Genomic DNA, 144179 nt, shown 5'->3' with positions numbered 1-144179 from the left:
TGGCCCGGTAAGCAGACATAACCTTGTGTGCCCGTTGTTGTTGTTATGAATCCGGGTCCCCGTGTGGGACCGTTTATGTTTGGCCACGACAGTGGTCATTGTGTCTTTGGTAGACACGGGGCCACCCAGGACTCGCCCAGTGGGGAGTGAGTCGGTGTGGCCGGGAGAGTGTCATGGCAGTAGATCGGTTTTGTCGGAACACCGCTGGTCCACCCGAATGGGAGTGCGAGGCCATGGGTTCCATAGTGTGGGTATAGTGTACTAACCTCTACAGAGTGTATATTAAATCTATCGATAGCCGTGCTCGCAGATAAGGGCCCAGTTCATAGTTGGTCACACTATGAGTCAACAGTAATACTAATAATAATGTGCTTAATAACAACCCCCATTCGATGATGAGATAAGTTGGTTATGATCGCCAGAAATATGACCGTTTGAGACCAAGTGTTGGTCATTGTGATCGCAGGAAAGATCACCGTTTGAGACCAAGTGTTGGTCATGGTTGTGATTGCCGGAATGATCACCGTGGTATCAGGGATATCGAGTTGTTGGATATTCGTGATGTTGTGCGAGAATCGTGGGTAAAGATCAAGCTCCTTGTGGTCATTTGATGATTACTACGGTATTGTTTATACCAAGCTTGATTTGATCCTGAGATGATCGTGTAATGTCCGAAGTTGGTAAGTGATGCATGTGATGGTTACGAGGTAACCCGAGCAGAATAAATGGTGCATGTAGTGTCATCTTGTTGCATGTAGTGTCATCAGATTTATATGTTCATGCCATGATCATATTGTTCTAGCAATATTATGTTCATGTCGTTCATGCCATGTTATCCTGATGATCCAATGATAATTCTTGTTTAACCTATAATTGCCATGCTGCTGTTTGTCTTGAATGCTTCTGGTTATTGTGAGCTTGCAAGTACATTCAATGTACTGACCTGGCATGTCATGCCAGTTTGCAGGTCGTGCCTGGATTGCTTGCTTGTTTGGTGTTGTTCCCGTGTTTGCGAGCTAGGATAAATGTTCCAGCCAGAGTCCCTGCGGATTGGAGTCCATCATCACTGTTCGTTGTTCCGCTGCCAGTAGTTGTTCTGCTGCTTCGATTTGTTATGCTGCTTGTATAGAGCAACCGTGGTTGGTGTAGTGTCGCCGTACCGATGTTATTCATTGCAATGTCGGAGCCCTTGTATTCACATTCGTGTTGTAATAGAGAGCTAGTTTGTTCTATACTAGGCAGTGCCGTATTCCAGAAGACTTCACCTCGATCTCTGGGCTGGAATACGGGGCATTCCGGTTTTCTCTGAGTCGGGGTGCCACACAGACCTGAAAATTTTGCTATACTTAAATATTGCTATGAGAATTATGAATTCAATTACGATATTGATGAATTTATTGAGAGAGTCTCTGCTGTCCAAGAAGAGACTAATATTTTGCAGGAACTATGGAAGAAGAAATTGATGAAAATGTGAGCTCATTGGATGAAAAAGATGATGAGGAGAGCGAAGAACAAAAGGAGGAAGAGTGGATTAGCTACCCGTGCCCGCCTTCTAATGAGAGTAACTCTTCAACTCATACATTGTTTTATTTCCCTTCGTGCTTACCGAAGGATGATTGCTATGATGATTGTTATGATCCCGTTGATTCTTTTGAAATATCCCTTTTTGTTGATGCTTGCTATTCTTGTGGCCAAGATGCCAATATGAATTATGCCTATGGATATGAACTTGATATAGTTTCTTATGTTAAACTTGAAATTGTTGCTATTGCACCCACGCATGATAGTCCTATTATCTATTTGAATTCTCCCGACTACACTATATCGGAGAAGTTTGCCCTTATTAAGGATTTTATTGATGGGTTGCGTTTCACTACTACACATGATGATTTCGATAGATATAATATGCATGTGCTTTATGCTCCTACTTGCAATTATTATGAGAGAGGAACTACATCTCCGCCTCTCTATGTTTCCAATATGAGAAAATTGCAAGAAACTTCTTATACTATGCATTGGCCTTTACTATGTGTGCATGAATTGTTCTTTTATGACATGCCAATGCATAGGAAGAGAGTTAGACTTTGTTGTTGCATGATATATGCTTTGTGCTCACTACTAAATCACAAATCATTGTTAATTAAAATTGGCTTCGATATACCTTGGGATCCGGGTGGATTCATTACTTGAGCACCTTATGCCTAGCTTAATGGCTTTAAAGAAAGCGCTGCCAGGGAGACAATCCGGAAGTTTTAGAGTCATTTATTTCTGTTGAGTGCTTTTATATAATTTTAAAAAAATAAAAATAAAGAGAGGAACCCAAAACTTTTCTAAAAGGAAAGTGAAAGTGAGAGAGACAAGCATTATTGAAGTGGGGGAGCTCCTTGAACTTTGTTCATGCTCACGGAAACTTTGTGAATCTTGATTACAGAAACTTTTCAACAAAAATAATTATCCCCTTGTACAATTCCATTCTATTATAAAAATAATGTGCCCAGATTTGCCTTTAGGATGTTCACATTGCTTGTTGGTTTGTGCGGTGCAGAATAGAATTTTTGGCTGTAGTGTGTGATTTTACATTTTTTTACTGGAACATCAAACGGTTCTGTAATTTTTTGCACTGTCTTTCTATACAAATTTTTTATTTTTACTAATTTTGGCAGAATTTTTGGAGTACCATAGGTATGGTGAATGTTCAGATTACTACAGACTGTCTTGTTTAAGACAGATTCTATTTTTGATGCATAGTTTGCTTGTTTTGATGAAACTATCAATTTCTATCAGTGGATTAAGCCATGGAAAAGTTACATTACAATAGGTACAATGCAAAAAAATGAATTGGTTTGCAACAGTACTTAGAGTGGTGATTTGCTTTATTATACTAACGGATCTTACCGAGTTTTCTGTTGAGTTTTGTGTGATTGAAGTTTTCAAGTTTTGGGAGAGATCACGATGGATCAAGGAATAAGGAGTGGCAAGAGCCTAAGCTTGGGGATGCCCAAGGCACCCCAAGGAAATATTCAATGACTCCCAAGCAACCAAGCTTGGGGATGCCCCGGAAGGCATCCCCTCTTTCTTCTAAGAATCATCGGTAATTTTACTTGGAGCTATATTTTTATTCGTCACATGATATGCGTAAATATTGGATCATCTTTTGCATTTAGTTTTCACTTTTCTTTGATGCACCATGCTGGTATGAGATAGTCCATGGTTTATTTATAGAATGCTCTTTGCACTTCACTTATATCTTGTGAGTATGGCTTTGTAGAATGCTTCATGTGCTTCACTTATATCATTTGAAGTTTGGATTGCCTGTTTCTCTTCACATAGAAAACCGCCATTTGTACAATGCTCTTTTGCTTCACTTATATTTGTTAGAGCATGGGCATATCTTTTGTAGAAAGAATTAAACTCTCTTGCTTCACTTATATCTATTTAGAGAGATGACGGGAATTGGTCATTCACATGGTTAGTCATAAAATCCTACATAAAACTTGTAGATCATTGAATATGATATATTTGATTCCTTGCAATAGTTTTGCGATATAAAGATGGTGATATTAGAGTCATGCTAGTGGGTGAGGCAGTCCTGGACTAAGGGGTCCTCGGGTGTCCGATCTATTGGATGTGGGCCAGACTGATGAGCTGTGAAGATATGAAGACCGAAGACTACACCCGTGTTCGGATAGGACTCTCCTTGGCGTGGAGGGCAAGCTTGGCAACCAAATTATGAAGATTCCTTTCTCTGTAACCGACCTTGTGTAACCCTAGATCCCTCCCATGTCTATATAAACCAGAGGGCTAGGTCCGTAGATAGGCCGAATCCTCATAATCATAGCCAGGTTAGACTTTTAGGGTTTAGCCATTACGATCTCGTGGTAGCTCAACTCTTGTAATACTTGTATTCATCAAGATCAATCAAGCAGGACGTAGGGTATTACCTCCATAGAGAGGGCCCGAACCTGGGTAAAGCATTGTGTCCCCCGTCTTCTGTTACCATCAATCCTAGACGCAAAGTTCGGGACCCCCTACCCGAGATCCACCGTTTTTGACACCGACATTGGTGCTTTCAATGAGAGTTCCACTGTGCCGTCCTCAAAAGGTTTTATGGCTCCTTCAATCATCTACAACGATGCTGTCCAAGGAGAGGTTTTCCTCCCCGGACAGATCTTCGTGCACTACAAAAAAAAGACACATCCGTGACATTTTGGGCCGAACGAATTTTTTTCCTGTCATACATTTGACACTTCTATGACGATAATTGTGACAAAACCCGGTATCATAATAGATGTGGTGGGCTCCTACTTCTATGACAAAAAATCATGATAGAAAATGGGCTTTTCGTCCTGGGCGGGCCAGAGACGCAGCTGCATGACATTCTTTGGGCCGTCCATGACGGAAAAAACCATGGTAGAAGCAAGGGGGAGGAAAATTTCGGGGAGTTCCCGGTTACGGTGGGAGGTCGGGGGCCGAGTGATGCGTGTTTCTCTCGTACACGTACGCGCGTGTGTGCGAGGCGTTGGCTCTAACTGAACCCGAGCGAGGCGTTGGTCTCTAACTAAACCCGAGCGATTGCACTGCAGGCTACGCGTTACTGAACCCGAGCGATCGATCGATGGCTGCTAACTGAACCCGATCGAGCGATTCCTTCGCTACTGCTGCTAACTGAAGCCGATCGATTGGATGAGCAGTGAGCGTTGCAGGGGGGTGGATGAACAGTGAGCGGTGGCGTTGCCTCTGGATGAACAGGACCCCATGGTGTGGAGAGCTGGATGAACAGTAGACGGTGGAAGGGTGCCCGTGGAGGGGTGGTTGAATAGGACCCCGTGGTGTGGAGGGCTGGATGAACAGTAGACGGTGGAGGGGTGCCCGTGGAGGGGTGGTTGAACAGTAGCCGGTGGAGTAGCGCGCGGTGGAGGCTAGATGAACAGGAGCCCGAGGAGGCTGGAGGAGGTCGACGGTAGCCCGTGGAGGCTGGAGGAGGTCGATGGTGGAGATGAACAGTATCCCGTGGAGTCTCGTTTTGCGGTACGCCTGATACGTCTCCATCGTATCTATAATTTTTGATTATTCCATGCCAATATTATTCAACTTTCATATACTTTTTGGCAACTTTTTATATTATTATTGGGACTAACATATTGATCCAGTGCCCAGTGCCAGTTCCTGTCTGTTGCATGTTTTTGGTTTCGCAGAATATCCATATCAAACGGAGTCCAAACGGGATAAAAATGGACGGAGCTTATTTTTGGAAGATATGGAAAAATTGGAAGGAAAATCAACGCGAACCAGTGCCCGAGGTGGTCACGAGGCAGGGGGCACCCCCCCCTAGGGCGCGCCCCTACCCTCGTGAGCCCACCGTAAGGCGGTTGACGCTCTTCTTTTGCCGCAAGAAAGCTAATATTCGGAAAAAAATCACGGCGAAGGTTTCAGGCCAATCGGAGTTACAGATCTCCATATATATACGAAATGGTGAAACAGAGCCAGAATAGAACGCAGAACCAGAGAGAAATAGAGAGATAGATCCAATCTCGGAGGGGCTCTCACCCCTCCCATGCCATGGAGGCCAAGGACCAGAGGGGAAACCCTTCTCCCATCTAGGGGGGAGGTCAAGGAAGAAGAGGAAGAAGGGGGCCCCTCTCCCCCTCTCATCCAGTGGCGCCGAAACGCCGCCGTGGCCATCATCATCATCATCACCGCGATCTTCACCAACATCTCCATCACCTTCCCCCCTCTATCTACGGTGGTCCACTCTCCCGCAACCCGCTGTACCCTCTACTTGAACATGGTGCTTTATGCTTCATATTATTATCCAATGATGTGTTGCCATCCTATGATGTCTGAGTAGATTTTTGTTGTCCTATCGGTGGTTGATGTATTGCTATGATTAATTTAATTTGCTTGTGGTTATGTTGCTGTCCTTTGGTGCCCATCATATGAGCGCGCGTGTGGATCACACCATAGGGTTAGTTGTATGTTGATAGGACTATGTATTGGAGGGCAAGAGTGACAGAAGCTTCAACCTAGCATAGAAATTGATGCATACGAGATTGAAGGGGGACCAATATATCTTAATGCTATGGTTGGGTTTTACCTTAATGAACATTAGTAGTTGCGGATGCTTGCTAATAGTTCCAATCATAAGTGCATAGAATTCCAAGTAAGGGATGACATGCTAGCAGTGGCCTCTCCCACATAATACTTGCTATCGGTCTAGTAAAGTAGTCAATTGCTTAGGGACAATTTCGGAACTCCTACCACCACTTTTCCACACTTGCGATATTTACTTTATCATTTCTTTATTTAAACAGCCCCTACTTTTTATTTACGTACTCTTTATTATCTTGCAAACCTATCCAACAACACCTACAAAGTACTTCTAGTTTCATACTTGTTCTAGGTAAAGCGAACGTCAAGCATGCGTAGAGTTGTATCGGTGGTCGATATAACTTGAGGGAATATTTGTTCTACCTTTAGCTCCTCGTTGGGTTCGACACTCTTACTTATCTAAAACTGTTGCGATCCCCTATACTTGTGGGTTATCAAGACCTTTTTCTGGTGCCATTGCCGGGGAGCAATAGCGTGGGGTGAATATTCTCTTGTGTGCTTGTTTGCTTTATCACTAAGTAATTTTTATTTGCTGTTCTTAGTTATTCTTTATCTTTAGTTGTGGATATGGAACACGAAATACCAAAAAAAAATTAGGTGTACTTTCTGCTCATGGAGATGGGGAACCTCCTAAAACCCTCGATGATGGTTATGTGAAAGATATTATGTACTACTTTAATAATCCTGACAAAACCCCATTTAATTATGTAATGGGAGTAACATTGGATCAACGTGAATACTTTAGGGATTATCGCTTGACACAAAAATGGAAACTATTATGGGATCAAATTTATATATTGAAGTGGTATGCTAGACAACTATGCTCGGAATATGATTATACTTGTTGCTCTAGGATGAATTCTCCACACCTCCCCTTTTCATGCAAATTTAATGATAATGAGACCTTGGCTTCTTATGCTAGAGGTATATATGATTATTATGATGTTGAACAAATAGAAGAATTTGTTGCTTTTATGGGTGCTTATGAAATTGAATCTATGTTTAAAGAGTTTGATGATATTGATGATGCTTGTTATAGATCTGAAAATTTAGCTATCCTCAAATATTTCTATGAGAATTATGAATACGATTATGAAATTAATGCACTTATTAAGAAAGTCTCTGCTGTCCAAGAAGAGAATAATATTTTGCAGGAATCTATGGAAGAAGAAGTTGATGACATTGTGAGCTCATTGGATGAAAAAGATGAGGAGGAGAGCGAAGAACAAAAGGAGGAAGAGCGGATTGATCACCCGTGCCCACCTTCTAATGAGAGTAACTCTTCAACTCATACATTGTTTAATTCCCCTTCGTGCTTACCGAAGGATGATTGCTATGATGACTGTTATGATCCCTATGATTCTTTTGAAATATCCCTTTTTGATGATGCTTGCTATGCTTGTGGCCAAGATGCCAATACGAATTATGCTTATGGAGATGAACTTGCTATAGTTCCTTATGTTAACATGAAATTGTTGCTATTGCACCCACGCATGATAGTCCTATTATCTTTTTGAATTCTCCCGATTATACTATATCAGAGAAGTTTGCACTTATTAAGGATTATATTGATGGGTTGCCTTTTACCATTGCACATGATGATTTCGATAAATATAATATGCATGTGCTTGCTGCTCCTACTTGCAATTATTATGAGAGAGGAACTATATCTCCACCTCTCTATGTTTCCAACATGATAAAATTGCAAGAAACTGTTTATACTATTCATTGGCCTTTACTAGGTGTGCATGAATTGTTCTTTTATGACATGCCGATGCATAGGAAGAGAGTTAGACTTCGTCATTGCTTGATATATGTTGCTTTGTGCTCACTACTAAATTACAAGTCATTGTTAATTAAAATTGGCTTTGATATACCTTGGGATCCGGGTGGATTCACTATTTGAGCACTATATGCCTAGCTTAATGGCTTTAAAGAAAGCGCTGCCAAGGAGACAACCTGAAAGTTTTAGAGAGTCATTTATTTCTGTTGAGTGCTTTCATATAGTTTAAAAACAACAAAAATAAAGAGGGGAACCCAAAACTTTTTCAAAAAGGAAAGCGAAAGTGAGAAAGACAAGCACTGTTGAAGTGGGAGAGCTCCTTGAACTTTGTTCATGCTCACGGCAACTTTGTGAATCTTGATTATAGAAACTTTTCAACAAAAATAATTATCCCCTTGTACAATTCCATTGTATTATAAAAATAATGTGCCAAGGTTTGCCTTTAGGATGTTTACGATGCTTGTTGGTTTGTGCGGTGCAGGACAGAAACTTTGACTGTAGTGCATGAATTTTAATTTTTTTACTGGAACGTCAAATGGTTCTGATTCTTTTTGCACTGTCTTTGTGTACAAATTGTTTATTTTTCCTAATTTTGGAAGAATTTTTCAAGTATCAGAAGTATGGTGAATGTTCAAATTGCTACAGACTGTTCTGTTTTAGACAGATTCTGTTTTTGATGCATAGTTTGCTTGTTTTCATGAAACTATCAATTTATATCAGTGGATTAAGCCATGAAAAAGTTATACTACAGTAGAAACAATCCAAAAACAAATTATGAATTGGTTTGCGACAGTACTTATAGTGGTGATTTGCTTTATTATACTAACGGATCTTACCGAGTTTTATGTTGAAGTTTTGTGTGGATGAAGTGTTCGATGATCGAGAAGGTCTGGATGTGAGAAGAAGGAAGAGAGGCAAGAGCTCAAGCTTGGGGATGCCTGAGGCACCCCAAGTAAATATTCAAGGAGACTCAAGCATCTAAGATTGGGGATGCTGGGGAGGCATCCCCTCTTTCTTCAACAAGTATAGGTATGTTTTCGGATTCGTTTCGTTCATGCGATATGTGCAATCTTGGAGCGTCTTTGCTTTAGTTTTCATGTTTCTTTTTTGCACCATGATGGTATGAGATAGTCCTTGGTTGATTTATAGAATGCTCATTGCACTTCACTTATGTCTTTTGAGTATGGCTTTATAGAATGCTTCATGTGCTTCACTTATATCATTTGAAGTTTGGATTGCCTGTTTCTCTTCACTTAGACAACCGCCATTTGTAGAATGCTCTTTTGCTTCACTTATACTTGTTAGAGCGTGGGCATATCTCTTGTAGAAAGAATTAAACTCTCTTGCTTCACTTATATCTATTTAGAGAGAGGACAGGAACTGGTCATTCACATGGTTAGTCATAAAATCCTACATAAAACTTGTAGATCACTGAATATGATATGTTTGATTCCTTGCAATAGTTTTGCGATATAAAGATCGTGATATTAGAGTCATGTTAGTGGGTAGTTGTGGATTAGTAGAAATACTTGTGTTGAGGTTTGTGATTCTCGTAGCATGCACGTATGGTGAACCATTATGTGATGAAGTCGGAGCATGAGGTATTTATTGATTGTCTTCCTTATGAGTGGCGGTCGGGGACGAGCGATGGTCTTTTCCTACCAATCTATCCCCTAGGAGCATGCGCGTAGTACTTTGTTTCGATAGCTAATAGACTTTTGCAATAAGTATGTGATTTCTTTATGACTATGTTGAGTCCATGGATTATACGCACTCTCACCCTTCCATCATTGCTAGCCTCTCTAGTACTGCGCAACTTCCGCAGGTACCATAAACCCACCATATACCTTCCTCAAAAAAGCCACCATACCTACCTATCATGGCATTTCCATAGCCATTCCGAGATATATTGCCATGCAACTTTCATCATCATCATATACATGACTTGAGCATTCATTGTCATATTGCTTTGCATGATCGTAAGATAGCTAGCATGATGTTTTCATGGCTTGTCCGTTTTTTGATGTCATTGCTACGCTAGATCATTGCACATCCCGGTACACCGCCGGAGGCATTCATATAGAGTCATATCTTTGTTCTAGATATCGAGTTGTAAGTAAATAAAAGTGTGATGATCATCATTATTAGAGCATTGCCCCGGTGAGGAAAGGATGATGGAGACTATGATTCCCCCATAAGTCGGGATGAGACTCTGGACTTTACCAAAAAATAAAAGAGGCCAAAGAAGCCCAAATAAAAAAAGGAGGCCAAAGAAGCCCACCAAAAATGAGAGAAAAAGAGAGAAGGGGCAGTGCTACTATCCTTTTTCCACACTTCTGCTTCAAAGTAGCACCATGTTCTTCATATAGAGAGTCTCTTGAGTTATCACTTTCATATACTATTGGGAATTTTCATTATAGAACTTGGCTTGTATATTCCGATGATGGGCTTCCTCAAATGCCCGAGGTCTTCATGAGCAAGTAAGTTGGATGCACACCCACTTAGTTTCAGTTAGAGCTTTCATACAGTTATAGCTCTAGTGCATCCGTTGCATGGCAATCCCTACTCACTCACATTGATACCTATTGATGGGCACCTCCATAGCCCATTGATACGCCTAGTTGATGTGAGACTATCTTCTCCTTTTTTGTCTCCTCCATCATCATATTCTATTCCACCTATAGTGCTATGTCCATGGCTCACGCTCATGTATTGCATGAAAGTTAAAAAGGTTTGAGAACGTCAAAAGTATGAAACAATTGCTTGGCTTGTCATCGGGGTTGTGCATGATTTGAATATTTTGTGTGGTGAAGATGGAGCATAGCCAGACTATATGATTTTGTAGGGATAACTTTCTTTGGCCATGTTATTTTGAAAATACATGATTGCTTTATTAGTATGCTTGAAGTATTATTGTCTTAATGTCAAAGGATAGACTATTGCTTTGAATGACTCGTGTCTTAATATTCATGCCATGATTAGACATATGATCAAGATTATGCTAGGTAGCATTCCACACCAAAAATTATCTTTTTTTATCATTTACCTACTCGAGGACGATCATGAATTAAGCTTGGGGATGCTGATACATCTCCGTCGTATCTATAATTTTTGATTGTTCCATGCCAATATTATTCAACTTTCATATACTTTTGGCAACTTTTTATATTATTTTTGGGACTAACATATTGATCCAGTGCCCAGTGCGAGTTCCTGTCTGTTGCATGTTTTTGGCTTCGCAGAATATCCATATCAAACGGAGTCCAAACGGGGTAAAAACGGACGGAGATTATTTTTGGAAAATATGGAAAATTCGGAAGGAAAATCAACGCGAACCAGTGCCCGAGGTGGTCACGAGGCAGGGGGCGCCCCCCCTAGGGTGCGCCCCCTACCCTCATGAGCCCACCGTAAGGCGGTTGACGCTCTTCTTTTGCCGCAAGAAAGCTAATATTCGGAAAAAAATCACGGCGAAGGTTTCAGGCCAATCGGAGTTACGGATCTCCATATATATACGAAACGGTGAAACAGAGCCAGAACAGAACGCAGAACCAGAGAGAAACAGAGAGATAGATCCAATCTTGGAGGGGCTCTCGCCCCTCCCATGCCATGGAGGCCAAGGACCAGAGGGGAAACCCTTCTCCCATCTAGGGAGGAGGTCAAGGAAGAAGAGGAAGAAGGGGGCCCCTCTCCCCCTCTCCTCCAGTGGCGCCGGAACGCCGCCGTGGCCACCATCATCATCACCGCGATCTTCACCAACATCTCCATCACCTTCCCCCTCTATCTACAGCGGTCCACTCTCCCGCAACCCGCTGTACCCTCTAATTGAACATGGTGCTTTATGCTTCATATTATTATCCAATGATGTGTTGCCATCCTTTGATGTCTGAGTAGATTTTTGTTGTCCTATCAGTGGTTGATGAATTGCTATGATTGATTTAATTTGCTTGTGGTTATGTTGCTGTCCTTTGGTGCCCATCATATGAGCGCGCGTGTGGATCACACCATAGGGTTAGTTGTATGTTGATAGGACTATGTATTGGAGGGCAAGAGTGATAGAAGCTTCAACCTAGCATAGAAATTGATGCATACGAGATTGAAGGGGGACCAATATATCTTAATGCTATGGTTGGGTTTTACCTTAATGAACATTAGTAGTTGCAGATGCTTGCTAATAGTTCCAATCATAAGTGCATAAAATTCCAAGTAAGGGATGACATGCTAGCAGTGGCCTCTCCCACATAATACTTGCTATAGGTCTAGTAAAGTAGTCAATTGCTTAGGGACAATTTCACAACTCCTACCACCACTTTTCCACACTCGCTATATTTACTTTATCGTTTCTTTATTTAAGCATCCCCTACTTTTTATTTACGTACTCTTTATTATCTTGCAAACCTATCCAACAACACCTACAAAGTACTTCTAGTTTCATACTTGTTCTAGGTAAAGCGAACGTCAAGCATGTGTAGAGTTGTATCGGTGGTCGATAGAACTTGAGGGAATATTTGTTCTACCTTTAGCTCCTCGTTGGGTTCGACACTCTTACTTATCGAAAACTTTGCGATCCCCTATACTTGTGGGTTATCAACGCCACACCCCTCCCGATGAACAGGACCCCTGTTTCGACCGTAGGAGGTCCGTTTCGTCTGTTTTGCCGTACGCCACGCCCCTTTTCGATCAACAGGACCCCCGTTTCGACCGTAGGAGGTCCATTTCGTCTGTTTTGTGGTATGCCACACCCCTCCCGATCAACAGGACCCCCGTTTCGACCGTAGGAGGTCCGTTTTGTGGTACGCCACACCCCTCCCGATCAACAGGACCCTGTTCCGAACATAGGAGGTTCGTTTCCTCCGTTTTGCGGTACGCCAGGCCTTGTTTCCATCGCCTGTTCCGTCCAAGCCCTCCCAATGAACACGACCACGCATTCCGTTCCGACCCAGCCGGTTGGCTCCCACGCGTTCCGTTGCCTCCCGATGAACACGTGGCATTCTGTTGCATCCCCATGAACATGACGCATTCTGTTACCTCTCCATGAACACGACGACGACGTTGTTTCTCCGTTTCGACCCAGCCATGTACACGAGCCCTGGCCATAAGTATGCACGAGTAGGCGTTAGAGACCCCGCCCGTATGTACACATACATGGCCGTATTTTCTTTCTTGCACCCTGGCCGTTGTACGTACGTGTACATGCTACGTGCGCGCCTCTACTACGACACCTGCGCGCCTCTACATCCACCAGTATATATGTACGTTCACGTTCGCGACCAGAATGACAATGCTACGTACGCTTTGACCAGGTGGGTCCCGACTGTCAGACACTTCCTTGCGTGCGAAGATGTAGCTGGTGCGTCCCAGCAGTCAGGGGGGAAATGTTTTTTTGTGAAATACGGTGGCCCGTCCAGTGGGTCCCCGCAGTCAGGTGGAGGAATACTTATTTTGCACGTAATAAGGTGGCACTTCCTTGCTGTGGCCGTGGACCCAGCTGTCAGCCTCTCCACGTACAGTCCACGTCCGTTGGAAGCCATTCCTTGACCACGTTGACCACACCGCGCCAAGAGCACCAGGGCGGTGGACGACGGCGAGGCCTAGGAAGGGGATGACACGGAGCCGGGGAAGACACGGCAGTGGATGCCCACGCGTAGAGGAGTACGAGGGTTCACTGGTTCGTTGCGGTGTGAGGCTGCCGTCGCCGTAGAATCACAGGGGGTGTGGGTGAGTAGAGGGATGGCCTGGCCAGCGGTGGGAGTAGTAGGGGGCGGTGAGGCCTCCGCCGCATCGCAGCCGGCCATGGGAGGCAGGAGCACGAGCCATGACCGGCGCTGGTTTGGGCGGCTGGAGCAAGAAGACCAGAGGTTGAAGAAGCACTACGGCCATTGGATGGACGTCGTACGGTCACTTGAGCTCGAATCATGCATATTGACTAAGTTGACAAATCCCTCCGTCCCCGTCAACTTAGTAGGCCCACAAGTCAGCCTGCCACTATACTGGGTCCCAGCTAACAGGGGGAGTATTCATTTTTTTGTGCGTAATAAGGAGGCACTTCCTTGCGTGCGAAGATATAGCTGGTGGGTCCGAGCTGCCAGCGGCGGTAACGTTTTTTTCACGAAATACAGAGGCCCTTTTAGTGGGTCCCTGATGTCAGGTGGAGGAATCATTATTTTGCACGTAATAAGGAGGCATTTCCTTGTGTGCGACCATGGACCCAGCTGTCGGCCTCTCCACGTACAGTCCACTTCAGATGCATGTCGGTCGTTGACTACGTTGACCAGGCCGCGCCGAGAGCACTACTACGTCTTGAGCTTGCGTTGGTTTTCCCCGAAGAGGAAGGGATGATGCAGCAGAGGAGCGTAAGTATTTCCCTCGGTTTTTGAGAACCAAGGTATCAATCCAGTAGGAGGCCACGCTCAAGTTCCTCGTACCTGCACAAAGCGATAGCTACTCGCAACTAACACGATTAGGGGTTGTCAATCCCTTCACGGTCACTTACGAGCGTGAGATCTGATAGATATAATATTTTTGGTATAAAGATGCAAAGTAAAAAGTAAAAGCAAAGTAAAAGGCAAAGCAAGATTAAAGTAATGGAGATTGATATGATGAGAATAGACCCGGGGGCCATAGGTTTTACTAGTGGCTTCTCTCAAGAGCATAAGTATTCTATGGTGGGTGAACAAATTACTGTTGAGCAATTGACAGAATTGAGCATAGTTATGAGAATATCTAGGCATGATCATGTATATAGGCATCACGTCTGTGACAAGTAGACCGAAACGATTCTGCATATACTACTATTACTCCACTCATCGACCGCTATCCAGCATGCATCTAGAGTATTAAGTTAAAAACAGAGTAACGCCTTAAGCAAGATGACATGATGTAGAGAGATAAATTCATGCAATATGAAATAAACCCCATCTTGTTATCCTCGATGGCAACGATGCAATACGTGCCTTGCTGCCCCTTCTGTCACTGGGAAAGGACACCGCAAGATCGAACCCAAAGCTAAGCACTTCTCCCATGGCAAGAACTACCAATCTAGTTGGCCAAACCAAACGGATAATTCGAAGAGACTTGCAAAGATAACCAATCATACATAAAAGAATTCAGAGAAGATTCAAATATTATTCATAGATAGACTTGATCATAAACCCACAATTCATCGATCTCAACAAACACACCACAAAAAGAAGATTACATAGAATAGATCTCCACAAGAGAGGGGGAGAACTTTGTATTGAGATTCAAAGAGAGAGAAGAAGCCATCTAGCTACTAACTATGGACCCGAAGGTCTGAGGTAAACTACTCACACTTCATCGGAGGGGCTAGGACGATGTAGAAGCCCTCCGTGATGATGGCCCTATTCCGGCGGAGCTCCGGAACAGGCCCCAAGATGGGATCTCGTGGATACAGAAAGTTGCGGCGGTGGAATTAGGTTTTTGGCTCCTGTTCTGATCATTTGGGGGTACGCAGGTATATATAGGAGGAAGGAGTACGTCGGTGGAGCACCAAAGGGCCCACGAGGCAGGGGGCGTGCCCTAGGGGGGCACCCCCACCCTTGTGACCGCCTCTTTTGTTCCTTGGAGCAGGGTCCAAGTCTCCTAGATCACATTCGGTGAGAAAATCACGTTCCCGAAGGTTTTATTCCGTTTGGACTCCGTTTGATATCCCGTTTCTTTGAAACACTGAAATAGGCAAAAATAGCAATTCTGGGCTGGGCCTCGGGTTAATAGGTTAGTCCCAAAAATAATATAAAAGTGGAAAATAAAGCCCAATATAGGCCAAAACAGTAGATAATATAGCATGGAGCAATCAAAAATTATAGATACGTTGGAGACGTATCAAGCACCAGGGCGGTGGACGGCGGCGAGGCCTAGGAAGGGAACGACACGAAGGCACGGAAGACTCGGCAGTTGTTTCCCACACGGAGGGGAGTATGACTGTCCGAGGGTTTACTGGTTCGTCTGCCGTCGCCGGAGAATAACAGCAGGCGTGGGTGAGTAGAGGGATGGCTAGGCCAGCAATGGGAGTACGGTGGGCGGTGAGGCCTGCGCGGCAGCAGAGCTGGCCGCAGGGAGGAGGGAGCAGGCAGTCCCGCCAGCGCTTGTTTGAGCGACTGAGCAGGAAGAGCAAAGATTGAAGAAGCACGACAGCCGTTGGATGGCCATCCAACAGCCAGTGCTTATGCGTCAACCTTTTTTTAGGAAAGCCTCAAATCTGTGGAAAACAGCATACAGCCCATCTACCATTATTTCTAATAATTTACAGCCCATTTACTAATTATTAAGGTTTTTTTGGAGCCCATATTCTTTTTGTTAGCATTACAGCCCATATTGTGGCCACGGTTAAAAAATTATACGAAATTTTGCATATTTCGGTGCGGTCCGAACTGTTTTTAATCCCGAAATTTCGACTCACATTCAAACTGATTTTAAAAATAAATGTATATCAATATAAAATCCAACAAATTCTCCACGCATAAAAATTAATGTAATTTAAAATGTTGAAATGAAAAAAAGATATTTGAAACTAATTGCCGGTTTGATGTGTTTTAAAAATGTACAACCCATTTCTCATTACTGATGGGCCATTTTCTCGATCAGCCGAATTAAAGCTCTCATCATCTGGAAAGATTTGCAGCCCAACAGGCCTGACAAAGCGACTTACTTGGCAAATCACAAAAAACTGGGCTGTGGCCGTGGATCAAGCTGTCAGCGTCTCCATGTACAGTACTCTTCCGATGGAATGTCGTTGACCACGTTGACCACGCCGCGCCGAGAGCACCAAGGTGGTGGACGACGGCGAGGCCTAGGAAGGGGATGACACGGATCTGGGGAAGACGCGACAGTGGATGCCCATGCGGAGAGGAGTACGAGGGTTCACTGGTTCGGCTGCGGTGTGAGGCTGCCCTCGCCGCAGGGCCTGGCTAGCGGTGGGAGTAGTAGGGGGTGATGAGGCCTCAACGGCAGCACAGACGGCCACTGGTGGTAGGATCAGGCGGTCTCCCCGGCGCTGGTTTGGGCGGCTGGTGCAAGAAGAGCAACGACTAAAGAAGCAGCAGGACCGTTCGATTCAAATCCAACGGTTACTGCTGCTAGAATCGTTTGTTGATTAAGTTGACAAGCCCTGCGTACGCGTCAACTTAGTACGCCCACAGGTCAGCCTCCCAACCGGTGCGCCCCAGATGTCAGTAGGAGGAATCATTTTTGTTCGCGTAATAAGGAGGCAGTCGATTGCGTGCGGCCAGGCCAGCAGAGGGAATAGGGTGGGCCGGGGAAGCCAACACGGCATCACAGCGGGCCACAAGAGGAGGGAGCAGGCAGTCCCGCCGGCGCTAGTTTAGGCGGCTCGAGCAGGAAGATCAGAGATCGGTCGTTGGATGGACATCCAACAGTCACTGCTGCTAGAATCGTGTGTTCACTGACAAAGCCTTGCGTAAAAAAGTCAGCCTTGAAATCTATGGCGTGTACATCCCATTTGCTATCATTTTTATAATTTTTACTCATTTTCTTATTCATATGGAATTTATCGCAGCCCGTTTTCCATTTTTAGAATTGCTGGCCATTTTCTGGTCAGCAGCAGGGTCACAAAATTAACTAAATATGTGGGAATTTTTGAAAATTCACAATTTTTTGCTGGGAAACGAAATATTCTTAATACAAAAATTAATAGCCATACTAAAACAAATTTAAAAATAAATTAGTACTATGTCATGTTAAATCCAATGAAATACGTATAAGATATCAGTGAAGAACAAAAACAAAAAAAAGAAACTTATATCCCATTTGCTATAATTTTTTTGGAATTTTCAACCCCTTTTGATATTACTTTTAATAGACATTAACAATACTCTTAAGCCAGGCCAGAATGCATCCTTCCTCGTCTTGAAAGATTTGCAGCCCAGTAATTAGAAGAAAACAAATAGGCCTAGCTTGGGTATTCTTCAAAAAGAAATACTAGACTACCTATTTTCCCAAAGAACTGGTGCATGAGCATTTAGCTTTATTTATTTATTTACTTATTTATGTTTACAGGACCATGAGCATGTACCTGGGCCGGATTCATGTGAGAGTCTCCCTTCCAGTTAATTATGGGCTTCTCTATTGGGCCTTCATCAGTGGGCTGCATGTTATCAACAAGTGAAAAATGTGTTCCGTACGAAAAATAGTATGCGCTACGTACGGTATGGGGCACTAAAGGATCGAACTGTGCAACGACTTCCAAAACATTGTGTTTGTCGTTCTAACAACACATTTATTCAACCAACAGACGAAATATACTATTGATTGTACATTGAAAACAGCAGTAGCAGCAATCAGGGCTGGGGGTGCAACACAAGCAGTAAGCAGGCCAGAAGAGTGAAGACGCAACACTCTCTTCCAAACCAAACATCAGCCATCATTACAAAAGGGCTACCAAAAAAGAACAATTGTATGCTTCAAACTAAATAAAGATCCTACTACACCAAGTTACGCATCTAACTAATTGGCTCAGTTAGACGTTACTATTTATTACGCTGTGGAGATTGGTTGATGGCTTGAACCAGATGTGTGCCTGGCGGGGGAAACCCCAGCCAGCAGGTCGAAGTCTGATACTTGCGACCCTCTCTCCTACTTTGGGCTGCAGAGCGTGGCGGCAAATATCAGGGTATGGTACATGCAGAGACGCATGGTACGTTGTGTACGCATAGTTTTGCCTGATGAACGAAACTGCGCTGCCATCATGATCCTTGTCGTCGGTTATCTCCTGATTAATCGGATAATTCAGTCCGACAAACAGAGAGCGTGTACCAAGGCTACTTACCAGCCTCCAGTCAAAAATTCCTGAAGGCCCGGAGAAGCTGGGATCCTGCTCAAAGACCTTGCAGTGACTGTGATTGTATTCCGCGAAACAACACGTCCGGTACGTGCGAACGATCATCAATCTTTCGCCGTCGTCTGATCGAGCCAGGAACCACCTGCAACTGCCATGCCGCTTTTCTTTGAAAGGTTCTGGGATTAGGAAGGGTAGGGACACCAGGCGGCCTACAACATCATATCAAGTTGGAGTCAAATAAAAAAGGGCTCTTGATTTAGTCAATCTTAAGAACATCATGTTATGAGCATGAATATTTTTTCAGCAAATGTTGACAGTAATATAAGCAAGCCAGCATGATATCATAGGAAAGTAACATACTGCTATAATAGCCATTTGTAGCGGTGACTGGAGTAGGCCAGCAATACGTCCAGCCATAGAAGGAGTCGACAGCGTAAATGAAGCCCTTGTGTTCAATGGCATCAGAGCACCATGGAGGATGTATAATCCTGCGATGGACGCGTAGATTTATCCACTTACCGTAGTGACCTGTCAGATAGGCGAGACCACGGTTGAAGAACGCAATTAGCCTGAAGTCTTTATAATTCGCAGATCTTGTGGGCACTTGGCAGATTACAACCTTGAGCAAATCAAACTTGGTATCATGTTGGCTACTGTAAGATTCCGAGTATTCTGGGCCGCGGTGCCAAAGCAGTGCAGTGTTAATCGAAGGAAGGGGGATCAATCGCCGGGTGTAGACCTCCACGAGCATCCAGCTGCCGCGACCGTCGATGAGCACCATCTAAGACGTGTTCATGCTGACCCAGTACATACCGTTAATGTAGTTGAGGCTGACGGGGATCGGATCGCATTCAAGGGGGTTGATGCTCGCCACCCTACGATCATTATGCTGCATGACACGACGTTTCTGAAGATTAGGCGGCATCAGCAAGCAAGGAGCTGGCTTAAAAAGCTCCGCCTAAGGGCTTTGAGTAAATGGTACAGCCCGACGAGCACGCGGTGAGCGGCATGGTACTGAGATTGTCCACACGCGAAACAATGATCTTGATTACCTTTGTGGGGAGCGAATTCCAGTCACTCTTTCGGTGGACGCTGCTTGGTTCTGCCATTGTTAGTGCTTGGGTTTCGGACGAGGGGGGAGGCGCCTTAGCGAGGATGGAAGGTTGGATGAGATTATGCGCGGACAAAGATGGAGAAGCGAATATGTGCTGTGGGAAGTGGACAGGTGATGATGACTACAACACACCGCTTGACTTACGAGACACATAGCAGCAGTGTAGGGTCATGTCGATGCCAGACAACTTGCTTGAGTGATCACAGTACTGGTACTCCCTACAGTGCTATGCCCTAACTTGCTTGAGTAGAGTAGTAGAGTAGGACTCTGCTCTACTACTAGCACTAGAGGAGTAGTATATTCTAATCTAAAATAGTTACAAACTTCAATGCCCGAGCATGGAATGACTACGAACCGTGCTCAAAGACTGTGTCTACGTGGTGTTTGGACATGGGCGACAACCTCAACGCCAACGGTGCTGCTCCCGTTGCACCGTATGTGTTTCTGTCCTTCATGTTCGAAATCGTGGTAGAATTCATGATTTATTTTGTTCTTATTTGGATTAAATCCCATAGTAACTTGCTCATATATTCAACTAGCGCAACGTCACCTACAACCACTCTCGTTTCATGGATGGCCTGGTCGATGCCTCCAAGGAGCCCTTCGTCCACTACTATGAGTGCCCGATGCCGTTTTGTGGCTCGCTGGTGGACATGGTGCATCACCTCACGGATGCATGCAGCGGTCACTGCTGGCCCTTGGCGGAGAACATCAAGTACGAGACGTGCTACCATTCACCATGCCGGAGTCGCTGGAGGATCACCGCCGCCTTCTAGTCTCGGAGGAGGACGTCAGCGTCTTCCTCTTGATCATGGGCACCGGCGAGGCCCGCGCAGGCCGCCGCCCCGTCTCTGTAATGTGCGTCAGGGGAGATGCAGCTGACACTGACACTGACACGAGGCCGATATACGGGTGCGTGGTCAGTGTTACTACCCCTCCGGGTCGCGTGGGCGGCGACACCGGCCTCATCGAACAGACTTGGACTCTGGGGAGCTGGGACTATCCCGCCAATGTGGACTTGGAAAACCCATGGCATCCTTTACATGCCAACGCGGTGCACGGAGACTCCAAGGAGGTTCACCTGGACATATGCATTATCAAGTTAAATGTTGATCATTAGTCTTCACTCAATGTAATCCGTTGTCTAAGCATGTGGGGACTTCCATGCAGGATCTTGCTCTATTGGAGTATCGCGCATGAATAAAAGTGTGTTCGTTTATGGTTTAGTCTAGAATCTCCCATGTATGAATTTTGACTACAGTACTGGTGAAAGACTTACGATGAACCATTTCTTACATCTCCTCTGCCCGCTTGCAAGTCATCCTGATTTAATCCCTCCGTCTAGGTGTATAAGGGCATGGTTAATATTACTTAATAGTATAGCCAACTGTTGACTATAAGAAAGTGCCATGTCATCTGTAGCCAACATGTATAACAACCGATACTCAAAAACTAATTCTTAAAGATCATTTCTTGCAAAGCACAATAAGTGTTATTTCTTCACAAGTTTTGGATGCAGGTTGAACAGTTGAACGCTTTTGTTTGCAAAAGATACCTTTTTATCTATTTCACCCGGATGTTTGTGAGCTCTAGAGATGAAATAATATCCGAAGAAACCTATCGATACCCGTTACACATGAGATGACCCCCACATCCTTTGTCAAAATAAACAACTCCCCGATCAATGCATTTCACTCTTCGGTGCAACGCACGGGCACCTTACTATTATAGATTAGTACGACCAAAAATTGAACTAACATTATATATAGTACGATAAATGCTGATGCATGTCACCTAAAATTATATCATTCAAAACTATGTTCAAATACGAATCCAACGATATAGTTTTTGTTGACATGCACTAACATTTTGTCAGTTAAATCTTCAGTCAAATTCAATGGGGGACTAATAAACCATGACCGATGTAGTACAAGTGTAGAGGGCGGCGCTGCACGGGAGTCTCACCTCTCACCCCGCTCGTGGCACGGAAGTAAAGCCGTCATATCACAAAACCCAACCACTCCCAGTAATAAGTGGCCTGGTAAAATAAACGGACAAGCAACCATCACATCCCTCCATCTTTTTTGCATTTCATCTCTCTACATTTACTTTCTTCGGTTCATCTCGCACACTCGATCCCTAGCTACTACTCCTAGGGCCAGTTCTTTTGGCGGCTTCCCCAGCTTTTCCCACAAGACTAGTCACAACGGAGAGTAACAACAAGGCGCCTCACTCATTTATTTGGGCTTCTAAACTACTACTCCGTCCTAGTTTATTCCTCACCATTGTAATTTGTGCTAAATTTTGACCAAAGATTTAACTGGTTTATCCCTCACCATTGTAATCCCTCCGTCTAGGTGTGTAAGTCATCTTACGAAAACCAAATAATCCCAAAACACTTAGGCGCGGTGCATTAACTTCTACCTCGTTTCTTGTTTCTTGACATATCAACCAAAAAGAGATAAAGAGTGTGCATGCTTTTAATGAGTTGGGATATCAAACACGACATGCAGTGGTTAGTTCATTGCATGCAATACTATTAATTAGCAAATAAACATTAATGTTTCTCGATTTCTCCTCTTCCTTGGTCACGGTGCATAGCCTAAGGTGACTTACTCACCTAGACGGATGGAGTAGTGCATGTGACATGCACTAACATTTCATTAGTTAAATTTATGATCAAAATTTGACACAGATTACAATAGGGACCAATAAACCAGGACGGAGGTACTAGTTATGGGATTACTAATCTAGAAGCCTAAAAGAACTGGCCCCTGATACTCCTACTAGTAGTAGTACTCAAGTTGGAATTCCAATTGCACGACACGACTTGTTAGGCAAAAAATTCGATACAGGGTGTAGGAAGCGGTTTGGGAATTTGCATGCCTTTCCAATCAGTGAGATACTCCGTACAAAGTACGACAGAGAAATAACCACAGAGAAGAAAGCTAAAAGTAAACAATCAAACGAGCATTTTTGCATTTTTTTTGCATTGAATCATTTCACAAGCTTGACTAGTGTTGTTTTTCTACTTTTACAAAAACCACATCGTACTGTTAAAACGTGCATTTGCACGTACTAAGTAATAGTAGTACTCCCTCCATCTAGGTGTATAAGTCTTCCCTCCATCTTAGTTACGGTGCACAACCAAAGATGACTTATTGACCTGGACGGAGGAAGTAGCACAGTCTGCAAGCATATATTGAGAGAGACGTGTAGTGCAATAGTATATAGTAAAGTTTGTGCTATATGCACGTACTTGCAAAATGCGTATGAATACACAAGGTTTCCAAACTTTCCCTTTTACATACTTAATTAAGGACGCTAAAAATTCCTGAACGTTCGGGATTTATCATTTGCGTCCCAAAACTAATGAGGTTGCCTTACAAAACAAAAATTATACTCCTCCTAAAAGCCACGGCGCTCGCAGGAGCGCTTGCGGCACGCCACGAGTGCCCTGGTGCGCGGCCGTTTCCCAGCACGCCGACACAACGCCTCTTCCTCAGCCTCGCAACTCGCGAGGTGCTGATTGGCGACTTGCCGGCGGGCGAGCGCGATCTCACCGGTGTGGTGATCCGGCGCCAACAGGTACTCCTCCTCGCTGGAAGCGTGCACCCGGTCCACGTACCACCAAGCGTAGATGAGGCGCTTTGTGATGCCTCGAGACCGACGCTCAGTTGCCCTTCCTTTTATTTTAGTTGTTGATGTGTTTTTTTATGTTTGTTGCATTATCATATTTATTTTTGCATATTTCATTCCTGTATGTCTTACCATGATCATGTCGAATGCCTTTGTCATATTTTGCATTGTATCATGATCTTCTTGCTTGTTGTTGCATGTGCATTTTATTTGTGTATGTCTTGGTGTGATCTCTTTCTCTTCTTCTCCATTGATTTTGGCATCTTCACCCCTTCAAGTTAGTCCATCTCCAAGCAAACCCCATCTCCGTCTTCCTTTCTTCTAAATTCTAGTGATTTACTCGAGTGATATTTTTCCTGCCTCAAATAATGTTCACTCTTTCCCTGTAAATCCAACACGTTTCATTTAACCTTTCTGTCAAGTTTCAGCTCTTTTGAAGATGTTTTGGTTCGGTTCAAAAATGACTCAAGTTTGAAGTTAATTCAAACTTGGTTTATTTTTCTACCTCTAAAAATGGCCGAAGCAATTTATTCAAATAGTGCATATCTCCAGGAGCTCATTTTAATTCTCATCCTTGCTTCTACCTTCTCCATGCTCTCTGTGCTTTTCTGTATCTTTTTCCTGTCTGAAGGAATTCAGAAAAAGAGAGAAGCAGCTCTGCGCAGCAGAGAGCAGGCCCAGCAGCGCGCAGCCCAGCAAACCCACAGCCTTCTAAGGCCCAGCCGGTGCCCTCCCCACTGGGCCGGCCTCCAGGCCCACCTAAACTAACCCTAGCCGCCTCCTGCCCGATCCATTGCTCCCTTCCCTCGTTTTCCCTCAGCGCCGCCAGAGTCCTCCCTCTCGATCCCTTCTCTCTCCCTCGTTCCCTCCCAACGCCGTCGCGCACTCATGCACACCCGTACCGCGCCCCGCAGCCAGCGCCAGGAGCTCGCGTCCCCTTGCCTCCCTTTACTGCACCGCGTCGCCGGATCGCCGCTGCCTCCCTGCCTCCGGCGAGGGGCGCTGCCCTGAACCTTCTCGTGGAGCGGACGGCCATGGAGACCACCGTGCCGGCCCCAAGCACGTCGCCCGTGCTCCTTCCCTGCCTCAGACGCCTCGCCGGCCGACGAGGCCACGACCAAGCTGGAGCCTCCTCTCCTCCCTCTGCTTCGCGCCTCCCGAGCGGTGACTGGGATGTTCTTCCTCCCGCTGGAACCAGGAGCGCCGACGCCCTTGACCCGCCTCGTTGTCGCCATGGACTGAAGCCGCGCCTCGGTTGCTTCTTGTACGCAGCCGCCGGCCTCTCCTTCCTCCTGCCCGGTTCCCCCTGCTGCCTTGCCGCCGTCGAGCTGCGCCGCAGCGCCGACCTCGCTCTGCCCTTGCAGATGCTGCTTCGTCACCTCGCGCCCACGCCTCGTCCTCCCTCCGTTCGGCCGCAAGCGTGCCACCGCCTTCTTCGAGCAGCAGCAGCGTGTTTCGCTGCCTGCTGACGAGCACCCGACCCGGCCTTCTCCTACTGCTACCTTGAGAAGTACCACCACGACCTGCATGCCCTGTCCGCCGTAGTGGACGACCGCGACGCCCCACTGTCATCATGCACCTCCACTTGTTGATGTTGTTGACGTCAAGTTCGACCACCGAACATGGATTAGCGCCAAGTACCACGGCGGTCAGCATTTGGATTCGACAAGTTCGACGACGCGTGTACAATTACGTTACCAAAACCGCCAAGTACCTCTACTCACGGATGCGTCAAGGTCGTCTCAGATATCGCCAAGTACACCACCGAAAAGACCACGGATGCTTGAACGGTAGTGAAACGAACGCCGAGTACCACGACACGACCATCGACATGTACCCCTACGCCGCACCGAAACGCCGAGTTCCTCTCCGAACGTGTGTACGACTACCATGGCCGAAAGTACCGTATACCACTACCGTCTTCGAAGAACCGTGTAACGGAACCGTCAAGTTCGACTACCGCCAACATGTACAACTACCATCGCCGAGATCGCGAGAACCTCTTTCGTCGACCCTAGATGCATGCGTGAACAACTACTTCCACTACCGCCGTTACGAGAACGACTACTTCCCTCTATGAACTCGTTCTGCCCGAAACACATGCTTCGAAGGTATACCACCGAAACGACCTTCCAAGAATGAATGCATGTTGTATGAGATGCTCATGTTCGAACCGTGTCCGAGTTGTCATTGCACGTTTCTCCTTGGTTGCCATGCCGTCGACCCATGGGAAACCCGGTATCCGGGAGCACCCCATCGTTCATCGCATGACATGCTCCCGTCACACTTGTTCTTTTCCACCGGCATCTCAATCGAGTTTTCGGAACCGGAACATTGTCGTGGCATCGTTTCCGTTATCGTCGCTGTGGCACCCTTTCTTTCCGCCATGATGACAAATGCTCCATATTATGCTCATGTCAACTTTTAATTAAAATTGCATAAAACTTGTCCATGTCATCCGCATCATAATAACAACAATTAGAATGTTTAAATTGTTGTTTGCTTTTAAATTACTAATGCATATGGGGATTTACTGGATTTGTTGTTGGTTATATCCGGCCTCATTTAAATTGTTAGATGGTATAGTTTTGTTATGCTTCACCTCTTGCCATATTAACCAATATTTAATATTGTTGGGTACCTAATCGAGAGAGAACTAAATAATTAATGTGGTGTTCCGTCAATATGCAACTCCCACGTGTTAAACTAAAGCTCTAATTATCACGGAGATCCATCTAAATCATTACAAGGATTCACCTTGTGTTTTCAACCTCTCTTTCCTTCCGTTTGATCATCCTTTTGTTACCGGAGTTCTTCATGGAGGCTCTACATGATGGTCCTTTAAGGATTTAATTCCTTCTCGGAGTGTTCATTGAGGTTCTTTTCAGAGGAACTCAAACATTCTTCTTCTTGCAATCCGGAGTGCAATTGTTCTCCCTTATCTTTTGAGGTGGTAATATATCATTCTTCATTCACAAGAATGGGGTATATTAAATCCATCTATCTCTTCATTGGAGTTATCTTGGGGTATATTTCACCTAAAGCTTTCCCTAGGGATTGTTGCTATTTATGGTGCTTATAAAGGACCCAAGTTCTTTTTTATCCTCCCGGTGAAATACTTTCTCGTCTCCTTGTTGATATCAATCCAATCTATTAATTTTCGTCAGTGGCAGAATTTCACTTCATAATTTGAGATGTATTCCATAAGACCATATTAAGCTTATTCTTTTTCGTTGTTGGTGTTCCAACAACTCCGTTCGACCCTTCTCCTAAGGATGCCTTCTCAAACTCTTTTGTGACAGAAGTTGGCATTTTCTTCTCCATTCTTTTATTTCAATTATCTATATTCTATTCTTTCGTTCCGGAGGCCTTGTGATGTTGCTCTTTTCTATCATCATCTTGAATTGTGAAGATCATGTTCTTTTCGTGCTTATCCTTTTAACCGGAGTGTGGGCCCGCTGCTCAAGTTCTTTCATTTTATCAACTCTTGCATCCCTTCTCAACCGGAGTGCTGTTCGAATTTGTTCTTCCTTGTTCCTCTTTCTTAACGGAGTGCTTTCAACTTTGTTCTTCTCCATGGCTTTCTTTCTTTCATTTTGCTCAACCTTTTCAAGGTTCTTTGGTTTCACTCGTTTGTCAAAGAAGCAACTTAGTTTTACCTCTTCTTTATCTCTTCCGTTTTCCCTCCGGTGCCATTCTAGATCTCGGGACGAGATCCTCTCGTAGCGGTGGAGTGTTGTAACGCCCCGAGACCGATGTGCCAGGTATCCTCCAGCTATTCGCTGTCGTTGCCATGTAATTTGCTTGCGTGTTGAATTTTTTTACCATGTCATCATGTGCATTGCATCATCATGTTTTAAAACATGCATCCGTCCTGGTTCCCCCAGTTCCTCCCGTTGTCCGTTCTAAGTCCAGACACCCTTGCACGCGTCTGCGGCACGTCCGAAATATTATTTTATAAGAGGCCGGAGAATGTTCTCGGATTGGGTTGAAAGTTGGCGTGTGGTCTTATTATAGTGTAGATAGACCGCCTGTCAAGTTTCATCGCATTCGGAGTTCGTTTGATAGCCCAACCGTTAAACTATAGCGGCATTATAGCCGGGCACACGTCGGACGTTTTCCATCTCCGGAAACAGTCGCCGGGCCTCTCTCTCTTCTCTTCTCTTAGCTCGAGACCGTCTACACAGCCCACTACTCACCGCCAGGCCCTACCTAACCTCTCTCGTCAGCCCGCGACCCTCCTCGCACGCGTGTCCGAAAGTTGTCCCGGACCCGACCTGGGCAGTCGTCACCATTGGGTCCGGATCATCCCCAAACATCTACAAAATATCTCCGTTTTTCTTTTTGGGCTCCCTAGCCTATTTTTCCCGACTGCCCGATTTTGATCGGAGGGACAAGTTAGCCCCTAACCTAAACTCATCTGATATAAATATCAGATGAAACCCTAGCTATCCCATCCATTCGTCTAATCCTCCCAGCCGCCGCCACTCACTCCCCCTTGTTTTCTCGGGAGCTTGTCCCATCACCACTGATTCCCTCCTTCATCGGGATCCCCATCCCACCAACCACCACAGCCGAGCGCCTCCACCTTGCTTTTAGCGCCGCCCAACCAGATCACAACCAGCCTCTCTCCTTCCCTTGTTTGCAGCATTAGACCAACCGAAGCCGCACCCAATCCAGATCCTCTCTCGCCTCCGACCATCTCCCTGGATTCGCGCCTCCTCGCTTCCCCCATCCTTGGAGACTAGCCCCTCCCGAACCAAGGCGGCACCCCTGCCTCCTCCCGCACCCCTCTGCTCGCTCATCCCCGAGCAAGTCGCTCGACCGGCCGGCCACCGGAGCACCACCACCAGTGACTAGCAGCCGCCCCAGGCCTCTCCCGTATCCCTTTGGTTCCCTTTCTCTACGCTCTCCATCTCTCTCCCTCTGACCTCCTGCTCTTCCTCTCTTGTCCTGGGTAGGAACAATGACGCCATGGCGCCTTGAGCTCGAGTTCGTCCGGCACCACCGCCCAGAACCATCTCCCGGCACTGGATTCGCGCCCCGTCATCCATCCCAGCCGACCACGCGCCGTCGGAGGTCATCCGGAGCGCCAAGTTCGCCGCCGCCACTCCCCTGCATCTCGCCTCCGCCTCCCCTGTTTCTGCGAGCACTCGAGGACGAGGGACGAGCCCGTGCCTCCTCGCCTCCCCGACTCGAACTGGCCTGATCCGGCCATCTCCGACGCCGTCCTCGACCGGATCCCCGTTGTCTGACGCCTCTCCAAGTCCCTACAATCACGCCGCTGTTTTACCTGTTGCTGTCGCTGCTCTTCAGAGCGAGCAGTTTGTCCGCTCGCCTGCGCCTCGCGTTGACCAAGCACGATGCCGCAACGCCCGCGCGTGGGCCTCCTCTTGCATCGCTCCGGCCCAGCCTCTCCCCTCCACAGCGCCAAGGCCCAGCCTCCCGCTGCTAGCTTACCCTGCAGGCCTACCTCTCCTCCAGCTGGGCCAAGGCCCGATGTGAGCAGTCCCAGCGCCTCTTTTTTTTCTGTTCTGTTGGACCTCTGCTCAGTTTCGGCCCATGTAATGTTTTTTCCCTGCTGCTATGATTTTGCCATTTAACCAGAGACTACCTATTTTACAGAAAACCCCTTGCACTTCATGCATTTAATAACTCACCAACCATGCATCAAATGTAAAAACTTAATATATGAAACTTGCGTGGAATTTTGTGTAGATTAATAATTTCTAACTTTCATCCATGTTTGAAATGTCTAAAATGTTGTTTGTTTAAATTTGCCCCCATGCCATGTTAAAATGATTTAATTCATAACTAAATAACCGTAGCTCGGTTTCTAATAAACTTTATATGTAAATGGGGTAGAAAAATGCCTAGTTTAACATGATGGCTTCACTTTGCATGTTTAACAACTCTAAAATTGTGTTTAGGATAGAACAGTACCAAACCTTAAAATATGCATATGGGGTTTTACCGGAATTGTTGTTGTTTCCGGCCTCATTTAAACTTGCTTAAATGTGTAGTTTTCTTTTGCCTCACCTCTTGCCATGTTCAACAACATTTAAATTTGTTGAGTACATAACCGAGAGAGAACTAAATTAATGAATGTGGTGTTTCGTCCATATGCAACTCGTTGCATATTGATCTCCACTTAATTTGTAGAATTGCTTGTGCACTTTGCCATGCCATGCCTCATTAAACAGGACATGCATCATACTTGTTGTGCATCATGCCATGATTTTGTGGTGGTTATTTACTATGATGTGTGCATCTTTCCGGTGTTGCTTCTTCGGGTTGGTTCTGATAACGTCGCGTTGTGAGGACCCGTTGGTTTGTCTTCTTCATGGACTCGTTCTTCTTCCTTGCGGGATTTCAGGAAAGATGACCATACCCTCGAAATCACTTCTATCTTTGCTTGCTAGATGCTCACTCTTTTGCTATGCCTATGCTGCGATACCTACCACTTGCTTATAATGCCTCCCATATTGTTGAACCAAGCCTCTAACCCACCTTGTCCTAGCAAACCGTTGTTTGGCTATCTTACCACTTTGCTCAGCCCCTCTTATAGCGTTGTTAGTTGCAGGTGAAGATTGAAGTTTGTTCCTTGTTGGAACATGGAGATGTTGTTCCTTGTTGGAACATGTTTACTTGTTAGGGTATCACAATATTTTCTTATTTAATTAATGTATATATATACTTGGTAAAGGGTGGAAGGCTCGGCCTTATGCCTGGTGTTTTGTTCCACTCTTGCCGCCCTAGTTTCCGTCATATCGGTGTTATGTTCCCGGATTTTGCGTTCCTTACTCGGTTGGGTTATAATGGGAACCCCTTGACATTTCGCCTTGAATAAAACTCCTCCAGCAAGGCCCACCATTGGTTTTACCATTTGCCACCTAGCCTTTTCTTTCCCTTGGGTAGGCCTGCCCAAGGGTCATCTTTATTAAACCCCCGGGCCAGTGCTCCTCTGAGTGTTGGTCCAACCTGTCAGCTGCCGGTGGCCACCAGGGGCAACTCTGGGCTGGCCTACCGGAACCTTGGACAATCCGGTGTGCCCTGAGAAAGAGATATGTGCAGCTCCTATCGGGATTTGTCGGCACATTCGGGTGGCTTTGCTGGTCTTGTTTTACCATTGTCGAAATGTCTTGTAACCGGGATTCCGAGTCTGATCGGGTCTTCCCGCTAGAAGGAATATCCTTCGTTGACCGTGAGAGCTTGTGATGGGCTAAGTTGGGACACCCCTGCAAGGTATTGAACTTTCGAAAGTCGTGCCCGCGGTTATGGGCAGATGGGAATTTGTTAATGTCCGGTTGTAGAAAACCTAAAGTTGACCTTAATTAAAATGCACCAACCGCGTGTGTTACCGTGATGGTCTCTTCTCGACGGAGTCCGGAAAGTGAACACGGTGTTGGAGTAATGCTTGACGTAGGTTGTTCTAGGATCACTTCTTGATCATAGTTGTTCGACCGTGCTTTGCCTTCTCTTCTTGCTCTCTTTTGCGTATGTTAGCCACCATATATGCTAGTCGCTTGCTGCAGCTCCACCTCATACCTTGTCTTACCTTTAAGCATAAATAGTCTTGATCGCGAGGGTGTGAGATTGCTGAGTCCCCGTGACTCACAGTTACTTCCAAAACCAGCTTGCAGGTGCCGTTGAACCGGGCAGGTGATGCAACCAAGCTCAGGAGGAGCTCGACGAAGATCTTGTCCTTTGTGTTGTTTTGTTCTAGTTGATCAGTAGTGGAGCCCAGTTGGGGTCGATCGGGGACCGTGTCGCATTTGGGGTTCTTCTTTTATTTTGGTTCCGTAGTCGGACCTTGATTGTATTTGGATGTTGTAATGCTCTATTCATGTAATTGTGTGAAGTGGCAATTGTAAGCCAACTATGTATCTTTTTCCCTTATGTATTACATGGGTTGTGTGAAGATTACCTCACTTGCGACATTGCTTTCAATGCGGTTATGCCTCTAAGTCGTGCTTCAACACGTGGAAGATATAGCCGCATTGAGGGCGTTACATGTTGGTAAGTAGAGCCTTCCCGGACCTTAGGAGCCCCCTGCTTGATCGAATAGCTGGCGTTGTTGAGTCTAGAAAAATGTTTTGAGTCATTTAGGGATTATATATATCAGAGAGTTAGGAATTCTTTTTACTCCTCAGTCCCTTCGTCGCTCTGGTGAGGCATCCTGACGTAGAGTTTTGACTCTTCTCTTCTCAAATTTCACTAAAAAAATTTAGGATCACGCGGGTATATTGGAATCGTTCCAATCGATTTGTGACGAGAACATTGTTCTTGGTGCCTCCTGTCATTTAGGGGTTGTGGCAGTGTCCGGGGGAGTTGAGCTTCGAGGTGTTGTCATCACAATTTTATCGTTGCAGTTCTGGAATACCTGAGATAGTTTCGCCGACATCGAAAATCTCTTTTATGTAGTTGTTGGTGAGATAACCTCGACGCCACCCAGTACTGGGGCGGGAGTTCAGGAGTATTGCCGTAACTCATATAATGGATGCTTTTCGAAGGTTGAGGTAGATGATTTCCGAAGGTTTCTTGGTTATGTGTTGAAGGATGGATACAACTGGATGTAGGATTTGCTAGTTTGGGTGAGATATTATGCTTCCCCTGTATCCCCAACACCTGATTGCATAACCGGAAAATTTCGGGAGTTTATAAGTGGGAATTCAAGTAGATCTTAGGATATCTTTCCGACAGATGTATGATATGAAATTGGGGTTCGACGTCTAGTGGTCCGCCTATCCACGGTTGGTTTTATAGTGGTCTCGTTGTGTCTTAAAGAGTCCTTGGCTATGCCGACTCGGGGACGCTTCGTATGTCATGTGCACAACCTTGTACATGATGGTGTTGTACGATCGAGCCCGTGTCGGCCCCACCACGAAAACTTCGGACGGAATCTCTATCATATGTTTGTTCCGGCTTATTTTGCAAGCCAATCCTTTGTTTTTGTTTTGAGTTGTGGTATTCGAGTTGCTTCAATGTCAAGTGTTGATTCCATACCTTCTCTAAGCGGTCTTCTCATGTTCCTATGTGAATACTAATCCTTCTTGATAATCGAGATTGTCATGTCAGTCCTTTTTCAATCGGTGTGTTTCTCTTCAAGTGGATCCGATCATTTCGACATCCGCAAGATCAATTATCAGTTCTTCCCAACGATGGTTGTTTCATCCGTCTCCAAGTTGCTTTTCTTTTCCCGCCCACACACCCTTTTTCTTCGAGGACTCAGATCTCTTAATCAAGTGTCCTTTTATTATTGTGAGGCCTCTCCATCATTTTCCGTCAATATTCTTATCCGGTGATTCTCATGAAGATTCTAACGGAGCTTCAAGTTCATCATTCTCCATTCTTTCCTTTTCCGGTGGATCCAATTCGAGCTTTCGGTGTTGATCATATTCTTTTCTATATTCCAAATGCTTTTCTCGTGCCGGTGCACCTCATAACCATTCATTTCTCGCTATTCATTTGTTCCGGAGTGCTCAAGATATTTCGAAGATTCGTGTTTTCCACTCTGCATTCGTTCAAGATCTTTCGAGGTTGTTATCTCATTCTAGCCATTTAATTCAACCGGTGCAATCTCAGTTTCTAGCAATCGTTCTACAGTGTATCTTTTGAGTGGGCCCTAACCCACAGGTCATTTTCCAGGATCTTACCTGACTCTTCTTATTTTCCCGGAGCTATCCTCAAATTTCTTTTCGAAGTTTGACGTAAGAATGATTTATCATCAGTCAAATGTCTTTCTCCAAGATCTTTCAAATTCATTTCATTGTTGATTCAACTTTTATATTCTTCTTTATTTTGGAGTATCTCAACAATTCTTGGTGGTGCTTCTCATCATCATTATCAACATTTGAAGACCGAAGAAGAGTTTCTCTTAAATCTTGCTCCATTCTCTTCACGATTCATGATTCTAGCTTGTTGCCATCCTCTTATAATTGTTTCTGAAAATTCTTTTCATCCTTCCGGAGCAATTCAGGAGTCTTTTCAGTTTGTTTCTCCGAAGCCCATCATTTCAGAAGACTTATTCATTCTCAACTTTCAGCTATCATTCTCCAAATCTTACCGGCGCATCATTCAAATATTCTCTAATCAATTCGTGATCTATTCGTTTTCAGGTATCAAATTCCCTCTAGTATCTTCATTCGTTCATTAATTCTTCTTGGTGTTTCTTTATCTTTTCTTCGTTCATTTTCCAATTCTTACCGGTGGTTCGTTCAAGATTTCTCTTCCTTTGTTATTGTATCAATTCATTCGTTGGTTCAAATCCTACCGGTGGTCAGTTAAGTTTGCGCTATATCTACCTAAATCCTTTCTACGAGAATAAGTAGTATGCCAAATCCATTGTTGGTCATCAATTTAATTGGTGAAGGATAAGCATAATATAATTCTTATTCTTGTTTCATCGAGTGAATTTAATTCTTTATTCCAGAGGCTCATCAAATTCTTGAATTTCCTTTGTTCATCTTTTCTTTCTCGGAGTTCCAAGCTCTAATTATCACGGAGATCCATCTAAATCATTACAAGGATTCACCTTGTGTTTTCAACCTCTCTTTCCTTCCGTTTGATCATCCTTTTGTTACCGGAGTTCTTCATGGAGGCTCTACATGATGGTCCTTTAAGTATTTAATTCCTTCTCAGAGTGTTCCTTGAGATTCTTTTCAGAGGAGCTCAAACATTCTTCTTCTTGCAATCCGGAGTGCAATTGTTCTCCCTTATCTTTTGAGGTGGTAATATATCATTCTTCATTCACAAGAATGGGGTATCTTAAATCCATCTACCTGTTCATTGGAGTTATCTTGGGGTATATTTCACCTAAAGCTTTCCCTAAGGATTGTTGCTATTTATGGTGCTTATAAAGGACCCAAGTTCTTCTTTATCCTCCCGGTGAAATACTTTCTTGTCTCCTTGTTGATATCAATCCAATCTATTAATTTTCGTCTCTGGCAGAATTTCACCTCATAATTTGAGATGTATTCCATAAGACCATATTAAGCTTATTCTTTTTCGTTATTGGTGTTCCAACAACTCCGTTCGACCCTTCTCCTAAGGATTCCTTCTCAAACTCTTTTGTGATAGAAGTTGGCATTTTCTTCTCCATTCTTTTATTTCAATTATCTATATTCTATTCTTTCGTTCCGGAGGCCTTGTGATGTTGCTCTTTTCTATCATCATCTCGAATTGTGAAGATCATGTTCTTTTCGTGCTTATCCTTTTAACCGGAGTGTGTGCCCGCTGCTCAAGTTCTTTCATTTTATCAAGTCTTGCATCCCTTCTCAACCGGAGTGTTGTTCGAATTTGTTCTTCCTTGTTCCTCTTTTTTAACGGAGTGCTTTCAACTTTGTTCTTCTCCATGGCTTTCTTTCTTTCATTTTGCTCAACCTTTTCAAGGTTCTTTGGTTTCACTCATTTGTCGAAGAAGCAACTTAGTTTTACCTCTTCTTTATCTCTTTCGTTTTCCCTCCGGTGCCATTCTAGATCTCGAGACGAGATCCTCTCGTAGTGGTGGAGTGTTGTAACGCCCCGAGACCGATGTGCCAGGTGTCCTCCAGTTATTCGCTGTCGTTGCAATGTCATTTGCTTGTGTGTTGAATTTTTTTACCATGTCATCATGTGCATTGCATCATCATGTTTTAAAACTTGCATCCGTCCGGGTTCCCCCAGTTCCTCCCGTTGTCCGTTCTGAGTCCAGACACCCTTGCAAGCGCCCGCGGCACGTCCGAAATATTATTTTGTAAGAGGCCGGAGAATGTTCTCGGATTGGGTTGAAAGTTGGCGTGTGGTCTTATTATAGTGTAGATAGACCGCCTGTCAAGTTTCATCGCATTCGGAGTTCGTTTGATAGCCCAACCGTTAAACTATAGCGGCATTATAGCCGGGCACACGTCGGACGTTTTCCGTCTCCAGAAGCAGTCACCGGGCCTCTCTCTCTTCTCTTCTCTCAGCTCGAGACCGTCTACACAGACCACTACTCACCGCCAGGCCCTACCTAACCTCTCTCGTCAGCCCGCGACCCTCCTCGCACGCGCGTCCGAAAGTTGTCCCGGACCCGACCTGGGCAGTCGTCACCATTGGGTCCGGATCATCCCCAAACATCTACAAAATATCTCCGTTTTTCTTTTTGGGCTCCCTAGCCTATTTTTCCCGACTGCCCGATTTTGATCGGAGGGACGAGTTAGCCCCTAACCTAAACTCATCTGATATAAATATCAGATGAAACCCTAGCTATCCCATCCATTCGTCTAATCCTCCCAGCCGCCGCCACTCACTCCCCCTTGTTTTCTCGGGAGCTTGTCCCATCACCACTGATTCCCTCCTTCATCGGGATCCCCATCCCACCAACCACCACAGCCGAGCGCCTCCACCTTGCTTTTAGCGCCGCCCAACCAGATCACAGCCAGCCTCTCTCCTTCCCTTGTTTGCAGCATCAGACCAACCGAAGCCGCACCCAATCCAGATCCTCTCCCGCCTCCGACCATCTCCCTGGATTCGCGCCTCCTCGCTTCCCCCATCCTTGGAGACGAGCCCCTCCTGAACCAAGGCGGCCCCCCTGCCTCCTCCTGCACCCCTCTACTCGCTCGTCCCCGAGCAAGTCGCTCGACCGGCCGGCCACCGGAGCACCACCACCAGTGACCAACAGCCGCCCCAGGCCTCTCCTGTATCCCTCTGGTTCCCTTTCTCTACGCTCTCCATCTCTCTTCCTCTGACCTCCTGCTCTTCCTCTCTTGTCCTAGGCAGGAACAACGACGCCATGGCGCCCGGAGCTCGAGTTCGTCTGGCACCACCGCCCAGAACCATCTCCCGGCACCGGATTCACGCCCCGTCATCCATCCCAGCCGACCACGCGCCGTCGGAGGTCATCCGGAGCGCCAAGTCCGCCGCCGCCACTCCCCTGCATCTCGCCTCCGCCTCCCCTATTTCTGCAAGCACTCGAGGACGAGGGACGAGCCTGTGCCTCCTCGCCTCCCTGACTCGAACTGACCTGATTCGGCCATCTCCGACGCCGTCCTCGACCGGATCCCCGTCGTCTGACGCCTCGCCAAGTCCCTGCAATCGCGCTGCTGTTTTACCTGTTGTTGTCGCTTCTCTTCAGAGCGAGCAGTTTGCCTGCTCGCCTGCGCCTCGCGTTGACCGAGCACGATGCCGCAGCGCATGCGCGTGGGCCTCCTCTTGCCTCGCTCTGGCCCAGCCGCTCCCCTCCACAGCGCCAAGGCCCAACCTCCCGCTGCTAGCTTCCCCTGTAGGCCTACCTCTCCTCCAGCTGGGCCAAGGCCCGATGTGAGCAGTCCCAGCGCCTCCTTTTTTTTTCTATTCCGTTGGACCTCTTCTCAGTTTCGGCCCATGTAATGTTTTTTTTCCTGCTGCTATGATTTTGCCATTTAACTAGAGACTACCTGTTTTACAGAAAACCCCTTGCACTTCATGCATTTAATAACTCAGCAACCATGCATCAAATGTAAAAACTTAATATATGAAACTTGCGTGGAATTTTGTGTAGATTAATAATTTCCAACTTTCATCCATGTTTGAAATGTCTAAAATGTTGTTTGTTTAAACTTGCCCCCATGCCATGTTAAAATGATTTAATTCATAACTAAATAACCGTAGCTCGGTTTCTAATAAACTTTATATGTAAATGGGGTAGAAAAATGCCTAGTTTAACATGGTGGCTTCACTTTGCATGTTTAACAACTCTAAAATTGTGTTTAGGGCAGAACAGTATCAAACCTTAAAATATGCATATGGGGTTTTACCGGAATTGTTGTTGTTGTTTCCGGCCTCATTTAAACTTGCTTAAATGTGTAGTTTTCTTTTGCCTCACCTCTTGCCATGTTTAACAACATTTAAATTTGTTTAGTACATAACCGAGAGAGAACTAAGTTAATGAATCTGGTGTTTCGTCAATATGCAACTCGTTGCATATTGATCTCCACTTAATTTGTAGAATTGCTTGTGCACTTTGCCATGCCATGCCTCATTACACCGGACATGCATCATACTTGTTGTGCATCATGCCATGATTTTGTGGTGGTTATTTACTATGATGTGTGCTTCTTTCCGGTGTTGCTTCTTCGGGTTGGTTCCGATAACGTCGCGTTGTGAGGACCCGTTCGACTACGTCCGTTTGTCTTCTTCATGGACTCGTTCTTCTTCCTTGCGGGATTTCAGGCAAGATGACCATACCCTCGAAATCACTTCTATATTTGCTTGCTAGATGCTCGCTCTTTTGCTATGCCTATGCTGCGATACCTACCACTTGCTTATAATGCCTCCCATATTGTTGAACCAAGCCTCTAACCCACCTTGTCCTAGCAAACCGTTGTTTGGCTATGTTACCGCTTTGCTCAACCCCTCTTATAGCGTTGTTAGTTGCAGGTGAAGATTGAAGTTTGTTCCTTGTTGGAACATGGAGATGTTGTTCCTTGTTGGAACATGTTTACTTGTTGGGATATCACAATATTTTCTTATTTAATTAATGCATCTATATACTTGGTAAAGGGTGGAAGGCTTGGCCTTATGCCTGGTGTTTTGTTCCACTCTTGTCACCCTAGTTTCCGTCATATCGGTGTTATGTTCCCGGATTTTGCGTTCCTTACGCGGTTGGGTTATAATGGGAACCCCTTGACAGTTCGCCTTGAATAAAACTCCTCCAGCAAGGCCTAACATTGGTTTTACCATTTGCCACCTAGCCTTTCTTTCCCTTGGGTAGGCCTGCCCAAGGGTCATCTTTATTGAACCCCCGGGCCAGTGCTCCTCTGAGTGTTGGTCCAACCTGTCAGCTGCCGATGGCCACCAGGGGCAATTCTGGGCTGGCCTACCGGAACCTTGGACAATCCGGTGTGCCCTGAGAAAGAGATATGTGCAGCTCCTATCGGGATTTGTCTGCACATTCGGGTGGCTTTGCTGGTCTTGTTTTACCATTGTCGAAATGTCTTGTAACCGGGATTCCGAGTCTGATCGGGTCTTCCCACTAGAAGGAATATCCTTCGTTGACCGTGAGAGCTTGTGATGGGCTAAGTTGGGACACCCCTGCAGGGTATTGAACTTTCGAAAGCCGTGCCCGCGGTTATGGGCAGATGGGAATTTGTTAATGTCCGGTTGTAGAAAACCTGAAGTTGACCTTAATTAAAATGCGCCAACCGCGTGTGTTACGATGATGGTCTCTTCTTGGCGGAGTCCGGGAAGTGAACACGGTGTTGGAGTAATGCTTGATGTAGGTTGTTCTAGGATCACTTCTTGATCATAGTTGTTCGACCGTGCTTTGCCTTCTCTTCTCGCTCTCTTTTGCGTATGTTAGCCACCATATATGCTAGTCGCTTGCTGCAGCTCCACCTCATACCTTCTCTTACCTTTAAGCATAAATAGTCTTGATCGCGAGGGTGTGAGATTGCTGAGTCCCCGTGACTCATAGTTACTTCCAAAACCACCTTGCAGGTGCCGTTGAACCGGGGAGGTGACGCAACCAAGCTCAGGAGGAGCTCGACGAAGATCTTGTCCTTTGTGTTGTTTCGTTCTAGTTGATCAGTAGTGGAGCCCAGTGGGGTCGATCGGGGACCTTGTCGCATTTGGGGTTCTTCTTTTATTTTGGTTCCGTAGTCGGACCTTGATTGTATTTGGATGTTGTAATGCTCTATTCATGTAATTGTGTGAAGTGGCGATTGTAAGCCAACTATGTATCTTTTTCCCTTATGTATTACATGGGTTTTGTGAAGATTACCTCACTTGCGACATTGCTTTCAATGCGATTATGCCTCTAAGTCGTGCTTCGACACGTGGGAGATATAGCTGCATCGAGGGCGTTACAAGTTGGTAATCAGAGCCTTCCCCGGCCTTAGGAGCCCCCTGCTTGATCGAATAGCTGGCGTTGTTGAGTCTAGAACAAAAATGTTTTGAGTCATTTAGGATTATATATATCGGAGAGTTAGGAATTCTTTTTACTCCCCAGTCCCTTCGTCGCTCTGGTGAGGCATCCTGGCGTAGAGTTTTGACTCTTCTCTTCTCAAATTTCACTAAAAAAAATTTAGGATCACGCGGGTATCTTGGAATCGTTCCGATTGATTTGTGACGAGAACATTGTTCTTGGTGCCTCCTGTCATCTAGGGGTTGTGGCAGTGTCCCGGGGAGTTGAGCTCCGAGGTGTTGTCGTCACAATTTTATCGTTGCAGTTCTGGAATACCTGAGTTTAGTTTCGCCGACATCGAAAATCTCTTTTATGCAGTTGTTGGTGAGATAACCTCGATGCCACCCAGTACTGGGGCGGGAGTTCGGGAGTAGATGCTTTTCGAAGGTTGAGGTAAACGATTTCCGAAGTTTTCTTGGTTATGTGTTGAAGGATGGATACAGTTGGATGTAGGATTTGCTAGTTTTGGGTGAGATATTATGCTTCCCCTGTATCCCCAACACCTGATTGCATAACCGGAAAGCTTCGGGAGTTTATAAGTGGGAATTCAAGTAGCTCTTAGGATATCTTTCCGACAGATGTATGTTATGAAATTGGGGTTCAACGTCTAGTGGTCCGCCTATCCACGGTTGGTTTTATAGTGGTCTCGTTGTGTCTTAAAGAGTCCTTGGCTATGCCGACTCGGGGACGCTTCATATGTCATGTGCACTGCCTTGTACATGATGGTGTTGTACGATCGAGCCCGTGTAGGCCCCACCACGAAAACTTCGGACGAAATCTCTATCATATGTTTGTTCCGGCTTATTCTGCAAGCCAATCCTTTGTTTTGTTTTGAGTTGTGGTATTCGAGTTGCTTCAATGTCAAGTGTTGATTCCATACTTTTCCCAAATGGTGTTCTCATACTCCTATGTGAATACCAATCCTTCATGATAGTCGAGATTGTCATATCAATCCTTTTCAATCAGCGTGTTTCCCTTCAAGTGGATCCGATCATTTAAACACCTCCAAGTTCAATTCTAAGTTCTCTCAACGGTGCTCGTTTCATCCGCCCCCAAGTTGTCTTTGTTTTCCCGCCCACTCACCCCTTTTTCTCCAAGGATTCGGATTTCTTAATCAATTATCATGTTATTGATGAGAAGTCTCTCCATTTTTTCCGTCAATGTTCTTACCAGGTGATTCTCATGAAGATACTAACGGAACTACAAGTTCACCATTCTTCTCCGGTGGATTCAATTCAAGCTTTTGGTGTTGATCATATCCCTTTCCTCGTTTCAAATGCTTTCCCATGTCGTTGCAACTCTTAATCTTTCACCTCTCGCTATTCAATTGTTCCGGAGTGCTCAAGATATCTCGAAGACTCAAGTTTCCATTCTCATTTCGTTCAAGCTTTTGCGAGGATGTTACCTCATTCAAGCCATTTATTTCAACCGGTGCAATCTCTCTTTGAAATTGTTCAACGGTGTATCTTTTGAGTGGGCCCTAACCCACAGGTCTTTTCCCAGGATCTTACCTGACTCTTCTAATTTTCCCAGAGGTATTCTCAAATTATTTTCGAAGTTTGACATAAGAATGAATTATCATCAATCTTATGTCTTTCTCCAAGATCTTTCAAATTCTTTTCATCGTTGATTCAACCTTTTTCCAATTTTAATTCCAGAGTGCCTCTACAATTCTTGGTGGTGTTTCTCATCGTCATTCTCTGTATTTGAAGACCGAAGAAGAGTTTTTCCTCCATATCCTATCTGTTCTCTTCAAAGATTCGTGATTCTAGCTTGATGTCTTCCTCTCATAATTGTTTTTTTGTGACTATTCTTTTCACTCATCCGGAGCTATTCAAGATTCTTTTCAGTTTGATTCTCTGAAGCCCATCATTTCAGAAGATTTATTTCATTCTCAGCTTTCTGTTATCATTCTCCAAATCTTACCGGTGCATCGTTCAAATATCCTCTAATCAGTTCATGATCTCTTCGTTCTCATGGATCTAAATTCTCTCAAGCATCTTCGTTATTTGCTAATTCTTACCGGTGATTCTTCCCTTTTACTTCGTTTGTTTTCCAATTCTTACGGTGGTTCATTCAAGAGTTTTCTCTTCCTTCTTTATCATATCAATTTATTCGTTGTTTCAACCCTTCCGGTGGCTCGTTCAATACCTTCCCAAGTTGGCGCGACATCTATCTTAATTTTTTTCTTCGGGAATAAGTAATATGTCAAATTCATTGATTGTCATCAATTTAATTGGTGAAGGATGAGCATAACATAATTCTTATTCTTGTTCATCCAAGTGATTAATTCCTTATTCCGGAGGCTCACCAAATTCTCGGTTTCAATTATTTCATCTTTTCTTTTCCGGAGTTCCAAGCTCTCTCAATTTGTTTCATCGTGAAGGTCCATCTAATCATTGCAAGTCTTCGCCGTGTGTTTTCAACTTCTCTTTCATTTCGATTGATCATTCTTTTGTTACCGGAGTTCTTCATGGAGGCTCTACATGATGGTTCATAAAGGATTTAATTCCTTCTCAAAGTGTTTATCAAGATTCTTTTCAGAGGAGCTCAATCATTCTTCATTTTGCAATTCTGGAGTGCAATTCTTTCTACCATATCATTGGAGGTGGTATTATGTCATTCTTGATAATTTGAGTTCATGTTTCATGATTCACATGTTGTTAAGAATGAGGTATTTTAAATCCATCAATCTCTTCGTTGGAGTTATCTTGGGTTATAGTTCACCTAAAGCATTCCCTAAGGTTTGTTGCTATTTATGGTGCTCATAAATGACCCAAGTTCTTCATTTATTCTCCCGGTGAAATAGTTTCTCGTCTCCTTGTCTTATCAATCCAATCTTGTTTTCGTTAGTGGCAGAATTTCACCTTAAGTTTTGAGATGTTTTCATAAGCCCACAAGCAGCCGTTGTTTTTCGTTGTTGATTTTACAACAACTCCGTTCCATACTTCTTTCTAGGGATGCTTCTCAAATTCTATTGTGGTAGAAGATGTCATTTTATTCTCAACTCTTTTCTTTCCAACGATCCAACTTCTATTCTTTTGTTCTGGACGCATTGCGATGTTGTTCTTTTCACCTATCATCTCGTTTTGTCAAAGATCATGTTCTTTTCATGCCTATCCATTTTAACCGGAGTGTTGTGCCCTTTTTGCTCAAGTTCTTTTCGCCTTATCAAGCCTTGATTCTCTTTTCAACCGGAGTGTTGTCTGAGATCTTTCTTACCCCTTGTTCCATTCATTCAAGGGTTCCGGAGGTAGTGTGTTGTGATTTCATCAAGTATCTTCTCTTCTTATCAAGTTCTTATTCAATTCCTTTTCTTTTCAGACGGAGTGTTGCCCAAATTATATCATTCTTAATACTTCTCTATCTTGTTTTAACCGGAGTGGTTTCAATATATATCTTGCCCTTCAACCTCAAGGTTCTCGTAATGTTCCTTGTTCCTCTTTTTTTAATGGAGTGTTTTCAACTTTGTGCATCTTTGTTGTTTTGTTTATTTCAATTTATTCAATCTCTCAAGGTTCGTGGTTTCACTCGTTTGTCAAAGAAGCAACTTAGCCTTACCTCTCCTCTTTCTCTTCTGTTTTCCCCGGTGCCATTCTAGATCTCGGGACGAGATCCTCTCGTAGTGGTGGAGTGTTGTGACGCCCCGAGACCGACGCTCACTTGCCCTTCCTTTTATTTTAGTTGTTGATGTGTGTGTTTTTTGTTTGTTGCATTATCATATTTATTTTTGCATATTTCATTCCTGTATGTCTTGCCATGATCATGTCGAATGCCTTTGTCATATTTTGCATTTTATCATGATCTTCTTGCTTGTTGTTGCATGTGCATTTTATTTGTGTATGTCTTGGTGTGATCTCTTTCTCTTCTTCTCCATTGATTTTGGCATCTTCACCCCTTCAAGTTAGTCCATCTCCAAGCAAACCCCATCTCCTTCTTCCTTTCTTCTAAATTCTGGCCATTTACTCGAGTGACATTTTTCCTGCCTCAAATAATGTTCACTCTTTCCCTGTAAATCCAACACGTTTCATTTAACCTTTCTGTCAAGTTTCAGCTCTTTTGAAGATGTTTTGGTTTGGTTCAAAAATGACTCAAGTTTGAAGTTAATTCAAACTTGGTTTATTTTTCTACCTCTAAAAATGGCCAAAGCAATTTATTCAAATAGTGCATATCTCCGGGAGCTCATTTTAATTCTCATCCTTGCTTCTACCTTCTCCATGCTCTCTGTGCTTTTCTGTATCTTTGTCCTGTCTGAAGGAATTCAGAAAAAGAGAGAAGCAGCTCTGCGCAGCAGAGAGCAGGCCCAACAGCGCGCAGCCCAGCAAACCCACAGCCTTCTAAGGCCCAGCCGGTGCCCTCCCCACTGGGCCGGCCTCCAGGCCCACCTAAACTAACCCTAGCCGCTTCCTGCCCGATCCATTGCTCCCTTCCCTCGTTTTCCCTCAGCGCCGCCAGAGTCCTCCCTCTCGATCCCTTCTCTCTCCCTCGTTCCCTCCCAATGCCGCCACGCACTCATGCACACCCGCACCGCGCCCCGTAGCCAGCGCCAGGAGCTCGCGTCCCCTTGCCTCCCTCTACTGCACTGCGTCGCCGGATTGCCGCTGCCTCCCTGCCTCCGGCGAGGGGCGCTGCCCAGAACCTTCTCGTGGAGCAGACGGCCATGGAGACCACCGTGCCGGCCCCCAGCGCGTCGCCCGTGCTCCTTCCCTGCCTCAGATGCCTCGCCGGCCGACGAGGCCACGACCAAGCTGGAGCCTCCTCTCCTCCCTCTGCTTCGCGCCTCCCGAGAAGCGACTGGGATGTTCTTCCTCCCGCTGGAACCAGGAGCGCCGACGCCCTTGACCCACCTCGCCGTCGCCATGGACTGAAGCCGCGCCTCGGTTGCTTCTTGTACGCAGCCGCCGGCCTCTCCTTCCTCCTGCCCGGTTCCCCCTGCTGCCTTGCCGCCGTCGAGCTGCGCTGCAGCGCCGACCTCGCTCTGCCCTTGCAGTTGCTGCTTCGTCACCTCGCGCCCGCGCCCCGTACTCCCTCCGTTCGGCCGCAAGCGTGCCACCGCCTTCTTCGAGCAACAGCAGCGTGTTTCACTGCCTGCTGACGAGCACCCGACCCGGCCTTCTCCTACTGCTACCTTGAGAAGTACCACCACGACCTGCATGCCCTGTCCGCCGTAGTGGACGACCGCGACGCCCCACTGTCATCATGCACCTCCACTTGTTGATGCTGTTGACGTCAAGTTCGACCACCGAACATGGATTAGCGCCAAGTACCACGGCGGCCAGCATTTGGATTCGACAAGTTCGACGACGCGTGTACAACTACGTTACCGAAACCGCCAAGTACCTCTACTAACGGATGCGTCAAGGTCGTCTCAGATATCGCCAAGTACACCACCGAAAAGACCACGGATGCTCGAACGAGTACTGAAACGAACGCCGAGTACCACGACACGACCATCGACATGTACCCCTACGCCGCACCGAAACGCCGAGTTCCTCTTCGAACGCGTGTACGACTACCATGGCTGAAAGTACCGTATACCACTACCGTCTCCGAAGAACCGTGTAACGGAACCGTCAAGTTCGACTACCGCCAACATGTACAACTACCGTCGTCGAGATCGCGAGAACCTCTTCCGTCGACCCTAGATGCATGCGTGAACAACTACTTCCACTACCACTGTTGCGAGAACGGCTACTTCCCTCTACGAACTCGTTCCGCCCGAAACACATGCTTCGAAGGTATACCACCGAAACGACCTTCCGAGAATGAATGCATGTTGTATGAGATGCTCATGTTCGAACCGTGTCCGAGTTGTCATTGCACGTTTCTCCTCGGTTGCCATGCCGTCGACCCATGGGAAACCCGGTATCCGGGAGCACCCCACCGTTCATCGCATGACATGCTCCCATCACACTTGTTCTTTTCCACCGGCATCGCAATCGAGTTTCCGGAACCGGAACGTTGCCGTGGCACCGTTTTCGTTATCGTCGCCGTGGCACCCTTTCTTTCCGCCACGATGACAAATGCTCCATATTATGCTCATGTCAACTTTTAATTAAAATTGCATAAAACTTGTCCATGTCATCCGCATCATAATAACAACAATTAAAATGTTTAAATTGTTGTTTGCTTTTAAATTACTAATGCATATGGGGATTTACCGGATTTGTTGTTGGTTATATCCGGCCTCATTTAAATTGTTAGATGGTATAGTTTTGTTATGCTTCACCTCTTGCCGTATTAACCAACATTTAATATTGTTGGATACCTAACCGGGAGAGAACTAAATAATTAATGTGGTGTTCCGTCAATATGCAACTCGTTGCATATTGAGCTCCACTTAATTTGTAGAATTTGCTTGTGCACTTTGCCATGCCATGCCTCATTAAACCGAACATGCATCATACTTGATTGTGCATCATGCCATGCTTATGTGGTGGTTGTTTACTATGTTGTTTGCTTCTTTCTGGTGTTGCTTCTTCGGGTTAGTTCCGATAACATCGCGTTTGTGAGGATTCGCTCGACTACGTCCGTTTTTCTTCTTCATGGGCTCGTTCTTCTCCCTTGCGTGATCTCAGGCAAGATGACCATACCCTCGAAATCACTTCTATCTTTGCTTGCTAGTTGCTCGCTCTTTTGCTATGCCTATGCCACGATACCTACCACTCGCTTATCATGCCTCCCATATTGTTGAGCCAAGCATCTAACCCACCTTATCCTAGCAAACTGTTGTTTGGCTATGTTAGCGCTTTGCTCAGCCCCTCTTATAGCGTTGTTAGTTGCAGGTGAAGATTGGAGTTTGTTCCTTGTTGGAACATGGATATTCTTGTTGGGATATCACAATATCTCTTATTTAATTAATGCATCTATATACTTGGTAAAGGGTGGAAGGCTCGGCCTTATGCCTGGTGTTTTGTTCCACTCTTGCCGCCCTAGTTTCCGTCATATCGGTGTTATGTTCTTGGATTTTGCGTTCCTTACGCGGTTGGGTTATAATGGGAACCCCTTGACAGTTCGCCTTGAATAAAACTCCTCCAGCAAGGCCCAACATTGGTTTTACCATTCGCCACCTAGCCTTTTTCTTTCCCTTGGGTTCTGCAGACTCAAGGGTCATCTTTATTTAAACCCCCGGGCCAGTGCTCCTCTGAGTGTTGGTCCAACCTGTCAGCTGCCGGTGGCCACCAGGGGCAACTCTGGGCTGGCCTACCGGAACCTTGGACAATCCGATGTGCCTTGAGAAAGAGATATGTGCAGCTCCTATCGGGATTTGTCGGCACATTCGGGTGGCTTTGCTGGTTTTGTTTTACCATTGTTGAAATGTCTTGTAACCGGGATTCCGAGTCTGATCGGGTCTTCCCGCCAGAAGGAATATCCTTCGTTGACCGTGAGAGCTTGTGATGGGCTAAGTTGGGACACACCTGCATGGATTTGAACTTTCGAAAGTCGTGCCCGCGGTTATGGGCAGATGGGAATTTGTTAATGTCCGGTTGTAGAAAACCTGAAGTTGACCTTAATTAAAATACATCAACCCCGTGTATTACCGTGATGGTCTCTTTCCGGCGGAGTCCGGGAAGTGAACACGGTGTTGGAGTTATGTTTGACGTAGGTTGTTCTAGGATCACTTCTTGATCATAGTTTCTCGACTGTGCTTTGCCTTCTCTTCTCGCTCTCATTTGCGTATGTTAGCCACCATATATGCTAGTCGCTTGCTGCAGCTCCACCTCATACCTTTTACCTTACCCATGAGCTTAAATAGTCTTGATCGCGAGGGTGTGAGATTGCTGAGTCCCCGTGACTCACAGATATTTCCAAAACCAGCTTGTAGGTGCCGAGGTTACCGTGCAGATGACGCAACCAAGCTCAAGGAGGAGCTCGATGAAGATCTTGTCCTTTGTGTTGCTTCGTTCTAGTTGATCAGTAGTGGAGCCCAGTTGGGGTCGATCGGGGATCTGTGTAGCATTTGGGGTAGTCTTCTTTTATTTTGGTTCCGTAGTCGGACCTTGATTGTATCTGGATGATGTAATGCTTTATTCTTGTAATTGTGTGAAGTGGCGATTGTAAGCCAACTATGTATCTCTTTCCCTTATGTATTACATGGGATTGTGTGAAGATTACCTCACTTGCGACATTGCTTTCAATGCGGTTATGCCTCTAAGTCGTTGTGATGGCCTGGCTTATTAGAGATGATAGACTACTCATATCAATAAGGAATTCCTTCTTTTCCGGGAGCCCATTTAGACAGAACTTCAAAGTTAAGCGTGCTCAGCTTGGAGTAGTGTCAGGATGGGTGACCGACTGGGAAGTTGCTCCCGGGTGCGCACGAGTGAGGACAAAGTGCGTAGAAAAGACTAGTATTGATCTATGGGCCAATCTAGATCCTGTCAGGAGTAACGACCACCGGCGGGTGTGTCCGGGGCGTTACAAGTTGGTATCAGAGCCGACCCTCGTGGTTACACGGATGGTTGCGGACAGGTGCGTGGTCATGTTGTTCATGACGTTTGTGACCCATCGTGGCACCCGGCATGGCACATGTACCGGACTGGAAGCACAGACGTTTGTGCCAAGAGGGAACGTTCCTGTGGCCCGACGAGGACGTCGGTTCCTATGAGTAGGGGTGTATGTGATGGAATGGATTATTAGGGATGATAGACTACTCATATCAATAAGGAATTCCTTCTTTTCCGGGAGCCCATTCAGACAGAACTTCAAAGTTAAGCGTGCTCAGCTTGGAGTAGTGTCAGGATGGGTGACCGACCGGGAAGTTGCTCCCGGGTGCGCACGAGTGAGGACAAAGTGCGCAGAAAAGACTAATATTGATCTGTGGGGCCAGTCTAGATCCTGTCAGGAGTAACGACCACCGGCTGGTGTGTCCGGGGCGTTACAGTCGTGCTTCGACACGTGGGAGATATAGCCACATCGAGGGCGCTACACGCTTGGGCCCGACTGCACTCAGGGCGTCGGCACGGGCGTCCTCCGCCACCCTCACGGCCCTCGCACGAGCCTTCTGCCAAAGAGCCAATTGCCTGACTCTCTCGGACGCGACATAGGCCTCCCAGGCAGCTTGTTCCGCGGTGCGCTTCTCTTCCTCGGCCTTCTTCTCCGCCTCTATTTTGGCACGCTCTGCTGGAGGCAAAGCCTCCCACAAGGCGACATCCATTTCTTTCCAAAGCTCCTCAAGGCTAGGGGGCTCGGCAGGCGGCACGGCATTCTCCTCATAGCGGGGAGCCGACGCGTCCTCTGGCGCGCATGCTGGTGAGATTGGGAACGCCGACGCGTCCACCTCGACGCGTCGCGGCGAGGAGCGGAACCCCGACGCGTCCTCCTCGACTAGTGGCGGCGAGGAACGGAACGGCAACGCGTTGCGTCGCGGTGAGGAGTGGAACACCGACGCATCCTCCTCGACTAGTGGCGGCGAGGAACGGAATGGCGACGCGTCGTGTAGCGGCGAGGAGTGGAACACCGACGTGTCCTCCTCGACTAGTGGCGGCGAGGAACGGAACGGTGACGCGTGACCATTCGTGCGGTGTAGCGAGGGGCTCCTAAGGCTTGGGAGGGGCGATGGCATGGTGGTCGATGTGAGAGGGAGGGGGAGGAGATAGCGATGAACATGAACGTGAGGGGGAGGAGATAGCGATGTCGTGGGAGGTGCAGTATTTATAGCGAGCAATGGCACACCTACGTAAGATATGGACTGAGCTGCACTGACTTAACTGTAGGTCCAGTTGCGTCACTGACATGTGGGCCAGACCCCTGTTGGGCCCATATGTCAGTGACCCAATGCACCTGCAGTTAAGTAACAGCTACGTGGGCATATTTGTTGGAGTAAATTATGAGGGAGCGAAGGGGTGGAAATATTGCTGGTCACAACGGATTGGACGAGCATGGGGGGAGGAGAGTCATGCTTGTAGATTTTTTTCACACGGGCTTCCTGCAGGTATGGGGAATGGTGCATAATAAGTCATCTTGCATGTCGGGCTAGGTATAGTCTTGAAAGTGCGTTATATCGACTAGACGGGGGGTGAATAGGCGATTTTTTTATGAAATTCTTCACTGAGGAATTTGCCGGTGAGGAAATTCCTTAGCGAGGAACTACTAGCAGCGGAATAAGTACTCAAAGGTAAACATAACAGAATACAAGCATAATCATCATGATGAAATGAAGATAGGCACAGAGTACAGGAAGCGTAATCACAGGATAACACAGGATGAAGACAAACAGACTAAAGAAATTGAACTGAGGAACTTGAGAAAGTCTTCAGTCAAAGTCTTCAAACACAGATATGAACAAACATACAGCACAGTTATGAGGAAATGAAAGAGTTGAGGAAATGGAACCAGTAAGCTCGCTGAAGACAATGATTTGGTAGACCAGTTCCAACTGTTGTCTTAGTTGTACGTCTGGTTGGGGCGGCTGAGTATTTAAACTCGAGGACACACAGTCCCGGACACCCAGTCAAGGACACTTAGTCCAAGACACCCAGTCCTCACCGTATTCTCCTTGAACTAAGGTCACACAGACCTCGTCCAATCACTCGTGGTAAGTCTTCAGGCGACTTCCAAACCTTCACAAACTTGGTCACCCGGCGATCCACAATTCCTCTTGGATGCTCTAGACCATGACGCCTAACCGTCTGAAAGAAGCACAGTCTTCTAAGGTAACAAGCGTCAGATCCACTCAGGATCGATCTCTTCAGTGATGTTCAATCACTTGGGGTTTGTAGGTGTTTGGGTTTTGGGTTTTTGGTATTTCCTCACTTGATGATTTTCGCTCAAAGTCCTCGGAGGATGGGTTGCTCTAAATTTGACAAGTGTCGGTTTCTTTCGGAGCAGCCTCTCTCACCTAGTGGTTGTAGGGGGCGGCTATTTATAGCCTAGGGAGCAGCCCGACATGATAAGACATAAATGCCCTTCAATGATATGACCGTTAGGTGGATAGATATTTTGGAACAGCTAGCGCATAGCACAGCAACGGTCGGAATTTTGAGTACCAAAATCCTCAGGGCTATCATGTTCCTCACTGTGTAGGCAATTCGCACTAGCGAATTCCTAACTCCTCAGTCAGGACAAATTCCTCAGAGACCAGAAGAACTTCGTCTCTGTCATTGAAGAAATTGACTGAACTGTATGAGATTTCCAATGGCTTCACTCGAAGGGATTGGTAGGTGTAGGATTTTGAGTTGAGAATCACATGGAAATTTTTTCCTTAGTATTTCCTCGACTCCCTTTAACAGTATGGTGTTTCCTATGACTCAAGGAAGAGAAAAAAAACTATGAAAATGAAAGTCTTCAAGCTTCATATTCCTCGCATGAATACCAAGTCTTCACGGACACACCAATTTCTTCACTTTCAAAGTCTTCATGAAAGTCTTCAGAAATACCAAAATCTTCAGTCGAAGATATTCATTTGTAGGGGTCAACTTTTCCTGTAAATATCAAACTCCTCATAGACTTATAGACCTGTGTACACTCACACACGCATTAGTCCCTTAACCTATAAGTCTTCAATACACCAAAATCACTAAGGGGCACTAGATGCACTTACAATCTCCCCATTTTTGGTGATTGATGACAATATAGGTTAAGTTTTCAACGGGGATAAACATATGAAGTGTAAATACTGATATTGAGGAATTTGATTGCAAGATATAGAAGAACTCCCCCTGAAGATGTGCATAGTGAGGAATTTGCTTTTGAAGCAATGCACACTTGAAGAGTTGAATCATGAAGATCTCCCACTATATCTTGTCATTCATACGCGCATTTAACATACAATATGAAGAATTTGAAATGCATGATGAAATATGGTGCCTGATGAAATTCAGCATGCGTGCAATAATATTAACGAGGAATAAGCATGCAGAAAAGAGTATCAGAGCATAGTGCATCAAAAGTATTAGAGCACCATCGGGTTTAAGATTACAACTCGATCCAATAAAGTTTTAGAAGAACGAGAGTTGTAACTTAGCAAAAAAATGTTGTATATGGGCGATAAAATAGACCCGCTTGAAGACTAACTCAAACTCAATTTTCTCCCCCTTTGTCATTGAATGACCAAAAGGATCAAAACTGAGGACTAACGCCCCTGAAGATAATCAAGTTGATGAAGGAGTGCCAGCGTTGTTGGGGTCGTTGGTTGATGTAGGGCCTGCCGCAGTGTCGTCTAAATCTTCATGTTCATCAGTGTCGCGTGACGAAGAATATGAGCTGGCCACCAGAGAAGGAATCTTGACCTTCTTGAATTTCTTCGGTGGAGGTGCAGACCAGTCAAAATCTTCATTAAGACCCATGTTCTTCAGATCTTCTTCACCATACAGATGTGACAGGATTGCCCAGGTGTGACCGAAGACTTGATGGAGGTAGTAGTGGTTTTTCTTCATTGCATTATGTGTGGTAGTCATGTTGTGAAGAAGTGAACCAAACTCATGCTTAACCCATTTGTGATTTGGATCCACCTTCTGGTGAAGACTAAGCAGAAATTCACGGTCTGTCATCACGCGCGGAGCAGTGGCTTGAGGAGTGGACTTGGGAGCATTGGCAGAGTCATGTGTGGCAGAGTCATCATTGGTGGAATAAGATGCAGCTTTGCGAAACTGACCATCCAATGGACGAATGCCTTCACCAATTACAGCTGGTGCCTTTCCCTTTCCATCAACTGAGGAATATGTCTGCTTGAGGACTTCAATTGGGGGCAAGTAGCTGAGATGATTCTGGAAATCAGCTTTGTAGTTGAGTGAAGACCTTGTCCTGAGGAATCTCATGATCCAAGGTGCATAAGGCTTCAGCACAAACGGTGACAGTGCAACATTGGCCATAGTCCTCATGAAGAAATCGTGATAGTTGACAGGAATGCCATGAACGATGTTGAATACCAGATTCTTCATGATGCCAACAATTTCCTCATCAGATGAGTCATGGCCTTTGATAGGACTGATTGTCCTCGTAAGAATATGATAGACAGTTCTGGGCACGTACAACAATTCCTTCACGAGGAATTTGGTTCGTGGTGCCTGACCTGGTTTCAAAGGCTTCATCAGCACTTGTATGTGATGATGTGTGAGCTCAGGTTCACTGTAGATGCAGCGAGCTTCTTCAAGGGGAGGACTGAGTGGTAGAGCACGAAGCAATTCAGAGGCTGGTGCAGTGTAGTGAGTGTTTTCAGACATCTAGTCCAGCACCCATGAATTCACATCTTCAGCATTTTCCGGTGATGTGCAGCGTTGCATAGAATTGAAGAATCAATTCTTCATTCCAATCATAGATGTCAGAGCAAAAATTGAGCAGTCCAGCATCCCGAAGAACACTAAGGACTGGTGCGAAGCACGACAGAGATTCCATATCCACGTGAGGAATATGCTCATGGTAGAAAATCTTCTCCTTGTTGAACAGCACTGAGGAATAGAAATTGGCTTGACTAGCAGTCCAGAAACGCCTCTTCCTAATGTGAGCAGAGTCATAAGGGTTATAATCTTCGAAGAATACGTGTTCGCCGAAGAAATCATCAGCCTTGAACTTTTGCTTGCGTGAGAATGGATCCTTTGGCTTTGGCAGAGTAGTGTCAGTGAGTTGCATCACGACCTTAGGAATCTCAATCGCAGGTTCTTCAGGCTGAGGAATTTCTGGTTCTTCCTCAGTGGCAGTTTGCGTAGTTGGTTGTTCAGCAGCAGCAGTTTCTTCAGCGCTAGTGGCTGAAATTTCCTCATGGACAGATGCAGTGAGATGAGTTTCTTCAGAGCCCATGTGAACAGTTTGTGTGGGGGACTGAGGAATTTGCTGTAGAGGGGTGAACATTGGAGAGTTTGGATGCTGACTTTCCCATAATTCATCACTGATCACGGGTGTGGAGCAGCCAATGTACACATCTTCATCTTCCATTTCTTCAACGCCAGCCTCTTCAGCTGTGAACTGAGGCATAGGCGAGGAGATGATAGGAGTTGAAGGGGTCGCATCCACTTCAATTTCTTCATCCAACGATTCAGACGAAGCAGCAGAAGGAGTTTCTTCATCAGATCCGCTGGGGATCACATATTCTTCATCAAAAGGAACAAGGTCCTTTGATGGCCTGGTTGAGATGGGAACAACATCAATCGGATGTGCAAATGAGCTTGTCATAGGCTTCATTTTCTTCGGAGCTGAAGAATCTGAAGCAGCTGATGCTTTCCTTTTCTTCCCTACAGCACGCTCTGCAGCCTTGATCTTCTTCACATCTGATGCAGATGGAAGGATTGGAGTTGAAGTTGGTGCAGAAGCAGCTGAGGAATCTGGTTGATTTTCTTCAGGCACAACTGATGCAGTTGTCCTGAGTTCTTCAGTTTCTTTAGGCACACCACTAGTGGGTGCTCGGGCAATTTATTCAGTGGCTGGAATGCAGTCATCAGTCCTGGAACTTACATTTTCTTCAGCAGTCTGATTGTCATCAGTGGTGCTGGCATGTTCTTCAGTCGGCTGAGCAGATGCTTCAGCCTGCGGAATTTCCTGTTGTGTTGGGGCAGCAACATTTGAAGTGAACTGTTCAGTTATCTTTAGAAATCTAACTTTGGCTCCTTGCCAATCAGCATAGTAGGCTTTGAAGTCATCGCTGAGGGTTTTGATTTCAGATTGGATTTTTACAAGTTCATCAGTGGTCATAGTGACAATGTTGTTCTTCAGGTATTTCTCCTTTCTGTACTGGGCCTTCTTGATCTGCCTGGCGAGATCATATTTCCATTTCTCCTCTTGGATGAAATGAGTCAGCATGTGATTTTGACCAGGCGTTAGCTTGAAGTCAAGCATAAGAGTATTTGGGTCCTTGTGCCAGAGATCAATGTAGTCGAGGATCAGCTTGGGATCCAAAAGCAGTGGCACAGGTGTGCCTTTGGCTCTAGCGGCCCTAACTTGTCTGTCTCTGATGATTTCTGCAAGTTCATCATCATCAGCTTCATCTTCTTCAGGTGGCACTTGGAAAGCGACTTGCTTCTTTTGAGGACTTGGCCGAGGACCTCGTCCAGCAGTTGCCTTGGTCTTCATCAAAGTGGGGCCTGATGAAGAATTTGGTGCAGCTGAGGAGCTTGCTGAGACACCAGAGGCAATGGAGATGCCTGTAGTCCTTTGGCACGAGGCTAGATGCGCAGGTGCTGAGGACTTTGTCGGAATAGCTGAGGACTTTGGAGGAGGTGCTGAGGATTTTGAAGGAGCAGCTTGAGGGATTGGTCGTGAGGACTTTGAAGAGTCTGGCCGTGAGGGCGCAGCTGAGGAACTTGGCCGTGAGGGCACTGTTAGTGAAGCACTTGGCTTACGAGCAGGCTTCTTAGGCATGGATTTCCTCGTTTTGACAGAGGCCTCATCAGAGGCAGCAGCAACCGCAGAGTCTTCATTAAATTTCCTCACTGCTTCTCTGGCTTGCTTGTCCAGCTTGGGTTGGCGCTTGGCCCATTCATTAGGATAGTCCTCACCGCGCTTGAGGCTGGTGGGATCAGCAATTTGGCCAGGTGCCAGTGGAGCTCTTGGGCATGGAGGATTAAGTGTGAATTTCTTCATGTACTTAGGAGTGACATATCTGTACTCCCTCCATTCTCTTGCCCATCTCCTCTCTATCTTCCGAATGCGCACTTTGCGCTCATTCTTGGTTTCCTCAGTAGGTGTGCAGTACCCAGCATATATGTCATCAGGGATTTCAAACGTTGTATTTACCTCAGGCCTCTTTCCTCCCTTCTGTGGCCTTTTACCATCAGCCATTTTCTTCAGTTGAGGAATTTGAACGATCGAATTCTCTGAAGAAGTATGCAACTTTTCTTCGAGGAACGCTGCAAATGAGTTAAGTTGATGAGAACCTAGTGATTCAGCAACGGACATGTGTACCTGTGAACAGAGTATAGTTGCGAAGAATTTGGAGAGGTCATATGCGTTCTTAGAAGGTTTTTCAAAAAGAACAAGTTTGAGGAATTTGACCAGATGAGTCTTGAAGATTTTCACTAAGCGTTCTTTGTCTTAGGTTCCAGAGTTGTATAGATCGAAGATCCACACAATTGAGGAATCTTGAAGAAAAATGATGCTTAGAGAAATGAATCAAGAACAGATGACATGTGAGGTGTTTAGTGTGTGAAGATTTGAAGAATAAAACAACTTTGAATTTTTTTTAGAGAAACTTCGAATCAAAGAGGGAAGTAAAAGTAACTTTTAATTACCCTGAATGAAGAACACGATGAACTGTGAGGTGAAACAGTGGAGTTCGTCGGTGTAGATCTTCCACGCCCTAACTTGGCGGAGGAAGACGTCTATGGTGGCGGCGGAGGTGAAGATTTCCATGGTCGGCGCGAGTACGACGACGACGAGGTCTAGGTAGTGAAGCTCTTCCTCACCGGCGATGATGGAGTAGCGGCGGCACTAGGGTTTGGGAAGCTCGAGTGGGAGAGAGAGATCGAGCGGAGTAAAGGAAGTGAGGAAGGGATGAGGGGGTATTTATAGTAGCAGTGAAAAACTGTTCGCCCGAAGATTTGGGACGAACGTGCCCCTGACCCTTCTCCTTCGCACGACATGTGTCACCCACGTATTGTGTAGTGGAGATCGTGTAAGATCGTGGGTGAATTAAAAAATTTATCGTGGGATGCGGAACGATTTGAGCGGCAAAACTAAAAATTTGGATAGGATTAGTTTTAAAGTTCCGTTCTTAATTTCTTCAGCTAACAAGGACATAGTGAAGATTTTGAACGAGTTTCAAATAGAACGCACATGAAGAATTTGTGAACAGATTGGGTTGAGTATAGCATAGAGGGGAAGGATCCGATCACATTCACTTAGCAGAAAACCAACTTGAAGAAATAGCAATAAGTGAATGCTGTAGAGGACATAAACTCATATATATATATATATATAGCCAATGAAGAAAAACAACGAAACCAGTGAAGACTATGCAAAGTTGAAGAATATGAATAATTTGAGGAATTTCAACTTTTGGTGGTGGCGTGACCCACCGTATAAGAATGATGATTTCAGACACCGCGTACAATTATCGTAGGGTTCTGAGAATCAAATTCTTCATTAATTTCTTCACACTAAGAGTGTTATTCTTCATTGATTGAAGTAAAACATTTCTTCATGTGTTGCACATCTAAGTCATCAATTTTGCATAAGTGTTAGGATGAGTGTCTTTTTCAAAGAACATTCGAAGATTCTAGGATATTTAGCTCACACCGCAACTTGCTAAATCTCTTCTCATCCAAGGGCTTTGTGAAGATATCGGCTAGCTGTTCTTCAGTCTTCACATGCTCAATAGAAATGTCGCCCTTCAACACATGATCACGAAGAAAATGATGACGAATCTGAATGTGCTTTGTCTTCGAGTGCTGAACTGGGTTGTGAGCAATCTTGATGGCACTCTCATTGTCACAGAAGAGAGGTACATTTTTCATGTTGACGTCGTAGTCCTTGAGAGTTTGCTTCATCCATAGCAATTGGGCACAGCAAGAACCAGCGGCAATGTACTCAGCTTCAACAGTAGATAGTGATACGCAGTTCTGTTTCTTCGAGGACCAACAGACCAAAGATCGTCCGAGGAAATGACATGTACCAGATGTTGACTTGTGATCCACACGATCACCAGCATAGTCAGAGTCAGAATATCCAACAAGATCAAAAGCCGAGCCCTTGGGGTACCATAATCCAAGTGTTGGTGTGTGAGCTAGATATCGAAGAATATGCTTCACAGCCTTATGGTGTGATTCCTCCGGTGCAGCTTGAAATCGGGCACACATGCAAACACTAAGCATTATATCTGGCCTAGATGCACATAAGTATAATAAGGAACCTATCATGGATCGGTATACCTTATGATCAAAGTCAATACCATTTTCATCGGTGCATAGATGGCCATTTGTGGGCATGGGATTTTTGACACCTTTGCAATCTTGCATGCCGAATTTCCTCAGTACATCCTTGAGGTATTTCTCCTGAGATATGAATATGCCATTGTGTTGTTGACGAATTTGAAGACCTAAGAAGAATTTCAACTCTCCCATACTAGACATTTGATATTCTTCACTCATCATATAGGCAAATTCATCACTATAACGTTGGTCAGTACAGCCAATGATAATATCATCAACATATACTTGGCACACAAACAATTCACCATCATAAGATTTAGTGAAAAGAGTAGGGTCGAGTGAACCGGGTTTGAAGCCTTTCTTCATGAAGAGTTCCTTCAAAGTATCATACCAAGCCCGTGGGGCCTGCTTGAGGCCATAGAGGGCCTTGTTGAGTCTGAAGACTTTGTCAGGATTCTTTGGATCTTCAAAACCTGGGGGTTGAGCAACATATACTTCTTCCTCAAGCTTACCATTGAGGAATGCATTTTTCACATCCATTTGATATAGAGTGATATCATGATGGTTAGCATAAGCAAGTAATAAGAGAATAGCCTCAAGTCTAGCAACAGGTGCAAAAGTTTCATCGAAATCAATTCCTTCAACCTGTGTGTAGCCTTGAGCTACAAGCCGTGCCTTACTCCTCACAACAAGGCCATTTTCATCTTGCTTGTTGCGGTAGATCCACTTTGTGCCGATGATATTGTGCTTGCGAGGATCTGGGCGTTTGACCAGTTCCCAGACATTGTTGAGCTCGAACTGATGTAATTCTTCTTGCATGGCCTGAATCCACTCAGGCTCCAGAAATGCTTCATCTACCTTAGTGGGCTCTGAAATAGAGACAAAAGCATACTGCCCACAAAAGTTAGACAAATATGAAGCTTTTGAGCGTGTGAGAGGACCTGGCGCTTTGATGTCATTGATGATATTTTCAACTTGCACTTCTTTTGCAATACAAGGATGAGCTGGTTGTCGTTGAAGAGTTTGATCAGCGTTTTCTTCAGCACCATTTTCTTCAGGTGCATTAGCTCGATGTTCTTCATGTTCTGGAATGAATTCTTTAGCAGATTCTTCAGTAGGAATGACATCCTCAGTAGCCTTGAACTTGATAGTTTCCTCAGGTGCTGGTTCATCTATCACAGTAGGTAGGTGCTCTCTTTGCGAGCCATTAGTTTCATCGAACCGCAGATCTACAGTTTCAGCAACTTTGTGAAGAACGTTGTTGAAGACTCTGTAGGTGTGCGAGTCCTTTCCGTAACCAAGCATAAAACCTTCATGTGCTTTCGGTGCAAATTTTGAGTTGTGATGAGGATCTCTAATCCAACATTTAGCACCGAAGACTTTGAAATAACTTACATTGGGTTTCTTATCAGTGAGGAGTTCATAGGCAATCTTTTTGAAGAATTTGTGAAGATATACTCTGTTGATGATGTGGCACGCAGTATCAATTGCCTCAGTCTAGAAACGACAAGGCGTTTTGTATTCATCAAGCATAGTGCGAGCCATCTCAGCAAGAGTCATGTTCTTGCGCTCCACGACACCGTTCTCCTGAGGAGTGTAAGTAGCAGATAACTCATGAGTAATTCCAAGTTCATCAAGATAGTCATCGAGACCAGAATTCTTGAACTCAGTGCCATTGTCACTTCTGATGTGCTTGATCTTCACACCAAAGTTGGTTGAAGCCCTCGAGGAAAATTGTTTTGAAGACTTCCTGCACTTCATGTTTGTAAGTAACAAGGTGTACCCATGTGTAACGAGAATAATCATCAGCAATAACAAAGCCATATTGAGATGCTTCATTTGAGATAGCAGAATAATGATTAGGACCAAAGAGATCCATGTGAAGCGATTCAAATGGGCGAGTGGTGGTCATGATAATCTTTGCTGGATGCTTGGCCTTGGTCATCTTCCCAGCTTCACAGGCTCCGCATAGGTGATCCTTGAGGAATTTGACATTCTCGATGCCAATGACATGCTTCTTCTTCGTAAGTGTGTGCAAATTCCTCATGCCTGCATGACCAAGTCGTCGATGCCAGAGCAGCCTTTTGAAGCTTTTGCAAGTAAGCACACGGCTGGTTGTGGTCCTGTAGAGAAATCAACAATATACAGGTCTCCTCTCCTAAAGCCTTCGAAGACTTTGGAATTGTCAGCTTCCATAACCACAACACAACGGTACTTGCCGAAGACAACAACCATATCAAGATCACAAAGCATTGAGACAGACATAAGGTTGTATCCTAAGGACTCAACAAGCATGACTTTGTCCATGTGTCGATCCTTTGTAATCGCAACCTTACCTAGACCCAATACCTGAGTTTTGCCTTTGTTAGCAAAGATGATATGCTTCAGATGCGACAGTGATAATGGAGCATCCATCAATAGATTCTTGTCACCAGTCATGTGGTTTGTACATCCACTATTGAGGACCCACTCAATGGCTTTGGGTTGATCATCCTGCGGATGAATTAGTGTAGCTTACAAACTCATATACTTCATCAGTGAAGAATATGACATCAATTCATCAGATCAATTTCATCAAGTAAAAGAACTGATAAAGCAATATGAGGACGTGAGAAATGAACATTCATTTCTTCATGATTAGCTTGTGTCCTATCAGGCATGCTCAGGTCTCCAGCAAATTCTTCAGACGATTACGTGCATCTGGAGACCTGACCCTACAGAAGAGATTAGTTCTTTTTCTTCACCACCCATATCTGAAGGGGTGGCAAAGAGTTCATCATTCTGCGAGCTCTATACGAGGAGGATGGCATAGAAGCCAGTCTATTTCGTTTCACATAAGAGGGGTTAGAGTAAGCATAAGAGTAAGCAGAGAAATTCTTCGAGGACTTATGGACATAATGATTCGAAGAATAATGCACATATCCATAATCCTTAGATCTTCCCTGTGAAACAGACGGGTTAGCATGATGATGTTCATATGAGGACTTTGATCCATATGAAGAATTTGATCTGGGGTTCCTATTCTTCACAGGTGGCGTCATGATGACATTCACCTGAAGATTTTCAAGGCATCTTTTGGGAACCCAGATTTTCTTCACAGGGGAGCCGTTCCTGCAGTTAGTGCCAACATATCTAGCAAATACTTCACCATTCTGATTTTTGAATAGCTTATAGTTGGAGTCAATTGACTCATCATCAGAATGAGGAGATTCACATGCAAATCCAGATAAGTTAGATGGATCAACTGGAGGTCCCTTTGCAGCAACCCATGTAGTTTTGGGGTACTGCTCAGGCTTCCAATATGTACCATCAGCATTGAGTTTCCTCTCAAAGGCGACACCCTCTGTCCTAGGGTTCCTGTTGAGGATTTGCTTTTTAAGCACATCAAAAGAGCCTGATGCCCTTTGAGGCTTTTATACATGCCTGTCGTGTACAATTCCTTCAGCCCTGCATCGTCAGTAATACTAGCAATGTCCTCAGATGAGGAATAAGTGATAGCAGAGGCATGTGAAGAATTTGAAACATTAGAAGCATTTGAACATTCAGGTGAAGAATTAGCAGATTCACGTTCAATGCACTTCAAGCATGGAGGAACAAATTCTTCCTGAGATGCGCTGATTTGTTGAGCAAGTAATGAATCGCGCTCTTTCTGAAGATCTTCATAACTCACTCTTAGCTTCTCAAGGTCTTGCTTTATTTGAAGAAATTCATAAGAAAGCTTCTCATGACCCGATAAGAGAGTGTTATGATGACTTTGAAGTTTGTCAAGCTTGAACTAAAGTCTCTGAAGATTTTTAGTCAAAGTTTCAGTGCGATCCATTTCTTCACCCAACATATCATCACTTTTATTTAGCATGTTTTGAACCTTTTCTAAAGCCCTTTGTTGTTTTATAGCAATCTTAGCAAGTTTAGAATAGTTGGGCTTAAGGTTTTCATCAGATTCATTCTCACTTGATTCAGAGGAGGTATATTTGAGTACCTTGGCACCCTTTGCCATGAAGCAATAGGTGGGAGCGTAGTCATCATCCCCTTCATCAGCCTTGTTGGTGAGGTCATTTTCCTCAATGTTGAAGATAGACTTGCTGATGAATGCAGTAGCGAGAGCAAGGCTCGCCACTCCGGATTCGGACTCCTCAGATGACTCCTCTTCCTCATTTTCTTCAGATTTAGCCTCAGAGTCCATTTCCTTGCTAATGAATGCCCTGGCCTTCTTGGAGCTGCTCTTCTTGTGATATGAAGGCTTTGAGGACTTTGATGATGAGGATTTTGTGGATTTCTTCTTTTTCTTTGCATCATCAGAACTGTAATCCTTGTATTTCTTCTTCTTTGATTCCTTTTCCCACTGAGGACAATCTTGAATGAAATGTCTAGGTTTCTTGCACTTGTGACAGAGCCTCTTCTTGTAGTCACTAGATGAGGAATCATTGCTCCTTGAGGATCTTCCAAGGCGACCACATCTTGAGAACTTTTGGAACTTCTTCACGAGCAGAGCCAGGTCATGGCTCAGTTCTTCAGGATCACCAAGGCTGCTACCAGAGTCTTCATCTTCGGACTCAGATACTGCCTTGGCCTTCAGTGCACGTGTTCTGCCATAGCTTGAACCATAGAGATCTCTCTTTTCAGCAAGTTGGAACTCATGAGTATTTAGCCTCTCGGGAATATCAGTGGGATCGAGTGACTTGTAATCAGCACGTTCTTGTATCATCAATGCCAGAGTGTCAAATGAAGAATCAGGCGATCTCAGCAATTTCTTCACCACCTCATGGTCAGTGATGTTAGTGGCACCAAGTGCTTGAAGCTCATTTGAGATGTCAGTGAGGCGATCGAAGGTTTGTTGAACATTTTCATTGTCGAGTCTTTTGAAGCGGTTGAAGAGATTGCGAAGAACATCAACTCGAGAGTCACGCTGAGTTGAGACTCCTTCATTCACTTCGGACAACCTATCCCAGATAAGCTTCGCTATTTCCAAAGCACTCACTATGCCATACTATCCTTTGCTCAGATGGCCACATATGATATTCTTCGCTTGAGAGTCAAGTTGCTTGAATCTCTTCACATCGGCAGCATTCAGAGAAGGTGTGACTGAGGGAACACCATTTTCCACAACATACCAGAGATCGTTATCAATTGCTTCAAGATGCATTCGCATCTTATTCTTCCAGTAGGGGTAGTCCGTCCCATCGAAGGTAGGACACCCAGCAGAGACCTTGATCATACCTGCGGTCGACATAACTAAAACTCCAAGCGGTTAAACCAAAATCACACAGAACAAGGGAGTACCTTGCTCTGATACCAATTGAAAGTGCGTTATATCGACTAGAGGGGGGGGTGAATAGGCGATTTTTATGAAATTCTTCACTGAGGAATTTGCCGGTGAGGAAATTCCTTAGCGAGGAACTACTAGCAGGGGAATAAGTACTCAAAGGTAAACATAAGAGAATATAAGCATAGTCATCATGATGAAATGAAGATAGGCACAGAGTACAGGACACGTAATCACAGGATAACACAGGATGAAGACAAGCAGACTGAAGAAATTGAACTGAGGAAATTGAGAAAGTCTTCAGTCAAGGTCTTCTAACACAGATATGAACAAACATACATCACAGTTTTGAGGAAATGAAAGAGTTAAGGAAATAGAACCACTAAGCTTGGTGAAGACAATGATTTGGTAGACCAGTTCCAACTGCTGTCTCAGTTGTACGTCTGGTTGGAGCGGCTGAGTATTTAAACTCGAGGACACACAGTCCCGGCCACCCAGTCAAGGACACTTAGTCCAAGACACCCAGTCCTCACCATATTCTCCTTGAACTAAGGTCACACAGACCTCGTCCAATCACTCGTGGTAAGTCTTCAGGCGACTTCCAAACCTTCACAAACTTGGTCACTCGGTGATCCACAATTCCTCTTGGATGCTCTAGACCATGACGCCTAACCGTCTGGAAGAAGCACAGTCTTCAAAGGTAACAAGCGTCGGATCCACTCAGGATCAATCTATTCAATGATGCTCAATCACTTGGGGTTTGTAGGTGTTTGGGTTTTGGGTTTTTAGTTTTTCCTCACTTGATGATTTTCGCTCAAAGTCCTCGGAGGATGGGTTGCTCTAAATTTGACAAGTGTCGGTTTCTTTCAGAGCAGCCTCTCCCGGCTAGTGGTTGTAGGGGGCGGCTATTTATAGCCTAGGGAGTAGCCCGACATGATAAGACATAAATGCCCTTCAATGATATGACCGTTAGGTGGATAGATATTTTGGAACAGCTAGCGCATAGCACAGCAACGGTCAGAATTTTGAGTACCAAAATCCTCAGGGCTATCATGTTCCTCACTGTGTAGGCAATTTGCACTGGCGAATTCCTAACTCCTCAGTCAGGACAAATTCCTCAGAGACCAGAAGAACTTCGTCTCTGTCACTGAAGAAATTGACTGAACTGTATGAGATTTCCAATGGCTTCACTCGAAGGGATTGGTAGGTGTAGGATTTTGAGTTGAGCATCACATGGAAATTTTTCCTTAGTATTTCCTCGACCCCCTTTAACAGTACGGTGTTTCCTATGACTCAAGGAAGAGAAAAACAAAACTATGAAAACGAAAGTCTTCAAGCTTCATATTCCTCACATGAATACCAAGTCTTCACGGACACACCCATTTCTTCACTTTCAAAGTCTTCATGAAAGTCTTCAGAAATACCAAAATCTTCAGTCGAAGATATTCATTTTTAGGGGTCGACTTTTCCTGTAAATATCAAACCCCTCATAGACTTATAGACCTGTGTACACTCACACACGCATTAGTCCCTTAACCTATAAGTCTTCAATACACCAAAATCACTAAGGGGCACTAGATGCACTTACAGTACTGCTCAGGCTTCCAATATGTACCATCAGCATTGAGTTTTCTCTCAAAGGCGATACCCTCTTTCCAAGGGTTCCTGTTGAGGATTTGCTTTTTAAGCACATCACAAAGAGCCTGATGCCCTTTGAGGCTTTTGTACATGCCTGTCGTGTACAATTCCTTCAGCCCTGCATCGTCAGTGATACTAGCAATGTCCTCAGACGAGGAATTAGTGATAGCATAGGCATGTGAAGAATTTGAAACATTAGCAGCATTTGAACATTCAGGTGAAGAATTAGCAGATTCATGTTAAATGCACTTCAAGCATGGAGGAACAAACTCTTCCTGAGATGTGCTAATTTGTTGAGCAAGTAATGAATCGCGCTCCTTCTGAAGATCTTCATAACTCACTCTTAGCTTCTCAAGGTCTTGCTTTCTTTGAAGAAATTCATAAGAAAGCTTCTCATGATCCGATAAGAGAGTGTTATGTTGATCTTGAAGGGTGTCATACTTAGTATGAAGTCTCTGAAGACTTTCAGCCAAAGCTTTTGACCGATCCATTTCCTCCCCCAACATATCATCACTCTTGTTTAGCATATAGTGAGCTTTTTCCAAAGCTCTTTGTTGTTTAGTAGCAAGGGAAGCAAGTTTGACATAGGTGGGTCCAAATTCATCACCAGATTCATCATCACTGGACTCGGATAGGTAGCATTCAGTTACCTCAGCATCTTTTGCCATAAGGCATGATGCATAAGATGATGATTCTGGTTCGAATGTCATCATTTTGAGAGATTCCTTGAAGTCCTCAAACCAAGGATCATGACAAGTTCGATGGCCTTCATAGACCTCAGAGAGACGGTCCCAGATGAGCTTCGCATGATCGAGATGCATGATATTCCTGAATGGATTTTGTGATAGGCTGGAGCAGATGACATCCTTCGCCGTGAGGTTGAGAAGAGTATACTTGCGAATGTCATCAGCATCCGCCATCTTGCACAGATCAGTCAGGCCAATCTCAGTGATGGTCCACAACTTGCTGTTCATCGCCATGAGGCGTTTCTTCATCATGGCCTTCCACTTGGGATACTCGTGACCGTCAAAGATGGGGCATGTCACCTTTGTCATACCTGCGGTCGACATAACTAAAACTCTAGGCGATTAAACCAAAATCACATAGAAGAAGGGAGTACCTTGCTCTGATACCAATTGAAAGTGCGTTATATCGACTAGAGGGGGGTGAATAGGCGATTTTTTTATGAAATTCTTCAGTGAGGAATTTGTCGGTGAGGAAATTCCTTAACAAGGAACTACTAGCAGCGGAATAAGTACTCAAAGGTAAACATAACAGAATACAAGCATAGTCATCATGATGAAATGAAGATAGACACAGAGTACAGGAAGCGTAATCACAGGATAACACAAGATGAAGACAAACAGACTGAAGAAATTGAACTGAGGAAATTGAGAAAGTCTTCAGTCAAAGTCTTCAAACATACATCATAGTTATGAGGAAATGAAAGAGTTGAGGAAATAGAACCAGTAAGCTCGGTGAAGACAATGATTTGGTAGACCAGTTCCAACTGATGTCTTAGTTGTATGTCTGGTTGGAGCGGCTGAGTATTTAAACTCGAGGACACACAGTCCCGGACACCCAGTCAAGGACACTTAGTCCAAGACACCCAGTCCTCACCGTATTCTCCTTGAACTAAGGTCACACAGACCTCGTCCAATCACTCGTGGTAAGTCTTCAGGCGACTTCCAAACCTTCACAAACTTGGTCATCCGGCGATCCACAATTCCTCTTGGATGCTCTAGACCATGACGCCTAACCGTCTGGAAGAAGCATAGTCTTCAAAGGTAACAAGCATTGGATCCACTCAGGATCAATCTCTTCGGTGATGCTCAATCACTTGGGGTTTGTAGGTGTTTGGGTTTTGGGTTTTTGGTTTTTCCTCACTTGATGATTTTCGCTCAAAGTCCTCGGAGGATGGGTTGCTCTAAATTTGACAAGTGTCGGTTTCTTTCGGAGTAGCCTCTCTCAGCTAGTGGTTGTAGGGGGCGGCTATTTATAGCCTGGGGAGCAGCCCGACATGATAAGACATAAATGCCCTTCAATGATATGACCATTAGGTGGATAGATATTTTGGAACAGCTCGCGCATAGCACAACAACGGTCGGAATTTTGAGTACCAAAATCCTCAGGGCTATCATGTTCCTCACTGTGTAGGCAATTCGCACTGGCGAATTCCTAACTCCTCAGTCAGGACAAATTCCTCAGAGACCAGAAGAACTTCGTCTCTGTCACTGAAGAAATTGACTGAACTGTATGAGATTTCCAATGGCTTCACTCGAAGGGATTGGTAGGTGTAGGATTTTGAGTTGAGCATCACATGGAAATTTTTCCTTAGTATTTCCTCGACCCCCTTTAATAGTACGGTGTTTCCTATGACTCAAGGAAGAGAAAAACAAAACTATGAAAATGAAAGTCTTCAAGCTTCATATTCCTCGCATGAATATCAAGTCTTCACGGACACACCAATTTCTTCACTTTCAAAGTCTTCATGAAAGTCTTCAGAAATACCAAAATCTTCAGTCGAAGATATTCATTTTTAGGGGTCAACTTTTCCTATAAATATCAAACTCCTCATAGACTTATAGACCTGTGTACACTCACACACGCATTAGTCCCTTAACCTATAAGTCTTCAATACACCAAAATCACTAAGGGGCACTAGATGCACTTACAAGTCTCAAGTCATTAAAAACATACACGCCCCACACATGTTCATATTTCAAGGTGCACTAAATTATTGCATGCGATGATTAAGGCTGGCCATAATGGTGGTATCTTAGCTGGTATCATGCACACGGGAATAGCAAACATGCTGATGTGGCAAAGAGAAGAGAGGGGGGTTAGAGTAACTAGTGTTCATGCATGCATTGGTAAACACATTTTTTGTGAAGAACGACAACACTAGTTGAGTACTTTTGCAGACTTCAAAAACTATTCCACCGCCTCTACTATCTTGCTAAGAGTAGGTGAAAATTTTGAATCGAGCCCTTTAAACTAGAAGGGAGGTAGTGGTACTCTAATAGCTAACCTTGTTGTGATGACAAGATAGGACATGGCACGCACCTAGACGGAGGAACTAGTCTGCATTGTGCATTTAAGTTTTGACTGAAGTCAATGTACCTCTACTTTCACCAGACTTGTAGAAAAATGAGCCAACATTCACAATGTCAAATCAATATTTTTACACTCATTATAAAACGTAGTTCTTATACTCATTATAATCAGTATTGTAGATATTGATATTTTTAGTATAAATTTGGTCGTGGGATTTTATTGATGCCTGTCAAAGCGTGGATGAAGCGGAGCTTAGGGCTTGCATTGCCGGTCTCTACATAGGTATTTCTCTTCATAATCTTGTAATTTTAGAGACTGATTGTGCTTTTGTGGTAGCGTCTCTTGCATCGGGGGACTATGACAGGTCTGCTATGCATGACCTGAAGATGAAAGCGTTGAGCATCTCGAAGTTGATCAACAATCTTCAATTGTCAAAAATTAGCCGTTCGGCCAATAAGGTGGCACACTTAATCGCTAAGTATAGCTTTGACAATAGATTAGATGGTATTCTTGTAAATAACGTACCGCCCTGTGTGGTGAATATTGTATCGAATGAGTGTACTGGTGTGGTTGGTTAATTAATATAAGGTGGTGTTCAAAAGAAAGTATAAATTTGGTAAAACACTTTGCAAACGGTTGACGAGAGTAAAAAGGACCAGAGGGAGTATCATGCATGCGGAGTAGGGAAAAAATTGCTTGTCTAAAAAAAGGCAAAAAATTTGCTCATTTATAGCCGGTCGAAGTCTCAAAGGGCGCGACTGCACGAGGGAGGCGCGATGTTTGACGGAATTAAGTGAAGTTACATCCACGCGCCGGCATGGCGTGCGAACAGGCAGAAGCTACACCGTCAGGCCTACGATATGGGTCTAGTAGACATGAAATCTAGTGGGTCCCGCATTGTTCTCGAGAACTCTTTGGGGGCTTGCAGCCGTTTATCCACCGGGCAAGCCAGCAACCCCACGCCGTTCGCACGCCCTACTCGTCCCCGTCTTCTACCTTACAACAGTTCACTCCCAGTCGTCCCGTCCTTTCACATTAGTTCGCGCCTAGTCTTTTTTGCGGGGTACAATACTTCATCTTCTCCTAACCCTCCTCCAAAATCCATGGCCTCCCGAATCTCCATGGTCGCCGCTGAGTACCAGGTTAGAGCCATCACCGGCGATCAGTTCATCGTCATCTACACACGTGGATCCGAGACGGTGAAAGCATGGCTTGCTCGCTTCCTACGCATGTTCAACAGTTCAACGGATGAGTGGGTCGCTGGGCTAGATGTTGAGTACACCACAGTCCTGGGGCGAGAGAAGGATCTAAAGGACGAAGAGAGGAAGAAGCCCACCGTGATCCAGGTTTGTGTACATAATGTTTGCTTGGTCTACCACATATGCCATGCTGACGTTGAGTGCCAGGATTTTAAGAACTTCCTCAAGGACAAAAGAGTGAAATTCGTTACTATAGGCTTCAAGAACGATAGGGATGTCCTGCGTCGGATAGGTCTCGTGGTAGGCCAGCCCTTCGATCTCCAGAAGGCAAGCCTGGTGTCCTCCTCTCAACCTTCAACGCTGACCCTGGCAGCAGCCATGATTGATCCTTCGTACGCTAAACTGAAGAAACCTCATCACGAGTTTCATCATGCATGGGAGTCGAAAACATTAGATGAAGATCACATCCTGTACGCAGTAATGGATGCCTACCTTTCTTTAAATACCTACAAGGGTTGGATGAAGAAGCAGAGCCCAGTGTCCGGTTCAAGCAAAGAAGCGTCGGCGAAGAGGAAGAGGAAGAGGGACGAGGACAAAGTCGAGGACGTGGACTCGGACTCCGAGTAGGTGGCAGTGCCATCGCTCGTGCAGGTTCTACTGTAGTGTCAAGCGGACTAGTTGCTTAGTTTATTTTCAAGGGTGTGTTGTGCTGAGGCCCCAGCAGAACTATGTTTATGTTCTTTCTTGTTATTTGAACTCTTTAGTACGTATAGTAGTACTAGTACTATGTCTTACTACTGTTCTTCTTGCAGTTGGTACTACTGCTCGTATCTTCATGTTCCTACTGTACTTAATACGTTCATACTAGTAGTATAATTTGGGTCAGTCGATTTGTGAAAGAAGTTCGACGGAGCAAAGGAAGAAGACGGCAGAAGAGGTGGAAGAAGCCCTTCTATCCATCCATGTTGCATCAAACGGCTCACATGAGTCGACTGACCCAAATTGCTCCTTCAGATTGCAGGATCCACGTGGCATTCAAGGTCTCGAAGGAAAATTCCGCGTCCGCACCCGGTTTGCGGGCTCGACGAGCACGCGACTGGCTTCCGCCATGATAGCCACCATGCACGCCTCCTCCGCATGGGCGGAGACGACAATGACACGCTAGTTCCTCCTCGCCGGCGTGCTGGAGCACGCGCTCATCCTCCTCTTCGTACATTGCATGCATAGACGCGTCTCCACCAGCTGCTCGCGTGTTTGGCAGCGCGGTGGCATCGCGAGGAGGGACTGCAAACGACGTGAGCGGGCGAGCCTTCGGCTTCATGGCACAGGGATGGCGGCGACATGGCGGTGATGGGCGAGAAATTGTTGGTCGGAGCAGGCGGGCGCCGGCATGCGCAACGGTGGCGGCGACATATTGATGAGTGTGCGTGTGGGAGCTTACTTTAGTTTAATATATAAGGTTGGTCAAACTTAAAATAAAATCGTACTAGTACACGTAAACATTAGACTTAGGCAGCGCTTTTATTAGTTAGTACCACAGCCACGATACAGAATCTTGTGCAAGCGCGTGAACCACGGCCGCGCGGTCGATCAAACGGTGCGTCACCGTGTCGCGCTCGAAGGACATCCACCGAACCTTTTTGTGTGTGTGAAAACAATCCTTGAATATTACTCAACTTTTTTCTATGAAAGTTCTTGACGCTGCACTATTTCCATATATTTGAATTTAGCTCTAGTTCGTGTTTATTTGGATTTGGACGTTTTAGGTGCCCCCTAGTTTTTTTAATACTGATTTTGTGTGTGTGACTGAGAGAGAACGTGTGTATGTGTCCATATGTGTGTTGTGGCGGAAGGGCAATGTGGAGACGGTGTGCGTGTGATACAGACATAGAGAGGTTTGAATGTGCAAATGATCATGCATGAGTGAGACATAGACAGATGCCGATACGTTGTGTATACATGAGAGAACGGTCTTCTAGCTTACTTGTGTGTGTGTGTGAGAGAGAGAGAGAGAGGGAGAGAGAGAGACAGAGAGAGGAGCATCCGTAACACAACAACCATCTCTCTCGATTCGTCCGTCCCTCGCACGGTCGCATGTAACACATGCATCAACGCACACATTTTGACACCCTCACCCGGCCCCTGCCCACCTCAAGGCCCGCACAATCTCTTCGTGAATACCCATTTCTCTCCTTAGGTTTGTTTTCTCTCAATATCTGACACACACACAGAGAGAGAGAGAGACACACGCAGCACAACACACACACACACACTCCCCCGAGCACACAATTCATCCCCATCCAAGGTTATACGGCGACCACTCTCGCTTGTGCTTCTTTGCACCCCAACATGCACAACACCTCAATCTTCAAAGAGGGAATCGAGCAGATCAAAGACGGCGACCACACCGCGCCAGAGAATGCGGGGTCATTTGGAAGCAGGGTGATGTGACGACGGCTGACTAACTCCTCCCCCCACCCTCTATCTCTTGCACAAAATTACCAATCCCTCTCTACCCCGCACAAAATTGTCAATCCCTCAACCCACGAGATCCTTCCCCTCTCGTCCATGTTTTTCCAGCTCTCTCATCATACATGTTGTCTCTTCTCCTTCCACGTATACAGAATCCATATGCATACGCATCTCATGTATATTACATGTATCCATCTTTGTCACATACCTAACTTCTTCCTCTCTCTTTCTCTCTCTATCTCTCTCTCTGTCTCGTTAGGTTTGTCTCCTACTCTCTCGTCCACATACATGCAATCTTTCCCGCCCTATCTGCTCCATCTTCAAAAGCTCTCTCTGCATGTTTCATTCACACATTGGGATATGTAAAAATGTTGCTTCTATAATGGCTGATGTAGAGTTATGGTTGTTTTTGTTGCATCCTACAAAGTAACAACTATGAAATGCATTTAGATTCTCATTTGACTGGGATTATGTGAGTTTGAGCATGTTGTGAAGTACTATAGACCTTGTATACATCTTGGGATTCGACAATGATTGTAACTATTGAATTGTATAGATCATTACATTCGAAGTCAATAGCCTAATATATTTATTTCACAATTTCAACAAATGATTAGTTCACTACAAACTAAGAAAATGAATGTGTACTCCCTCCGTTTTTATTTAAGTCCACGTATTAGCATTGGTCAAAGTCAAGTTTTGTAAACTCTCAGAAAGCTTATAACAAAAACTATTAACATATACAATAACAAATAAATACCATTAGATTCATTATTGAATGTACTTTCACATCATACATATTTGTTATGGTAAATGTTTATATTTTTCTATAAACTTGGTCAAACTTTAGGAAGTTTGACTTCGGTCAAACCTAATATGCAGAGTTTACTACTACTACTCGCTAGTTGCTTAGCCGAATCACTCAACACGCCACACGGGGAGTCCAGTGTCACAAAATTTTGAGGTCGGCGGGAAAATCTCCTGCGACCCTGATTCAAGCAGTGGGAAGTTACCATCATAGCCTTTGGAACAGGCCTACGGATGACGCTTGGTAGGGGGTTGTTTCCGTAACTTCAGGTTCACCCTACCCAGCCAACCCCACCCCGGCACCCAGAGTAGTACACCTGAATATTCCCCATTTTCTATCCCCATCGCAAAATAGACTTCTCCACAGCACCACAGCCTTCGTGCTCCTCCCCTTCACATCAGCGCACTCGTCCACCGCAGCACATCTGCCTCATCAACGACCTTGTACGCCGCACTGGAGCCAGTCCACCGTTGTCGTCGTACACGGAGCCTCTTCCCCGGCATCGTCTTCCATGCTCTCGGATCTGCTTCCCGGAAGCCGACGCCAAACGCAGAAGTACCACCGTCGTGGACAATGAACTGACTCCCGTTGCCGACCATGACTCACAGAGGCCGCCGCGACCATCGTTCTCCTCCTCGATTGGTAATGTGTGTATTGAATCACTTAGCAGTACATGTGCAGTTCCAATTTTGTTCATACCTACCCTTCAAATTTCCTGGGTGCTATCGTTCCCGTAAAAGTAATTGGTTATAGCCTCCATTATCCAACAGAATATCAGCTTGTAATTGTGCATCGCTCCTGTATCGCGCTGTGCTTGGGTAGGTTTTTCATCTGCAACCAGTAGTGTGGTAAATGATGGAAAGGTTTTTAGAACTAGCAAGATGCCATGCGTTGCACGCATCAAGATGCATTTGTATGAGTAGTTTATCTTGTGCGAGAAAAGGATGAACGAGGGAAGACCTTATTTGCAAATCTGGAGAGGCGTATGGGTATCTTTTTGCAAAATTCCTATTTGTTTCCATCGTATCTGTCAGATATAAATCAGACGACCTATATTGCAAGAAAAAAGTATAGAGAAAAAAGTATACAGTAAAGGAAGTAGAGATAAATATTAAATATAAAATATAAAATAAATATAACAGTAGAGATAGCAAGTTGAGATTTTTAAAGCGTCGCGTGTTGCGATTCTGCTGGAGATGCTCTAAAATGGCAGACAAGTGCTTTAATGTTGCCCACAAGATGCGCGAGTATTACTAGTAGTATATTTTCTTGCCATGTTGAGATTTCAAAACCACGAGTGCGAACATGCAGAGGATCAATGAAGACCAAACACAGGATATTCGGGACATCTTCAAGGAGCGTGGCAAGTTAAAGAGGAGTTGCACCGAACCTGTAAAACGAGCTTTGGTAAGTAACACCCTTTCAATTACTTTCATGTAGCCTCGTGTTCTTCGATGTGTATATGTTGTAGTTTCTGTTTCTCTTAAGTGTGGTGTTCTTCGATGTGTAATAAGAAGAGTCTTAATCGTCCTAATGCTTTCGTTTTTAGCTTGATGTCGGAAGTGGGTGTTCTCACCTTGTAGTCTATTTTTATTTTTTTCCTTTTGAATTCACTTCTCTGAGTTCTGTTTATCTGGCTTCTGCTAAATGGATCTAGGTTTCTCTGAGTATTGATCTAAAAAAGAAGTAACTTCATGTCAGGATGCAGTTCCTGCGAGGAGGGAAGTATGGTCAACCTCGAGATCATGTTTCCAAAATGAGGCTGGATTACACACAAGGTGCCAGTTCCCTAATGATGCTGGATTAGACACAAGGTGCAAATTCCCAGATGATGCTGGATTACACACAAGCCAGGTGGAGTCTTCAGCTGTTCGTGTCCTCGTGGCATTAGTAAAGGCTGAAAGAAAGTGTGCAGCAGCCCTTGAGAATGTAGTCGAGTTCCTGAAGAAGCGAAAAGAGCAATCAGATGCTCTCTTCACCCAAGCCAAAGAAGAGATGGAAGAAGCCAGAAATCAGCTAGCAGAGGCAGAGCAGGCCAGACGTCTCCTGCTATCTAAAATTGTTGTCAATACAAAATTTCCTTCATAATAGCTAGCTTCAAATGTTTATCCAGTCAGCATGACTGTTGTGATGTCCGTGCATCTACTGATGTGGCACAAAATGTTTTTTTCTGGGTCATGTAATAACAACAATTATTTTCCAAACAATAAGAGACGAAGCATTGGACATGGTATAGTTCACGCGCAAGCCCGACATTCCAAGTTCAACTTCCACATCAAACTCATGTTCACAAATATCTGCACATTCATACATAATGTTCACAACCATGATTCACATCAAAGCCAAAAAAATGTGAGGAGAGTTATAAATAAAGAAAATCCTCTACTAGTTCCTGCTACAAGTGCGAGCACAACAAGTCAAGACCATGCGTAAATTAATTATATTTTAGTCATTTTTGGTGTTCTAAAATGCCTGCCGGCTCGCAGAAGGACGTGTTGCCGGCACACGCGCGAATTCAATGAAGGCAGGCGGGGCAGTCTTAAGCTGGTTGCACGCGGCAAGGAGGCATGCTCAGCCGGGCCTGCAGTGAGTGCGGCCCTCTTGGCTGGCGCGCCGGTTCAATGCATGCTCTATGAGAGGTCGCGTCCGTGTCAGAGCAATCACTCCCTCCAGTCCTGTTTTGTTTGGGTATAACAAAATCTCGTTTTCCATTCACATTTTACAAGTAAAATTCCTGGACAAACTTTGACCCAAAGTACGATGGGGACTAGTAAACCAGAATGGAGGTAGTAGTTTTTTTAATCAAAGAAGGGTTTCCCCTTCCGATTTTCATTACTGAAAACCAGCATCTAAATCTAAACCATAGTATTTTCCCTAGAACTACAGGTTCAACATCTCGCAACATATACCCATACAACCTCCATCGCAAAAAAACCATACAACCATACGCCAAGGAGGTACGTAGTACTATGAATTCCATTTTCGCTCCATATCAATCGTTCTAAAAACTACTTACTACTTATAACGCGCCATTGAAAATCGGAACTCTTAACCCTGCTAAAAAACGATATTTTAAACGTGGCTACTCGATCTGTGGGAACTGGCGAGCCACCGCGCTCCAAGTCGTTCACCTGTGGTCCTGACCATCAACTCCTACGGATCAAATTATCACGCGAGCTGACTATTCCTACAAAGGTGGTCCACCACGTACCCGGCACCCACGAATGCAGCAATCGTGCACCTAGGGTTTTAGGGTTTATTTGTTAACGCCGCCTTTACGTAACACTCATGTGTGCGAGACAGCGAGAGGCCGACTGCGTGTGTGCGCCTCTTCTCTTCGTATATGTACTCCACCGTTTGTCTGGTGTCCAAAAAATTATAATAACTACTAGCAATGTGCCAATGCGTTGCCACACGATCAAAGTAGATTAATACATATTCACCGATTTGATAGAAAAAAGTCTAGTTTTGAAATATGTATATCACTAAAAATATGTTATGTTTCACTCAAAATATATTCCTTTGGCGGTTTTGATGAGATAAGGGAGGAATGTTGTTGGTTTCAAGATTCGAGAAGTGGTATATGTCTAATTTCTACTCTTACTAGCAAGATGCATGTGCGTTGCACGGAACATCAAGATCTTGTGGGAGAAAAGGATGAACGAGGGAAGGCCTTATCTGCAAATGTGGTGAAGAGTGTGGGTAAATTGCCATATTTTCCTTCCTATCCGTCAGATATAAATCGGACGACCTACATTCCAGGATCGAAGGCCCACCATCACCACCAACTCTATTTTTTATCCCTACTCTTATAAAAAGCATTGTCGGTGATGATCGTGTGCCTGCCATCCTGCAATATAGGCTGTCCGATCTATATCTGACGGATAGGAAGGAAACTATGGAAATTTTGCAAAAAGATACCCACACCCCTATCCACATTTTCAAATAAGGCCTTCCCTCGTTCATGCTTTTCGCCCACAAGATAAACTACTCATACAAATGCATCTTGATGTTCCGTGCAACGCATGGGCATCTTGCTAGTTGTCGCAAAAAGCCCATGTGTGTGTGAGAGAGAGGGAGAGTGGAGGAGGACGGGGTGCATGTGTGACAAAGACACAAGGAGTGTGTGCGATAGGTATCAGCTTAAAATGAGGCAACAGTGTGTGTGTGCATGATCGAGAGGGCGTGTCTCAAGAAGGGAAGAAAAATCTACATAGATACAAGGAGTGGGAGAGAGACATGTATGTGATGGTGGAAGCACAAGTGTGCGTGTGTATAAACCTATCTAGAGGCTAGCTAGTCGATAAATGTTTGTGAGAGAAATATGAGTCGGGGTGTGAAAGCGAGAGTTTTGTGTGTATGAGAGAGAGACGATAGTCGGGAAGGGGAGTGGAAGCAGGAGTTGTGTGTGTGTGTGTCTGTGTGTGTGAGAGAGAGAGGAGACGGTAGTCGGGGTTGTCTGATCGGTAAACAAATGAATAATGTCAGTATGGGATGGAGACGAAAAGGAGACCACAACAAATGTTGTGTCTACAGGAGAGAGAGAGAGAGAGAGAGAGAGAGAGAGAGAGAGAGAGAGAGTAATTTTAGTGGTATGAGTCATATGTAGAGACATATAGGGTGTGTGAGAGAATCCCATAGAGAGAAAGACAAAGTGAAAGGCGAGTGGAGACTGTGTGTGTGGCGGTGAAAAAGAAAGCTTAGGTACCGAGTGATACCAGAGAACAGTAGAGACGTGAGAGATAATGAAAACCGTGTAATGTATAATGATAGGGAGAGTGTGACACTTCTCAAGGGAGACGTCGAGAGACCATGTTTGCGAGGATAGGAGAAACATGAAGTGAGCGTGCGGGTGAGCTGGAGAAAAGAGAGTGATAGCTACCTGAAGGAGCATGCATGCGAGAGAGATGGGCGTGAAAGGAGTGAACAAAAAAGGGATTCAAATATTTGAATTCGAGATGATGATACCTGTAATCCATACTCTAACCAAAATTGATCTATCAAACATGCATACTCATATGAATTCACGCACATCTATGTTATTTAATATGTAGATATTACTGATCCATACATTTTAGTAGAACATAATTTGGTTAAAAAAATTCGAATTCAACCTTAAGATTTCGAGATCGTTGTATTTGTAAATCATATTATACATATAAAGGAGCAGAATTCTTTGCTGTGCTTTTGAAAGTATATATAAAAAAATGATGTATATAGAATGTAATTCCAATTGAAAATGGATCCCGCCCGAAAAAAATAGAATACAAACGGGATTCGAATTGAGTTGGCACGGTAAACATGCACTCTGCAAAATTTGAACGAAGCGGGGAATGTCGCAGTAACCGCCTGAAACCAAAATCTGCGAGATGGAAATCACTACTGCCTATCCCTGCCACGCAAAGCCTATCTGCTGGATTTTTATAGGTTTCAATAGGGGTAGGTTTGTAATTTGACCCAAATGTGATGTAACCGCCTCTCACCCGGATTCATACACGGTGGGCGCCGAAACACAGTGTGTCCTCGGCCGTCGACTGCCTCCCCGATTTATATTCATACACGGTGGGCGCCAAAAACAAATTCTCGTCGGCAAATATTCGGTGTATGCGAGATTACCGTCCTATCCCCAACCGACTGATGTTGCTGTGATGTAGTAGAAATTTGAAACGGGGGCTAAGTTTGTAAATTTCCTCGCATTTGAGACAAGCGCACCCTGAATACATGGTTCCCCTTCCTCTCTACCTCCCTTTTCCCCATTCGTACTTCGTGGGCGCCAAAACACCCTCTCCACCCCACCCTCCTCCGTCCGCCGCCGTCCGCCACCCCATCCACCGCCGTCCTCCTCCACCATGCCGGAGCTGATACCCCGACGCCACCGTCCATTACAAGAGATCGACCTCTCTCATCCACGACTTCGGACCGGGATCCTTGCATCCCGTCCTCTCACTTCATCCCCGCCGTCGTCCACCTTCTCGGCGCTGCTCCTACGACCGTCTCGTCCACTGTGCCCCGCCGCCACCGTCTACCCTCCTAGATCTGCTTCCACGCCGCCGACAGCCATCGCTACCGCAGCACGGCCAAATTCTCAATAGATGCGTACACGGCGCCGCACCAGAGGCGGTACTCTTTCGTATCTGCTCAACTTATTTATCGTAGCAAGAAAATGGATCGCCACTGCTTTACTCTGATTTCTTGTCTTGGTTGCGAAGTTGCCTTTGTCCGGTTTGCACCTACAGATCCGCCATGGCACGCTAAACACTATACTCCCAATGCTTATGGTTTTCCCCTTTTATATTCCACACTAGGTAAAACACAGTAGACTAAAATTCAAAATTGGGTCAGTTGATTTTTCAGAGCTCGCCGGGAGTTTGCTGGTGCGATCGAAGGGGCTCGGGTGGTTGTGGGGCCTCGCTGAATGAAGAAAACTTGACGCGGATGGGGGTTGGGGCGGGGGTGGGGTGGGGTGGCGGAGGAACACAGGCGGTGGGGGCCGGTGGTCCGACCGGCAGCCCGTGCGGTGTTCTGTATGGGAAGAATCAGAGACGAGGAAGAAGAAGGGTTAGGAGACGTAGGATCTTCATACAACCACCTGAAATGGTCGAGAGACAGCTGGGAGTTGCATTCTTAATGTGCTCTGGTTCATCATGTGTGGGCACTGTGCAACCAACATTTTATTATCCAAAATCTGCTTGCTCTTCTTTACCATGTTACTCTTTCGTTCTTCTTTAATATGTACTCTCTCTATTCCTAAATACAAGTCTTTGTATAGATTCCACCATGGACAACATATGGAGCAAAATGAGTGAATCTACACTCTAAAATGTATCTGGATACATCTGTATGTGATCCATAGTGGAACCCTCTACCAAGACTTATATTTTGGAACGGAGGGAGTATGATAGTAGTACAGTATGTTCCTTGTACTGAAGATGAGCAGGGACATTTGCAGTGTAGAGGTCTATACGGTCGGTTGTGATGGACACTTTGAGCCTCTTTGATTCGTAGGATCTTGTAAACATAGGAATAGGATTTGTAGTGGCCTGCCCACTTGAATCCTATAAGAATAGCAAGGAAATGCGGGGAGCTGTGTCGCATTTGAGAGTTACACTAATATTAATAGTACCGCACCTTCACTTGAAGAGAGCTGGTATCCGAAGCCTTTCTAGACATACCGGCAATACTAGCACATATATTCCAGCAAGTTCCACTTTGCTAATTTTACTCTGATGCTTAAGGTTTTCCGTTATATCTACACTATGATCTGTGTAGCTGCTTTGTGTCGCACTAGCAGCAGTCCACTCTTGAAGCTAAACACTGCAATGACTTACAAAATTGGCACCAAGGCATTCAGTGCCATTCTGGATGCAATGAAACTCATACGCTCCCCACCTGTTGATTCTTGTTCAGAATATGATCCTAATGACTATTCTAACCTCGAGGAGTCAAAGGCAGATGGCCTGTCCTGTTCACCCATCAAGGTGTATGTTCTAATTTGGCAATGTTTTATTGATTGCGGGTATCTTGCATATGTTGTCTTGCATTTCTTCTACTTTGTTGCACCGCCATCTGCTTAGTTTACTCATCATATATGTTGAGATGCCATGCCCATCCATTATCAATACATATTCCATCTGTCATCATACCATGTTTTCCACTCAAATGTTGTTCCTGTGCATCAGACATCAAAAAGGAAGAGGGTGATTGCCGAACCTGAAGGAGCACCAGCAAAGTCCTTGAAAAACGCGGTGGTGCCGGAGAAATCAGACAGCACCCCTACTACCTCTTGAGCATTGCGTTGGTTTTCCCCGAAGAGGAAGGGATGATGCAGCAAAGTAGCGTAAGTATTTCCCTCGGTTTTTGAGAACCAAGGTATCAATCCAGTAGGAGGCTACACGCAAGTCCCTCGTACCTGCACAAAACAAATAAATACTCGCAGCCAACACAAATAGGGGTTGTCAATCCCTATAAGGCCACTTACAAGAGTGAGATCTGATAGATATGATAAGATAATATTTTTGGTATTTTTATGATAAAGATGCAAAGTAAAATAAAGGCAAAGTAAATAACAAAGGAAATAACTAAGTAGTAAGAGATCAATATGATAAAGATAGACCTGGGGGCCATAGGTTTCACTAGTGGCTTCTCTCGAGAGCATAAGTATTCTACGGTGGGTGAACAAATTACTATTGAGCAATTGACATAATTGAGCATAGTTATGAGAATATCTAGGTATGATCATGTATATAGGGATCACGTCCGAGACAAGTAGACCGACTCCTGCTTGCATCTACTACTATTACTCCACTCATCGACCGCTATCCAGCATGCATCTAGACTATTAAGTTAAAAACAGAGTAACGCCTTAAGCAAGATGACATGATGTAGAGGGATAGACTCATGCAATATGAAGAAAACCCCATCTTGTTATCCTCGATGGCAACAATACAATACATGCCTTGCTGCCCCTACTGTCACTGGGAAAGGACACCGCAAGATGGAACCCAAAGCTAAGCACTTCTCCCATTGCAAGAAAGATCAATCTAGTAGGCCAAACCAAACTGATAATTCAAAGAGACTTGCAAAGATAACCAATCATACATAAAAGAATTCAGAGAAGATTCAAATATTATTCATAGATAGACTTGATCATAAACCCACAATTCATCGGTCTCAACAAACACACCACAAAAAGAAGATTACATCAAATAGATCTCCACAAGAGAGGGGGAGAATATTGTATTGAGATCCAAAAAGAGAGAAGAAGCCATCTAGCTACTAACTATGGACCTGTAGGTCTGAGGTGAACTACTCACACTTCATTGGAGGGGCTATGGTGTTGATGTAGAAGCCCTCCGTGATCGATGCCCCCTTCGGCGGAGCTCCGGAACAGGCCCCAAGATGGGATCTCGTGGATACAGAAAGTTACGGTGGTGGAATTAGGGTTTTGGCTCCGTATCTGGTCGTTTGGGGGTACGTAGGTATATATAGGAGGAAGGAGTACGTCGGTGGAGCAACAGGGGGCCCACGAGGGTGGAGGGCTCGCCTGGGGGGGGGGTAGGCGCGCCCCTACCTCGTGGCCTCCTGTTTATTTTCTTGACGTAGGGTCCAAGTCTCCCGGATCATAATCTTCCTAAAAATCGCGTTCCCGAATGTTTCATTCCGTTTGGACTCTGTTTGATATTCCTTTTCTTCGAAACCCTAAAACAGGCAAAAAACAACAATTCTGGGCTGGGCCTCCGGTTAATAGGTTAGTCCCAAAAATAATATAGAAGTGGATAATAAAGCCCAATAATGTCCAAAACAGTAGATAATATAGCATGGAGCAATCAAAAATTATAGATACGTTGGAGACGTATCAACCCCACTTATATTGGTTGTACAACCAGTGACACAAAACTTAGGACCGACTCCAGCAGACTGTACCCATACTTCACTGGCCACACCACTAGCCCCATCACATTGGACCTGCACTCCAGCAAAAGGTATACTGATTTCATTTGCCATAGCACCAGCTGTACCACAGAAAAATCCCACTCCAGCAAAAAGTACAGCAAGTCCACCGGCCGAAGACCTATCCCAACTACAGAGACAGCCAATTCCCGTAGATTGGAACCCCATTCCATTTATTCCCAGTTTAAAAGACAATGCTTTCAATGTTGTTAGGGACTACGTGCATATATTCCCATCATGGGAAGATTATTGTGAAGACAAACACCATTTTCACATCTTCCTGTCCAACTTACGTGTAAGTGCTATTATTCATGGTTATTATTTTCCTGTTTTCTGCTGATTGAACACATCAATGATTTATATTACATTGTTGTAACTAGGCGAGGGTCAATCTGGATAGTCATGACGAGCAAAGCTTGCTTGTGCTTTTCAAGGAAGCATTGCAGCAGTATCGGTGTTACCTGAGGAAATCACACTTTGATGGCAAGTCTATAAGCGAATTTCCGTTGAAGTCTCCTGTGCTAAATTTAGAAGACATTGAATGGAAAAACCTTGTTATGCACTGGTCTCGTTCCCAGGATGAGGTACTGTCTATGAAATCACATGACAATTTGAACTTCTACTTTTCCGCATGTGCCTTACGGATCTTTTTTGCAGGAAATCTGCTCGAAGAAGAATTCCAGTTTGACAAGAACGACGGGATATCGCAAATATGCTGCCCACTGCTTTGCTCTTGTTAGTACCTGTTGTCCTGTATCACTGTACTTGCATACATACCTGGTTCATTATGTGACAATAGTATGATGATAGCTTGCTTATAAATTGTTCGCTCCAAATTATCTGATTTGTATGAATGGTTACATTAGTGTAGAATATATCCAATGCCAATGTTTTTTTAGCTCTGCATTGTTCTTGTAAGTACATGATATCCTTTATGAGTGTAGTTATAATGATAGGTAGTTGTTCATATACCATCACTCTGCAGCTTATTTTCCTTTGCCCTCCATTTTCTACACATCAGATCTGTATTTACTCTTACCATAAGGTTGGTACTGAAGAAGTTTAGCTGTGCATTGCTCTTGGCTGTACCTTTTGCCTGTATCGCTGCACTTACATTTATAGCTACTTGTTTATGTAGCATCACTCTTCATCTTACCTTAAATATTCTCCATTTTTTTGTATATTATCACATCTATATTTACTCATAACAAAATGTAGAATAAAGGCAATGCTTTTGAAGAAGATTCTATGGTAAATTTCTTGAATTGCCCCCCCCCATCAGCATGGACAAGGCCTTTATAGAGCCTGTCTTCACCAATAATGTAAGTTTGTCCATCTCAAGCCTTCAAACTTTGTTGTATATATTTGGTTAGGCATGACTGCAACAGCTGTTTTTTTGGTGTTTGCATCAAATTGCTTGTTTAAAGTTTATTATGTAGTTCATAAACAAAAGTTTGTCCTTTCTCAATTTAAGTTTTCAGTTGTACAAACAAGTTCCTTCTTCATACCATGTAAATTAAACTATACAGAGCAAGTGATCTTCGTTTGCACTGCATGTATGCTTCTGTTCTTCATCCGTAATCCAGCGGTGTGGTGAACCTACCCACTACAGCACAATGTCATATTCTACAATGTCTTAACTATGAACAATGTCATATCATTCTACTATTATTTAAACCGTCTCTTTATTTGACAATCTAAAATGGTATAAATTTACAGCACACTAACCATTGATACTTATGAGTTCTTGATCTGTAATCCAGTGGTGTCGTGAAGCTGCCAACTCCTTCACAATGTCATTTCCTGCCATGTCTTGACCTGAACAATACCATATTGTGTTAATGCAATTTTAAATTGTGTCACTTTATTCATCAGTAAGAAATGTGATGAATTCTCAGCACTGATACTTTTATGTGCAAAACATGTCATTTGTCTGCTTGTTTATCTTTCAGAGTGAGGAAGATATAAGTGTTGAACAAGCGCAGTCTCATCATCTTGCTCAACTGCTTGCGCTGCAGCTCCCCAGCAGGGCTAACCTTTCTTGAACTCTATTGAAGTGCTGTCGATTTTGTATATTATTTTGTTGGCATGTTTATTTGCGCTGGTGGTGATCTTTGATACCCAGTGTATGTAATCTGTTGTCTGCTTGTGCTTTATTATCATAGTGGCGAACTTTGATGCCCAGTGGATGTAATATGCCGTAATTTCTTTATTGTATAGTCTAGGTTTTTTCTTATTCACGATGATGCAGTTATTTTACTGTATATATATCATGTCTTCACAGTAAACCAGCCAAACCGTAAAATTACGGTACATAATCAGGCCGTCATGCAATCACGATGTAGGTTGGGCCTGAAATGTGCCGAACAGCTCACGGGCCGGCAGCAGCCCAAAATGAACTCCGGCCCATGATTGTGCAAATCAAATCACGGGATTTTAACAGGCCCAAATTGTCTCGGTCCTTGTTTGGCCCAATCAGATATCGGCTGCGAGCAGGCCGGATGCAAACCGGGTCCTAGTTAGGCCCAACTATGTGACAGGCTTTTAACAGGCCGAAACTAATATAGGGACGAAATGTTAAACGGGCCCTTAACAGGCGAAAAATAATATTAGGCTAAATTACTAAGTGGCCTTTAGCAAGTGGGCCCAAAAGCATAGTGTCCAGTTGATGGGCTGAATCTGATATGGGCCATAATTGAGCCCAAAGCCTCTTAAAGGGCCGGACCTGATCTGGGCCGTAATTTGGCCCAGAACGTGGTAGGCTTTTAATGGGTCGGATCTCATATGGGCCACTTTTAGGCCCGGAGCGTGGCAGGCCATTAATGGACCGGATCAAATATGGGCCGGCATTTGGCCCAAAACATGGCAGCCAGCTAATGGGTCGACCTACTAGGGTCCTCAAAATCTTGTGGGCCTATAGCTGGGCCGGCCCACTAATCTCGGTGAAATCTCGTGGGCCTTTAGCTAGGCCGACCCATTATGATCCGCAATAATCTTGTGGGCCTTTACCTGGGCCGGCCCATTATGGCACACAAAAATCTTGTGGGCCTTTACCTGGGCTGGCCCATTATGTCCCGCAAAATCTTGTGGGCCTTTAGCTGGGCCAGCCCATTATGGTCTGCAAAATCTCGTGGGCCTTTAGCTGGGCTGGCCCATTATGGTCCGCAAAATCTTGTGGCCGTCAGTTGGGCCGGCGCATTTAAACTTGATGGGCCGGTCCACATGTCAACATATCATAGGCGCGTCTCGCCCATTGGATGAGTGACACATGTGCCAACACAGTCCTGACACGTGTCTCCTCCAGCCAATGATGATTTTACACATGGAAAATCCCCATTGGTCGGGGCTGTTGACGGGTTATCGGATCCAAAACCCGACCCGATAGCTTAACGACGTTCCGTTACGGTGGATGCCACGTGTCGGTCACCCTTGACGAAAGCACTTCTATGACGCGCAATTTATTGTCATGGAAGTGGACACTTCCGTGATGATAATTTTGGTAATGTCATGGAACACTTATAAGACAGCACAGGTATGACTATCTTGATTCTGTCATAAAATCGTCATGGATGTGCATGCATGATAGAAAATGCGACATACTGTGACAAACACGTATCATCACGGAAGTGTATTTTTTTGTAGTGGTGTTCGGCGGCTTTGCACTGCGGGCCAACTTGCTCAGCCATCTGGAGCAGATCGACAGCTGTGCCCCTGGCCATCAGGTCAGATTCGGGAGCTTGAACTACGTCACGGATATTGTCAGAGACTTGATCTTCGACGAATTCGATACCACGGCAATCGCTCCCCGTCACCTCGATGAATATGACTTAGATCTGTCATCGGGCCATACCCAGGAAATTGCACCTGTAACCACTCTGGCCTTAGATCCGGAGTAGGTTGCGTCATCCGAGGACAAGAAGCTAAACCCCGCCACGAAAGTCGCAGACTCCATGGCGTTGGAGCCGCACATGGACTTAACCTCAAGTAACATCTATGTCTCCGGAGCTACAGACTTGTTTCCGGTTATAAGTTCTGAACCATGTGTGCCCGCGCATGTCGAGCATGATCGGTTATCGATCGCCGAATTTAGCGCCGCGGACATCTTCCGGCACTCACCCTTGGGCGATGTGCCGAATTCATTAAAAATCTATCCTTAGCGGGGGATTCGTAGTCGAACTATATCCGGTTCGAACTAGAAGCTAATGACAGGGAATTTCGCGTCCCACCCGCCACCCACTTTATAGCCACTGTCGAAGACTTAACTGACATGCTCGATTATGGCTCCGATGGCATCGACGGTATGGACGACGATGCCGGAGAAGAAGAGGCCCAGGACCCGGCGTTCACCGGACGCTAGACGGCCACTTCATCATACAATGTATACATGGTGGATGCACCAAAGGAGAACAGCGGCGATGACGAAGAAGATCCAGTCGAGGATAAGCCTCCTGAGATACAATCGGAACGCCGGCTTCAGTGGCGCCGCTCTAAGTCACGCTACAGTAAAGGTAGCAACACCGGCACAGGAGAAGATAACACTCCGGAAGGTGCCGAAGACAACAAAGACCCCGTTAACGCAGCTACTGAACAGGACGAACGGGAAGAAGGGCAGGTTAGCCCTGGTAAATAGGCCATGCACGAGGACTCGGAGGACAGTAATTATCTTCCGCTCTCTGAGGATGAGGTGAGCCTCGGCACCGAGGATTTAATCGTGCCTGAGGAACCTCTTGAGCAGGAGCCCTTCAAGCGCCAACTAATAGCCACTGTAAGGAGCCTGAAAAAGAAGCAACAACAGCTTCAAGCTGACCAAGATCTGCTCAAGGATAAATGGACTGACGTTCTAGCAGCCGAAGAATACGGCCTCAAGCGCCCGGCCAAAAGCTACCCGAAGCGCAAGTTACTACCTCAGTTCGACGACGAGGCACCGGGGCACATACCACCATCGCGCAATGCGGCTGACCGACCACCACGTGGCCGGGACAAAGCGGCAACTCAAGCCGAACACCAGCCCACCCCGCCTCAACGCAAAGGCAGAGGTAAATCAGCTCACGGTCATACATATGACCTTTGACATGACCTGAACAACAAAGCAAGATATACCAGATCGATCTACGGATCACGAGGATGTGCCCCTACACGCGACGACGGCCACCTGTTCAGACGTGACAAACACAGTCACACGCGGGCTGAAAGCCGCAGACGGACCCCATCAGAGCTACGTCGCGATACGTCCTGATATAGAGGCGCCGCACACCCTCATTGCTTCACCGACGAAGTCATGGAACATGAATTCCCAGAAGGGTTCAAACCCGTGAATATAGAATCATATGATGGCACCACAGACCCCGCGGTATGGATCGAAGACCCCATTCTCCACATTCATATGGCCCGCGGCGATGACCTACATGCCATTAAGTACCTCCCCCTGAAACTCAAAGGACCAGCATGGCACTGGTTGACCAACTTTCCTAAAAACTCCATCGGCAGCTAGGAGGACTTGGAAGAAGCCTTCCTTGATAACTTCCAAGGTACATACGTTCGACCTCCGGACGCTGATGACTTAAGCCATATAGTTCAACAACCCGGAGAGTCTGCCAGGAAATTCTGGACCAGGTTCCTAACTAAAAAGAATCAGATAGTCGACTATCCGGATGCTGAAGCCCTAGCAGCTTTTAAACACAGCATCCGCGACGAATGGCTCGCCCGCCACCTCGGCCAAGAGAAGCCAACGTCCATGGCGGCTCTCACGGCACTCATGACCCGCTTCTACGCGGACGAGGATAGTTGGCTGGCCCGTAGCAAAAACAATGCAAGCGATGTCGGCACCCCTGAAGATAAACATAGCAATGAAAAGTCTCGACGCAACAGGTACAAACGTCGAAACAACAATGACAACAACGAGGATACGGCGGTCAATGCCGGATTCAGTGGCTCTAAGCCCGGACAACGGAAGAAGTGATAACCCACAAGTGTAGGGGATCGCAACAGTTTTCGATAAGTAAGAGTGTTGAACCCAATGAGGAGCTAAAGGCAGAACAAATATTCCCTCAAGTTCTATCGACCACCGATACAACTCTACGCACGCTTGACGTTCGCTTTACCTAGAACAAGTATGAAACTAGAAGTACTTTGTATGTGTTGTTGGATAGGTTTGCAAGATAATAAAGATTACGTAAATAAAAAGTAGGGGCTGTTTAGATAAATACACAACTAAGTTAGTTTTAGTAAAGAGCTTTTTGTTATGAGAAAGTTATTTGTCCCTAGGGAATTGATAACTAGACCGGTAATCATTATTGCAATTTTATTTCAGGGAGAGGCATAAGCTAACATACTTTCTCTACTTGGATCATATGCACTTATGATTGGAACTCTAGAAAGCATCTGCAACTACTAAAGATCATTAAGGTAAAACCCAACCATAGCATTAAAGCATCAAGTCCTCTTTATCCCATACGCAACAACCCCCTTACTCGGGTTTGTGTTTCAGTCACTCACGCAACCCACTATAAGTGAAACATGAACGTATTGCAACACCCTACAGCGGGGATCCCTCACGCTTGCGTGACACGGAGAGCACCATAGGACAACACCAATAATAAAACATGCAACTCAAAACAATCTTGATCATCAAATAGCCCATAGGACAAAACAGATCTACACAAACATCATAGGATAGCCATACATCATTGGGAAATAATATATAGCGTTGAGCACCATGTTTAAGTAGAGATTACAGCAGGTAAGAGAGAGGTTACACCGCTGCATAGAGGGGGGAAGAGTTGGTGATGATGGTGGTGAAGTTGTTGGTGAAGATTGCGGTGATGATGATGGCCCCCAGTGGCACTCCGGTGCCACCGGAAGCGAGGGGGAGAGAGCCCCCTCCTTCTTCTCCTTCCTTGACCTCCTCCCTAGATGGGAGAAGGGTTTCCCCTCCGGTCCTTGGTCTGCATAGCATGGGAGGGGCGAGAGCCCCTCCGAGATTGGATCTGTCTCTCTGTCTCTCTTTGTTTCCGTGTTCTCAGATTCTTCCCTTTCACCATTTCTTATATTCCCGGAGATCCGTAACTCCTTTTGGGCTGAAATTTTAACACGATCTCTATCTGGATATTAGCTTTCTTGCGGTGAAAGAAGGGCATCAACTGCCTTACAGGGTGGCCACGACGGTCAGGGGCGTGCCCAGGGGGGTGGGGCGCGCCCCCCTGCCTCGTGCCTCCCTCGGGCACCGTCTCGCGTGGATTTTTCTTCCCAAAAATCATATATATTCCAAAAAAATCTCCGTCAGTTTTTATCCCATTTGGACTCCGTTTGATATGGATATTCTGCGAAACAAAAAACATGCAACAAATAGGAACTGGCACTGGGCACTGGATTAATATGTTAGTCCCAAAAATAGTATAAAAAGTTGCCAAAAGTATATGAAAGTTGTAGAATATTGGCATGGAACAATCAAAAATTATAGATACAATGGAGATGTATCAAGAAGCAGTTCAAAAAGAACAATTCGGGCCCATCTATCCTAGACCGCATACTTGATCGTCCGTGCCAGATTCATGGCACCCCAGACAAACTGCCAAATCATACCAATAGAGATTGTTGGGTTTTTAAACAGGCCGGCAAGCTAAATGCCGAAAACAAGGATAAGGGATCGCAAAGCGAAGACGACGACGAGGAGCCCCAACCGCCGAACACAGGGGGGCAGAAGAAGTTCCCTCCTCATGTCAAAACGGTAAACATGATATATGCTACCCACATCCCCAAAAGGGAGCGCAAGCGCACGCTCAGGGACGTATACGCGATAGAGCCAGTCACCCCAAAATTTAATCCATGGTCATCATGCCCGATCACTTTTGATCGCCGGGATAATCCGACCAGTATCCGTCATGGCGGTTCAGCTGCACTGGCCCTGGACCCAATAATTGATGGGTTCCACCTAACGCGAGTCCTGATGGACGTTGGCAGTAGCCTCAACTTGCTCTATCAGGATACAATGCGCAAAATGGGCATTAACCCATCGCGGATCAAGCCCACAAAGACTACCTTTAAAGGAGTCATACTAGGCGTAGAGGCCCGCTGCACGGGCTAAATCACTCTAGAGGTTGTCCTCGGGTCTCCGGACAACTTTCGAAGTGAAGAGTTAATCTTCGATATCGTCCCCTTTCGCAGCGGCTACCACGCACTGCTCAGACGAACCGCATTTGCTCGATTCAATGCGAAGCTTAAGATGCCTGGACCGCGCAGTGTCATAATAGTCAATGGAAATACAGAACGCTCCCTCCGCACTGAGGAGCACACCGCTGCTTTAGCAGTAGAGGTACTGGGCGGCTGTGTCCAGCAGAACCTCAATTCGGCGGCCGATCCCTCGCACAATGTCAAGAGAGTTTGAACCACCCTGCAGAAGGACATCTCGGCTCGTTAGGAGCTCGACTAGCAATTTGGCCTCCGTCCCCGTCCTGACCAAGTGGCGGCCATCGTACCACGCGTACATAATTACGCACTAAAAATACCATGGACCCGGATGGAGGCATAATCAGCTTGTGATCCGCAATACGGCTTGACCACACTGGACACTCATACTTTCACTATTTTCCTTTTTTCTTTTCTTTTTTCCTTTTTTTACAGGCCTTTTCTGGTGGCTTGACCATCGATTATTTTTGAAGGATAAAAACACCAAAACAACTAGAAGCATGGACGTACTGGAAAACTCCTAGGTGGTCTCTTTAACGATCCCTTTACCTATCTTCAGGACCCATACGCAGCTCTCTCTTGGTGAAGGCATAGTAAATAGCCTTTATGCTTATTACACCACTTGTATAAATGCACTTTAATGCACCAATGATATTGTAATAGAAACAGTTTGCGGCCCAAATTTTCACGGCTCTAGCTTACCACTGGTTCTTCCTTTTTATTTCTTTTTGTCTTTTCCTTTCTGGTAATTCTATCAGATAACACCCGTACACTCGGGTGCGTTTCAATTTGCCAGGGGCTTCATAGCGCCCCACAACATGGCAACAAAAGTCCGAACACTTTTACAGTATAGTTCGGCACCCCGAATTTAGCACCATATGAATTGGCTCCGAATCATGTCTTTGGTCAATAGTTGGGTTGCCTGGCTCCTGTGCTTGCTACCTTACGTTCCTCTATATTGACTAAGGTAGTAAAGGGAGAACAACTGCGATTGTGCCTTGGTTCATCCAATGGAGCACCTCAGTAGAGAAAGCCGAAAACTGACTGTCATGATGCGACGAGAGCTGGTCAGCTATTCGGAGGTTGCAAATCGTTGGAGATTTCTTCCGCATTACGCGAAGGATCGGCACTGCCCGATCAGACGCTTATAGCACTCTGGTTCGGATACCAGGGGCTGCGCCATGTTTTATTGTCGAACTCCTATTGCTAAGTGAGGGCGTTAAAGCCGCATAGTATGATTGCCTGGTTCGTTGCGCTAAACAACTCCTTCAAGGACCATATAATTGGAACAAGATTGTTTAGATTCCATCCCGAACACATCTGTACTACCTACATGGGGGCAGAAGCCAACGACTGGCTAACTCTCAGATTTCACACAAAACGGCCGCACAGGAGGAAAAATTTAAAACATAACAAGCATTATATTACATAAAAGTTTTGTTTCATCATACAAGGCAAAGATAACATGAATGTACTCATTCGAAAATAATGTCTCGCCCACACTGCGTTGCTACAATGCGAGACCCCTCTAGGACATCTGCAAAATAGCGCTCGGGTGTGCGGTGCTCCTTGCCCTCTAGCGGCCCCTTGGTCAGCTCGACGGCGTCCATCTTCTCCCACCACATCTTGCAGCGGGCGAAGGCCATGCGCACCTTCAATACAGGCCGATCGCTTGACGACGTCCAGCCGAGGACAGGCATTCATGAGCCGCTTCACGAGTCCGAAGTAGCTGCCGGGCATAGCTTCGGTTGGCCATAGCCAGATTATCAAATCCTTCATGGCTAGTTCGGCTGCCCTATGCAGCTCCACCAGCTGTTTCAGCTGATCGGTGAAGGGCACGGGATGCTCTGGCGCAAGATATTGCGACCAGAACAATTTCTCCGTGGAGCTCCCTTCTTCGGCACGGAAGAACTCCGCGGCGTCAGACACACTACGCGACAGATCTGCGAAGGCTCCTGGAGAACTCCGAATCCGGGTTAGTAAGAAATACTTCTTCTTCATATACTTGCTTTGCATACTAAAAGCCTTACCCGCCGCGATGTTCCTGGCCTCTTGGATCTCCTGGAGGGCACCCTGGGCTTCAACCCGGGCTGCTTCCGCGCTTTGACGAGCCTGGAAGAGTTCAGTCTCTCAAGCTGAAACATCGCCCTCCAGGGTCTCGTACTTCTTCACCGCGTCTTGGAGCTCTTGCCGGACCTTGTTCAGCCGGGCCTTCAGCTTCTTGTGAGCGGCCTGCTCCTTGACGTTATTCCCCTCGGCTTCGGCCAATGCCTTTTTCAGGGCCTTGAGCTCGGTCGTCGCCCCTACACATATCATAACACTACGGTCAGTATACATCATTTACTCTTTCCAAATATATAGAGAACCATTGCATACCTTGCTGGTCTTCCAGCTGCTTCCTCGCCTGGTCGATCTCTTCTTCGGCCCACTCCAGTTTCTGCTTCAGTCCGGAGACTTCGATAGTGTGAGAAGTCGCGGCTAGCAGCGACGCCTACTTATTCACATGAGACACAGTTTGGTTAGTTTCCTACGAAATTTAATTGATCCTCTTTCCAGCTTTTCTTTTCGAACACCGGACAGTGTCTCAGGGGCTACTGTCTATGTGGGGATTTCTCGGTTCAATGCCACTTACCTCAAAACCTGTCAGCAGGTTGCTGCAGGCTTCGGTCAGTCCGCATTTAACGGACTGAACCTTCTCAATCACCATACCCATAAGGGTACGGTGTTCTTCCACAATGGAAGCGCCTCGTAGTGCTTCCAATAGATTGTCCGGCGCCTCTAGTTGGACAGAGGTCGCCGAAGGGACGGGCACGCCCCCTTCTCTTGAAGGAAGCTGCTTGTCAGGCTTCGGGGCCATATGGGTCTCCAGATCCGTGCTCATATGGGGGCCGAATTGAGCACGACCCCCGTCGGTAATCTCCATGGGGGACTGTTCCCCCATGTGCCCGGCGGCCGAGGTGTCGCCCTCCGGCACCGCCACGGCGGGTTCCTAAACCTCTCCCTGGCCTGGGAAGGTCCTTTGGGAGAGCACCTCATCGTCTCCCTTTGCCTTGGGAGAGTAAGCGACCAGCGGTGTCTCGCTGGCCATCTCCTTTGTGTCTAACGAGCCCCTTGATGTGGATCGCTAGAAGGTGTCATGGGCCGGACTGCAATAACATGATTAAATCATACTCCCTCTCTTCCTTGATATAAGGTGTATAGTTTTTTGAGAAAAAGATCAAAATATAAGGTGTATTGCCTTGCACCACTCATTTGGATAACTTTTTAAGGGACTTGATTACATTTCCTTACATAGGGCAAGCTCCTCTATTTTCTCATGTCAATTAGTCAGTTGTAGTTTTGCTCAAAACTTGTGAAATTTTCCCTTCATGTGCACTTTTTATTTTCCGTGCCAAAAACTATACACCCTATATTTAGGAATGGAGGGAGTATAAAATATCATAAGGTGGAAAAGCCGGATAAATGGACGTGTACGAGTTCTTAGCACTCACGACGCGGCCAGGGGCTTGTTCCGGGGGCGCCACTCTGGACTGTTGTCGATGTCCCACGCCGAGCTGCCCTTGAGAGGGCCTTTCCCCTTCTTGGGCGCCTCCGCCTCCAGAATTGTGGAGGCCGCCCTCTTCTTCCTGCCCCCATCAGGGGGAGAATCGCTTTCCCCCTCCTCATCGTCGCCGTCTTCAGCGGCGGAGGAGCGGGTCTTGTCTTCGGACGTCGCGTCCGAAGCGCCCTTGCGGCGGGGGCCACTCCGGACCCCCTTGGCCTTTCCCTTGGCCTTCCCTGTGGCCTTCTTCGCTGGCGCCGTATAGGGCGCCGACACCAGCATCTTCTCTAAGCGCGGGATGACTGGTTCTTCAGGCAGCAGAGCCGGACACTGGATTCGCTTCGCCCTCTTCATCCAGTCCTGAAGAAGCAATGATGATAAAAGCTTAGATATCATCCTTGAAACAAGCAAGTATGGGATGCATTAAAAATAACACACCTCATTGGCGAGGTGGTTGATATCATGCCCGTGGTCCGAATCTATGGCGGCGGTGTCTCGTTGCCCTTGAAGAGCAACTTCCAGGCGTCTTCGTGAGTGGTTTCGAAGAGCCTCTTCAGGGTATGGTGCTTCTTCGGATTGAACTCCCATAGAGGGAGGCTTCGGCTCTAGCACGGGAGAATCTGGCGAACTAGAATCACCTGGATTATATCGACAAGTTTGACATCCTTGTCCATGATGCTTTGAACGCGTGTCTGCAGCACCATCAGCTCATCTGGCGAACACTAGTTCAGGCTCTTCTCAACCCAAGAGGTGAGTCGCATCGGAACACCGGGGTTGAATTCGGCAGTCGCGACCCACGTGGCCTCGCGGGGTTCTATGATGTAGAACCACAGTTTCTGCCATTCTTTGACCGTCTCTATAAAAGTGCACTTTGGCCAGGAGACGTTGGTCAGCTTACTCACCATGGAGCCTCCGCACTCTACGTGTTGGCCGTCCACCACCTTCGGTTTCATGTTGAAGACCTTGAGCCACAGCCCAAAGTGGGGTTGAACGCGGAGGAAGGCCTCACATACGACGATGAACACCGAGATGTTGAGGAAAGAGTTCGGGGATAGATCATTGAAGTCTATCCCGTAATATTACATTAGCCCGCGAACGAAGGGGTGGAGTGGAAACCCTAGCCTGCGGAAGAAATGGGGGATGAATACCACCCTCTCATTGGGCTTCAGTGTGGGGATGATTTTCCCCTTGGCGGGAAGGCGGTGGGCGATTTCTTTCGCTAGGTACCTAGCCGCTCGAAGCTCAGTAATGTCCTTCTCCTGGACGGAGGAGGCGATCCACTTGCCTTGACCTCAGGATCCGGACATGGTTGAGTGCTTTCTTGAGTTGGAAAGATGAGAACTTGGGCGCTGGAGATCAAGAATGGAAGGGTAGAGGAAGAGAGAAGGCGTGGGAGAAGAAGGGGGGAATCCTTATCCCCTTATAAAGTTAGTGAATATTGAAGGCCTCCCCACTTGCCTAAAAACTCACCTATTCCCAAGGGCTGTGTAAATGGCACGGTTGGGTTACCCACGCCCGTATTGATGAAAATTCTGCAATAAGGGTACACTGAGGGAGTCCTAGACTAAGGGGTCCTCGGGTATCTGATCTATTGGATGTGGGTCGGACTGATGGGCCGAAAGGATACAAAGACCGAAGACTCCACCCGTGTCCGGATAGGACTCTCCTTGTCGTGGAAGGCAAGCTTGGCGACCAACTATGAAGATTCCTTTCTTTGTAACCGACCTTGTGTAACCCTAGATCCCTCCCGTGTCTATATAAACAGGAGGGCTAGGTCCGTAGATAGGCGGAATCCTCATAATCATAGCCAGGTTAGATTCTTAGGGTTTAGCCATTACGATCTCGTGGTAGATCAACTCTTGTAATACTTATATTCATCAAGATCAATCAAGCAGGAGTAGGGTATTACCTCCATAGAGAGGGCCCGAACCTGGGTAGAGCATTATGTCCCCCATCTCCTGTTTCCATCGATCCTGGACACAGAGTTCGGGACCCCCTACCCGAGATCCGCCGGTTTTGACACCGACATTGGTGCTTTCATTGAGAGTTCCACTGTGCCGTACTCAAAAGGTTTGATGGCTCCTTCAATCATCCACAACGACGCTGTCCAAGGGGAGGTCTTCCTCCCCGGACCGATCTTTGTGTTCATCGGCTTTGCACTGCGGGCCAACTTGCTTGGCCATCTGGAGCAGATCGACAGCTACGCCCCTGGTCGTCAGGTCAGATTCGGGAGCTTGAAGTATGTCGCAGATATCCGCTGAGACTTGATCTTCGACGGATTCGATACCACGGCAACAGCTCCCCGTCACCTCGATGAACATGACTTAGATATGTCATCGGGCTATACCCAGGAAATTGCACCTGTAACCGCTCTGGCCTTAGATCCGGAACAGGCCGCGCCATCCGAGGACAGGAAGCCCAACCCTGCCACGGAGGCCGCAAACTCTATGGCGTTGGAGCCGCACACGGTATTAACTTCAAGTAACATCTGTATCTCTGGAGCTACGGACTCGTTTCCGGTTATAAGTTCCGAACTATACGTGTCCGCGCATGTGGATCCTGATCGGTTACCGATCGCCAAATTCAGTGCCACGGACATCTTCCGGCACTCACCCTTGGGCAATGTGTTGAATTCATTAAAAAATCTATCCTTAGCGGGGGGGATTCACAGCCGAACTATATCCAGTTCGAACTAGAAGCTGATGACAGGGAATTTCGCGTCCCACCCGCCACCCACTTTATAGCCACTGTCGAAGACTTAACTGACATGCTCGATTACGGCTCCGATGAAATCAACGGTATGGACGAAGATGCCGGAGAAGAAGAGGCCCAGGACCCGCCGTTCACCGGACGCTGGACGGCCACTTCATCGTACGATGTATACATGGTGGATGCACCAAAGGAGAACAACGGCGACGACAAAGAAGATCCAGTCGAGGATAAACCTTCTGAGATACAATCGAAACACCGGCGTCAACGGCGCCGCTCTATGTCATGTCGCGGTAAAGATAGCAACACGGGCACAGGAGAAGGTAACACTCCGGAAGGTGCCGAAGACAACGAAGACCCCGTTGACGCAGCTACTGAACAGGACGAATGGGAAGATGGGCAGGTTTGCCCTGGTAAACAGGCCACGCACGAGGACTCGGAGGATAGTAATTATCTTCTGCTCTCCGAGGATGAGGCGAGCCTCGGCACCGAGGATTTCATCGTGCCTGAGGAACCTCTCGAGAAGGAGCGCTTCAAGCGCCAGCTAATAGCCACTGCAAGGAGCCTGGAAAAGAAGCAGCAGCAGATTCAAGATGACCAAGATCTGTGCAACGATAAATGGACTGGCGTCCTAGTAGCCGAAGAATACGGCCTCAAGCGCCCGACCAAAAGCTACCAGAAGCGCAAGTTACTACCTCAGCTCAATGACGAGGCGCCGGAACACATACCACCATCGCGCAATGCGGCTGACCGATCACCACGTGGTCGGGACAAAGCGGCAACTTAAGCCGAACACCAGACCGCCCCGCCTCATCGCAAAGGTAGAGGTAAATCAACTCACGGTCATACATATGACTTTCGACATGACCTGAACAATAAAGCAGGATATACCAGATCGATCTACGGATCACGAGGACGTGCCCTCACACGCGATGACGGCCACCTGTTCGGACATGACAAACACAATCACGTGCGGGCGGAAAGCCGCAGACGGACCCCATCAGAGCTATGTCATGATACGGCCCGATATAGAGGCGCCGCACACCCTCATTACTTCACCGACGAAGTCATGGAACATGAATTCCCAGAAGGGTTCAAACCTGTGAATATAGAATCATATGATGGCACCACAGACCCCGCGGTATGGATCAAAGACTTCATTCTCCACATTCATATGGCCCGCGGTGATGACCTGCATGCCATTAAGTACATCCCCCTGAAATTCAAAGGACCAGCACGACACTGGTTGAACACCCTGCCTGAAAACTCCATCGGCAGCTGGGAGGACTTGGAAGAAGCCTTCCTGGAGAACTTTGAAGGTACATACGTTCGACCTCCGGACGCCGATGACCTAAGCCATATAGTTCAACAGCCCGGAGATTCCGCCAGGAAATTCTGGACCAGGTTCCTAACTAAAAAGAACCAGATAGTCGACTGTCCAGATGCCGAAACCCTAGCGGCCTTTAAACACAACATCTGCGACGAATGGCTCGCCCGCCACCTCGGCCAAGAGAAGCCAAAGTCCATGGCGGCACTCATGGCACTCATGACCCGCTTTTGCGTGGGCGAGGATAGTTGGCTGGCCCGCAGCAAAAACAATGCAAGCGATGTCGGCACCCCTGAAGCTAAACATAGCAACAACAAGTCTCAACGCAACAAGTACAGATGTCGAAATAACAATGAAAACAACGAGGATACGACGGTCAATGATGGATTCAATGGCTCTAAGCCTGGTCAGCGGAAGAAGCAGTTCAAAAAGAACAATTCGGGCCCATCTAGCCTGGACCGCATACTTGATCATCCGTGCCAGATTCATGGCACCCCAGACAAACCGCCCAATCATAACAATAGATATTGTTGGGTTTTTAAATAGGTCGACAAGCTAAATGCCGAAAACAAGGATAAGGGATCGCAAAGCAAAGACGACGACGAGGAGCCCCGGTTGCTGAACAGAGGGGGACAGAAGAAGTTCCCTCCTCAGGTCAAAACGGTAAACATGATATACGCTACCCACATCCCCAAAAGGGAGCACAAGCGCGCGCTCAGGGACGTCTACGCGATAGAGCCAGTCGCCCCAAAATTTAATCCATGGTCGTCATGCCCGATCACTTTTGATCGTCGGGATCATCCGACCAGTATCCGTCATGGCAGTTCAGCCGAACTGCCCTGGACCCAATAATTGATGGGTTCCACCTAACGCAAGTCCTGATGGATGGTGGTAGTAGCCTCAACTTGCTCTGTCAGGATACAATGCGCAAAATGGGCATTAACCCATCGCGGATCAAGCCCACAAAGACTACCTTTAAAGGAGTCATACCAGGCGTAAAGGCCCGCTGCACGGGCTCAATCACTCTAAAGGTTGTCCTCGAGTCTCCGGACAACTTCCAAAGTGAAGAGTTAATCTTCGATATCGTCCCCTTTCGCAGCGGCTACCACACACTGCTCGGACGAACCGCATTTGCTCGATTCAATGTGGTGTCATACTACGCTTATCTCAAGCTTAAGATGCCCGGACCGCGCGACGTCATAATAGTCAATGGAAATACGGAACGCTCCCTTCGCACTGAGGAGAACACCGCTGCTTTAGCAGCAGAGGTACTGGGCAGCCGTGTCAAGCAGAACCTCAATTAGGCGGCCAATCCCTCACACACTGTCAAGAGAGTCTGAACCACCCCGCAGAAGGACATCTCGGCTCGTTAGGAGCTCGACTAGCAATTTGGCCTTCGTCCCCGTCCTGACCAAGTGGCGGCCATCGTACCACATGTACATAATTACGCACTAAAAATACCATGGACCCAGATGGAGGCATAATCAGCTTGTGATCTGCAATACGGCTTGACCGCCCCGGACACTCATGCTTTCACTATTTCCTTTTTTATTTTGTTTTTTTTCCTTTTTTACAGGCCTTTTCTGGCGGCCTGACCATCGATTATTTTCGAAGGATAAAAACACCAAAACAACAAGAAGCATGGACGTACTGGAAAACTCCTAGGTGGTCTCTTTAACGACCCCTTTACCTATCTTCAGGACCCATACACAGCTCTCTCTCTTGGTGAAGGCATAGTAAATAGCCTTTCTGCTTATTACACCACTTGTATAAATGCGCTTTAACGCACCAATGACATTGTAATAGAAACAGTTTGCGGCCCAAATTTTCACGTCTCTAGCTTACCACTCGTTCTTCCTTTTTCTTTCTTTTTGTCTTTTCCTTTCTAGTAATTCTATCAGATACAGGCATGGTTGGCGGCGCAGGGTCTGACTGTTCAGCATGGCTTAGTTCATGAGGACAATCTCACTAATAATGCGTATTAGGCTTGGAATGATTCTATTATTGTCTCTGACTCCTCCAGCTGTACCCAGTCTGAACTAGGTTTTATGCCTATTATGGTTGCTGCAGATTCTGTACCTGCTGTGAATCCTGATTCTTTGTTAGTCTTAGTGAGTGTTCACTCTCGGGGCCTTTGATTTGGGTTGTCTGCAGATGGGGATGAGCTTCTGGAAATCCTTCTGAATGATCCAATCCCTAGGTAGCAACTCAACAACTTTATTTTTAGTGCTCTGCGCTCAATCATTGTAAATTTTGGTCCCAGGAGTGAAGGGTACGGCTTAAGGAACAACTCTGTTGTGGTGGATGTCAGAGTTTCCCAGGATACTGCTGGTTTGCACTTCTCTCTGATGCAGTCTGACAGTCATACCTTGCCTTCTTCCTCGTCTGTGGTCATTGAGGAGCTATCTGAACTCAGTGATGGTACGCACACTGTTGTGGTCGTTGACGAGCTTCCTGAATTTGCTGTTGGAACACACAACACTGACACTAATCTGATCCATGGGGAAGCCGATGCCTCTGTTGCGACTAGCTCTGAAATTTATGTTATGAATTCTGCTCCTATGATAACTGAAAGTGCGCCTCCACCTGAGCACATTGAGCCAAGGCCCAGGCACTCCAGAGTTGCTGCCCCTATTTCCACATCTGAAGTTAGACGCAGCCAGCAATCCAACAAGTTCAACGGCTTCAAGATCCATGCTCCTAAGGACTCGTGTGTGGCTCCCTCCAAGGTCAAGCCTCGTCTGATGCCAACTATTGGATCCTCCAACTCCGCTCCCAGGATTGATGATGCAGTTCCTCCTCCTACTCCAATCGCCACGTTGTAGGAGATTGGTGTCCATAGGTGTGCTATTCCTGCTGAAGACTTAACTACTGAAGCCTTGCTTGCCACCTTGTCGGCTGCTAGTCCGTCTGATGTTTAGGATCAGGCGGCCTCCTCCCGGGAGTGATATTTGCCTCTGTCATGCCGCCACTGCGATGCTGGAATGTACTCTCTTGGAACATCAGAAGGCTCAATTCGGAGAAGAAGTAGTTGGCTCTCTCTAATGCAATCATCACTAGTGGTTGTGTGGTGGTTTGTCTGCAGGAAACCAAAATGCATGATGTTTCTTTGGCGTTCCTTAAAATTTGTTTCCCTAAACAATTCGATCGCTTTGCTTTTGTTCCTTCACGCGGATCATTTGGTGGTATTCTCACTGTCTTGAAAAGCGCTTTATCTACGGGTACGGTTGTGTTTTCTGACATTTTTGCGCTAGTAGTCAGTTTCGTCAGTACTCAGTCGTCGCAAGCTCGGTCGCTCGCTAACGTTTATGGCCCATGCACGGGGGAAGATCGCACCGCGTTTACTTCCTGGTTGTACGAAGTCCAAATACATAATGCGCATGATTGGCTACTCCTTGGTGATTTTCACTATATGCGAGTCCCTGATAACCGCAACAAGCCTGGGGGGATCTGAATGATATGATAACTTCTAATGATATAATTCACAAGCAACAACTTATTAAGATACCAGTCCAGAGTAGATCTTACACGTGGAGTAACATGCAGCAGGACCCCCCTCCTCGAGCAGATTGATTGGTTTCTCACCTCCCTCCACTGGACCCACTCGTATCCTAAAACCATGGTTAAACCACTGGGCAAGCCAGTTTACGATCATATACCCTGCACCGTTACTTTTGAAACTAAGATCCCTCGCAGCAAACTCTTCTGCTTCGAATCATAATGGATCTTACACCCGGGGTTTTTGGAGGTGGTGCAACAGGTTTGGGCTAAGCAAGTTCCCAAAAAAAATGTTGCGGCCACGCTTAGTCACAAGTTCAAAGCCTTCGACACGCCCTTAAGATTTGGAGTAAGAATATCTCTTGGCTTTCTATTGTGATCACTAATTGTAATGATGTTCTGGCGGATCTAGATGAACTGGAAAACAAGCGTTGCCTTTCTCTCCCAGAAGCAAATTTTCGAAACATCCTTAAAGCTCATCTTCTTCGGCTGCTTAAGTATCAGAAGATTTACTGGAAAAAGCGATGCACTATCCGGTGGATCAAGTTTGGAGACGAGAACACTAAATTCTTCCTAGCGATCGCCACTGAGCGATACCGTAAGAACAACATTGCCTCGCTCCGCACTGAGGATGACAAGGTGGTTGATGATCACCCTGGTAAGGAGGCGCTCCTTCACTCCACTTACAAAGCCAGGTTGGGGACAATTGCTCAGTGTGCTATGAAGTTTGATTTACCTTCATTAATCCAACGGGCCAATAATCTCGACATCCTTACTAAGCCGTCACTCCAGATGAAATCAATAGTGTTGTCAAGGAAATGCCTCTGGATCGTGCCCCGGGACCTGATGGTTTTAGTGCATCTTTTCTCAAAGCTTGCTGGCCAATAGTCAAGCATGACTTTTATTTGTTGTGCTCACAATTCTATGATCGAAACCTTGACATCACCAGTATCAACGATGGCCTCATTACACTGATCCCCAAGGTTAATGCGCCTGCCTCAGTAAATGATTACAGACCGATCACCCTTCTTAATTGTTGTCTGAAACTACTGACAAAGCTTCTAGCCAATTGTTTGCAACGCATAATCTTGAAACTAGTGCACCACAACCAATATGGATTTCTTAAGGGGGGAACCATCCAAGATTGCCTTGCATGGGCCTATGATTATATTCATCAATGCCACATGTCTGGAAGGGAGATCATCCTTCTCAAGCTCGATTTTGCAAAGGCATTTGAAATTGTTGCGCACGAGCCCGTGATCAACATCATGCGTCATATGGGCTTCAATGACCGTTGGATATCCTGGATTAACTACCTTTTCTCATCTGGCCGATCTTCCGTCCTATTGAACGGCGTGCTCGGCCGACAATTCCCATGCAGATGCGGGGTTCATCAAGGAGACCCTCTCTCGTTGCTTATCTTTGTCCTTGCTGCAGAGTTACTTCAAGCCGCAATCAATGATGTGTTTCGTCAAGGCAGGCTTGCCCTACCCTTTCCATGCATTGGTCAGACTGATTATCTGGTTCTTCAATATGCGGACGACATGCTCATTGTCCTTCCTGCATGCATTCAACAAGCCACACTAGTTAAGGAGATTATGTCTGATTATGCCTCCTCCATTGGCCTCAAGATTAATTTCCACAAGTCAACATTGACCCTGATTAATCTTGATACATCTTCCACGGCTAATTTGGCTAGAGCCTTTGGATGTCCCATTGGTTCTATGCCATTCACTTGCCTAGGCCTTCCCTTGGGCACGACTCAACCTACATTCCAAGATTTTATGCCCTTGGTCTGCCACCTAGAAAGACAGCTGACTCCCACCATTGCAATGATGTCGCATGGTGGTAAGCTTTCTAGGTTAAATGCATCGGTCACGTCTCTTCTGGTGTTTGCTATGTGCACTCTCAAATTCCCTCCCAAGCTCATTGAGATCCTTGATAAGATTAGATGCAGATGTCTCTGGACAAAGAAAACTGAGCACGGCGACAAATGCAACTCTTTGGCTGCTTGTGATTTGGTGTGTCGACCTAAGAAAAATGGTGGGTTAGGGGTGATTAACCTAAAGATTCACAATGAGGCCTTGCTCTTGAAATTCCTTCACAAATTCTTTAATAGACTTGATGTGCCTTGGGTCAACCTCATATAGGATAATTAGTATGATGGCAAAATTCCACATGATGTGGACCCGGTTGGTTCGTTCTGGTGGAAGGGCATTCTTAAGCTGACCCCCACCTATCATGGAATTTCTCGGGTTCAGCTGGTAGATGACAATTCGACCCTTTTTGGAAAGATCTCTGGAGAGAGGATGTGCTGCAAATCTCGCACCCTCGTGCCTTCTCGTTCGCCATGCAGGAGGACGTGTCGGTCGCGAAGGCAATGGCCAATATGGACATGCATGCAACCTTTCATCTTCCTGTCTCTCCCCAGGCTCTTGCTGAGATCCATGATATTGAACAGTAGCCATGGATATCTCCATCGACCTCTCCACATGATGTTTGGCATTATTCCTGGTGGGCCACGCTGTACAAACCAAGAGATTACTACAACAACTACTTTCGAGATGTTGTGTCACATTAAGCTTTCAGTCAACTCTGGAATTCCAAATGCACAATGAAGATCAAAGTTTTTGGCTAGTTATTGTTTCATGATAGACTCAACACGCGCAACATGTTGAAGAGGAGGCACTACAATATTGGCAATAATTTCAACTGTATCCTCTACGGCCAACCCATTGAAGAAATTGTGGATCACATGGTTTTCTCCTGCCCGTTTAGCTAGAGCTGTTGGGCTAGACTAAATATTGTTTGGCCGACGTTCCTTTGCCGCCTCAACCTTCTTCAAACCACTAAGGATACATGGCCGAACACATTCTTTTATGAAACAGTTTTGACCGCAGCTTGGAGCATTTGGAAGGAGAGAAACAACAAGCATTTCAGAAGTCTGCCCCCCCCCCAGTGTGGATTCTTGGCTCACAAGATTCAAAGAAGACTTGTCCTTATTGCAACATAGGGTTAAAGCAGCACATAGAGATGCTATGATCAACTATTGTACTTCTGTAGTATAGCCCTCTCCTCTCCTTTTAGCTAGTTGGACATCCACACCCCCAGGTGGATAGGCAATGCCTTGTCTTGTAGTTGATATGTAGCTGATGAGAATGCTAGGTTGAAGACATTGCTTGAAACAGGGATGTACAAAAGTCTTAAAGGACATCAGACATTATGTGATGTCCTCAAGAAGCAGATTCTGAACCGAAACCCTAGGAAAGAGGGTGTTGGGTTCGTAAGGAAAATAAATGCAGATGGCTCTTACTGGAAACCTGAGCAGTACCCCAAAACCACATGGGTTGCTGCAAAGGAACTTTCAGCAGATCCATCCAATTTATCAGGCTTCACTTGTGCTAACCCCATTACCATTGATGAATCCTTTGATGCAAACTATAAACTGTTTAAGAATCAGAATGGTGAAGTGTTTGCCAGGTACATTGGTACTAACTGCAGGAATGGACCGCCTATGAAGAAGATCTGGGTTCCGAAAAAGTGTCTGGAAAATCTTCCTGTGAATGTCTTCATGACACCTCACTTGAAGAAGACAAACCTCAGACCAAAGGCTTCATACGGTCCAAAGGCTTCATACAAATAGAGGACTCACCTGAGTCACACTAACGCAAATGTTTTGCAGGGAAACCATACTCAGGCATATGAATATGAGAGCGGTTCATCAAACCGTCATGTTCATATGACCAAAAATTATTCTGCTTATTCTTATGAGTACTATTGTCCACCTGCAAGACTGTTTGCTAAGGCTTCAAAGCCAAAATTCTCAGATGCTGCACTTAGACTTATTGCTTCTAAGCCACCCTTGAAGATGTGGGTGGTTAAGAAGGCTTAACTCTCTTTTGCAGGGAAAGGTCTCCAGCAGAAAACCAAAATCTTCTGACGCTATTGCTGGGGACCTTAAAAATCTTGTAGGGCGCAAGATAAAATGCCCAAATGGCATCATTATGTACTTCGTTCCTGAATCACATGCTACTCTCCCTATTAGTCCTAATCTGGATCTAAGTTTTCATAACCCACTGGTTCGTCAAATGTTTTTGCTTCACAATTCTCTTCGTGAAGCCTATCCCCCTAACTGCACTGTAGGGTACAACACCAGCGTCTTCAAAGTCTTCAGAATGGATTATTGACAGTGGGTGTACAAATCACATGACTGGTAAAAGAAGCCTTCTTATGGACTCAACCTTACGTCCATCTGACAAGAGCCACATCACATTTGCTGACACTGGTAAAAGTAAGGTATTGGGTCTATGTAGAGTTGCAATCTCAAAGGATCAACACATGGATAAAGTCATGCTTGTTGAATCCCTTGGTTTCAACTTAATGTCTGTCTCAATGGTTTGCGATTTGAACATGATCGTAATGTTTGGAAAATATCATTGCCTAGTACTAATGGAATCTGACAAGTCTCTAGTGTTTGAAGGGTATCGAAAAGATGATCTGTACATGGTAGATTTCTCAGCAGGGCCACAACTTGCAGTATGTCTTCTTGCAAAAGCTTCAGAATGTTGGCTTTGGCATCGGAGGCTTGGGCATGCTGGGATGAGGAACCTCCACATCCTTGCGAAGAAGAAGCATGTCATAGGCATCGAGGGCGTCAAGTTCAAGAAAGATCACTTATGCGGTGCCTGTGAAGGAGGGAAGATGACGAGGGCAAAACATCCTTCGAAGACAATCATGACTACTACTCAACCCTTCGAACTGCTCCACATGGATCTTTTCGGTCCCACTCACTACTCAACTTTTACTACTACTGCTTGCCTCTATGGCTTCGTCATTGTTGATGATTACTCTAGATATACTTGGGTGCACATAATCCTTTACAAGACTGAAGTGCAGGATGTCTTCAGACGCTTAGCCAATCGTGCTATGAACAATTTTAGTGCCAAGATAAAGCACATCAGAAGTGACAATGGCACTGAATTCAAGAACACTGGCCTTGATACATATCTTGATACCTTGGGCATCACACATGAATTCTCAGCTCCGTACACGCCACAGCAGAATGGCATCGTCGAACGCAAGAATAGAACACTCATTGAGATGGCCAGAACGATGCTAGATGAATACAAGACTCCAAGAAAATTCTGGACTGAAGCCATTGACACTGCATGCCATACAATCAATCGTGTTTATCTTCACAAACTTCTGAACAAGACATCTTATGAACTCCTAACTGGCAAGAAGCCAAATGTCAGTTACTTCAAAGTATTTGGCGCAAGGTGCTGGATCAAGGACCCACACCACACCTCAAAGTTTGCACCAAAAGCACATGAGGGCTTTATGCTTGGATATGGAAAGGATTCGCACTCCTACAGAGTCTTCAATCTCTTTCATTACAAAGTGGTTGAAACAGTGGATGTGCGGTTCGATGAGACAAATGGTTCACAAAGAGAGCAACTTCCAAATGTGCTAGATGAAGTTCCAGCTAGTGAATCAATCAAGCTTATGGGAACTGGAGAGATTATACCTTCTGAAGCTCATCCTGAAGAAGAACTTATCATCTCAGCACCTGATCAACATGAAGACAATGCTCAGCCTGAAGACATTCCTCCAAACAACAACACGGATCAGCAAGAGCAAAGTCTTCGCCCTGTACATCCTCGTGTTGCCAATGAAGTGCAGATTGACAGAATAATTGACAGCATCAATGCACCTGGTCCACTCACTCGTTCAAGGGCAACTCAGCTAGCAAATTTCTGTGGGCACTTCGCATTCGTCTCAATATCAGAACCCAACAAAGTTGAAGAAGCCTTCATGGAACCTGAATGGATTCAAGCTATGCAAGAAGAGCTTCAACAGTTTGAGCTGAATAATGTATGGGAACTGGTTAAGCGTCCTGATCCACGGAAGCACAACATAATAGGCACCAAATGGATATACCGCAGCAAACAAGATGAGCATGGTCAAGTTGTCAGAAACAAAGCTCGTCTCGTTGCTCAAGGATATACTCAAGTGGAAGGCATTGACTTCGATGAAACATTTGCTCCCGTGGCTAGGCTTGAAGCCATACGCATTCTGCTGGCCTATGCAAATCATCATAACATACTTCTATATCAAATGGATGTGAAAAGTGCCTTTCTCAATGGCAAGATTGAAGAAGAAGTGTATGTTGCACAACCGCCTGGCTTTGAAAATCCAAAACATCCTGACATGGTATACAAGCTCAACAAGGCACTGTATGGCCTCAAACAAGCCCCTAGGGCCTGGTATGACACACTCAAATACTTCCTGAAGAGCAAAGGCTTCATACCTGGTTCCCTGGATCCCACTCTTTTCACGAAGACATATGATGGTGAACTGTTTGTGTGCCAAATATATGTGGATGACATTATCTTCGGCTGCACCAATCAGAAGTATAGTGAAGAGTTTGGATATATGATGCAAGAGCAATATCAGATGTCCATGATGGGGGAGCTGAAGTTCTTCCTTGGTCTTCAAATACGACAACAACGCAATGGCATCTTCGTATCTCAAGAAAAGTATCTCAAAGATTGCCTGAAGAAGTTCGGTATGCAAGACTGCAAAGGCTTCACAACACCAATGCCAGCCAAACATCATCTAGGTCCTGACGACAATGGTAAAGAGTTCGATCAAAAGGTATACTGCTCCATGATTGGTTCTTTGCTTTATTTATGTGCATCTAGGCCAGATATTATGCTTAGTGTTTGCATGTGTGCTCGATTTCAAGCGGCACCAAAGGAGTCGCATCACTTAGCTGTGAAGCGAATTCTTCGATATTTGGCTCACACCCCAACTCTAGGATTATGGTATCCAAAGGGCTCAGAGTTTGATTTGGTTGGATTTTCGGATGCTGATTATGCTGGTGACAAAGTTGATCGCAAGTCTACATTAGGCACATATCACTTTCTGGGACGATCACTTGTATGTTGGTCTTCAAAGAAGCAGAACTGTGTATCTCTCTCCACTGCTGAATCTGAATACATTGTTGCTAGATCTTGCTGCGCTCAGCTTCTGTGGATGAAGCAAACACTCAAGGACTATTGTATTCATCTGAAGCAAGTGCCACTTTACTGCGACAATGAAAGCGCCATCAAGATTGCAAACAACCCAGTTCAGCACTCGAAGACAAAGCACATTAAAATTCGTCATCACTTTCTCAGAGATCATGTTGTGAAGGAAGACATTGATATCATACACGTCAACACTGAAGAGCAATTGGCAGATATCTTCACCAAGCCCTTGGATGAGAAGAGGTTTTGCAAGTTACGATGTGAGCTAAATATCCTGGAATCCTCAAATGTCTTGTGATCAGGCACACATCCTAACCCTTATGCATATTGATGACTTAGATGTGCAACACACGAAGTGAAGTATATCTTCAAATCAATGAAGACATACATTCTAAGTGTGAATACATTAATGTGGAATTTGACTTCGGAGCGCCACGATAATTGTGCGCCATGTCTGGGTCTAATACTTCCTATACGGTGGGTAACGCCACCACCAAACGTTCTATTTTGAAGTGTTTCACTCATGGCGTTACCTTGCAATGTCTTCACATTTGATTTGGCTTCGAACTCAACATATTTTCATGATTATCTTCACTATGTTGACTATATATATATATATATATATATATATATATATATATATATATATATATATATATATTCTAGTGTTCTGTCCTCTACAACATTCACTTATAGCAATGTCTTCTTAGTTGAATCTTTTGAACTAAGTGAATGTGATCGGACCCTAATCTCTCTATGCTTTCTATCTCATAGTCTATCTCTCCAAGTCATATGCATTCTATTGAAACTGTCGAATGTCTTCACTGTGTCCTTGTCAGCTGAAGATATAGAGACAACCATAAAGTCCGCTTTAAATGCCCATTCCTCCACATAAAATCCGGAGAAGCAGGAACGACTGCCCGACAATCCAGGCGTGCGTGGGACGTGGAACAAACCCCAAACTTCCGCAATCTGGCCACGCGTTCCTCAGATGTGAATCGCCAGGGGCACCTGTGTAATAGCACAGTGCCGCCCTTGTGCCTATAAATTCACACTTACTGCAGTCATTATCTCCTTCTTCCACCCTCGCACGAACCCTAGCGCCACTGCTAGCCCTCGACGACGCCGGTGACGAAGCGCTTTGCTGCCGCAACTTCTCCGATGCCGTCTTCATGCCGATCGCGGACATCATCCTCTCCGCCGTCACCGTAGGTGTCTTCCGTCGCCAAGTTAGGGCACGGACGACTGAACTGCTCGGCATCATCTCCCACTTCCGTCTAGCAGTTCCAAGTGTGGTAAATAAAACTTCTTTTTACAGCCCCTTTTGATCTCATGGTTCTGTCACTTTCTACCATAAGAAGTTTATCTTCACACAAGTTAGATCTCTCAATCTGCATCTCATAACATGCCTAGTATATTCACTTGTGCTTCATGAAGTAGTTAGATTCCTCACTTGTACTGATCTGTGGGTTCGTACAAATCTGGAACCAACTTCTTATCTATGAGTGAATGTCTTCGCACGATGAGGTCAATGTCTTCTAAACTGATTAATCTTCAAAACCTTCTGAGAATGCATATGACCTCTTCCCCTTCCCTCGCACCTTAATGCTGTCACAGGTACATGTCCGTGGGAGAATCCTTCGGTTCTCATAGTCTGCATTCATTTGCAGAATTCCTAAAACAACACATAAATTCTCCTGAAGCCAGTTCCTGTTGGTCCAACAAAAGAAAGCCTTTGAAGCCTTTGAAAGTTTTGAAGCCTTTCAAGTTAAAGTTTATGGCTTCAGAAGCAGCAGCAAGGAAAGGGGGCAGACAGCGACGTGAAGGAACTTCCAAAGATCTGCCTGAAGACCTGGCAGAAATGTATAAAACAGATCCAGAAGAGAATTATGGGCGGCGCAAGACCCGAATCCAATGGATTCGATGCTATTGGGTAGAACAATGGTTCAAATACCGCTTCGTCACCCAGGAGTATGCTGAGAAAAGTGCCATCAAGAGATCATGGGGGGACATCCTTTACAAGAATCTCATACCCCAGGACCAGAGATGAAGCCATTGCTCAAGGCTTCTACCCATGCATGGTCCGAGGACCACAGCCTGATGATGCGCATCCGTCGTCACTCCTTTGATGTCGTGACGACAATCTGTTCAAGCGCAACTTCCAGTTTGCCCAACAATCAGCGAAGCAGGACAAGAAGAAATTTGGGTTAGACTTCAACCCTGGTCCCTCAGCTCCAAGGGCAGATGGCACACGCTACGCAGAACCCAATATCATCGGTTCGTATGCCAATCTTGAGGGCCTCATCACCCGCATCTTAGTCCAAGGGACTGCCGTGAATGACCCTCCAGCTGACTCTGAGTCTGATGAAGCTCCTGCTGTACCGAAGCCGAAGCAGTCGAAGAAGCCAAAAGCTTCAAAGCCAGCCCCTTCATCAAAAATCTCAAGGGCGAAGCCATTGGCAACTGCACCTCCTAAAGACAGTGTGCAGTCTGAAGACGTATCCCGCGTCTCCAAGCCCCAGAAGGCCAAGGTGCCTCAGCCACTCACCGGCAAAGAGCTCACAGCTGCTGCCATTCTGCGCAGTGAAGCCATTGATCTGTCAAGTGATGAAGATCTTGGAGATGACGCTCTAGAGCAGCTCATCAAGAGCGAAGAAGAAGCTGAGATCTTCAAGAATTTGCCGCTCTTTGATGTCGCCATCATCCACAACTTCATCGACGAATGGTTTGCCACACCGAACATAAGCTTCGAAGATCTGCAGCTGCCTGTTGGCCTCAGCGTCGCCTTCCAAGGCGCAATTGCTTCAGAACTTGCCATTGCCCAGCGCATTGTTGAACTGAAGCAGAAAATTGATCATGAAAAGGCTCAGTTCAAGAAGAATATGGCCAAGCTTAGCGTGCAAGAAGTGAAGAGCTTCAAGACCATGTTGCATGAGCTAAAAGAAAATTTTCTGAAGAAGCGTGCAGAAGCTCAAGGTTCACGTGAGCGGATGAAGTCTCTGGTAGAATGATGTGTGCAAGCCTACAATGAGGTCGAGAAGCGCAAGGCACTTGGGCGTCCTGGCATTGACCCCAAGATGGCCGCGAAGAAGAAGAAGAAGCCTGCTATGGTTGAACTAGAGGCATCAAGGCAAGAAGCAGTTCCAATTGTCTTCCCAACTGCAACGACTGGCTTGAAGCCAAAGAGCCGATCAACAGCTTCAGAGCTCAAGAAGACAAGAACTGTTGAGGCTGAAGCCAGGAAAAGGAAAAGCTCTGAAGCCTCTCCTACTGCCCCCAGCAAGAAGAAGCGAAAGATCAAGAAATCTCGGGCTGCTCCCACAGAGCCCTTGATAGTTGAACCTATTTCTATGGTTCGCCCCAACGCAGAACGACAACTGACAGTTCATGAGCCTGCTTCCACAGAGGCTCCTGAAGCTGAAGACATACCAGCAGCCGACCCCATTGCTGTTGAAGACATTGGTCATCAGGACAATGTACAAGATGATGCAGCCCTTCCTCAGTATGAACAAAGCGAACTTATCAGCATTGGTCGTCCTTTGACACCAATTGCACAAGATGCGTCATGGGCGGATCGCCCTCAAGAGGAAGAAGACAATGAGGCCCATCCCACTCCAACACCACATGCGTCGTCTGCATTCCGCAGGCTTCGCAAAGGTCCAAGGCCTCAAGTCTATGCTGAAGACATTCCGACTGCATCAGCCGAAGAAGAAGCACTACAAGAGCCCACTCCAATGCTCCACCAAGAAGCAGTTCTCCAGGAGAACGTGCTTATGACTGACCCTCCAGCTAGTCAAGCGGAGGCTAAAAATGTTGAGGCTGCCACAACCAACACTGAAGCCAATGTGGAGCCCTCCCCACCAAAAGCTTCAGCAGACAGCGAAGCTACTAATCCAGACACTTCTGTTCCCGAGTCTGTTGCTGGTCCTCAATTCGATTACCATGTTGAGCACAGGCCTCATGTCCAGAAGCCAGTCCCAAGGCTGCCAAGGTTCCCAGGTCCTGCATCAGCACCTGGCTCCTTTGACATCAATAGCTTCAAGGCAGACAATATGTTCTTCAACAGCTCCAAGAACCCCTATTCAAGGGAAAGGATTTCATCAGATAGGTTCTGGAGCTATCCTCAGCGCAGCTACTATTCATGCATCCTATACAACCAAGGTCACATCTTCCCGCACAAGTGCCTTGATGTTGAAGCTATTGCTGGTCTGCCCTGTTTAGAGGAAGCGCTGGATTGCTTCAAGCAAGTGGGTCTGCTGCAGTTCATAACTGATGAAGAGCACTGGAATGAAGAGCTTCTATTGCAATTCTATGCCACCCTACACATCAAGGGATACAACAGAGATCCGAAGACTTGGGCCCTAGAGTGGATGACCGGCAATGTCCATCACGAAGCCAATGCATTCGATATCATTGAGCTCACTGGCCTGCCCACTCCTGGCGAACTCTTCGAGGAAGGTTGTCCACTACACACTGAAGCTCTTGAGAGCATATTCCAGAGACCTGAACCAAATATGAGTCAGATGCTCTCCATGATGAAGCCACTGCCTCTTGATGCTCCTTATCCAACAGAGTTCTTCGTTGAAGACTTTGAGTACCTGCCCAGAACAATCTATCACATTATCCGGCGAACTCTCTAGCCTATTAAAGGGCACTCTCCAAATGCCAAGATTGAGGGTGCAATGAAGACTCTGATATTCTGTATCCTTCATGGCAAATGCTTCAACGCACAGGATTTCTTCATACGCCAACTCGCTGCATCAGGCTCAGATCTGTTTGGTTTAAAGTTCTATGCTCCTTGGGTAATGAGACTGATCAAGCTTCACACTGCGATCTCATATCAGCCCTCGTCCCGCAACCATCGGATCTTCTTGCCAGATGTGGATACCTCTGTTGAAGCTATATATCCTGAGCCTGCCAAGCAACCTTTGAGTCTTCAGAATGTAGAACACCAGAGCTTCACTCAAAATGATGAAGGTGTTGAAGCCATCTCCAGGGTGTATCCTTTGGCTGGCACTACACGTGCGCCACACCCTGCTTCAACTGAAGCCACTGATAGTGCAACTGCTTCAAGACCCAAGAAGCGCGCTCGTGTTCTCAATAACCGAGAGATTCTTGTGGCCCTTCATCAAAAACAAGATAGGCATCACGACTGGCTAAAGCGTCAGATGAAAAGCCTCTTGGTGGATGTTAATCGTCTTCGAAATCTTGCCACCAAGAATGCTTTCGTCACTCATGAAACCTGTCGTCGTACATGGAAAGGGCTATCAATGATGTGTACTGAAGCTGAAGTTGAAGAGGATGGCTTCACTGAGCGATTCAAGTTTGACACCACACCTCCTAGAAGGGCTGTGATGCGCAACACACCATCACTTGAAGACTCTGAGTTTTCTTCATCTGCTGCCGCAGTCACTGCCAGAATCATTGATGAAGAAGACGATGCTACATCACCGCCACCTGCTTCAGCACCTCCAAGCTCCTCTGCACCGCCAAACACCTCCAACGACCCTGCTGCTCCTGGGAACGAGTAGACACTCTATGTCTTCAAACCTTTTTGGTCCTTGCTGACAAAAGGGGGAGAAGCATATGGGTTGATAGGCTTCAAACAGGTCCATATGGGCGGGTGCTTTATGTTTTGCTATATTTTGCTTCGTGCTTACAACTCTCGTTTTTGCTTCATTTGGTTCTTTGAGTTGTAACACTAAAACTCGATGGTCGTCTGCTACTTGTTTGCCACCCTGTTTGCGAAGATAAATTCCGCATGTGCGACGATAAATTCCGCACTTATCTCATTCTGCAGACGTCCATTTTCCATTATGCATGTCATTATCTTCATATACTTTCACATGCATAGTGGATTGTCATCATAAGCTGAATTGGATCTCCACAAGTACAACCTGCCATGTGCATTTGCATTCCAAAAGCAAATTTACTTATATGCACATCTTCAGGGGGAGCCCTTGAAACTTATGAAGACAATTCCTTATCCTTTACAATTTCACAGACTATATTCCCCGTTGAAAACTTCAACTAGTTTGTCATCAATCACCAAAAAGGGGGAGATTGTAAGTGCATCTAGTGCCACCCCTAGTTGGTTTTGGATTATTGACGACAAACCTAGTTGAGGGACTAATGTGTTTGTGAGAATTGCAGGATAACATAGGTAGAAGTCCCTCATTGATTCGGTTTTACTACCAGAGATGACCCCTAAAAATGTGTGAAGACATTGAAGCCAAAGGTGGTATATGAAGATATTCACATTGAAGACTATGACAAAAGAAGACACGTTATGAAGCCTATGGAGCTCGAAGACTTAGATCTTTCGTAGTTCTTTTTTTGTGTTGAGTCATAGGAACCACCGTACTGTTAAGTGGGGTCCAGGAGAACCAGTCAGAATGACTGAAGTGATGCCTAAACCAAAAACCTATGTCTTCGAGTGAAGACAATGAGAGCGAATCTTGTCCAGAGCCGGACAAGTCAGCTTTGCTTGTAGCCCAAGTAAAGTTGCCATAAGAGTTTGAAATCTGACCGTTGAGACACGTGTCAGTTCCTTAGTGACCCAGGGTCATTTCGGACAAATCAGGTCGGGTTGCCAAGTGGCTATAAATAGCCCACCCCCTACAACCATAAACGTGTGGCTGCTCAGATTTCAGTGCACGGCTTTTGTCGTTTGAGAGCAACCCACCTCGAAGCCTTTGAGAGAAAATTTCTAGTGAGGAGAAAAGCCCTAACCACCCAGAGCCAGAGAACATTGGGCATCACTTAAATCTTCTTGTCTGTGTGATCTGAAGACTTATTACACTTGAGGACTGTGAATCCTCCAGATGGTTAGGCGTCGCGTTCAGAGCATCCAAGAGACATTGTGGATTGCCAGTGAACGAAGTCTGTGAAGGTTTGGGAGTCTACCTTGAAGACTTACCAGAGTGATTGGGCGAGGACTATGTGACCTTAGCTCAAGGAGAATACGGTGAGGACTTGGTGTCCTGAGCTGCGTGTTCAGGACTGGGTGTCCGGGACTGTGTGTCCTAAGGTTTAAATACCTAGCCGCTCCAACCAGACGTACAGTTGTCACAGCAACTGGAATTGGTCCAACACATCATTGTCTTCAACGAGTCACCGGTTTCATCTTCACTTCCTTTTTCTTACTGTTACTCATTGTGAAGCCATTGCATGCTTGCTCTATCTTTTGTCTTCACAACATGGATGTATGATCTGTTTGGCTTCATAACTTCTTCCTACCTGATCCTTATTACACTGCAGCTGTTTGTCTTTGTGCTTTCACTCTATTGAATACTTGACCATGGCTTTCCTAGTGTAATCTAACTTCCGCTACATAGTAATAGGCAAAATCTTCACTGTTTGTCTTCATAACTCCCACGTTTTGAAGACTTTCATAAAAATCGCCTATTCACCCCCCCTCTAGTCGATATAACGCACTTTCACCCTTGAAGAGCAACTTCCAGGCGTCTTCGTGAGTGGTTTCGAAGAGCCTCTTCAGGGTATGGTGCTTCGTCGGATTGAAGTCCCATAGGGGGAGGCTTCAGCTTTGGCACGGGAGAATCCGGCAAACTAGCATCACCTGGATTATATCGACAAGTTTGACATCCTTGTCCACCATGCTTTGAATGCGCGTATGCAGCGCTATCACGTCATCTGGCAAACACCAGTTCGGTCTCTTCTCAACCCAAGAGGTGAGTCGCATCAGAGCACCGGGGTCGAATTCAGCAGCCGCAGCCCACATGGCCTCGCGGGGTTCTGTGATGTAGAACCATTATTTCTGCCATTCTTTGACAGTCTCCACAAAAGTGCCTTTTGGCCAGGAGACATTGGTCAGCTTACTCACCATGGCGCCCCCGCACTCTGCGTGCTGGACATCCACCACCTTCGGCTTCATGTTGAAGACCTTGAGCCATAGCCCAAAGTGGGGTTGGATGCGGAGGAAGGCCTCACACATGACGATGAACGCCGAGATGTTGAGGAAGGAGTTTGGGGATAGATCATGGAAGTCTATCCCGTAATAGTACATCAGCCCGCGGACGAAAATGTGGAGTGGAAACCCTAGCCCGCGGAGGAATGGAGGGATGAATACCACCCTCTCGTTGGGCTTCGGTGTGGGGACGACTTGCCCCTGGGTTGGAAGACGGTGGGCAATTTCCTTCGCCAAGTACCCGACAGCCCAAAGCTCAGTAATGTCTTTCTCCTTAACGGAGGAGACCATCCACTTGCCTTGACCTCCTGATCCAGACATGGTTGAGTGCTAGCTTGAGTGGGAACAAGATGAGAACTTGGGCACTGGAGCTCAAGAGTGGAAGGGCAGAGGGAGAGAAAAGGCGTGGGAGAAGAAGGGGAATCCTTATCCCCTTATAAAGGCAGTGAATATCAAATGCCTCCCCAGTCGCCCTAAAAACTCGCTTATTCCCAAGGGTTGTGTAAACGGCACGGTTGGGTTACCCATGCCCGTATTGATGAAAATCCCGCAATAAGGGGACATGATCTCTGCCTTGACAAGACGTGCCAATGGAAATCGCATCTGGAAGCGCGGAACGGCGGACAGAAACGGTTCGATATAGTGACCGAACATATGTGACATCATCTTGCAAAAAGTTGTCAACAAAGGGGACTCGTGAAATACTATATTCCTTGCGGTTGTGTGTGGTACTTGTGTTGCAGATCTGGACACCTTCGTTTCATCCGAAGACAATCTTGGAGTGTTCAGAGAGTAGAACCCGCCTTGCAATGCCGAAGACAATCTGCGCGCCGGACACATCGTCATTGAAGCCTGGTTCAGGGGCTACTAAGGGAGTCCTGGACTAAGGGGTCCTCAGGTGTCCGATCTATTGGATGTGGGTCAGACTGATGGGCCGAAAGGATACAAGGACCGAAGACTCCACCCGTGTCCGGATAGGACTCTCCTTGGCGTGGAAGGCAAGCTTGGCGACCAACTATGAAGATTCCTTTCTTTGTAACCGACCTTGTGTAACCCTAGATCCCTCCCATGTCTCTATAAACCGGAGGGCTAGGTCCGTAGATAGGTGGAATGCTCATAATCATAGCCAGGTTAGACTCTTAGGGTTTAGCCATTATGATCTCGTGGTAGATCAACTCTTATAATAATCATATTCATCAAGATCAATCAAGCAGGACGTAGGGTATTACATCAATAGAGAGGGCCCGAACCTGGGTAAAGCATTGTGTCCCCCATCTCCTGTTACCATCGATCCTAGACGCACAGTTCAGGACGCCCTACCCGAGATCCGCTGGTTTTGACACCAACAGACACGGTCTCTGCTTTGACAAGACGTGCCAATGGAAATTGCATCTCGAAGCGTGAAACGGTGGACAAAAACGGTTCGATATAGTGACCGAACAGATGTGACATCATCTTGCAAAAAGTTGTCAGCAGATGGGACTCGTGAAATACTATATTCCTTGCGGTTGTGTGTGGTACTTGTGTCGCAGATATGGACACCTTCGTTTCATCCGAAGACAATCTTGGAGTGTTCGGAAAGTAGAACCCACTTTGCAATGCCGAAGAAAATCTGCGCGCCGGACACATCGTCATTGAAGCCTGGTTCAGGGGATACTGAGGGAGTCCTGGACTAAGGGGTCCTCGGGTGTCCGATCTATTGGATGTGGGCTGGACTGATGGGCTGTGAAGATACGAAGACCGAAGACTGCACCCGTGTTCGGATAGGACTCTCCTTGGTATGGAAGGCAAGCTTGGCGAACGAATTATGAAGATTCCTTTCGCTGTAAACCAACCTTATGTAACCCTAGACCCCTCCCGTGTCTATATAAACCAGAGGGCTAGGTCCGTAGATAGATTGAATCCTCATAATCATAGCCAGGTTAGACTCTTACTGTTTAGCCATTACGATCTCGTGGTAGATCAACTCTTGTAATACTCGTATTCATCAAGATCAATCAAGCAGGACATAGGGTATTACCTCCATAGAGAGGGCCCGAACCTGGGAAAGCATTGTGCCCCCCGTCTCCTGTTACCATCGATCCTAGACGCACAGTTTGGGACCCCCTACCCGAGATCCGCCGGTTTTGACACCAACAGTGGGTAGTTGTGGATTGTAGAAATACTTGTGTTGAAGTTTGTGATTCCCGTAACATGCACGTATGGTGAACCGTTATGTAACGAAGTTGGAGCATGAGGTATTTATTGATTGTCTTCCTTATGAGTGGTGGTCGGGGAAGAGCGATGGTCTTTTCCTACCAATCTAGCCCCCTAGGAGCATGCGCGTAGTACTTCGTTTCGATGACTAATAGATTTTTGCAATAAGTATGTGAGTTCTTTATGACTAATGTTGAGTCCATGGATTATACGCACTCTCACCCTTCCATCATTGCTAGCCTCTTCGGTACCGTGCATTGTCGTTTCTCACCTTGAGAGTCAGTGCGAACTTCGCTGGTGCATCCAAACCCCGTGATATGATACGCTCTATCACACATAAGCCTGCTTATATCTTCCTCAAAATAGCCACCATACCTACCTATTATGGGATTTCCATAGCCATTCCAAGATATATTGCCATGCAACTTCCATCATCATCATATACATGACTTGAGCATTCATTGTTATATTGCTTTGCATGATCGTAAGATAGCTAGCATGATGTGTTCATGACTTGTCCGTTTTTTGATGTCATTGCTACGCTAGATCATTGCACATCTCGGTACACCGCCGGAGGCATTCATATAGAGTCATATATTTGTTCTAGTACCGAGTGGTAATATTGAGTTCTAAGTAAATAAAAGTGTGATGATCATCATTATTAGAACATTGTCCCATGATCAAAATAAAAGTGGCCAAAGAAGCCCGCCAAAAAAGATAGAGGCCAAAGAAGCCTACAAAAAAAGAAAATAAAAAAGAAGGGACAATGTTACTATCCTTTTGCCACACTTGTGCTTCAGAATAGCACCATGTTCTTCATATAGAGAGTCTCTTGAGTTATCACTTTCATATACTAGTGGGAATTTTCATTATAGAACTTGGCTTGTATATTCCAACGATGGGCTTCCTCAAATGCCCTAGGTCTTCATGAGCAAGCAAGTTTCATGCACACCCACTTAGTTTTAGTTTGAGCTTTCATACACTTATAGCTCTAGTGCATCTGTTGCATGGCAATCCCTACTCCTCACATTGACATCAATTGATGGGCATCTCCATAGCCCGTTGATTAGTCGCGTCGATGTGAGACTTTCTCCTTTTTGTCTTCTCCACACAACCTCCACCATCATATTCTATTCCACCTATAGTGCTATATCCATGGCTCACGCTCATGTATTGCGTGAAAGTTGAAAAGGTTTGAGAACGTCAAAAGTATGAAACATTTGCTTGGCTTGTCATCGGGGTTGTGCATGATTTGAATATTTTGTGTGGTGAAGATGGAGCATAGCCAGACCATATGATTTTGTAGGGATAACTTTCTTTGGCCATGTTATATTGAAAAGACATGATTTCTTTATTAGTATGCTTGAAGTATTATTGTCTTAATGTCAAATGATAGACTATTGCTTTGAATCACTCGTGTCTTAATATTCCTGCCATGATTAGATTACATGATCAAGATTATGCTAGGTAGCATTCCACATCAAAAATTATCTTTTTTATCATTTACCTACTCGAGGACGAGCAGGAATTAAGCTTGGGGATGCGGATACGTCTCCGTCATATCTATAATTTTTTATTGTTCCATGCCAATATTATACAACTTTCATATACTTTTGGCAACTTTTCATACTATTTTTCGGACTAACATATTGATCAAGTGCCCAGTGCCAGTTCTTGTTTGTTGCATGTTTTTTGTTTCGTAGAAAATCCATATCAAACGGAGTCCAAACGGGATAAAAACTGACAGAGATTTTTTTGGAATATATGTGATTTTGGGAAGAAGAATCAACGCGAGACGATGCCCAAGGGGGCCACGAGGCAGGGGGTGCACCCTAGGTGGTCAGGCGCGCCCTGGGCCCTTGTGGCCACCCCGTAATGCGGTTGGTGCCCTTCTTTCGCTGCAAGAAAGCCAATATCTGGATAAAAATTGTGTCCAAAATTCAGCCCAATCGGAGTTACGGATCTCCGGGAATTTAAGAAATGGTGAAAGGCAGAATCAGCAGACGCAGAAACAGAGAGAGACAGATCCAATCTTGGAGGGGCTCTTGCCCCTCCGCCGCCATGGAGGCCGTGGACCAGAGGGGAAACCCTTCTCCCATCTAGGGAGAAGGTCAAGGAAGAAGAAGAAGAAGGGGGGCTCTCTCCCCCTCTCTCCCGGTGGCGCCAGAACGCCGTCGGGGCCATCATCATCACCGCAATCTACACCAACAACTTCACCACCATCATCACCAACTCTTCCCCCCTCTATGCAGCGGTGTAACCCCTCTTTTACCCTCTATAATCTCTACTTAAACATGGTGCTCAGTGCTATATATTGTTTCCCAATGATGTATGGCTATCCTATGATGTTTGAGTAGATCCGTTTTGTCCTATGGGTTAATAGATGATCGTGATTGGTTTGAGTTGCATGTTTTATTATTGGTGATGTCCTATGTTGCTCTCCATGTCACGCAAGCATGAGGGATCCCTGTTGTAGGGTTTGCAATATGTTCATGATTTGCTTATGGTGGGTGGCGTGAGTGATAGAAACACAGACCCGAGTAAGTAGGTTGTTTGCGTATGGGAATAAAGAGGACTTGATGCCTTATAATGCTATGGTTGGGTTTTACCTTAATGGTATTTAGTAGTTGTGGATGCTTGCTAGAGTTCCAATCATAAGTGCATATGATCCAAGAAGAGAAAGTATGTTAGCTTATGCCTCTCCCTCAAATAAAATTGCAATAATGATTACCGGTCTAGTTATCGATTGCCTAGGGACAAATAACTTTCTCGTGACAAAAAGCTCTCTACTAAACCTAACTTAGTTGTGTCTTTATCTAAACAGCCCCTACTTTTTATTCACGCGCTCTTTATTATCTTGCAAACCTATCCAACAACACCTATGAAGTACTTCCAGTTTCATACTTGTTCTAGATAAAGCAAACGTTAAGCGTGCGTAGAGTTGTATCGGTGGTCGATAGAACTTGAAGGAATATTTGTTCTACCTTTAGCTCCTCGTTGGGTTCGACACTCTTACTTATCGAAAGAGGCTACAATTGATCCCCTATACTTGTGGGTTATCAGAAGGCTCAGTGGATCTCAGTGTTGTCGGTCTTCAGGGCGGCCTGTTACTCATATGGGCCAAAACATGGGCCTATAATCATCTTGGGCCATTAGCAGGTCTAAACCTTATGGTTGTTTCCTGCCTTAACAGGCCGAGTAAAGTTCTGGCTAGCTGGGCCAGAGAATACAATGGGCTTTTAATAGGCTAAAACCTAGATTGGGCTAGTGTTGAGCCAAAAAATTCACGGGCCAATACAGGCCGAAACTGCCTAAGGCCCATGTTTGGGCCAAATAGGACGAGCAGTTAACAGGCCAAAATATATCTCGGGCCCGTTTGGCCCAATAAAATTATGGGCTTTAAGCAGGCCAGTATCTATGCGGGCCATAGGACTAAAAGTGTCACTGGCCATTATCAGATGGGTTGTAAGCATGTCGTATTCAATGTGGGCTGTAATTAGGCCCAACTGTTACACGGGCCATTAACAGGCCGGTAGGCTAGTTGGGCTGAAATTTATCCATGAAGACTACGGGCCATTAAGAGGCCTAAAGTTACGTCGGACAAGAAATAGCCCAGTGTCTGCATGGGCCATTAAATGGCCTAAAGTTAAGCTGGGCCAACAACGTCCGAGATGCACCACAGGCCGCTAACAGGCCAAAACTATTATCAGGCCAAACTGGTAAACGAGCATCTAACAGGCTGAAATACAAACCTATCTTAGAATGGGCCCAAAAGAATAGTGGCCTGTTAATGGGCCTGATCCGATATGGGCCATAATTTGGCCCAAAACACGATAGGCTGTGAATGGGCCTGATCTAGTATGGGCCTCAATTTGGCCCAAAACATGGCAGGCTATTAACGGGCCAGCCCACTAGTGCCAGAAAAAACATGGTGGGCCTTTAGCTGGGCCGGCCTTTTCACCGGAATGGGCCTCTGTTGGGTCGTGCCATGTGTCGACGTATCATATGCGCCTCCTGTCCAATGAGTGGATGATATCTGTCCCAACGGCGAGCAAACACGTGTTTTCTTCGGCCAATGAGTATTTTACACGTGGAAAATCCCCATTGGTCCGGGTTGTTAACGGGTTATCGGATCCAAAACCGGACCCGATAGCTTAACGGTGTTCCGTTATGGTGGATGCCACGTGTCAGTCACCCTTGACGAAAGCACTTCTATGACGCGTGATTTATCATCATGGAAGTGGACACTTCCGTGATGATAATTTTGGTAATGTCATGGAACACTTCTACGACAGCACAGGTATGACTATCTTGATTCTGTCATAAAATTGTCATGGATGTACATGCATGACAGAAAACATGACCTACTGTGACAAACATGTATCATGACGGAAGTGTATTTTTTTGTAGTGTGTCCCGCAACTATTGCTTCTATAACTATTACTAACGCATAGCGATAAAGTAAGCAATTACATGGCACTTGCATTTCATACAATAATTAACAGACAACCCTAAGGCTCCTGCCAGTTGTCGATATTACAAAACATGATCATCTCATACAACAACATATATCACATCACGTCTTGACCATATCACATCACAACATGCCCTGCAAAAACAAGTTAGACATCCTCTACTTTGTTGTTGCAAGTTTTACGTGGCTGCTACGGGCTTCTAGCAAGAACCGTTCTTAACTACGCAAAACCACAATGGTGATCTATCAAGTTTGTTGTTTTAACCTTCTTCAAGGACCGGCCGTAGTCAAATTCGATTCAACCAAAGAAGGAGAAACAAACACCCGCCAGCCACGCCTTTATACAAAACAAGTTGCATGTCAGTCGGTGGAACCGGTCTCATGTGCGTGGACATGTAAGGTTGGTCCGAGCAGCTTCATCCCACAATACATTTGAATCAAAATAAGACGTTGTTGGTAAGCAGTATGACTATCACCGCTCACAACTCTTTGTGTTCTACTCGTGCATATCATCTACGCATAGACCTGGCTCGGATGCCACTGTTGGGAAACGTTGCATGGAAAACAAAAAAATTTACACACACGCAAAATCTATGCATGGAGATGCATAGCAATGAGAGGGAAGAGTGTGTCTACGTACCCTCATAGACCGTAAGCGGAAGCGTTTAGTAACGCGGTCAATGTAGTCGAACTTCTTTGCGATCCAACCGATCAAGTACTGAACATACAACACCTCCATGTTCAGCACACGTTCAGCTCAGTGACGTCCTAGCCTTCTTGATCCAACAAGACAGGAAAAGTAGTAGATGAGTTCCGGCATCACAATGGCATGGTGACGGTGGTGGTGTGATAACCCACAAGTATAGGGGATCGCAACAGTTTTCAAGGGTAGAGTATTCAACCCAAATTTATTGATTCGACACAAGGGGAGCCAAAGAATATTCTTAAGTATTAGCAGCTGAGTTGTCAATTCAACCACACTTGGAAACTTAATATCTGCAGCAAAGTGTTTAGTAGCAAAGTAATATGATAGTAGTGGTAACGGTAACAAAAGTAATATTTTTGGGATTAATAGTGATTGTAACAGTAGCAATGGAAAAGTAAATAAGCGAAGAACAATATATGAAAAGTTCGTAGGCAATGGATTAGTGATGGATAATTATGTCAGATGCGATCAATCATGCAATAGTTATAACATAGGGTGACACAGAACTAGCTCCAGTTCATCAATGTAATGTAGGCATGTATTCCGAATATAGTCATACGTGCTTATGGAAAAGAACTTGCATGACATCTTTTGTCTTACCCTCCCGTGGGAGCGGGGTCCTATTGGAAACTAAGGTATATTAAGGCCTCATTTTAATAGAGTACCGGACCAAAGCATTAACACATAGTGAATACATGAACTCCTCAAACTACGGTCATCACCGGTAAGTATCTCGATTATTGTCACTTTGGGGTTAACGGATCATAACACATAATAGGTGACTATAGACTTGCAAGATAGGATCAAGAACTCACATATATTCATGAAAACATAATAGGTTCAGATCTGAAATCGTGGCACTCGGGCCCTAATGACAAGCATTAAGCATAGCAAAGTCATAGCAACATCAATCTCAGAACATAGTGGATACTAGGGATCGAACCCTAACAGAACTAACTCGGTTACATGATAAATCTCATCCAACCCATCACCGTCCAGCAAGCCTATGATGGAATTACTCACGCACGGCGGTGAGCATCATGAAATTGGTGATGGAGGAAGGTTGATGATGACGATGGCGACGGATTCCCCTCTCCGGAGCCTCGAACGGACTCCAAATCAGCCCTCCCGAGAGAGTTTAGGGCTTGGCGGCAGCTCCGTATCGTAAAACATGATGAATCCTTCTCTCCTATTTTTTTCTCCCTGAAAGTGAATATATGGAGCCAAGATGGACGTTGGTGGAGCATCAGGGGGCCCACGAGGCAGGGGGCACGCCCATGGGGGGTAGGCACGCCCCCCACCCTCGTGGACAGGGTGTGGGCCCCTTGACATGGATCTTTTCGCCAGTATTTTTATATATTCCAAAAATAATCTCTGTTGAGGTCATTCCGAGAACTTTTATTTCTGCACAAAAATAATACCATGGCAATTCTACTAAAAACAGCGTCAGTCCGGGTTAGTTTCATTCAAATCATGCAAGTTAGAGTCCAAAACAAGGGCAAAAGTGTTTGGAAAAGTAGATACGACGGAGACGTATCAACTCCCCCAAGCTTAAACCTTTGCTTGTCCTCAAGCAATTCAGTTTATAAACTGAAAATGATGAAGAAAAACTTTTACAAACTCGGTTTGCTCTTGTTGTTGTAAATATGTAAAGCCAACATTCAAGTTTTCAACAAAGATTATGAACTAACCATATTCACAATAACAATTAGGTCTCATGTTTACTCATATCAATGACATAATCAACTAGCGATCAATAATAATAAATCTTGGATGACAAGACTTTCTCAAAACAATCATAATATGATATAACAAGATGGTATCTCATTAGCCTTTTCTGAGACCCCAAAACATAAATGCAGAGCACCTTTAAAGATCAAGGACTGACTAGACATTGTAATTCATGGTAAAAGAGATCAAGTCAAGTCATACTCAATGTAAACTAACGATAATACATGCAAATGACAGCGGTGCTCTCCAACTGGTGCCTTTTAATAAGAGGATGATGACTCAACATAAAAGTAAATGGATAATCCCTTCGCAGAGGGAAGCAGAGATTTGTAGAGGTGCCAGAGCTTGATTTTCAAATAGAGATGAATAATATTTTGAGCGGTATACTTTCATTGTCAACATAACAACCGAGAGATCTTGATATCTTCCATGCTACAGACATTATAGGCGGTTCCCAAGCAGAATGGTAAAGTTTATACTCCCCCACCACCAACAAGCATCAATCCATGGCTTTCCCGAAACAACGGGTGCCTCCAACTAACAACAATCATGGGGGAGTTTTGTTTGCAATTATTTTGATTTGATTTGGGCATGGGACTGGGCATCCCGGTGACCAGCCATTTTCTCGTGAGTGAGGAGCGGAGTCCACTCCTCTTGAGAATAACCCACCTAGCATGGAAGATACAGACAGCCCTAGTTGATACATGAGCTATTCGAGCACACAAAACAGAATGTTTATTTGTAGGTTTAGAGTTTGGCACATTCAAATTTACTTGGAACGGCAGGTAGATACCGTATATAGGAAGGTATGGTGGACTCATATGGAATAACTTTGGGGTTTATGGAATTTTATGCACAAGCAGTATTCCCGCTTAGTACAAGTGAAGGCTAGAAAGAGACTGGGAAGCGACCAACTAGAGAGCGACAACAGTCATGAACATGCATTAAAATTAATCAACACTGAATGCAAGCATGAATAGGATATAATTCACCATGAACATAAATATCGTAGAGGCTATGTTGATTTTGTTTCAACTACATGCGTGAACATGTGCCAAGTCAAGCCACTCGAATCGTTCAAAGGAGGATACCACCCTATCATACCACATCACAACCATTTTAATAGCATGTTGGCACACAAGGTAAACCATTATAAACTCCTAGCAAATTAAGCACGGCATAAGCAACTATAATCTCTAGTTGTCATTGCAAACATGTTTCATTCATAATAGGCTGAATCAGGAACGATGAACTAATCATATTTACAAAAACAAGAGAGGTCGAGTTCATACCAGCTTTTCTCATCTCAATCAGTTCATTATATATCGTCATTATTGCCTTTCACTTGCACGACCGAATAGTGTGGATAATAATAATAGTGCACGTGCATTGGACTAAGCTACAATCCGCAAGCATTCAATTCAATGGGCGAAGACAAGGTAATGTGGGCTCTTTGTTAGATCAACAGTAATGCATATGAGAGCCACTCAACATTTTCATTAAGGTCTTCTCCTCTCGACCCCAAAATAAAAGAAATAAAACTATTTACACGGGAAAGCTCCCAACAAGCAAAAGAAGAACGAGAAATCTTTTGGGGTTTTCTTTTTAATTACTACTACTACATGCACGAAAAGTAAACTAGCTAAAAGCTACAAGTACTTTTTTTGGTTTTTCTTAAGGTTTTTCAAACACACAAGAAGAAAGCTTAAAAAGAAATTAAACTAGCATGGATGATAGAATGAAAAAGTATGAGCACCGACAACTCGCATAAGTGTGTGAACATGAATTAATGTCGGTGAGAAATACGTACTCCCCCAAGCTTAGGCTTTTGGCCAAAGTTGGTCTATGCCCATGGGTCAAAGTTGTAGCTGGGGTCGTACTGAGAAGGGTCCTCAGGTTGCCACTGGTTGGCGATCTCCTCCGGATTCCACTGATAAACAAACTGACGATGAGGATCAGATGGTGGCTCCAGCTCTGTAGCTGACATCTGGCCCCAGTACGCATGAATGGCTTTAGGCAAAATGAGGTACGTACCTGAAAATATGTTAAACAAAGAGGGCGCAGGCAAGGTAATAATCTCACAATAATGTTTACCAAATATTAATTTGTACTTAAGTATCTTACTCTTATCCTTAACAATAAATTCATGTGCTAGCATACTCTTATAACCTAGAACAATAGGAGGCAGCAACTTTTCCTCTTTCTCAAAATGCCTGATAGGTATGTTAAAGTGTGCAGCAAGGCACGAGGCAAAGATACCTCCAAGGACGGGGCCATTTGTATGGTTCAGATTTAACCGTTTAGCAACAATAGCGCCTAAACTGAAAGTAGTATCACAAAACATGGCATGGCGCAAAATAATAATATCAGGGGCACTAAGGTTTCTGCAGTTCCCGTGACCAATTAAACATCTACTAGCAAATATTGCGAAGTAACGCAGAACAGGAAAATGTATGCTAGTGATTCTTGCATCGGAAACCTTTCTAGTTTCCCCTACAGCAATCGTATCAATAAATCCCTCCACATCATTATGATGTGGTTCCTACATGCTGCCCTCAAAGGGTATCATACAGACCCGGAAAAAATCATAAAGTGTCATCTCCTTATGCTCATCATATAAATAAAATTCCACCGAAGGTGGTGATCTTCTAGCATGGAAATGAAAATTTTGCACAAAAATATTGGTGAGTAAGAGATACTGTTCACGCCGGTCATGGAGGAAGTCGGTGAGGCCTGCATTCTCAGACGAATGATAAAAATCTTCATAAATCCCGGCTTCTCTCAAGAACTCATCACAAGGCCATTCACACGGCCGAACCTCCGCGGTACGGGGGAGATTATACTCGGGCTTCTTATTTTCTTCACTTTGCGCTTATCCTTAGAGCTTCGGCTCGATGAGCCCCTCAAAAATCTCTTCATATTTTTCTGAAAATTTATGAAATTTTTAGTAACTTCAAATAAAAGTGAACCAAACTCAACAAAATTGATAGAAATTGCTCCTACAAGTGCCTAAAGGCTATATCATGCATTAGAACTACTTTTGACCACATAAATTTGACATACAAGCTCAAGAACAGGGTCACCTAAGCAGCAAAAATTTGTAATGAATAAAGCACTAAAACATAAACTAATTAGACCATAGGAGGAGTCACATACCGAAGAACAATCCCCTAAAGCAGTTTTGTGAATGGAGCTTTGAGCAAGGAGATCGAAAATGGCGGCAAGATGAGCTAGAACTCGGGTTTGAGCTGGTGGGTGATTTTTTCTGGAGCAAGACGAAGTGTGTGGGTGCAAGGGTAAGTGGAGTGGACCCACGTGGGGTTCACGAGGCAGGGGGCATTCCCAGGGGGTAGGGCGCGCCCTCCACCCTCGTGGGCACGTGGCTGCTCCCCCAGCTGTGTTCTTAGTGCCTAAAATTCTTAAATATTCTGGAAAAAATCATATTTCATTTTCAGGGCATTTGGAGAACTTTTATTTTCGGGGTATTTTTTTATTGCATGGATAATTCAGAAAACAGACAGAAAATACTATTTTTGCTTTATTTAATATAAATAACAGAAAGTAAAAAAAGAGGGTACAGAGAGTTGTGTTTTCTAACTTCATCCATCTCATGCCCATCAAAAGGAATCCACTAACAAGGTTGATCAGGTCTTGTGAACAAACTCATTTTGAATAACATGAAACCGGAGAAATTTCGAATAACACTAGGTTACCTCAACTGGGATATGCACATCCCCCACAATAATAATATCATATTTCTTCTTGGCAGTAGGAAGAGGAAATTCAAAACCTCCAATAGTAATCGTTGGAATTTTTCCAATAGAATTTATACTATGGACTTGAGGTTGTTTCCTCGAAAAGTGTACCGTATGCTCGTTACCAATAACATGAAAAGTGACATTGCCTTTGTTGCAATCAATAACAGCCCCTGCAGTATTCGAAAAGGGTCTTCCAAGAATAATAGACATGTTATCATCTTCGGGAATATCAAGAATAACAAAGTCCGTTAAAATAGTAACGTTTGCAACCACAACAGGCACATCCTCACAAATACCGACAGGTATAGCAATTGATTTATCAGCCATTTGCAAAGATATTTCAGTAAGTGTCAACTTATTCAAATCAAGTCTACGATATAAAGAGAGAGGCATAACACTAACACCAGCTCCAAGATCACATAAAGCAGTTTTAATATAGTTTCTTTTAATGGAGCATGGTATAGTTGGTACTCCTGGATCTCCAAGTTTCTTTGGTATTCCACCCTTCAAAGTATAATTAGCAAGCATGGTGGAAATTTCAGCTTCTGGTATCTTTATTTTATTTGTAACAATATCTTTCATGTATTTAGCATAAGGATTCATTTTAAGCATATCAGTCAAACGCATACGCAAAAAGATAGGTCTAATCATTTCGGCAAAGCGCTCAAAATCCTCATCATCCTTTTTCTTGGATGGTTTAGGAGGAAAGGGCATGGGTTTCTGAACCCATGGTTCTCTTCCTTTACTGTGCTTCCTAGCAACAAAGTCTCTCTTATCATAACGTTGATTCTTTGATTGTGGGTTATCAAGATCAAACAGTAGGTTCAATCTCTACATCATTTGTCATTGCTGGGTTGAGCATCAACATGAACATCATCATTAACATTATCACTAGGTTCATGTTCATTACCAGATTGTGTTTCAGCATCAGAAATAGAAATATCATTGGGATTCTCAGGTGTGTCAACAACAGGTTCACTAGAAGCATGCAAAGTCCTATCATTTTTTATTTTTCTTCCTCTTAGAAGGACTAGGTGCATCAACATTGGTTCTCTGAGAATCTTGCTCAATTCTCTTAGGGTGGCCCTCAGGATACAAGGGTTCCTGAGTCATTTTACCCCCTCTAGTCATAACTCTAACAGCATTATCATTTTTCTTATTATTTAATTCATTGAGCAAATCATTCTGATCCTTAAGTACTTGTTCTACTTGAGTGGTAACCATAGAAGCATGTTTACTAATAAGTTTAAGTTCACCTTTAACTCTAGACATATAATCACTCAAGTGTTCAAGCATATCAGCATTGTATTTCAATTTTCTACCAACATAAGCATTGAAGTTTTCTTGTTTAACCATAAAGTCATCAAACTCATCCAAGCATTGGCTAGCAAACTTAGTAAAAGGAATTTCACATTTATCAAATCTATAGAGAGAATTTACCTTTACTACCTGTGTCGGGTTATCAAGACCATGTATTTCTTCAATAGGTGGTAAATTCTTAACATCTTTAGCTTTAATACCTTTTCCCTTCATAGATTTCTTTGCCTCTTGCATATCTTCAGGACTGAGAAATAGAATACCCCTTTTCTTCGGAGTTGGCTTAGGAGTTGGTTTAGGAAGTGCCCACTTATTTTCATTAGTCAACATATTATTCAATAGCAACTCAGCTTGACCAACAGTTCTTTCCCTGAAAACACAACCAGCACAACTATCCAGGTAGTCTCTGGAAGCATCGGTTAGTCCATTATAAAAGATATTGAGTGTCGGTGTCAAAACCGGCGGATCTCGGGTAGGGGGTCCCGAACTGTGCATCTAGGATCGCTGGTAATAGGAGACGGGGGACACAATGTTTTACCCAGGTTCGGGCCCTCTCTATGGAGGTAATACCCTACGTCCTGCTTGATTGATCTTGATGAATATGAGTATTACAAGAGTTGATCTACCATGAGATCATAATGACTAAACCCTAAAAGTCTAGCCTGGCTACAATTATGAGGATTCGGCCTATCTACGGACCTAGCCCTCCGGTTTATATAGGCATGGGAGGGATCTAGGGTTACACAATGTCGGTTACAAAGAAAGGAATCTTCATAGTTGGTTGCCAAGCTTTCCTTCCACGCTAAGGAGAATCCTATCCGGACACGGGTGGAGTCTTTGGTCTTTGTATCCTTACGGCCCATCAGTCCGGCCCATATCCAATAGATCGGACACCCGAGGACCCCTTAGTCCAGGACTCCCTCAATAGCCCCTGAACCAGGATTCAATGATGATGTGTCTGGCGCGCAGATTTTCTTCGGCATTGCAAGGCGGGTTCTACTTTCTGAACACTCCAGGATTGTCTTCGGATGAAACGAAGGTGTCCAGATCTGCAACACTAGTACCACACACAACCACAAGGAATATAGTATTTCACGAGTCCCATCTACTGACAACTTTTTGCAAGATGACGTCACATCAATTTGGTCACTATATCGAACCGTTTTTGTCCGCCGTTCCGTGCTTCGAGATGTGGTTTCCATTGGCATGTCTTGTCAAAGCGGAGATCGTGTCCCCTTATTGCGGGATTTTCATCAATGCGGGCGTGGGTAACCCAACCGTGCCGTATACACAACCCTTGGGAATAGGCGAGTTTTAGGGAGAGTGGGGAGGCGTTCGATATTCACTGCCTTTATAAGGGGATAAGGATTCCCCCTTCTTCTCCCACGCCTTCTCTCTTCCTCTGCCCTTCCACTCTTGAGCTCCAGCGCCCAAGTTCTCATCTTCTTCCCACTCAAGCTAGCACTCAACCATGTCCAGATCCGGAGGTCAAGGTAAGTGGATGGTCTCCTTCATCAAGGAGAAGGACATTACTGAGCTTCGGGCGGCCGGGTACTTGGCGAAGGAAATCGCCCACCGTCTTCCAGCCCAGGGGCAAGTCGTCCCCACACCGAAGCCCAACGAGAGGGTGGTATTCATCCCTCATTTCCTCCGCGGGCTAGGGTTTCCACTTTACCCTTTCGTCCATGGGCTGATGTACTATTACGGGATAGACTTCCATGATCTATCCCCGAACTCTTTCCTCAACATCTCGGCGTTCATCGTCGTGTGTGAGGCCTTCCTCCGCATTCAATGCCACTTCGGGCTATGGCTCAAGATCTTCAACATGAAGCCGAAGGTGGTGGATGGCCAACACACAGAGTGTGGAGGCGCCATGGTGAGTAAGCTTACCAACGTCTCCTGGCCAAAGGGCACTTTCATAGAGACGGTCAAAGAATGGCAGAAACTGTGGTTCTACATCACAGAACCCCGCGAGGCCATGTGGGTCGCGGCTGCCGAATTCAACCCTGGTGTTCCGATGTGACTCACCTCCTGGGTTGAGAAGAGCCCGAATTGGGCTTCATCAGACGAGCTGATAGCACTACAGATGCATATTCAAAGTATGGTGGATAAAGACGTCAAGCTCGTCGATGTAATCCAAGTGGTGCTGGTTCACCGGATCCTCCGCTGCCAAAGCCGAAAATGCCTCCTTTGGGAGTTCAATCCGAAGAGGCACCAGACCCTGGAGAGGCTCTTCGAAACAACTCACAAAGATGCCTGGAAGTTGCTCTTCAAGGGAAACGAGATACCACCAGCCACGGATTCGGACCGCGGGCACGACATTAACCACCCCGCCAGCGAGGTAAGTTTTCAACGCATCCTCTACTTGTTCATTTCAAGGAGGATATTTGAACTTTTATTATCATTGCTTCTTCAGGGATGGATGGAGAGGGCGAAGTGGATTCAGTGTCCGGCTCCGCTACCTGAAGAACCAGTCATCCCGCGTCTAGCGAAGATGCTGGTATCGGCGCCTTATAAGGCGCCAGAGAAGAAGGCCAAGGGGGTTCGGAGTGGGCCCCGCCGCAAGGTCACTTCGGACGTGATGTCCGAAGACAAGACCTGTTCCTCCACCGGCGAAGACGACGACGAGGAGGAGGAGGAGGAGGAGGAGGAGAGTGATTCTCCCCCCGATGAGGGGAGGAATAAGAGGGTGGCCTCCACAAATCTGGAGGCGGAGGCGCCCAAGAGGGGGAAAGGCCCCCTTGTGGATAACCCTGCATGGGACGTAGACAGCAGCCCGGAGCGAAACTCCTGTACTAAGCCCCTGGCAGCATCGTGAGTACTAAGAACCCACACTTGTTTATTTATCCGGCCTCTTCACTCTATGGCATTAATATGGTTAATCGTGTTGTTGTAGTCTGGCCCATGACAGCCCCCAGCGATCCTCGTCAAGAGGCTCGTTGGATTCGAAGGCAATGGCCAGCGAGAGACCGCCGGCCGCTCACTCTCCCAAGGCCAAGGGAGACAAGGAGGTGCTGTCCCAAAGGACCTTCATAGGCCAGGGGGAGGTTTAGGAGGTCGTCATGGAGGCGCCAGAGGGTGATACCTCGGCCGCCAGACACATGGGGGAGCAGACCCCCATGGCGGATGGGGATCTCTATCAGTTCGGACCCCAGCCGAATACAATTCTGGAGACCAATGCGGCTCCGGAATCCAGCGAGCAACCTCCTCTGACAGAAGGGGGTGTGCCTGTCGCACCGGTGACCTCTGTCCAACCAGAGGCATCGGATAATCTACTGGAAGCGCTATGAGGCGCTTCCATCGTGGAAGAACACCGTATCCTTATGGGTACGGTGATTGAGAAGGTTCAGTCCGTCATGAGCGAACTGACGGAAGCCTGCCGGGGTTTGTTGACAGGTTTTGAGGTAAGCGGCATTAACAGAGAAAATCCCAATACAGACAGTAGCCCCTGAGACGATGTCCGGTGTTCGGAAAGAAAACCGGACAGAGGATCAATTAAATTTCGCAGGAAACTAACCAAACTGCGTCTCATGTGAATAAGCAGGCGTCGCTACTGGTAGCGACCGCTCATAGTGCCGAAGTCTCCGGACTAAAGCAGAGACTGGAGCGGGCTGAAGAGGAGCTTGGCCAAGCGAGGAAGCAGCTGGAAGACCAACATGGTATGTAGTAACTCGCGATGTATTCGGAAAGAATAAATCATGTATACTAACCATAGTGTTATAATATGTGTAGGGGCGACGACCGAGGTTGAGGCCCTGAAAAAGGCCCTGGCCAAAGCCGAGGGGAAAGTTGTCAAGGAGCAGGCCGCTCGCAAGAAGCTGAAGGCCTGGGTGAACGAGGTCTAGCAAGAGCTCCAGGATGCGGTGAAGAAGTACGAGACCCTGGAGGGTGATGTTTCGGCCCAAGAGATCGAACTCTCCAAGGCTCGTCAAAGCGCGGAAGCGGCCCGGGTTGAAGCGCAGGGCGCCCTCCAGGAGATCCAGGAGGCCAGGAAGATCGCGGCGGGTAAGGCGTTTGGTATGCAAAGCAAGTATATGAAGAAGAAGTATTTCTTACTCACCTGGATTCGGAGTTCTCCAGGAGCCTTTGTAGATCTGCCACGCAGTGTGTCCAATGCTGCGGAGTTCTTCCGAGCCGAAGAAGGGAGCTCGACGGAGAAGCTGTCCTGGTCGCAGTACCATGCGCCAGATCATCCCGTGCCCTTCACCGATCAGCTCAAACAACTGGTGGAGCTGCACAGGGCGGCCAAACTGGCCATGAAGGATCTGATAATCCAGCTCTGGCCTGCTGAAGCTATGCCAGGAAGCTACTTCGGGCTCATGAAGCGGCTGGTGAACGTCTGTCCTCGGCTGGACGCCGTCAAGCGATCAGCCTGTATTGAAGGTGCACGCATGGTCTTCGCCTGCTGCAAGATGTGGTGGGCGAAGATGGACGCCGTCGAGCTGACCAAGGGGCCACCAGAGGGCAAGGAGCACCGCACACCCGAGCGCTATTTTGCAGATGTCCTAGAAGGGTCTCGCACTATAGCAACGCAGTATGGGCAAGACATTATTTTCGAATGAATATATTCATGTTGTCTTTTCCTTGTATGATGAAACAAAACTTTTATGTAATATAATGCTTTTTAAAAAAAATCTCCTCTTGTCCGGCCGTTTCATGTGAAATCTGAGAGTTGGCCAGTCGTCGGCTTCTGCCCCCATGTAGGAAATACGGGGGTGTTCGGGGAGTAATCTAAACACTCTTTGTCGGTGTCAAAACCAGCGGATCTCGGGTAGGGGGTCCCGAACTGTGCGTCTAGGTGGATGGTAACAGGAGACAGGGGACACGATGTTTTTACCCAGGTTCGGGCCCTCTCGATGGAGGTAAAACCATACTCCTGCTTGATTAATATTGATGATATGGGTAGTACAAGAGTAGATCTACCACGAGATCAAGGAGGCTAAACCCTAGAAGCTAGCCTATGGTATGATTGTTGTTCGTCCTACGGACTGAAACCCTCCGGTTTATATAGACACCGGAGAGGGCTAGGGTTACACAGGGTCGGTTACAATGGTAGGAGATCTACATATTCGTATCGCCAAGCTTGCCTTCCACGCCAAGGAAAGTCCCTTCCGGACACGGGACGAAGTCTTCAATCTTGTATCTTCATAGTCCAAGAGTCCGGCCGAAGGTATAGTCCGGCTATCCGGACACCCCCTAATCCAGGACTCCCTCAGTAGCCCCTGAACCAGGCTTCAATGACGACGAGTCTGGCGCGCAAATTGTCTTCGGCATTGCAAGCCGGGTTACTCCTCCACGTACTTCATAGAAGATTTTGAACACAAAGGTAGTGTCCGGCTCTGCAAAATAAGTTTCCACATATTGCCATAGAGACAATAATATTTACACAAATCTAATCTGCTGACGTATTCGGTAACGTGACATCACACCACGGCCAAGTCTTTATTCGAATCGTTTTACTGTCCCACCTCAGCGCATTTAGCGAGGCGGTTTCCTTGGCACGTCTTGTCAAAGCAGAGATCATGTCCCCTTATTTTGGGATTCTCATCAATACGGGCGTGGGTAACCCAACCGCGCCATTGATTATGGCGCTTGGGAGATAAGCGAGTTTTACCAGGCTGGTGGGGACGCATAGTCGCGTCCGCCCATATAAGGGGATAAGGATCCACCTTTTCATCCACGCCTTCTTCCTCCTTTGCCTATCCATTTCCGCGCACTCGAGCTCCAGCGCCCAAGTCCGCACACCCCACCTCAACCTTCTCCAGCCATGTCCGGAGCGGGAGGCAAGTGGATGTTCTCCTCTGTCACGAAGGGACACATCAAAAAACTGAGGAAGGCCGGATACTTGTCTAACGACATTGCGCACCGGCTTCCCGAAGAGGGGCAGCTCATCCCCACCCCTAGGCCCCATGAGAGGGTGGTGTTCCTCCCCCATTTCCTCCGCGGACTGGGCTTCCCTCTCCACCCATTTGTCCGGGGGCTCATGTTCTACTATGGCCTGGATTTCCATGATCTGGCCCCAAACTTTGTTCTCAACATCTCGGCGTTTATCGTCGTGTGCGAGGCTTTCCTCTGCATCCGCCCCCATTTCGGCCTATGGCTCAAGACTTTCAATGTCAAGCCGAAGGTGGTGCGCGGAACCCAAGTGGAGTGCGGAGGCACCATGGTGGGCAAGATGCCCAACGTCCTATGGCTCGAGGGCTCCTTCATGGAGACCTTAAAGGGGTGGCAATTGGGGTGGTTTTACGTCACCGAGCCGCGCGACCCCCGAGTTCCGATCTGGACCCCCTACGCGGCTCACCTCCTGGAAAGAGACGGGCCTGTCGTGGCGTAAAAAAGGAGAGCTGACCGGACTCCAAACATGCGTCCAAACCCTGGTGGCCAAGAAGCTCAAACTTGTCAACGTAGTCCAGGTTATGCTCATCCGCCGGATCCTCTCGTGTCAACAACGGGCTTTCGACCTGTGGGGGTTTGACCCGGCGCAGCACCGGACTCTAAGCAGGCTCTTCGACATGACGTACGAAGATGCCTGGAAGGTGCTTTTCAAGGGCACCGAGGCCCCCGCATCCGCTACCGAGGATCGCGGATTTAGCATGTAGCGTCACGCTAATGCGGTAAGCTATTTTTACCTTTTACAGGGTATTAGTTTTTCATAGTTTGACTCCATGCGGGATCTAAGCTCCCTTACCTTTGACAGGATTGGCAGGAGACGTCCGGACAGATCAACTGTCCGGCTCCTTTGCCCGAAGGACCAGCGGACGCTCGCTTGGCAAAGCTGCTGGTTTCGGCACCCTATGTGGTGCCAGAGAAGAAGGCCAAGAAAACGGCCACGAGGACTCGAAAGAGTGCCCGGCGCCTGGAGGTGTCGGATTTATCATCCGACGACTCCAAGGCGCACTCCTCCCGTGAAGACGAGGAGGAGGAAGAAGAGACCTCTCCCCCTCTAGTGGGGGGAGGGAAGAAAAGGAAGACCGCCCCAACTGGGGTGGCCGAAGGGTCCAAGAAGGGGAAGGCCCTTCCTCCGGACTGCTCCACCAACGCCGACGATGGCGAAGAGTAGTGGCCGCACAGGGCCAAGCCCCTGGCGAGATCGTAAGTATTCGGACACCAGAGCAATTCATAGTGTTCCTTTCTTGCACAGCTCCTCCTTACGCCGAATATGACTATGCAGTCCGCCCAAGGCCGGGCTCGACGAGTCGTCGAGCGGCTCTCTGGACTCGTCAGACGTGAATTCACCTCCGCCCGCTACCTCCCCCCACCCCACGGACGACGCCAAGGTGTTGTCCCAATAGGTTCCAAGCCAGGAGGAGGTGGTCCTGGAGGCGCCGCAAGGCGACCTCCCGGACTCCAGGCGCAAAGGGGATAGAACCCCCAAGGGCTCCAAGTCCGGCCTTGAGCCGGACACCGCGCCGGAACCTTCAATGGTTCCGGACTCCGGTAGGCAGCCTCCTTCCAAGAGGAGCAAGCCTACCAAGCCGGCGACCTCCGTCCAACCAGAGGCACCGGACAATTTGCTGGAGGTGCTTAACAGCACTATTATGAGTGCGGTGATCCAGAAGGTTTAGTCCGCCAAGAGCGGACTGACTGAAGCATGTGCCAGCCTTCTAACAGGCTTTGAGGTAAGTAAAGAATATGTAAAAATATTACCGCATAGACAGTAGCCCCTGATGCTCTGTTCGGCGTTCGGAAAGAAAAGCCGAATAAAGGATCTAATAACATTCACAAGAGTCTAACATAATCAAGTCAATATGCGTATGCAGGCTTCGCTGCTGGCCTCCGCTGCACTGACTGCGGAGGTGGATACGCTGAAGCAAAACCTTGCATGGTCCGAGAACGAGCTCGGCCATGCCAAGAGGCAACTCGAGGAGAAGGAAGGTAAGTAATACCTTGCGCAAGTATATAGAGAAGATGTGGTTGCAAAAAATGACAGGATCAACGTGCTATTATAGGGGCCACAACCGAGGTGGCAACCCTTAAGAAAGCATTGTCCGAGGCCGAAAACAGAGTGGCCGCAGAGCGCATAGAGAGAGGGAAGCAGGAGGCGCGGGTGGAGGGGGTGCAGAAAGAGCTCCAGCCTCTCGTGAAAAAACACGAGAGTTTGGAGCTTGACTCAAAGACGCAAGCGTCCGAGCTTGCGGCCACCCTCGAAAGCGCGAAGTCTGCCAAGGCCGAAGCCCAGAAAGCCCTCCAAGAAATTTAAGCGATGAAGAAGATAGCGGCGGGTAAGGCATTCATTATGCAAAGCAAGCACGTGAAAGTGAATTACTTGTTACTTACCCGAGTCCGGAGCTCTCCAGGAGCATTCGCAAATTTGCCCCGCAGTGCGTCTGATGCCGCCGCCTACTACTGAGCCGAGGAGGGGAGCTCGACGGAGAAGGTGTTCTGGTCTCAGTATGCTGAGGCTGGACACCTGGTGCCTTTGAGCGAACAGCTGAAGCAAATGGTCGAGCTCCACAAGGTGGCCGAACAGGCCATAAAGGGCCTCATAGTTTGGCTTTGGCCTGGAGAGGCTCTGCCTGGGAGCTACTTCGGGCTGGTGAGGCGGCTGGTGGATGCCTGTCCACGGCTTTAAGTAATCAAGCGCTCCGTCTGCATCGAAGGTGCCCGTAGGGCGCTTGCCCGTGCTAAAGTGCACTGGGGCAAGATGGATGCGGAGAAGCTGGTGAAGGACGGGTCGCCGCCGGGCAAGGAGCATCGCGTCCCAGAAGCGTATTATGAGGGCGTCCTGAAGGGTGCCCGCCTTATAGCGGATGAATGCTCCAAAGATGTAATTTTTGAGTAAACTCACATTTGTGATCCTGTACGCTGAAAACTTGTTCATATGCGCTAAGCAACGCTTTTGAATTTAAAATATTACCTTCTGTGCGGCCGTTTATCAAATTTGAGAGATGGCGAGTCGTCGGCTTCTGCCCCCATGCCACGAGTGCTGGGGTGTTCAGGATAAACATGAGCGCTCTTTTTCCCATTCTTGGGTCCTTCGAGGGAGGCGCTCAACACAACGAACAAGGTAATCGGACTATAATGCTTGAACACTCTCACTTAGCCATAGAATTCTATAATTTTAAATTTCGGCGAAGCCCCTAGTGTTCGGAAGACCGAGTTCGGGGCGCTATCCACGCCTAGGTCGGACAAAGCCGACTCCTCGCTCTAAGCGGCATAAGTCTTTAGGGACTCGAAAACCTCTCGAACAGCGACCAGCTCTCGCCTCATCATGACGGTCAGTTTTAGCTTTCTCTACTGAGGTGCTTAGCCCAGCTCAACTGGAGCACAATCGCAGTAGTTCTCCTAGTGCTACCTTAGCCGATATAACGGAACGTAAGGTACCAAAACATAGGAGCCGGGCAAACCCAACTATTGACCCAAGACATGATTCGGAGCCGATGCATATAATGATATAAGTTCGGGGCGCCGCACTTGTGGAAGTGTTCGGACTTCTCACACCGTATTGTGGGGTACTTAAGCCCCTGGCGTATTGGCTGTACCAAAGTGTACGGGTGCAACATGTCATTAATGAACATATATTCGTAAAAAAGAGTAATGCAATAATAGACGGAAGCTATGCATTGTTTATTTAAAAAAGCTGCGATCAAAGCAGAACAATACAAATAGTGCAATAAGCAAAAGATGGGACTATTTTAACATGTTATTTCTAGGGGCGAGCTGCGGAATGTTATGTGAAACAGGTATACTGCTCGTTATAGAGACCACCTTAGAGTTCCATAGTGCGGCATAGCTTTCTGCTTCCCTGGTTGTATCGTTTGTGCGGCAATTGTACTGCCGGACAAGCCTTCCGAAGAATGGAGTCCTGGAAATAAGAGAAAATTAAGAAATCGGCAGCCCCTAGTGCGGTTTAAGCCGCGTTTCGGGCGTGCCATGATGGTGCCCCTCCTCCTGTGCCCATGGTATTTCCAGAGCATAGTTATGTACGCGCAACACTGGTTTCGCAAGTTCGCGAGGGCTGGGGTTGGGGCCGCATTGCTACGCTTGCTCGGAACATGCCAGGCGGTCTTGTTGTAGGTTACTCCGGGCGCGCTTGACGGTGTCCAGACGTTTAATGGCCGGACTGGAGAATTGCCTTGAGAGGCTGCTTTGTACTTCCGCTGCGATAGCCGCCGTATGCTCCTCCGTTCGGAGAAAGTGTTCGGTGTTTCCATTGACCGTGATGACTCCTCGAGGGCCTGGCATCTTGAGCTTGAGGTATGCGTAGTGCGGCACCGCATTGAACTTGGAAAATGCGGTTTGCCCGAGCAGTGCGTGATAGCCACTATGAAACAGGACTATGTCAAAGATTAACTCCTCGCTTCGGAAATTATTCGGAGATCCGAAGACCACTTCAAATGTAACTGAGCCTGTACAGTTGGCCTCTAAACCTGGTATGACGCCTTTAAAGGTCATTTTAGTGGGTTTAATCCCCGAGGGATCGATGCCCATTTTCCGCACTGTATCCTGGTAAAGCAGGTTCAGGCTGCTGCCGCCGTCCATAAGGACTCTAGTGAGGTGAAATCCGTCAATAATTGGGTCTAGAACCAATGCGGCGAATCCGCCATGACGGATGCTAGTGGGGTGGTCCCTTCGATCAAAAGTGATCGGGCAGGAAGACGATGGGTTGAACTGTGGGGCGACTGGCCCCATCACGTATACGTCCCTTAGCGCACGCTTCCGCTCCCTCTTGGGGACGTGGGTTGCGTATATCATGTTCACCGTCCGCACTTGTGGGGGAAAACCTTTTTGTCTACTATTTTTCGGCGTCCGGGGCTCCTCCTCGTCATCGCTATGCAGCCCCCTGTCTCTGCTTTCGGCATTTAACTTGCCTGCCTGCTTGAACACCCAACAATCCCTGTTGGTGTGATTGGCTGGTTTTTCGGGGGTGCCATGTATGTGGCATGAGCGGTCGAGTATTCGGTCCAAACTGGACGGGCCCAGAGTATTTCTTTTGAATGGCTTTTTCCGTTGACCGGGTTTAGAGCCTCTGAATCCGGCATTAACTGCCGTATCCTCAGCATTATCACCATTAATGTGGCGCTTTTGCTTGTTGCGATGTGACCTGCCACTGCTGTCCTAGGTATCTGAATTACCAGGGCTCTTGGTCATGTTATTGCTGCGAGCTAGCTAGCTGTCTTCTCCCGCGCAAAAGTGGGTCACAAGTGTCGTGAGGGCTGCCATAGATTTCGGCTTTTCTTGTCCTAGGTGTCGTGCAAGCCACTCGTCGCGGATGTTATGCTTGAAGGCTGCTAGGGCCTCTGCATCTGGACAGTCGATGATTTGATTTTTCTTGGTTAGGAACCGTGTCCAGAATTGTCTAGCCGATTCCTCTGGCTGCTGAATTATGTGGCTAAGGTCATCGGCGTCCGGTGGTCGCACATAAGTGCCCTGGAAATTGTCGAGGAATGCGGTTTCCAGGTCCTCCCAACAACCAATTGATTCTGCTGGCAAGCTGTTAAGCCAATGTCGAGCTGGTCCTTTAAGCTTGAGTGGGAGGTCTTTGATGGCGTGTAGGTCATCACCGCGGGCCATGTGGATATGAAGGAGATAGTCCTCGATCCATACCGCAGGATCTGTTGTGCCACCGTATGATTCGATGTTCACGGGTTTGAAACCCTCGGGGATTTGACGATCCATTACTTCATCTATGAAGCATAGTGGGTGTGCGGCGCCTCTGTATTGGGCTATATCACGACGCAGCTCAAACGAGCTTCGTCTACTGTGTTCGGCCCGGCCGGATTTACTGTATCCGGAGTGACAATTACCATCTCGTGCCATGGGGCGCCCACGCGATCCGTAGATCGATCTTGTTTGCCTTGCCTTGTCCTCCAATATATCTCGCAGGTCTGGCGCATTTTCCCGTGCCTTGGTATTTTTTGAGCGGCGCCGGGGTGCGGCTTGAGTGGAGGGCCAAGAGGCCTCTCTGTCACGGCCACGGGGTGGCCGGTCGGCCGCATCATGCGCTGGTGGTGTAGGTTTAGGTGCTTCCTCCTCTAATCGGGGTAGCAACCTGTGCTTTGGGTAGCTCTTGGAGGGGCGTTCGAGTTCATACTCTTCGGCCGCAAGGACTTCAGTCCATCTGTCGGCTAGCAAATCTTGATCAGCTCTAAGCTGTTGCTATTTTTTCTTGAGGCTGCTCGCTGTGGCCATAAGCCTGCGTTTGAAATGCTCTTGTTCGACGGGATCCTCCAGCACGACAAATTCGTCGTCGTCGAGGCATGCCTCGTCTTCGGAGGGAGGCATATAATTATCGTCCTCGACCTCTCTGTCTGCCGCTCTCTCATGAGGGCTGGCTTCTCCATCCTCCTGTGCTGAATCTTGCCGGAGGTGGTTGTCTTCGGCACTGTCTAGGGTGTTATTATCTCCCGTGCCGGAATCACTGTTTTTGCTTTGGCGGGATTTAGAGCGGCGCCGCTGACGCCGGCACTTAGGCTGCTTCTTGGAGGGGTCATCCTCTGCTGTTCCATCGCCATCGCCTTCTTTTGGGGTGTCCACCATGTATATATCATACGACGAGGTGGCTTTCCAGTGCCCTATAGGCGCTGGTTCTTGATCATCTCCTACATCGGCGTCCATACCGTCGATGTCTTCGGAGTTGAAGTCGAGCATGTCGGTTAAATCATCGACATTGGCTACGAAGTGGGTGGTGGGTGGGCTTTGAATTTCTTCATCATCCGCATCCCAACCTTGCTGACCATAGTCCGGCCAGGGCTCTCCTGATAAAGAGAGAGACTTTAGTGAATTCAGAATATCGCCGAAGGGCGAGTGCTGAAAGATGTCTGCGGTGGTGAACTCCATGATCGGCGCCCAATCGGGTTCGATCGGTAGGGGTGCGGAGGGCTCGGAGTCTGGAGAGGAGTCCGGCTCCTTGGAGTCACGGGCTTCGCAGATAATAGGGTTGGTGTTCGGCTCGATAGCCGTAGAGATTGCAGCCCCCGAGGCAGTGTCCAACCACCCATCCTCGATTGGCGCAGTTGGCTCCGAATTAAGGGTCGGAGCTGATGCGAGTGCGGCCCCAGGGCACTGTTCGGCGGCAGAGCTAGATCATGCCCATTGTGACAGTGTGGCGCGCTCGGCTACGGCTTGAATCCGTCGAAGATCAAGTCTCCGCGGAGGTCGGCCATGTAGCTCAAACTTCCCAATCTGACCTGATGGCCAGGGCATAGCTTTCGATCTGCTCGAGATGACCAGACAAATTGGCCCGCAGTGCAAAGCCGCCGAATACGAAGATCTGGCTGGGGAGAAAGGTCTCACCCTGGATTGCATCGCTGTAGATGATCGGAGAAGCCATCGGGCCTAAAAGTGACGACACAGAGGAACTCTCAATGAGGTAAAACCGGCGGATCTCGGGTAGGGGGTCCCGAACTGTGCGTCTAGGCGGATGGTAACAGGAGACAAGGTACATGATGTTTTTACCCAGGTTCGGGCCCTCTCGATGGAGGTAAAACCCTACTCCTGCTTGATTAATATTGATGATATGGGTCGTACAAGAGTAGATCTACCACGAGATCAAGGAGGCTAAACCCTAGAAGCTAGCCTATGGTATGATTGTTGTTCGTCCTACGGACTAAAACCCTCCGGTTTATATAGACACCGGAGAGGGCTAGGGTTACACAGAGTCAGTTACAATGGTAGGAGATCTACATATCCGTATCGCCAAGCTTGCCTTCCACGCCAAGGAAAGTCCCTTCCGGACACGGGACGAAGTCTTCAATCTTGTATCTTCATAGTCCAGGAGTCCGGCCGAAGGTATAGTCCGGCTATCCGGACACCCCCTAATCCAGGACTCCCTCACTCTTGATCCAATTGTTTGGTCCTTGAAGGAGGTGTTTAGCGCAACGAACCAGGCAATTGGACTATGCGGCTTTAGCACTCTCACTTAGCCATAGGAGTTCGATAATAGAAATGTATGCGCAGCCCCTAGTATTCGAACTAGGAAGCCTTAAGCGCTTGATCGGGTAAGAACCGATCCCTCGCGTAATGTGGAAGAAATTTCCAATGATTTGCAACCTCCGAAGAGCTGACCGGCTCTCGCTGCATCATGACAGTCAGTTTTTGGCTTTCTCTACTGAGGTGCTCACTTGGGTAAACCAAGGCACAATCGCAGTAGTTCTCCCTTTACTACCCTAGCCGATATAGCGGAACGTAAGGTAGCAAGCACAGGAGCCGGGCAACCCAACTATTGACCAAAGACATGATTCGGAGCCAATGCATATAGTGCTAAATTCGGGGTGCCGAACTACACTATAAAAGTGTTCGGACTTTTGCTGCCATGTTGTGGGGAGCTATAAAGCCCCTGGAAAATTCAAATACACCCGAGTGTACGGATGTTATCTGATAAAGTGATCAGAAAAGAAAAGGCAAAAAGGAAGAAAAGGAAGAACAAGTGATAAGCTAGAGCCGTAAAATTTGAACCGCAGACTGTTCTTATTATAATTTCATTGGTGCATTAAAGCGCATTTATACAAGTAATGCAATAAGAAGAAGGCTATTTGCTATGCCTTAACCAAGGGAGAGATGTGTGCAGGCCCTGTAAAATAAGTAAGGGGATCGTTAAAGAAACCATCTAAAGATTCCCCGGTACGTCCATGCTTCTTGTCGCCTTGGGTGTTCTTATCCTTCGAAAAGAATCAATGGTCAAGCCATCAGGAAAGGCCTATAAAAAGGTAATAAAAAGAAAAAGGAAATAGTGAAAGTATATGTATCCAGAGTGGTCGAGCCGTATTGCAGAACACGAGCTGATTATGCCTCCATC

This window comes from Triticum dicoccoides, chromosome 3A, assembly GCF_002162155.2.
Source record: "Triticum dicoccoides isolate Atlit2015 ecotype Zavitan chromosome 3A, WEW_v2.0, whole genome shotgun sequence".
Classification (NCBI taxonomy): domain Eukaryota; kingdom Viridiplantae; phylum Streptophyta; class Magnoliopsida; order Poales; family Poaceae; genus Triticum; species Triticum dicoccoides.
The sequence above is the reverse complement of the archived record's forward strand: the minus strand, read 5'-3'. Positions refer to the sequence as shown.